The sequence below is a fragment of the Alnus glutinosa genome, chromosome 2, assembly GCF_958979055.1.
Source record: "Alnus glutinosa chromosome 2, dhAlnGlut1.1, whole genome shotgun sequence".
NCBI classification, from domain to species: domain Eukaryota; kingdom Viridiplantae; phylum Streptophyta; class Magnoliopsida; order Fagales; family Betulaceae; genus Alnus; species Alnus glutinosa.
In genome coordinates this window covers 27,304,602-27,425,560 of record NC_084887.1, presented here as the reverse complement: position 1 = coordinate 27,425,560, position 120,959 = coordinate 27,304,602, and the positions used below count along the sequence as shown (strand labels likewise).

The window sequence follows — 120,959 nt, the reverse complement described above, 5'->3', positions numbered from 1 at the left end:
TTGTTTTAGTAATTCTGAATCCTTTTTAGTCCAAACAAAATCTATTTCCTTTTAAAGTTTTTCAAAAAGAGGGTTTTCTCTCCGAGAAAGTTTTTTTAAATGATTCTTCCATAATTTAGAATTCATAAAAAACTTTGTAATTGTTTTTCTATCTTCGATTTTCTCGGGAATTTTTATTTTAGAAATAATATGTTCTTGTAGTTTCAAACCTAATTGATTTAAAACTAATCCTACAAATTCTATAGATTCCTTTTCTACCTCAATTTTCTTTGGGGTAAAGTATTATTGCATTCTTTTATATTTTTTAACAAACAATTTTAAGTTGTTCTTTTTATATTCTTATATTGTTTTAGAACACACAAGAATATCATCTATATAAACGACATAAAAATCTTGAAGATCTTTAAAGATTTTGTCAATTCATCTTTAGAAGACTTGAGGAGCAATGTTAAGTCGAAAGGGCATTACATTTCATTGGTAAAGTCCTCTTGGAGTACTTAAAGTAGTTAAAGCCTTTTTTTTTCTTTTTCTTTTTCTTTTGAAGTTTACTATCAGGCTTTCATTCATAGAAGCCAGATTATAAATATATAAAAGATTACAATATCTTGCATAAATATCGAGTATTCTTCTATCTAAATTTTTTCTTCAGAATTTTGAAGCATCGCTTTTGTCCAAATTTGGACCACTGTATTTGCTTTCCTTCTTGTAGAGATATGATACGTTTATAGCTTTCGTAGAACTATAACAACTTTTTTTTTTTTTTTTCTAATTTTTTTTAAATCAACCATTCGATGTGTAAGACCCCGCATGTAGAAAAACAAATCTAATGGTTAGTTTGAAAAAAAAAAAAAAAAAAGTAACTGGAGTTGTACAATAATTATTTCTCTTTTTTGTATGCACCACAAACTATGACTGAAACTGTACAAAATAATCTTTGGGTCCTCAATCAAATTACCAACTTGTTATCCTCTTGATGTGTGTGTGTGAGAGAACCATTTTTCTTGAAGAAACTTTTAGTAAAGATCTAATGAAATTAATTTAGTGCATTGATTGCGTGAATATGAGTCCATGAGAGTCTAAGACACACCACACTTTATTGGCAAAGAAGTCAGATGATAGGGTTAAGATTAGGGTGAGGAAGTTGAGTTGAAATGCTCACTAGAATTAGATTATTTAATATTAGTATTAGAGTTTATTTAAATTTGAATATTCGAACTTTACGTGTTATATATTACTTTAGGTATTATTTACTTGTATTTCTATTTAAAGACCATTTGGTTGTTAATGGGAATTAGAGGATGAATTAGTGAAATTGTGGTCTTCCCCTCCACCAGCGTAGTATTGTGGTGTTCTTCTACTTTAAGTGAAAAATTGTGGTCTTTCCTACCCGAAAGAAGCTCTCAAATCACATCTCACGGCACTATCAAATCTCGGGTATGCCTATCATTTATGCTTGTGATGTTCAAGGAATGCAATATTAACTAACTCTTTTTTGAGTGTTAATGCATTAAAGTTATGGTGAATTTGTATAGATACATAATTATGTAGAAAATTATTACCTAACAAAAAGCCACCATGCATATCTAGAAAACAAAGTATTTTGGTATGACAAATTGTTTTGGTTCATCCAAACAAAATATTTTTATCCTTATATTTTATATTTTATTTCTCTTCCATCAATTCCTTTTACTCTGCTTAGAAATGACAGATTTGATTTTTTTTTTTTTTAATCCATAATTAGGTCATGCCGGAATTGGAATCTAGATATTTTTCATGACTATAACTTTATTGAGAAAAGTTTACATTCCCTCAAACTACCACTCAATTGACAATGTCATCCCAAACTTTTAATTGGAACAATGTTTTCCAAACAATGTTTTCAAAAACTACCAAAACATTGCTAATATACCCTCCAAGGCCAACACAAAAAAAAAAAAAAAAAAAAACGCCCTTATAATTTTTTCAATAAAACAAAAATAGCCTAATAATTTTTTTTTTAAAAAAAAATTTAAAAAAACGAACGAAATTTTTTCAATTCTTCAATTTTTTATTTTATTTTTTAATTTGGCCACCCTTGATTTTTATTTATTTCTTTTTTAATATTTTTTAGTTTTAATATATATTTTTTAATTATTGTATTTTATTTTATTAAAGGTGTTTTCATCATTAAGGAAAACGTTGACAATTTTTAATAATTTGAAAGGACATTGTCAATTAGATAGTAATTTGAAGGGGTACGTGAACTATACCAACTTTCTTTGTTAAAATTATGTACCGTCACTAAGGAGCTTGGGGGCTATTGCCTTTGGCTTCTTGTTTTTTTTTTTTTTTACCCTTAATTTTTTTTTTCTTTCTAATTTTAATCCCTCTATTATTATTATTATTATTATTATTATTATATTTTTTTCAATTTGACCCCAAGTTGCAGATTTGACTCCGCCATGGCCTTTGGCTTCTTCTTGTTCAACATTTCTTGGAGTTCTAACTCATTCTTTCATCTTCTTGATAATTAAAGTTAAATGAATCATATTGGTAAGGAAGTGGAGATTTTTTCCATAAACTTGAAGAAGAGATTTTTTCCATATCCCTTATCTTGTTCTTCCACTAAATAATTTAAAAGCAATTGTTTTGGGATTTCTAAATCTTTCCAATAATTCAATGACAGACTTTTGTATCGAAAGGTGTAGCTTCAATTTGTTCAAAGGATGTGGCGGCATGGTAACCCCAACCGCTTCATCTAAAGCCAGGCGTCCAGCCATGCAAAAAGACTCCCCTCCAGCAGCCTTTCGCTACAGCAGGAGTGGGTCGCAATGCTCATATTATAATAATTGTAATATAATTGGGTGGGTGGATGCAGGGGGCGGAGCTTGCAAGGGGCTTGGGAGCCTGGCCCCCAACTCCAAAGTTTTCCCAAAAAAAAAATATATATATATACTTATACAAATTAATATGATACATTATACTTGCTTATTCATATACTTATATTAATATTAGTACACTTATAACATATATGATAATATGATATAACATATAACATAAATTATTTAATATACTTATAAATTATAACATATATATATAAAAGACCAATTAATTATTGTTACTTAATATATATTGACTATTGTTGCTTATTAACTAATATACTATATAAGCTAGTTTTATTAATATATATTAGTCGAGCTAATTACAAGCGAGCCGAGCTTTATACGAGTTTGTTCACAATCTTTAACCTAGCGAGTCGAGCTTGAGTCGAACTTAACCGAGCTAAGTCCTGACAAGCTCACGAGTAACTTTATTTATTTACAGCTTTAGTGATTTGGGATGGGATTTGAATAGTTCATTTCGAGTAAGAGAGACTAGGCCTGTACAAATAGAATGATTATAACCGCTCCGCAACTGCTAACCGCTTATAACCGTTAACCGCTAGCTAGCCGCAAAACTGCTAATCGATTGGGCGGAGGTGGTTAGCAACCGCGAATCGCCTACCCTTACAATATATATATATATATATTAAAAATTTGTTTGTATTTTGTTATTTGGATTTGTAATGTTTCGATTTGTATTTTGATTTGTAATATTTTGGTTTTGGATTTGTTTGTATTTGGTTATTTGGATTTGTATTTTTTTTTTAATAGATATTTTGGATTTGTATTTAGATTTGTTAATTTTATACCAAAAGGTTCAAAATTTATTTTTTATTTTTGAAAAAATTAAAACATGCCCAAAAACTAGCCCAAAGCCTAAATTAAAAAGCAGTTTTCAAATCGCTGGTTATAACATAATAACCGCTAACTGCTTAGGTGAAGGCGATTGCGGTTGTTAAAATTCAATAACCGCCTTAGGTGGTTGCGGTTAGCAGTTTTAGCCAATAATCATTAACCATAATCGCTTGTACATTTCTAAGAGAGACTACAAAACTTCACTCAGGGTGGGAGAATACAAAGATTTCACAAATATTTTCACTAATTATCTATTAACAACATGATCGTCTTTAAACATAATATATTTATCCTAAAAGCTTAATTAAGCTAATAGGTAGGGCTGAGTATCAGTTAAATCGATGACAAGGGGGGTATTTTACTATTTTCGCATACAAAACTGAAAAAGTCAGTTAAGTCGGTTCATTAACCGACTTTATATCAAAAAGAATAAATTTTGACTATTTTCGGTTAAGTTGATTAATTGTTGGCTTTTTATATTGGACCAAACCCTTTTTTTTTTTTTTTTGGTTGCAAAAATGGGTTGTTTTTGGCCTAAACAGTTTTTTTTTTTTTTTTTTTTACTAAACAAGTGTTTATTGAACATATTTTTGGGCTAAATAATATATGACAACTCGGTTCGGTTCGATTCGGATAACCAATGAAATAAAAATTCTACGGCCTACTGAACCGAACCAACATCGAAACACTTTTTATTAATAAGAACTCTTAAGTCTTAAATAACCTAGTTCTACTTTTAAATAACATAATCCTAATGAATACCAATCAATGAATAACCTAGGTTGTGTTGTGATTTGGGTGATTTGAGATGAGATTTGAATGAATAATGTTTCTTGCACAACTCTTACATAACTTTTGCACAACTCTCACAACCTTTTTTTAAGATCAACCATTGAATATTTAGTACTCATATGTAGGAAAATAAATTAAATGGTTGATCATAAATAAAAGTAGTTAGAGTTGTGCAAAAAACATTACTCGATTTGAATAGCTTTTTTCAGGTATGAGAGATCGCAATAACTCATTTTAGATAGGAGAGACCACAAAATTGCACTCAATAAGTTATGGTAAATGCCATAGATTTCATTTCACAAATATTTTCTCTAATTATCTATTAACAACAAGATCGTCTTATAAATAGAATAAAATCCTAAATTAATAAGAGCTCTTAAATAACCTAATCCTAATTTAAATTGATCTAATCCTAATGAATTGAAATTTCAATTATTAAACCTATTTAATACTAATCTTATCCCAGTCAATAATGTCGATTGATAAGGGTCCATGAATAATTATGAGACTAAAAAGGATAGATTTTCAGCAAATGAAAGAGTGGCAAGTAAGCGCGCAAAAGATAATATATATATATATCCTTATCACATGGCACACATTAATCAGGTTTTTCAGCAATTCCACCTGAATAATTATGATATAGTTAAAAGCAGGCACATGGCACCATGTTGAAAGCATGCAGAATGACAAGAAACAGAATATTATGCTTACCCCATGATAGCTTGCGGTTGGAGGAGCAGAAGTTTAGAGCGGCGCGTGTGGTTGAGTGGCATCTTTGATGGCGGTGCCGGAACATTCGTTGTGGATCTGTCGAATGGCAGCACGGCTACCATTCTGAATGGACATAATCTTCGAGCGGCGCATGTGGGCGCATGGCGAATCGAATAGGACTACATGGTGCCCAAGACGCCCAAGACGTCTACCGGTAAGGTTCAGAAGTTTGTGCTCAGAGAGATTGCCAAGGCCATGGGATTGTCAAGAGCGAGTCGAATGTAGTACTGTAGTCTAATCTGTTGTTTGAGTCGACTCATTTTATCATCGTCATGAAATGTTGCATGTCGACGTATTGCTCTTCTTAATTAAATTCTAGACCACGTTGCTGTTCGGTAAATGTAATGCACCCAAACCGTTAACGTTATGTTCGTCCATTTTCTTACACTAAATCGCAAAAATTCATAAGGTCTGCTAAATAACCTAACTAATATGCTAAATTAAATAAATTACTAGAAAAGTAATTTTAAAAACTCAGAGCTTCAATAAATACGAAAACGGGTATTTCGAAAAGAGTAATTATGTTTGATACAATAAGTGAAAATCCAAAGAAAACTAAATTTATCGTGTGAGTGCACTTATTAAGGCAACGGAAATGCAATATCCTAATGCTAGCTTAGATCTCATCCTGGCTGCCTAAGTCTCTCTACTCATAACTTGAAAACAAAACAAAATAAGGGGTGAGCGAGAAATGCTCAGTAAGGTAACCTTCAGCCATAAAACGGTTGAGTTAACTTCATTTTCTTCAAAATGATTATTAAAAACACATTTGAAATCTAAATTTCCAGAACACAAATATAAATTCGGCATTTTGCTTAACACGTAAAATTACTAGTTGATAAATAAAACTTCTCATATTTAGGGCCTATGTACACATTACACCATGTGTACTAGGGTTGCGCGGTTTATGCGACCCAGACAGGTAAACTGTGGCCACAGGCCTGCCCCGTCAGCTAATTAATCAAAGTACACTTAGCATGACCTAGGGATGAATTACCACTTTCTCAAAGTCCTTCAGCGGTTGCGCTTCCATCCAAGCAACGGTACCGAGCTTAAACTCTGTAAATCTCTGTGAATATCTCTGGGGCCAAAATAATAGTCTCCTCCACACACGTACCCCATTTATAAAAATCCTTCTCCTCATAATTTATTCTTATTCCTTTCTCTATGATTGGTAATTCTTGAGGCAACATGTGAGAGGGTTTTTACCATTTTTTATTTTATTATTAATTTCAAAAAGTCGTAACTTCCCGTCTCGGGAACCAACTAAGCAATTTACTATAATTAGAAAATCCTTTATAACGAAAGCTTCTCTTAAAACTACTAATTTCAAGAATATCATTTATATCAACAACTTTCATCTCAAAACTATTTTTAAAACAGTCTTTCATGCATCAATATAAATTTGAAACACATAATGAGAACAATTATTCGTAAATATGCTAGAATCAATGGACAAAATAATATGACATAAAATAATTGTAGAAATGGTAGAGAATCCCTTACCTCTCTGAATGCAGCTAAGGAAATTTCTTGACAGCTAGCTAGTCACTTGAGTACAAGTTCCAACAAATTAATACTACATACTCGTCACTAGACAAATATTAACACTACTGCTCGGTTCGCTAGCCTATTGAGAATGGATTCCTGAGGTATGTTTAATAACATTAATCGAATAATAATTAAACCATTAAATAAGCAATAGCATATTTTTATTATTTGAATAGGACTCAATAAGGAAAATGTCATAGGAAATATTTCCTATTAGAGTCATGATATAATTTGATGAAGTTTTATGTGGTTGATTTAATAGAAAATAGGCTATATGTGCTGCGAAGACAAACCATCGTTATATATATATACATATAAGTTATCTAAATATTATAGGTTGTTAAAGTAACTCCATAAAACATATAATAGGACTTATCAATACCAGTTCTTTTACTCTTTGTATACATGTGTCAACATAGAGAAATGATCCCTACACTCATTTCTCACAACAGCCCCACAACAAGCTGACGTGACTAGTAATATTTTATTATTTTTTTATAAAAGAAAACAAAAGAAAACAAAAAAAATAATAAAATATTACCAGCCACGTCAGCTTGTTGTGGGACTGTTGTGAGAAATGAGTGTAGAAATCATTTCTCGTCAACATATATTAAAATATAGGATTAACACATGCTAGTAATTATAATTTTAATAAACTTAAGTATAGCAAATTATACATATATTCAAAATAAATTCTTAAAAGCATGCTGTGGCCATCACGGCCAGAAAAGAAAAGCAGGAGAAATTTATTAAGGGCAGCCCCTCATCTACGGGTAGTACAGGGAAGAAAGAGAAAATACATACCTATAAAGAGAAGAAAAAAGAGAACAAGACAAATAAAAAGGACACTACACAAAAGTAAGTCAACAACAAGGCTAAGAAAATAAAAACTTCAGGAAAATGATAAGTGGGGACAAACAACAGTCCTCTATTATTCTTTTTTAATTTTTTAAATTAAAAAAATATAAATTTATTTTTTGATGTGATATTAAAAAATAAATTTTAATTTTTTTTTTAAAAAAAAATAAAAGAAAAGGATGTGATGGATGGAAAACGTCCCATGTATCACTGCTCAAAACTTTAAGTGAGGTCTGCTGCGGATGAGATGAAGGAGAAAGGAAAGGACAAACAATAAATAATCAAGGACTAGGACCTACTACGGGTAGACATAAAAAGGAGAAGGAAAAGAATGGGTCACGATGCTACTGTTAATAGAGAAACAACAAAAGAAAAGAAAAATAAAAGATAACAACCATGTCTCACGGCTGGTGCAAGGAAATAAAGAAGAGATATTTTTACTACAAGGAAATAAAGAAAAAATTCATGGGTGGACGTTAGTTTTGGATGAAAAATCAGACTGAGGTATCATTTTCGTTTTTTCATATACTACAGGTACCAAATTTGATAAAAAGTGAAACTGAGGGGGCAAAAAATAAAGGTCGTAAAGCACAGGAGACAAATATGTATTTAATCCTTCTTTTAATCACTGATTGGTTTCTAAGAATACTCTGGACCAGGAAATAGAAAGTTTTAATCTTGGTTGTTAAAATATATTATTATCTTTCCTATTAGGATTGTTATAATATATTATTGCATTTCCTATTAGAATTTATTTCCTACCTTAATTATTTTTTGGTGAGTGTTGCATAGAGGTGGCCATGGTGGTCTAGGCGAAGAAGAAGAACTAACGGCCATTGTTGGTTTGGACGAAGAAAAAACGGCCATGGTGGGTTTGGCCGAAGAAAAGAAGAAGAAAAGAGATGAGGCAAACGTGAGAAGAGAGAGAGAGAGAGAGTTTTTTTTTTTAACATTATAAAATAAGATGGGAAGTGAACAGTATTTTTCTGTGCATCGGAAAGTACTGTTCACTTATTTTAGAAAAGCTGCGGTGAGGTGATTTTTATGATTTTTTTAAATTTTTTTTTAAAATTTAGAGAACAAAACTCTTGTTGAGAAGTTGATAAGAATACTCTAAAAATAATATATTTCAGCAAATGAAAGAGCGATAAGTAAGGGCGCAAAAGATAATATAAGATCCTTATCACATGGCACACATTAATCAGGTGTTCAGCAATTCCACATGAATAATTAATGATATAGTTAAAAGCAGGCATCTGGCAAAAAATTAAAAAAACATGTTGAAACTTGAAAGCATGCAGAACGAAAAGACAAAATAGTATGCCAACATATATACTCTCTCTCCCTTTGAAACACACATAAACACATGATACACACGGGGAGAGAGAGAGAAGACAGAGATGGAAGAGTTGAAACCAAGGTCTGCAAATTCATCCCCTCTTACTCCACTGGGCTTCTTGGAAAGAGCAGCCACTGTCTACGGTGATCGCCATTCCATTGCCTACGGCGACACCACCTACACGTGGTCTCAGACACACCGTCGATGCCTCCAAGTAGCCTCAGCAATCTCGTCGCTCGGCATCAAGCAGGGCCACGTGGTGTCCGTTCTGGCCCCCAACGTACCCGCCGTGTACGAGCTCCACTTCGCCGTACCCATGGCCGGCGCTATTCTCAACACCATCAACGCCCGTCTTGACGCGCGCATGGTTTCTATCCTCCTCCGTCACAGCAAATCAAAGCTCGTCTTCGTTGACTGCCTCTCGCGCTCTCTCGTCAATGAAGCCTTAACTTTTTTCCCACCACACGTCCAACGCCCACTTCTCATCCTCATCACGGATGATGAGGTCCCATTGGCACCGTCATCATCAGCCGTGCATTTCTATGACACTTACGAAGGTGTGGTGGAGAAAGGAGATCCCGAGTTCAACTGGGTCCGGCCGGACAGCGAGTGGGACCCCATGATATTGAACTACACATCCGGTACAACGTCCTCTCCCAAAGGTGTTGTGCACTGCCACAGGGGATTATTCATCGTAGCCCTTAATTCCCTTGTAGACTGGTCGGTACCAAACCAGCCCGTTTACCTGTGGACCCTGCCCATGTTTCACGCCAATGGCTGGTGCTTCCCTTGGGGCATGGCAGCCGTTGGTGGAACCAACGTCTGCCTCCGTAGATTCGACGCGCCCACAATCTACCGTCTGATCGAAAAACACGGTGTGACTCACATGTGCGGCGCACCCGTCGTGCTCAACATGCTATCAAACTCTCCTAACAGCCAACCGCTCAGAAACCCGGTTCATATTCTCACCGCCGGGGCGCCACCACCGGCGAGCATACTGCTTAGAGCCGAGTCACTGGGTTTCGTAGTGAGTCACGGGTACGGGATGACTGAAACGGGTGGTACTGTGCTGTCATGCGCGTGGAAAGGAGAGTGGAACAGGTTTCCCGCTTCGGAGAGAGCCAGGCTGAAGGCAAGACAAGGAGTGAGAACAATTGGGATGACTGAAGTGGACGTGGTGGACACGGAGTCAGGAGCGCCTGTGAAACGGGACGGGTCGACACTGGGTGAACTTGTACTGAGAGGGGCGTGCTTGATGCTGGGTTATCTCAAAGACCCCGAGGGGACCTCCAAGAGCATGAGAGACGACGGTTGGTTTTACACAGGGGATGTGGCGGTGATGCACCCAGATGGGTATGTGGAGATCAGAGATCGATCGAAGGACGTGATCATAAGCGGCGGAGAGAACTTGAGCAGTGTGGAAGTGGAGTCGGTGCTGTATGCGCATCCGTCGGTGAACGAGGCGGCGGTGGTGGCTCGGCCTGATGAGTTCTGGGGCGAGACGCCTTGTGCGTTTGTGAGCTTAAAGGTGGTCGGTACGTCGACTGGGAATGGGACGCCAACTGAGAAGGAGATTATGGAATTTTGTAGAGCAAAGTTGCCGCACTACATGGTGCCCAAGACGGTGGTCTTCAAGGATGAACTGCCCAAGACGTCTACCGGTAAGGTTCAAAAGTTTGTGCTCAGAGAGATTGCCAAGGCCATGGGATCATCAAGAGCGAGTCGAATGTAATACTGTAGTCTAATCTGTTGTTTGAGTCGACTCATTTTATCATCGTCATGAAATGTTGCATGTCGACGTATTGCTCTTCTTAATTAAATTCTAGACCACGTTACCGTCCGGTGAAGATGATTGAAATAAATTTGCTTTTAGTATTAGTCGAAAGTGATTGATATAATATAAATTAAAAATAGTTTATATGGGAAAATGAAAAGAAAAAATTGTATTGTAATTTTTTATTTATTTAAATGCTAGTAAAAAAAGTAATTGATGTGATATAAAAAATAAAGTTAATTAAAAATCAAAATAGTAGAAATTGTTTAGGCCCAAAACATAGCTCATATGTATTATTCTCACAACCGGAGGCCTGGAGGGTTTGGAATTGCTCCTGTTGCATTGCAAGTCTGTATAGGGCTTTGTTGTCTCAATGTACAAGATACCATTCATAGTAAGGCTAATGATATTTGTACACGCATTGTGTAAGACTCATACACGTTAAATTGATCTATCTCACATGCATGAGTTCCATATACAATATGAATGTGTACACACAATGTGTGTATAAATGAATAACACATCTCTAATAGTAAAGTTCATGTCAGGAGTTGTAAAAGTTGATTCTCTTTCTCTTTCTTTCTTTTTTTTTAAAAAAAATTTTTAATTTTATTTTATGAAAAATGATTGTTTTACATTTTGTATTTAGATCGATTCAAGTATTCCTTTCAATAGTTGATTTTAAAAAGACACTAGCTAACATGTAACAGGTTTGTTTTTTATTCGGAAAAAAAATAAAATTGTATTCTTATCTGTCAAAAGCAAATACCCTATAATCAATTAATAGTGAATTGTATAACATTTCTGTCACGCCCCCGTTTTGGGATATAAGGGAAACGTGAGTTTAAGTGCTAAAAACAAACATTTTAAATAAAAGCGTGCATTTACAACTAAAAATTTAAAACTTCTACTCTCTTAAACCTTTCTATTTATAAATCTATACAAAATCATGAACTCCAAAAGGAACAAATCATACTATACAATATTAGGGTTTGGCTGGTTCATCACGAACAATCGCTCTCAGCGAGGTCTACGCCCTTACAAGAAAAAGACTTCATCTTACGATTGTCATCTGGAGAGGGGTGGAGGAAGAAGGGGTGAGTTCGACAACTCAGTAAGGAAAATACAACACCAGGGGAAATAAAACATGCTATAAACCTTTATGCCATAATCTTTAGTCATTTTCATAATGACAGATTTATTCTACTCACTGTTTAGAATTAATTTCACATATGATGAATTGCATAATGTAAATTGATTTATAACTTAAACCAATAGTATGTTGATCTTAATTTATTTTAGATGAATTAAGTGTTTTTGAGTATATTAAAGTTTACGATGATGTTTAAAAGTATGAATATGATATGTGATTTTAGATTGAGTATAAGTTCAAGATTCAAGTTATGAATAGTTGTCTGGGAAGTGATATGCTAGGCTGTTTATGTTTTATAAGAAAACACATATTTAAGCATGATTCATAAATGAAATGTATTGTTTTAGGACAGGTGGAATAACATTTGAACAATTAAAAAGAATTTGTAGAATATGAATAATGATATAAGAATGACAGTTTATAAATGAGAATGACAGTTTATTATGATCCAGTATATTCTTTTTATCAGTTTTCTCTTTAATCCTTTCTCCGTGGTTTAACCTCTTATAGACTCTACACCGCCAATTCCCGTGAGCGGCGCACGTTGGCTTTGTCCAAAGGACCTATAGACTCAGCCTGTCGTCACAGAGAAGAGTCGCCGGGTTGGGGGTCTTCCCTAGGTGAAGGCCAACCTCGGATGGTAGCACACACCGACTTGCGGTATGCTTGCCATGCTACCCTATGGGTACCAATCCTAACTGTAGTAGTGCCTCAAGGTTAAACAATTACTGCACATGAACGTTTTCTGTAATACTGTAGGCTCTGCTTTATCTGTAAACTTTATTTCAAAACTGTAAGAGCCACTTTTATAACTGTAGTCATGTGCAGAATTTAACTTTAGATTCTCTTTTCTTTCAAAACTGTATTCATAAATAGAGTCATTTATTTTGGAATGCTCTATAGTCATAACTTTCAAATGCTCTCTTTTTCATCCTTGCATATTTCACAACTTTGAAATGCTCTCAATTATGACTGTAATTATGCATAAATCATAACTTTAAAATATGCTCTTAATCATATCTGTGAGTATGCATAATTCATAATTTTAAAATGCTCTTAGTCTTAACTATAATTATGCATAAATCATAATTCTTAAAAATGCTCTTAACCAAAACTGTGATTTATGCTCAAAATTCTTAAACAATATCATATGAGTAATAAAGCTTGGCATTAAAAATCTCATGAGCAACGCTTTGTAAAAATTCCCCAACACTTTTTCAAAAGATTTATAATAAAATCTTGTTGGGGGTTTTTCGGTGTTGTATCCCCTTACCTGGACTTTCCATTAGCATCGAGATCGAGCTTTTACCTAAATAAATTGAAAGAATAAGCTTAGAAGAATATTCTAAAATTTGAAGTCTACAACTTAATAAAAATAAACATAACACGCAACCAGAGATTTTCCAAATTGCACAGTCTGCCAACAACCTTAAATCCGCATTATTACCTAGAGACTAAACTACCAACAATCGTGACCCACTCGTTCCCAATCACAGGATATCTTCCAAAAATGGCAATCCCCTCTTGAAAACCATATCCTTGGTCCAAGAGTTCATGACGCAAACATAATCCTTATTACACTTAGCTTCAACCGAATTAGGAAACACGTCCAATATTGAATTAACCAAACAGCTAAACATCATCTATAAACTAGAACACCCAAAGCATGTCTCATATCACTAACACCTATTCATAATCAAAGAACCATATAGTAAAGCATGGTTTAGCCAAACAATAATAATTCACTTAACCAAACACACCTACACTAAACCAAATAATGCCTCATATCATAACTAATCTACCACAAAAGTCCCCCAGGAACTTAATTTCAGTTAGCAATCCATTATGACCAAATTTAACCCATTCCAATACAACACAATATATATATAAATCTCACTTAATTATCTAGCCCAATACCTCCAAATAATATTCCAATATCTATTCATTTTAAACAACCCAAAACAAATCTCCGAAACACAATATGGCCAACATGAAAGATCTATTCTTTAAAATTCATCACTGATCCGGTTACTAACATACAATTACACTTAAATATTCATTCAGTTATTCTAACCTCAAAATCAGAATACCCATCACCAAATAATAGTATTTCAGCCAAGATCAACAAACAGGAACCACAATACTCAATACCACTAAAACAGAGACCCAACTCAAGATTATCAATGCATAACCTTCACTGAATCGGTCTAAATAGGAAACTAAACCAAACCTACAAATCAGTCCATCACAGTCAACAACAGAAACAATTTTAACTTCAAAACCACTTGGCCAAAATCACAATAAGCCCAAATACACACACAGAAAATCCTCCACAGTTTAACATACCCGCTGAGATTTCTCAGCACTCAAAACAGAGGATCTCCACTACTCAACTCCAGCAACCGGATAAGGACAGAAAACACAGCAAACCCAAAGTCAGGGCATGGCCGAACACCTCCCTTACAAAACCAAATTCATCAAACAAGATCACAGCTCCCAAATCAGTAAACAGCCCACACAAAACCCATATCTAAAATCCATAAAATCCAACTCAACCAAAACCACTCACACACGGCCAACATCACAGAACCCATATTCGGCCAGCACAAAAACAGGGATTCCAATTTTAGTTCTACCCAGTTCTTCCAAGAACTACCAAACAACACGAATCCAACAAAACTCAATCATCAAACGTAAATCATTTCCCAAAATAAATCAAAGTGGATTATAGGAATTTACCTTAGAAATTTCACATAAAATTCACTAGGAATTGCCGGAAATTCCTCACTGAACCGCCGGAAGAACAGGCTTGGGTCGCCGGAAAATCGCCAGCGTTGGCCACCATCGATCGGGTCTTCTTCGGTTTTGCTGGGTCGGTCGGGTTTTGCACTTACGGGTCACGAATTCTGGGTTACGGGTCACGGCCTTGATGGGTTCGGGGTTACGGGTTCGTCGGAAACTGGTACTAGGTCCGCCGGATTCCCGGCCAGAACCGCCGGAATTCACTCCCAGCTCAACCGGCCAACGATCCACCGGAAATCACGCCACTACTCGCCGGAAATCGGGTCTGGGTCCGTCGGGTCCTCTGGCTCCACCTGAAGCTCGGCCTCCGGTTGGGTCTTCTCCGGCTTCTCCCGGACTCAGCTTCGGTTTCTCTCCCTCTCTCGGTCAATGTCTCTTCTCTCTCTCTGATTCTCTCTCGGCATCTCACTCTCTCGCTTCGAGCTCTCTTCTCTTTCTCCCGTTCTCACTCTCTCGTCTTTCTGGTCTCTCTCTCTGTGAGTCTCTGTGCTCGAGAAGCACAAAGAAGAAAGAAGAAACGAAGAACAGAAGAAGAAAGAAAAAAAAATAATGAAGAAAGGAGAAGTTGACGAAAAGAAAGAAGAGAAGGATTATTAAAGGAAAAGATCAACTTGCCGTGCAAGTTCTTCTTTCTTTTTCTTTTTTTTTCTTCTTTTTTTTTTTTAACTAAGGTTAATTTATCCTAGTTAGATTAACCTAAGTTAATCTTTAAAAAAAATCTAGTCAACCCATAGTTAACTATTATCTAGTTAAATTAACTAGAGTTACTTTTTAACAAAAACTAATTAATAAACATAGGTATTTTTATTTGTTTTAAAAAAAATATGTTGTCTAATAAAAAATTTGGGGTATTACACTCCAGCTCTCTCTTCCTGGTACTGGAATCTTGCTGCTCTATCATCTTGAAAACTGTAACCCATATCTTGCAGCTTGCGTTTTCCTGGAAAGTGCTTTGATACCAATTTGTAACACACCCGAATGTTACTTAAGGATATTTCTTGTAATTTTCTATAAAGAACAATGGATTCAATGGATGAAGGTTGTATTGAAAATCAATGGAAATGGAGAATTACAAGTATGATCTGATTCGAGGTAGATCGGACCTCCCATTATCACTAATCTAATTGCTAAGCTATTCAAGAACTAATCACTAAAGCTAATACAAGATCGTAACAATTTTCATTAGTATTCTATTACAGGAAGCAACCTTTTATACCATTCTCCTCAGCCCAAACTAACTAACTAAATTGTAATAGTCAGCCCAATTGCTTAGCCCAATTGCAGTAACCAATCCAACTACTGGCAGCCCATGTCCAACTACACATAAACCTGTTACACAAACCATCTCTAAGTTGAAGAACAACCAGTTATCCACTATGTTAACATTATTGACTTATAAGATGATACATACATGTATATATATACACACATATAAAATAAAATATTCTGATAATAGATACATATATATTAGAAGTATTTGAACTAGGCTAATTCAGCTGACTTGAGCACATCCTAAACCTAAATTTAACCTACAATCTCTGAACAAGCTAAGCCAGCCAAAGCTCAAATGAAGCTTGGCCAAATATCTTATGGGCTTCAAACTATCTCAGCCAATTGAGTGTCCTGATCATGATATCGCTATAGATTTTATTGTTTTAGTTTTTAGTTGTTGGTAAAAAACAGAAGATGTATAAATGCTTGCTATTATTTTGTTCAATGATTAAGAGCTTCTACCTGAAATATCTAAAATTTGGAAGTATGAATGGGAAGATAGACACATAAATGTATTGATTATTTTAAAACAAATAGGAACAACATCTTTATACCTTTCATCATTAACATTGGACCTGTATTTAATATGCAGTGTCTAAGGCCTCAAACAATTTCACTTATAGAGAAATGGCTATGGCTACAAACAATTTTAACAGTTCCACTCGATCAGGTTGGCCAAGGAGGGTATGGAAAGGTTTATAAAGGCATTCTAGCTGATGGTACAGTTGTGGCCGTGAAATGTGCACAAGAGGGATCCTTATAGGGTGAAAAGGAGATCTTAACAGAGATAGAACTGTTATCAAGGTTACATCATCAAAACCTAATATCTTTGATTGGATATTGTGATGAAGAAGGTGAACATGTGCCTTTTCTTATCCTAATTCAATATATGGAAAAAGAAAATAAATAGAAGATTCGATTATCCATCAATCTTATTGCTTAATAGATGAAGAGATGATTCTTATCTACTTGGGAAGTTGCTTCCATAAGGACCAAAGATTATGAATGCTGTAAGAGCAAGAAAATTGAAGATGTAATATCACATATATATCTGCTTTGAATAATAGCGAACAATAGAAGAAATCAAACTCAATCTAAGGACATTGCATATGAAAAACATATAGTTATTCATAAATTAAGGATTATTTGATTCTGAAATTGCATAAAAAACTTAAATGTCTCCTTTCACTGTGAACTTGGGAGAATAGTGTTCTTCATTTCCTTTTTAATGAGCAGTGCTTTTCTCCTGCAAAATCATTTGACTTTCATGCCACAGATCGGTTTTTCTGCTCTCTATTGCTCAATTTTGCTTCAGAAAAGCTTCATGTGAGTATTGTTGTGTGCGCAGATGTTGGTTTACGAGTTTATGCCATGTCGTACTCTAAGGGATCAGCTTTTTGGTACACCTTTATTCATCCTTAAGTCTTACCTTTCATTGATCTCATTGTAGGGTTTTTATTTTATTTTATTTTTTTTCGAGTGTTCTTCATTGCATATGAATGCAAATAAAAAACTGTAATCTATACTTTGCAATGGTACACTTCCCCAATTTCTACATTCCATTTTAATGAGTGTATTGGTGGTAATAATACAGCCAAGTCTAAAGAGGCTCTGAGTTTCGATATGAGATTAGGAATTTCCTTGGGATCAGCTAAGGGCATCCTCTACTTACATACAGAAGCTAATCCTCCGATATTTCACCGAGATATCAAGGCGAGCAACATATTATTGGACTTCAACTATACAGCAAAAGTTGCTGATTTTGGACTTTCGCGACTTGCCCCAGTTTCTATTGAAGGGGTTGTGCCTGCTCATGTATTAACTGTTGTGAAGGGGACTCCGATAAGACTCTTATAATTGATATTTGCCTACAAGAATTATAAATTTTACATGATTTTAAATTATAAGTTCATATATAGATTTTTTTTTTCTTTCTATTTCAAAATAAAAGAAAAGAAGCTCAGACTTCAAGAAATGGACCTAACGGTATGTTGTAGGAGATGCAAGTAACTGATGTAATTCTCTATGTTAACCTTGCAGGGTTACCTAGATCCGGAATACTTCTTAATTCATCAATTGACCAACAAAATTAAGTGATGTTTATAGTCTTGGTGTTGTATTTCTAGAACTCCTCACTGGGATGCATCCAATCTCACATGGCAAAAACATTGTTAGAGAGGTAAAACCTTTGTCTTGAATTCAGCAGGAGCCTCCCATTGGGATGAGCCAAAATAGGAACTCTTTGCCTTCAGCCTATATCTTTTTTATAACATTTAAGACCGCTTTGTCATATTGTTCATCTATTTTTGATCCTTCAGATACATTGGCTGAAATTTTGTCTAATATGATACTCTCTTGTAGTTTTTAACGCTAGTCATCTATTTCAGGTTAATATGGCGTATCAATCTGGTATGATCTTTGGGGTTATTGATGGGCAAATGGGTTCTTATCCTTCTGACTGTGTGTTGCCAAGATAAGACAGATGCACGGCCTTCAATGGCGGAGGCGGTCCGAGAACTTGAAAATATATGGGTTATAATGCCTGAGTCTGACATCAGAAAGGCAGATCCAATGGTCACTGATGTTGCAAAGGATATGACTCCGCCGTCATCATCTTCCAATGTGAAGAATCCTTTTGTGTCGATGGATTTATCAGGCAGCAACCTTGATAGTGGAGTCGTCCCAACGATCATGCCTAGATAGAAAACATTCAGGGATAATTGGTTGATTTTGCCGCTTCTTGAAAACTTTGAACTGGGAAATTTTTCCTTATGATCTTGGTTTCTTATTTTGTGTATAATCTCTCTCACTCTCAGTTGTTACACTTTCTGATTTGTGGAAAATTTATAGTTATAACAGTAGATTGTATGACATTGTTGATATACAAATTAAGATTGTACTTTAAAGTAAGCGGAATTTTTGATAGAGAAGTACGATTAATAGGAAGCATAAAACTAATAATAAAAGTTTACGGAGACTATGAGACTACGAAGAAAAAGATTTGATTGAAGTGCTGTTCTTGACATATGGCTTTATATACACATTGAAATAGGATGAGAACTGGTTCTAATTACAGTGCCGTGTTGTTGTGAAGGGATATACACACACACACATTTGAACAGTACGTTTGTTTATAATTAAGTTGATAGTGTTGCTTGTTATAGGGTTTGCTTAGCTTAAATATCTCTGCCTCAGAGAGAGTTAGGCTTGCCGCTAGCCAAATTTGGTTAGTGATGTCTTTTGAGTTAGAGTAATGTTAAAAATCATATTTTTATCTTATAATGCTAACGTGACAGTTTCAATTAAAACATTCTAAACTGCCACATCCTATAAAGCTTATGGGACAAGGTCTAATAGCCATCCGCTTTTTTTTTTTTTTTTTTTTTTTCAAAGAAAAATAAAAAATTAATGAGTAATAGACCTTTACCATGCCAACTTTATAAAATATTTTGTGTAATATGTAACCCACTAAACAAAATGAAAATAAAATGAAAATGTAGTATTTTACAAGTCTTTAGGGATATATAAACTTAGCAAGTTATGATTAAGTTAAAATTTATTTCTATAATCTTATACTTATATTTCAAGACAACTTATATCAATTATAACTCCTTGTTTTTTTTCTTGAGATAAACCTTGTTTTTCTTTCACGTGCTTATGAACACACATTTTTTTCTATATAAACGGACAAGTTAAAAATAGAGAAAGAGGTACCCAGGTCCCACTTAAGTTTCCCGTGTTTTTTTTTTCTATATAAACGGACAAATTACATCTTTTCCATCGTGAGCCATTTTCGATAATTAGATATTTGTGATGGATGACCGAAAGGAGAATGAAAGGCACTTTAATGGCGTATCTTCGGTCTTCAATAAAGTCAACATGGCCAAGCCCACAATAGTTGGAGAATTTCTTCTTCATCTCAAAATGGCTCCAACAATAGTTGGAGAATTTCTTCTTCATCTCAAAATGGCTCCAAAGTTGCTGACGATTCTTTGTTTGATCATGTATTTCATTATTTTTAATTATCCACTGGGGGTGATAAAGATGGCTCTAATCTGCACCAGCCACAAATTCATGAGCGGTCGTCGCGGAGTCATGCTCAGAAAGATAACACCGTTCACAGGGTAGTCAATTTTAAACTCTTCTTTGTTGCCCAAGTTTATATTCAATCATTCTAAATTTCTAATACAATTTCAACTATTCAATGCTCCCCTACTAAGTTGTAAGTACTAAGGATTTCTCCGTTTTTCTTTTCCATGGTTTGCTCATAGTTGGAGCTTTTTGCTCTACTTGGTTTGAATTCTTGATCACTTATTTTATTTACAAATTGTTATAAGCTAGTATTGCTTTTTCTTCAGATTAATTGAACTGCTTTGGAATTCAGTTGCGTAAGTTCTGATAGTTGTTTCCTGTTATCAGGTGGAGTACTCTGATACTACGACAATTCCCAGTGTTGGGTACTCGGAAAAGTTTGAGACTTCTGCTGTTCTTTTGAGTTATTGGGATGCATCAGTCAAGAGCTTGGACTTATGGATTATTTATTGTTTCATGGTTGTGCTGGTTGTCTTCACTACTTATCGGAGCACAGCCTCTCATTACCCACCCTATAGAAGGTGGTTTTGATTCAGTTTGCTCCCTTTTTAATTATTTGTTGATGATTCACAAGCTTATTTCGGCAACCACTCTCAAGGGGATACTTGTTTAGAGGTCCCACGCAGCACATGGAGGCCTGTTTTATTTATTCATGAATCCTATAACAAGTGATTTTGTAGTTAATTCAAATATTCACTTCCCTCTATTGGGATGTGAATGGTGTTGCATAATTCGGGCAAGCGAATAGGCTTCCACCAAATTCTTTATCCATAATTCGGTCCTCCCAAAATTAGAATCTAGATATTTTTCATGACTATAACTTTATTGGAAAAAGTTTACATTTCCCTCAAATTATCACTTAATTGATAATATTCTTCCAAACTTTAATTGGAACAATATTCCTCAAAACAACCAAAACATTTTAATGTACCCCCCCCCCAAAGGCCAGCAAAAAGATAAAAATGTCCTTACAATTTTTCAATAAAACAAAAATGCCATTATAAATTAAAAAAAAAATACAAAATTAAAAAAAAATTATTTTTTTTTTAATTTTTAAATTTGGCCACCCTTGGTTTTTATGTATTTATTTTTTTAATATTTTTTAGTTTTAATATTATTTTTTTAATTTTATTTTAATAAAGGTGTTTTCGTCATTAAGAGGAACATTGACAATTTTTAATAATTTAAAAGGACATTATTAATTAGGTAGTAGTTTGAAAAGGTACGTGGACTTTACCCAACTTTCCTTGTTAAAATTACTGCTTTTGGCTTCTTCTTGTTCAACATTTTTTGGAGTACTTCTAACTCATTCTTTCATCTTCTTGATCAAGCTAAGTGAATCATATGTTCAAGAAGTGGAAATTTTTTCCATATATATATCCTTATCTTGTTCTTCCACTAAATCATATAAAAGCAATTGTTTTGGGATTTCTTAAACTTTCCAATAATTCAGTGACAGACTTTTGTATCGAAAGGTGTAGCTTCAATTTGTTCAAAGGATGTGGTGGCATGGTAACCCCAACCGCTTCATCTAGAGAACTAGAGCCAGGCGTCCGGCCATGCAAAAGGACTCCCTCCAGAAGCCTTTTGCTACAGCAGGAGAGGGTCGCAATGCTCGTATTACAATAATTGTAATATAATTGGGTGGGTGGGTGGATGTAGGGGCGGAGCTTGCAAGGGGCTTGGGAGCTTGGCCCCCAACCCCAAAGTTTTCCAAAAAAAAAAAAAAAGAAAAATCAAAATTTTATCCTTAATTTTTTTGGTTTTGCCCCCCAATTTTTTTTTTCCCAATTTGGCCCCTTCAAATCCCAAATTCTGGCTCCGCCCCTGGGTGAATGTAGGAGAGCATTAGCCTTTCCACAGAGTTTTTCTTCAAATTGGATTGAAAATCTTTTTTCAATTCAGTTTATGCAAATGCCACGTGTTCATTTTCAAATTAATGTAAACATAGTATTTTTATAAACTGAGTTGAAAGAAGTTCCACAAACCTAATTTGAAAAAAAAACTTTGTCTTTACCCTTTAATGATGCATAAATTGTTTTATATAATCATTATATATGGATAAAATGTTTTATATAACATGTAAGTATATAATATACTTATATATATATACGAGTCGAGCTAATTACAAGTGAACCAAGCCTTATAAGAGTTTGTTCACAATCTTTAATCGAGCAAGTCGAGTTTTATACAAGTATGAATAGTTTAATTATCGAGTATAATTTCGTGTTTACGAACAACTTGTTTTATAACCAAGTCGAGCTTGAGTCGAACTTAATCGAGCCGAGTCCTGTCGAGCTCATGAGTAACTTTGTTCATTTACAGCTTTAGTGGTTTGGGATGGGATTTGAATAGTTCATTTCGGGTAAGAGAGACTAGGCTTGTACAAATTGGGAGATTATAACCTCTCTGCAACTGATAACCGCTTATAACCATTAACCACTAGCTAAACGTATAATCGCTAATCAATTAGGCGGAGGTGGTTATAAGTTTTAGGGGTATGCGGAGGCTGTTAGTAACCGCTAATCGCCTACCCTTAGATATATATATATATATATATATATATATATATTAAAAATTTGTTTGTATTTGGTTATTTGGATTTGTAATGTTTTCGATTTGTATTTAGATTTGCAATGTTTTGGTTTTGGATTTGTTTGTATTTTGTTATTTTGATTTGTAATGTTTTGAATTTGAATTTGGATTTGTAATGTTTTGGTTTTGGATTTGTTTGTATTTGGTTATTTGCATTTGTAGTGTTTTGGATTTGTATTTTCTTTTAATAGATATTTTAGATTTGTTGACTTTATACCAAAAGGTCCAAAATTTATTTATTTATTTTTTTGAAAACATTAAAACATGCTCAAAACCCGGCCCAAAGCCCAAATTAAAAAATGGTTTTCAAACTGCCGGTTATAACATAACAACCACTAACTGCCTAGGCAGAGGCGGTTGCGGTTAGCAGTTTTAGCCAATAATCGTTAACCGTAACCACTTGTACACCCCTAAGAGAGACTACAAAACTTCACTCAAGGCGGGAGAATACAAAGATTTCACAAATATTTTCTCTAATTATCTATTAACAACAAGATCGTCTTGAAACATAATATATTTATCCTAAAAGCTTAATTAAGCTAATAGGTAAGGCTGATTGGCTAAGTATCGGTTAAATCGGTCACAAGAGGGGTATTTTACTATTTTCGCATACATAATCAAAAAAGTCAGTTAAGTCGGTTAATTAACCGACTTTATACTGATAAGAATAAATTTTGACTATTTCGATTAAGTTGATTAATCGTTGGCTTTTTATATTGGACCAAACTTTCTTTCTTTTCTTTTCTTTTTTTCTTTTTTTCTTTTTTTTTTTTTCGCTAAACAAGTGTTTATTGGACATATTTTTGGGCTAAACAAGAAATGACAATTCGGTTGGGTTTGGTTCAGATAACCAATGAAATAAAAATTCTACGGCCTACCGAACCGAACCAACGTCGAAACACTTTTTATTAATTCTTACTACTAACCGCCAGAAGTCGATCGGCGGTCGGTAGCAGTTCAGTGGAGATCGGTAGGTGGGAATCGAATATTCTACTCACCCCTAGAATACAATAGGATGAATCCTAAATTAATATGAACTCTTAAATAACCTAGTTCTACTTTTAAATAATATAATCCTAATGAATACCGATCGATGAATAACCTAGGTTTTGTTGTGATTTGGTTGATTTGTGATGAGATTTGAATAGCTTTTTTCGGGTATGAGAGATCACAATAGCTCATTTTAGATAGGTGAGACCACAAAACTCCACTCGATAAGGGCGGGTAAATGCCATAGATTTCACAAATATTTTCTCTAATTATCTATTAACAACAAGATCGTCTTATAAATAGAATAAAATCCTAAATTAATAAGAGCTCTTAAATTACCTAATCCTAATTTAAATTGATCTTATCCTAATTAATGAATTGAAATTTCATTTATTAAACCTATTTAATACTAATCTTATCCCGGTTTATAATGTCGATTGATAAGGGTGCATGAATAATTATGAGACTAAAAAGGATAAACTTTAATTACAAAAAAAAAAAAAAAAGGATAGATTTTCAGCCAATGAAAGAGTGGCAAGTAAGCGCAAAAGATAATACATATATCCTTATCACATGGCACACATTAAGCAGGTGTTTCAGCAATTCCACCTGAATAATTATGATATAGTTAAAAGCAGGCATCTGGCACCATGTTCAAAGCATGCAGAATGACAAGAAATATGCTTACCCCATGATAGCTTGCGGTTGGTGGAGCAGAACTTTAATTTAGAGCGGCGCGTGCGGTTGAGTGGCGTCTTTGATGGCGGTGCCGGAACATTCATTGTGGGATCTGTCGAATGGCAGTGCGGCTGCCATTCTGAATGGACATAATCTTCAAGCGGCGCATGTGAGCGCATGGCGAATCCGATAAAACCAATCTTGCAACTTTAGATAGATCATTTTTCACAGTTTCAATTGGTATATTGACCGGCTCGATCGAAACGGTGACCGGAAGTGGGAGATCTAAACATGGAAGAGCTTTGGAATTCGTCGGGAAGACTGGCGGCACTTGAGATGATGCCCAAAAAAAAAAAAAAATGTGGGAAAGGTAATCTAGAATTTAGGCTTTGATGCTACCTCAAATCACCATTTATCTTAAAAACTTAATTAAGTTAATAGGAAATGATTGATTTAATTATATAATTAATATTATAATACTTCTACTCACATTTGTGTTCAAATTAAGTAGGGTATAACCTCTAAAATATTTAATTAAAATGAGAAGTAAACGATAAAGATAAAATTGAAATTCGAGAGTCTTGCTTTGAAACTTACTGTATATTGAATCACACGTATAGTAGAGCCTGGCCTATTAGTTCCTTCTAGTGTTCTTTTGGTATTTATCTGAAATGACATAAATGTAATAAAAAATTACATTTATATCCTTTTGAATGACATGTATGCAATTTTTTATTTTTATTTTTATTATATTTATGACATTCTAAATAGACACTAAAAGAAAACTAAAATAAATTCTAGCAATCCTCATAATATATAATATATGGATGGCAATAATACACATAGACATGCCAATGACCAATGTTGGACATGAAGAACATGTTTATAATATTGGTTGCCGTCATAAACTCTCAACCCAAGTTACCCAACACACACACACACACATACTTTCTATGTCCCTTTGAAACACACATAAACACATGATACACACGGGGAGAGAGAGAGAAGACAGAGATGGAAGAGTTGAAACCAAGGCCGGCAAATTCATCCCCTCTTACTCCACTGGGCTTCTTGGAAAGAGCAGCCACTGTCTACGGTGATCGCCCTTCCATTGCCTACGACGACACCACCTACACGTGGTCTCAGACACACCGTCGATGCCTCCAAGTAGCCTCAGCAATCTCGTCGCTCGGCATCAAGCGGGGCCACGTAGTCTCCGTTCTGGCCCCCAACGTTCCCGCCGTGTACGAGCTCCACTTCGCCGTACCCATGGCCGGCGCTATTCTCAATACCATCAACGCCCGTCTTGACGCGCGCATGGTTTCAATCCTCCTCCGTCACAGCGAATCAAAGCTCGTCTTCGTTGACTGCCTCTCGCGCTCTCTCGTCAATGAAGCCTTAACTTTTTTCCCACCACACGCCCAACGCCCACTTCTCATCCTCATCACGGATGATGAAGTCCCATTAGCACCGTCATCATCAGCCGTGCATTTCTATGACACTTACGAAGGTGTGGTGGAGAAAGGAGATCCCGAGTTCAACTGGGTCCGGCCGGACAGCGAGTGGGACCCCATGATATTGAACTACACATCCGGTACAACGTCCTCTCCCAAAGGTGTTGTGCACTGCCACAGGGGATTATTCATCGTAGCCCTTAATTCCCTTGTAGACTGGTCGGTACCAAACCAGCCCGTTTACCTGTGGACCCTGCCCATGTTTCACGCCAATGGCTGGTGCTTCCCTTGGGGCATGGCAGCCGTTGGTGGAACCAACGTCTGCCTCCGTAGATTCGACGCGCCCACAATCTACCGTCTGATCGAAAAACACGGTGTGACTCACATGTGCGGCGCACCCGTCGTGCTCAACATGCTATCAAACTCTCCTAACAGCCAACCGCTCAGAAACCCGGTTCATATTCTCACCGCCGGGGCGCCACCACCGGCGAGCATACTGCTTAGAGCCGAGTCACTGGGTTTCGTAGTGAGTCACGGGTACGGGATGACTGAAACGGGTGGTACTGTGCTGTCATGCGCGTGGAAAGGAGAGTGGAACAGGTTTCCCGCTTCGGAGAGAGCCAGGCTGAAGGCAAGACAAGGAGTGAGAACAATTGGGATGACTGAAGTGGACGTGGTGGACACGGAGTCAGGAGCGCCTGTGAAACGGGACGGGTCGACACTGGGTGAACTTGTACTGAGAGGGGCGTGCTTGATGCTGGGTTATCTCAAAGACCCCGAGGGGACCTCCAAGAGCATGAGAGACGACGGTTGGTTTTACACAGGGGATGTGGCGGTGATGCACCCAGATGGGTATGTGGAGATCAGAGATCGATCGAAGGACGTGATCATAAGCGGCGGAGAGAACTTGAGCAGTGTGGAAGTGGAGTCGGTGCTGTATGCGCATCCGTCGGTGAACGAGGCGGCGGTGGTGGCTCGGCCTGATGAGTTCTGGGGCGAGACGCCTTGTGCGTTTGTGAGCTTAAAGGTCGGTACGTCGACTGGGAATGGGATGCCAACTGAGAAGGAGATTATTGAATTTTGTCGGGCGAAGTTGCCGCACTACATGGTGCCCAAGACGGTGGTCTTCAAGGATGAACTGCCCAAGACGTCTACCGGTAAGGTTCAAAAGTTTGTGCTCAGAGAGATTGCCAAGGCCATGGGATCGTCAAGAGCGAGTCGAATGTAGTGTAGTCTAATCTGTTATCGTTTGAGTCGAATCACTTTATCATCGTCATGAAATGTTGTCGTATTTGCTCTTCTTAATTAAGAGCAACGATAGGCAGGCCAACTTGCCGGCCCAGTCCGCCCCTTTTCATTAAAAGGAACTTTTTATTTTTTAAAGAAAAAGCAACTTCTGATATTATAAAAGGTTGCTTTTTTATTAAAAAAAGCCTACTGTAGCCCCAACTATCATTTCCCCTTAATTAAATTCTGGTCCACGTTGCTATTTGGTAAGAGCAAGGATAGGCGGGGCCCAACTTGCCGGCCCTGCCCACCCATTTTCATTAAAAAATTATTATTTTATTAATGAAAGTCTGTTGTGACCAGTAAGTTGACCTTCGACTATCATTTCCCATTTGGTAAAGATGGTTGAAATAAATTTGTTTTTAGTAATAGAAAAAAGTGATTAATATAATGTAATTTAAAAATAATTTATATGAAAAAGTAAAAAAAAAATTCTATTGTAATTAATTTTCTTATTTGATTACTAGTAATAAAAAGTAATTGATGTGATATAAAAAGTGAAATTATTTTTTTAAACAACTTAAAAACAATTAGTAGGAATTGTTTACAAAACATGGTCCATACATATTCTTCTCACAACCGAATGGTTTGGAATTGCTTCGATTGCATTGCAGGTCCGTATTGGGCTTTGTCGTCTCAATGTACAAGGTTTTATTAATAGTAAGACTAATGATATTTGTACACACTTTGTGTAAGACTCATGCATATGAGATTGATCTATCTCACATGCATGAGATATACACACAATACGAGTGTGTGTATAAATTAATAACACATCTCTAATAATAAAGTTCATGCACTACAAAAAAAAAAAGACATTTATGGACGGTTTTTTTCAAGACGGTTTCTAAAACCGTCTAGAAAATAAAATTTGCAGACGGTTTTTTTGAAACCATTTGAAAAAATTTTATTATGGACGATTTGATTAAACCATCTATAAAATTCCAGACGGTTTTATAAAAACCTTCTATAAATTTATGGGCGGTTTTTTTTAAAACCGTCGATAAATTTTATTTCCAAACGGTTTAGTTAAAACTGTCTGGAATTTTATAGATAGTTTTTACCAAACCGTCTGGAATTTTTTTTTCCCACGCCATGTCATCAATTCGCATGATACCTCTTATTTCACCACGTCTGTCAAATTTATTTCCCAACCAAAATCAGAACCATCGATCTCTCTCTCTCTCTAGCTCTCTCTGATCTCTCAGTCTTCTTCTTCCCCCAAAACTCTCTTCTCCCCAAAAAACTCTCTTCTCCCCAAATCTCTCTTCTCTCTCTCTCGTCTCTCTGATCCTTCTCACTAGGTGGCGATCTCGCCCAAATACGCGTCTACGGTCTTGGTGACTCTCTGCATCGCAGTGGAGCAGTGCTCTTCGAAATCACCGGCGACCTCGTTGTCCATGGTATCGATGTTCTCGTCATCCTCGTTGACGGGGATGGACGTGACGTAGGCGTCGCGGTCGTTGCCGCCGTATAGGTCGGTGTCGAAGGTGACGAAGGTCAAGGAAGCCAGTTGCTGCTCCACACGCCTCCGCTCTTCCTGGGTCTTCGCTATCTCCGGGACCATGGCGAAATGGTCAAAATTAGGATTTTCAGATTTTGGGTCGTAATGTTGAACTTGAAGGGATTTGTAGTTGGTCTCGACACTCCAGTACGAACTACGAAGGGCTGGATACGAACGATTGAGAAAAAATTTGTCAAGCCGAAGTGCTTTGGCATATGTCGTATAAAAACCACATGTGTGGCGATGAAAAAAAACCAGAGCATGCCGGAGAAGGCAGTAGAGGAAGTTGAAAAAAACCAGAGCATGCTGGCGATGAAAAAAAAAAAAACCAACGAGAGAAATAATGGATATTAATTAACGATATAAATATATAAAACAAAAGGAAATAAATCAAAACAGGAATTTTTTTTTTTTTTATAAAAAAAATGAAGTCTAAACGGTTTTGCCCAAACCGTCTGGAACTGCTTTTGGATGGTTTGGGTCAAACCGTCTGGAATTCCGGACGGTTTTGTCCAAACCGTCCAGAAATTCATTTAGCGACTTTATATCATAGACGGTTTAAAACCGTCTGGAATTGATTCTAGATGGTTTTTCTGCATTTCTAAACGGTTTAAAACCGTACAGAATTTACTTTTTTTTTTTTGTAGTGATGTCAGGAGTTTCAAAAGTTGATGCTCTTCTTCTTTTCTTTTTCTTTTTTTTTTTCTTTTTTTTTTTATTTAATTTTATTTTATGAAAAATGATTGTTTTACATTTTGTATTTAGATCGATTCGATTGTTCCTTTCAATAGTTGATTTTAAAAAGGCACTAGCTATCATGTAACAGGTTTGTTTTTTTTTAGGAAAAAAAAGAAAGAAAAAAAAAAAAAAGGTTGTATTCTTATCTGTCAAAAGCAAATACCCTATAATCAATTAATAATTTAATAGTGAATTGTGTAACATGCCTTTTACGAAGCGTCCCCTAGTTTTAAAACAAGAAGTGGCCAAAAAGTTCTGGATTAAATTAATTCAAATAATTTATGAGTTTCTCTTTTAAAACCCAAAATGATGTTTGTATACTCTTCATTCGATTCTCTCTTGTGATAAGGCCTGTGTAAGCTAGCCAAAGTAGGTCTACAAGTGGGTGGTTATGGTTAAAGTGTCTCACATTGTTAAGAGATGTTTGTCTTGTAAACTTTATAAGTTATGGACACCCCTCCTCTCTCAATGCGTCTTTTGAGAGTAAGTAAGGCCCATGAACTTTTACAGTTATTAATCATTTAATAATCACTAATTGTTAAAAACTGTATAATCGCTTTTATAGGTAGTTGAAAAAAATTTGTTGACGGTTTTTAGAGTAAACGGAGAAGGTTAATAAGTGCTAACACCTAACCGCCTACCCTTATATCAATAAAAAATAATAATAATATGAAAAACAACATTGTTTTGGTACGTACGCTTGATATATGATTTTCGTCTTGAGTTTAATGAAATTAATCTTTATTTCTAAAAAGAAATTAACAATAATATTATTTAGCTTTATTTCATTTTGAAGCATTTTAATTATTTAAAAATGCCCTAATCCATATAAAATAATGAAGTCCTAGAAAGGTCAAGGAAGGCCCAAAACATTAAAATACACCCAAAAGGCCAAATTTTTAAAAACGGTTATGAGTTTCAATAATCGCTAATCGGGATTAGCGCTTATTTTAAAACTACTAACTACTTAAGGCGGAGTGGTGGCGATTATGAAAATTTTATAACCGTTAAGTTGCTTACAGTTAGTGATTGATTGGAGACAATAACCGCTAATTGCCCCGTACACCCCTAAGCGAAAGCAAGAGAGTGCAAACAATATTTTAGAGGATTAAAAAAAACATTTTTTATAATCTATTTGAGATCAAAAGAATTGCAGCAGTATATTGCATTATATGTAACCAGTAACCTTAGGCAATATCCTGCTGTAAGTCTGTAACCCCCACTAAAGCTTTGGAGTCGACTTTTTCAAGAGTTGTCTAAAGCATCGATGAAAAGGTGGACTAACTAAAAAGGAAATAAAAAGAGAAAAAGTTGAGGGGTAGAACAAAAAAAAAAGTAGGATACCCACCACTTCAAATAAATTATAGATTATTACAAAAAAAAAAAAAATTAAAGATCGTAAAATTATAGAATTCATGGCTCATTTTTTAATTTTTATTTTTTGTGCATGGAATGGCTTAGAAAATGTTATCTTTTGAAAGGTGGTATGTTACCGAAACAGTCAAAAAGAATTTTCCTCTTAAAAAGTTTATTTTTCACTTTTGAAGAGACTTCTTTTTAGAGAACAATAAAATAGCTTTTGGCTCAATTTTTTTTTACAATATAAAGCCCAAAAACATGATGAAAGAATATTTAATTTTCATTGGTAACATGTTACATTTTTACTAGGTAATATTTTTGAAGCCGTTCAATGGAAATAATGACCTAAATTCACGTAATTTTAGAATCTATTTTTTCTTTTCTTTTTAAATTGTAGGATATCCTTATCCCCAAAAAAATGAGTTAAGACTAGTAATTTTTGTTTTATGATGGAAATAAACAGGTATATTTTTTCATATATATATATATATATATATATATATATATATATATATATATATATATATCACTCTTTAGGTTTTAATCACTTCTAGAATCCATTTTTGGTTTTAATCACTTCTAGAATCCATTTTTTTTTTTTTATAAAAAAAAATTACTTTAAAAATCAATGCCACCATTTGCATTTCGGTCCAAATTATCGGCGAAATTTTCATAAACCAATCGCAAAGTTACACAACAACATAATAAAGTGGATGCGTCTCTAGACATGCAAATTTTTGTGTACAGTGTTTAGCTCGATGAGCCGCTTCCAACCTTATGTTTAAAAGAATTCTCCCTTAGTCACCCATTTTTCTTATTCCATTTGGACTAAGAGAGTGAAGAACTGCCAAAATAACCTTTTCCCAATTTGGCTTAATAAAAAAAACAAAAAAAAAACTCACTAGCTGTGTGAAAATATTAATTTATATGTATTTGGCCATTAAAAAAAGAGGGGGGGGGGGGGGGAATCAGGGGTTGCAGAGGAGGCGGGTGGAGGCATGAGGCATCACATCACAAAATGGGGTCTCCAAGGTCCATCCCCTTTAGATCCTCCAACAAGTGCACCCACTTCATTTTTGTTTGTTTTTGTGGTTGGGGTTGTCGATGTGACGTGTTTAACTTTGTCATTGTGATTGGTTGGCGAGGAAGAAACTCTATTAGTAAATTTTTATTTTTATTTTTATTTTTTTTTATTTTTTTTTTTTTTGTGAGTAACTCCATTAGTAATTTTGATGGAGAGAATTTGTTCTTGTTCATGTCAGCATTATTGTTCAGTAACTTTTGAAGGGTTGTCAGATTCATTTGTGAGAATTTGTTCTTGTTATTATAGATGCAATAGAGTAATGCTACACATCATCTCATTGTTTTCATTTTGTCCCCCAAAATTGATGTGGTTCTTAAAATCACCATTGGATCAAAATCCAAAAGTGATATATCAAAAATTCAATGGTGATTTTAAGAGCCACATCAATTTTGAGGGACAAGAGAATGATGTATAACATTACTCATCTTGTGATATGATGATGCAAGATGCCCTTGCAAACTAGCATCCCAAGGACATCCCTTTAGGCTTTAGGGCATCTAATTAAAGCTGAATGATAATCCCCCCATCTAATTAATCGTGTTCCGTCGGATTTGTTATCTTGTAAAAGCTTCACCAACTCATCAATATTATTCCAGCCATGGCTCTGTCAATTACACTACCTGTGTTTTTCCTTTTATTTTAGTTTTTGATTTTTTTTTTAAATATATTTCATATTTTGTTTTTAATTTTTTTTTTGTTATTTTAAATGACACATGTTACACTATAATTAGTGTGATGTGTCGCATTACCAGATTCGGTTAATTTTTTTAACAGCATTGACTATTTTTATTTTATTTTTTTACCATAAGAGGTGATTCATCATTTTTTAATACTCAAAGAGGTATTTGTCAAAACACCAAATAACATGGACCGAAATGCATTTATCCCTTTAAGAAAAGGATTAACTACTTCTTCTTCTTCTTCTTCGAAGTTTCTTTTTTTTCTTTTTTCCTCCTAAACTACCACTTATTTACACATTATATGTAAAAAAAAAAAAAAAAAAAAAAAAAAAAAAAAAAAAAAAAAACCATTTGCTAGTCAAGATTGTTAAATCAGATGGAATATGCATTTTTATACGTAAAATGACGAAAATAACCTCAAATAAAAAATACAAAAAATACAAACATTTTAAAAAGAAAAAAAGTTTAAGCTTAAACTTAAACTAAAAAAACATAGGGGTGGTCAACGACTAGGGTATTTTTGTTATTTGATGTCATTTCAACTATTTTGACTAATGACACTTTTTTTTTTTTTTTTTTGGCAAGAATATGGTAGCCCAATAAGATTAAATGTGACATGTGATAGTTTATATGTGGGTCAATGTGTAAATGAGTTGCAGTGTAAGAGCATTCACAACAGACATCTTATAATGGGTTTTATTCCCTAAATTTAAGAAAAATATCAAGAAAGTCACATAAAATTACCCACATTAGATACACTATTTTTCCTATACCTTATGAATGCTACAATGCAACCTAATGCATTAGGTTGCATTGTAGCATTCTCAAGGCATTATTAAGTGTTATACTTGTTCACCTAGACGGGCCAAATCACAACTGTTCACCCATTGTACTTGTTCTTGAATACGGAAGTGAGAGCTCAAGAAGTGTTTGTTAAAGATTGTTCTGCTATTTTTTTTTTCTTTTTTGAGTAATAGTAAGAAATGATTGATGTGATATAAAGTAAAAATAATTTATATGGAAAAATGAAAAATTTTGTTTTATAGTGGCTTTTTTTATTGAAAAATGCTAGGTTGTACACCCTTATACTCTTGTTGTCCAACTCATCCTATGTGGACAACAAGAGTACCGAGGTGTACAACCAAACATTTCTTTTTTTAAAAAAAAAAATTATTTGAAAAATAATAAAATATGATTGATGTAATATAAAAAGTGAAAAAAAAAATTAGGATATTTTAAAGTTGACTTTTTTTGAAAGAACTGAAAGTAAGACAGGTGTTTGGTAAGCAACACACCATTTCTCTCATTTATTTTTACTTTTCCCAAAAACAATCAACTTCAAAATATTCTAATTTTTTCATTTTTTATATCATATCAATATTTTTTTTTTATTACTATTCAAATAAAAAAATTCACTACAGTACAATTTTTTCACTTTTCCATACAAATTCTTTCGTTGCTTTATATCACATCATTCACTTTTTATTATTACTAAAAATAAAAAAATCAACTCAACCAGTATGTTTGGCAAGTGACCGAACAGATCAGAATCGTGCGTCTGACATAAGGGAAAGAATTTTTGAGTATAATTTTTTTGGGCGTAGTAGTAAGAAGTGATTAAAAAAAAAAAAAAAATTGTATGGAAAAATGAAAAAAGTTTTGTATTGTAGCGAATTTTTTTTATTTGAATAGTAATAAAAAAAATTATTGATGTGATATAAAATTAGAATGTTTTGGAGTTGATTGCTTTTGAAAAAAATAAAAATAAAGTGGGAGAATTATCTGTCACTTGCCAAACAACCCAAACAATCTTTACCAAACAGGCATTAGATTGTTGCGGAGGTTATCAAACATTCTCATAGGCTGCTCTTGGCACTTGGCAGAAGCAGTCCGGTTGGAGGAGCCAATCCCTGTCTGGGTTGTCATCGTTACATGAATTGGAGTCCACCCGCATGGATTTACTACACAAATCCTGCGAGTTTGCAATTTGCACTATTTCAAAGCTGTAAATCAAACTAACAGCTGAAATTAAAAACAGCTAGAGAATTGGACGGCTGGATTCGAATGAATACCGGCTGCTAGCTTGTTGTTGATCGAGGATGGTAATTCAATCAATGTTGATCCTGAAATATCGCCCAAATTAATTAACCAGCAAGTCAATGATTCTGCAATGGTCAGGCCAACACGTCATTGTGATACTGCATCAGATAAGGCAACATATGATCCTGGCCGTATAATAATGCTCAATGCAGTAAGTATAGGTTTGACAGCAAGCCTTGAAGAAGGAAACTATTACAAAAGTTCTCTTTCAATACAATCATGATCAAAGGGGAGTATTACTTTTTTACCAAAGTTTTATATATTGAACGACATGAAAATTTTTACATGATAAAAATATGTCATGTTGATAGTGAAAATTGAGTATATTTTTATCAGGTTCTTATAATTTATGTCGTATAAAAAACTTTGAGCAAAAATTGTTTTTTAGTTTAGTAAAGAATAAATGCCAGTTCAAAAGTGAAGAAAAAGTATTTTGGACTAATTTTCTTTGTGTTGCCTCAATAACATGTCATCTAGGACATATTTAAGAGGGGGCCGGTATAGGTCATGGCCTCCCGCAATTCCAAAAAAAGAAAAAATAATTATAAGGTAAAAAAGAAAATAGCCTACTACATCTACCAACATTTTTTACCCTTGGCCCATGCCCATAAGAATTTCTGGCTCCGTCTTTGCTCTTACTCATCTATATATTAATAACATACATTTGAAAAATTAAAGAAAAAACTTCACTTATAATTTTTGATCATTCATTATTTTTGCAAAATTGTACCAACACTTTAAAAAATGTCAATTTAAGGTTTTTATCTTTCAAATTGTTTTCAATTTCAATACTTCATTAGAATTTTCCATTAAATATGTCAAAATTCTCAAAATACTTGTGTTTTTGTTTTAATATAAAAAATAATAAATATTTTCAAAGATTGAGGCGTAGGGTGTTTTTATAAATTCCATTAAATTCTAACAAATGCCTAAATTTTAACAATTTTTTTTTTTTTTTCTAAAAAAATTGAGAGTATTTTGAAAATTTTGATATGAGTTAACTTAAAATTCTAACGGATTATTAAAATTGAAAAAAAAATAAAAAAAATTGCAAGATAGATATCTTAATTAATTTGATACTATATAAAATTTTGGTATCTTTTTACAAAATAATAAAAGATGAGAGGCTATAAATAAAATTATGTCAAAGATCATAAACTACAAAACTGTTACTGCAGCTATATATAAAAGACATTAGAATATTAGAATTATAACAGAGAGCAACATCTTCAATGGACATCTCCGGTATGTCTCCCCCTTTATCTCGTAAAACAGCCGACAAATTTGAGCGATACTGAAAAATAAATAAAACCATTCCACTCCAACAGGCTGCATGCGCCGGAATCGGTTCGTTGCAACGTTGCACGGTAATAATTAACTACAATAGCAAAAAAGGAAAATTGAAAGACCGCCAGTTTCCGCGTAATGGTTCTCCCTTCGAGGACAGCTTGGCAGCATAATAAATGACAGAAATCAACAGTTCGAGAGAGAGAGGGCGAGGGAGAGGCCGTGAGAATAAGTATCGGACGTATGTACGTACGTAGTAGTATTCAAAGCCAATATCCGCTTATCGGGCGTTGGCGGAGGGGAGCAACGGGCAGGAGAAGAAGGATCTGATGCCTTCTTATGGAGGGCACGATGCGGTGGCCGTGTCTGCTGAAGAAGAAGACAAGTACTACACCAAAAGGACAGCTTTTGCCGAAGAGGCAGAGAGGGATGAATTTATGGAACTAGCGTCCATAGAGGAGATATTCTCGAGCGAGGAGGTGCCCTCATGGCAGAAGCAGCTGACTTTGAGGGCCTTTGTGGTGAGCTTTATTTTGACGGTTCTCTTCACCTTCATAGTTATGAAGCTGAACCTCACCACCGGGATTATACCGTCCCTCAACGTCTCCGCCGGGCTGTTGGGCTTCTTCTTCGTCAAGACATGGACCAATTTCCTCGAGAAGGCAGGTATGCTCAGGCAGCCGTTTACCCGGCAAGAGAACACTGTTATTCAGACCTGCGTCGTTGCCTCCTCTGGCATTGCTTTCAGCGGTACGCTCTTTATTTCGTTGAAACGTACACATTGGACAACACTTGGCCTCCATGCATGCATATGTGTGCTTATTTTTTTTTTTTTTAAAACTTCACTTTTGCAATTAAATACTCAAATTTTAGTAAGTGTTAATTTAAGGTATTCATATTTATTTTTTTTTTTTGTCAATTTCAACCATCCATACCTGAATTTTCAAAAAGTTTATAATCTTTTTTTTTTTTTAAAAAAAAAAAAAAGGAATAATTTGAGAATTTTAATCGGATTTTCAATATATAAAGGGTTCCATTTTCAATATGATTGCTAATCTTTGGAAATATTAACTAGCTAGCCAACTAGCCACCTTTGGCAAATATCAGAAGGCATTTTCATTGACTAGTCTATATGAAAGAGATCGAGTTCAATCTTTGAGAGAGAGAGAGAGAGAGAGAGAGAGGGAAATGTCGTTTAAAACCATTAGACTTGTAAAAGTAACATGCATGTTAATATGCAATATGCAAGGTTAAGCAATAGTATATATGGAAGAAATTATATGTCTCACAACAGAAATAATCCATTTATTTGTGTCACTCATACTCAATTTTTTTAATTTACACGTAATCCTTTTTAAGTCTTTTTCCCAAGTCATATTGTTAATATATATATATATATATTTTAATTTCTTGAGTTTGAATGAGCAGGTGGCTTTGGTGGTCACCTCTTTGGAATGAGTAGGACTGTTGCCAAACAATCTACAGTAGCTAACAATTCACAAAATATCAAAGACCCGTCACTAGGATGGATGATTGGGTTTCTTTTTGTTGTTAGCTTTCTTGGCCTCCTTTCGGTGGTGCCTCTTCGGAAGGTAACATACTAAATTAACAATCCAACTCTTACCGATCTATCATTGGGGTTGCAATATCATTATTTCGCGACAAAAGAAAAAAAAAAAAAAAAAAACCTCCCTAAGTTATGGTGGGTATTTTTGTCATTTTTTGTTGTGAGACAAGAATATTGCAACTCTTGATAATTGAGGGCACATTACAAAAAAGATGGTAATTATAGGAAGGTAAATATAGTTTTCTCAAAACTTAATCAATTTTCCTTTCCCTCCTATCCTATCAATTTTTGGGCAGAAAACAAATCTCCCAAAAGGGAGTGGAATTATCCTTACAATTCCCTTCCCCTTCTTAAAAAAATCTCAAATAAGAGTAAATACCAGTCATTATATTATACAAGTAATTTTTCATTAATTTATTTTTTTCACCCAAATCCCTTCTCCCATACACATTGTAACTGCTGGCATGCACAATATGATCAAGATTGAAGCAGTCTTGTTTTTCCAACTTCTAACTCTATGTCCAGATTTCTTTATTTTTAAATGATATCTAATGTACAGTATGTTACAGATTATGATCATAGACTTCAAATTGATATATCCAAGTGGTACCGCAACGGCCCACTTTATCAATAGCTTTCACACTCCTCAGGGTGCCAAGCTAGCAAGGTGAGGGCCTTGATCCTCTTCCACAATATAGTTTCCTTATTAAGTTAACTGATCATGATGTATTAATTAACTTGGTCTTCGATCATAATTTTCCTTAATTTCATTCCCCCATTATAGGAAACAAGTGAAAGCATTGGGGAAGTTCTTCTCCTTTAGCTTTCTATGGGGCTTCTTCCAATGGTTCTTCACTGCAGGTGAAAACTGTGGATTTGTAAACTTCCCTACATTTGGTCTCAAAGCCTTCGAGAACAGGTATGTAACTCCCCTTAAATCTAGAAAGTAACTACTATTGAATCACAGTTGCTTAAATTGAATGGTATATTGCTACTACTATTAAGTCAGCACATTAATGTCCATCTTTCTCGATCTCTCTCTCTCTCTGCTCGAAGAAACATGACTTTCATATTTTATCTGTTATCATTTATCCTTATCTCTATGTTTGTTTATTTTATGGTCAACCAGGTTTTACTTCGATTTCTCAGCTACTTATGTTGGTGTTGGAATGATCTGTCCATTTTTAATTAACATGTCTCTGCTTGTGGGAGCAATTCTTTCGTGGGGTGTCATGTGGCCTCTCATAGCAGCCAAAAAGGGCTCTTGGTACCCTGCAGAGCTCAGCCCTAGCAGCCTACATGGCCTGCAAGGTTACAAGGTGGCTCATCTTTTTATTTTACAATTGTCTAACAATATTGACTTGGCACTCCAAATCAATAAGGATTAATTCAAAGATTAGTTGGGAGTGTCATGTTAATCTAGCTTGTTGAATAGAATTATAGTATTTAGCATTTTTCGTTGAAAAGGTTTATGAACTTAATTTGCTTTTTTGTTTTGTTGTAGGTATTCATTGCTATAGCCATGATACTTGGTGACGGCCTCTACAACTTCTTTAAAGTCCTTGGTTGCACTCTATTTGGTTTATATAACCAATTATGCAACAAAAACTCCGGCACGGTTCTCCCTCTATCTGGTCGCTCCTCCTCTGAGAGCCCTTTATCACTGTCTTACGACGACCAACGTCGGAACCAATTATTTCTCAAGGACCAGATTCCGGCATGGGTTGCTGTTGGTGGTTATGTCATTCTCGCAATCATATCTACTGCCACACTTACCCACATATTTTCCCAGCTCAAGTGGTACTATATTGTGGTAATTTACGTAATAACACCAACGCTAGCCTTTTGCAATGCTTATGGTTCCGGGTTGACAGACTGGTCCTTGGCGTCGACATACGGAAAGCTAGCCATCTTCACTATTGGTGCATGGGCAGGGGCCTCTCACGGAGGAGTTCTGGCGGGTTTAGCGGCGTGTGGTATCATGATGAACATTGTTTCCACAGCATGTGACTTGATGCAGGACTTCAAAACAGGCTACATGACTTTGGCTTCACCCAGATCCATGCTTGTGAGTCAAATTATTGGAACAGCAATGGGCTGCGTTATTTCTCCTTGCGTCTTTTCGTTCTTCTACCAGGCCTTCCCCGATATGGGTTCTCCCGGTTCAGCATACCCCGCGCCTTATGCTCTCGTTTACCGTAATATTTCGATATTGGGGGTTGAGGGGTTGGCGGCTTTGCCGCACCACTGCCTCGAGCTTTGCTGTGTGTTTTTCATTGCAGCCATAGTTATCAACGGTACCAGAGATGTAGCGGGAAAGAAGTGGGCGAGGTTTATTCCACTTCCTATGGCAATGGCAATACCCTTTTATCTTGGAGCTTACTTCGTCATTGATATGTGTGTGGGGAGCTTGATACTGTTTGTGTGGCGGAAGGTAAACAAGGCTAAGGCTGACACGTTTGGACCGGCTGTAGCATCCGGGTTGATTTGTGGCGATGGGATTTGGTCTCTGCCGAGTTCAATACTCACTGTGCTAGGTCTTAAGCCACCCATTTGCATGAAATTTTTGTCGAGAGGAGCAAATGCAAAGGTGGATGCTTTCTTGAAGGGATCTTAAAGTCTCGTATCTTGATATTCTCTTCAGCCCCGCCGGTGGCAGGCAGTGTACGTGGATGCATGCGCTCATGTGTTCGTCTTTCTGTAGCTTTAATTTTCCCTATTTGTTTCCACTTCCCTATATATATTCGCAAATTTATAGATTTCCACGTCTTTTATCCAATCTATCAGCCATTAATGATTAATTATTATTATTATTATTATCGTTATTGTTGATTTTCCATTAGAGGATTATATATATTCAATTCAATGCATGTGCTAGTTTATAGCCAATTACCTACTAATGTAATTGAAATCTCACGAGAAATGCTAGGGGTATTTAAATTTTTACAAAGAGAACTTTATACACTGATGTGGCACATACCTAAAGACGAAAATGCCCTTGTAACAAAATCCATTATTTCAAGACCACTTGTGGCCAGACGACTTGCCGGACGAAAGACCCCCTTCATCTGTGGCCAGACGACTCGTTGGACCGAAGACCACCTTGTTCTATAGCCAGACGTCTCGCCGGATTGCCGGTTTGGAGTTTCCGGCTTGCTCCGTGATTTCTCCATCACGGCCAGTGGCACTGGGCATCATCCAGCCATGCTGGATCCCAGCCAGACGGGCGGGATCCAGCCCATCCCTGGCTGGATCTCGACCGGGATCTGGCTATTCGCCGACCAAAAGCGTGGTCTTTCATGAGGATTTGTATGCGTGTGAGATTTGAGAAATGCTAGGTGTACTTAAACTTTTACAAAGGAAAGCTTACAAACTGATGTGGAGCCTCGATCTTAGGGCCTGGATCTGATGTGGAGCCTCGATCTGATGTGGAGCCTCTCATGAGGATTTGTAATTGCTGACGTTGTGACAAAATGTCGGGTTCTATTTTGATAGGTTTTTGAATTAAAAATTGAAATATATTAAGAAACAATTATTTTGTTTCTTTTCTTTTGTTAATACTTAATGAATACTAATTTTATTTTAATATATTTTTTATTCATGCTTAATCACTCTAATCTTAACATATTTCTTATTCATGCTATAAAAATTTATGGCTATGTCCTTGTCAGTCACTCTCTCTTGGCTGTTGGTGTGGGTGCGCACCACCACCATCTATTTTTATTTTTTCAAATAACAATATAATTTTTACCTATAAAAAAAAAGAAGAGAAAAATACACATAACTCCCTCAAACTATCATCTCATTGTCAATGTCCCCCCAAACTACGAATTGTGTCAATCTCCTCTCTTAAACTACTGAAAAATGTCAATGTTCCCCATAATGACAAAAATACCCTTCATAAAATTATTAATTTTTTTTTAAAAAAAGTAAACAAATTATTTTTAAAAAATTTAAAATACAAAAAGCTGTACAAAAAAAAAAACTAAAAACTAAAAACTAAACATAAAAAAATAAATAAAAAAATAAAAAACATTTTTTTTCGTTTGTTTGTTTGTTTTTTTGTTATTTTAATTTTTTGTTATGCTTTTTTTTTTTTAAAAAAAAATTTCGTTTTTTTTTAAAAAAAAAAAATCTTTTCTTCTTTAATTTTTTTTTTAAAAAGTTATTTTTTAGTTTTATTTTATTTTTTTCAAATTTATAAAGATATTTTTGTCTTATTGAAAAAAATTTAGAGTCATTTTTATTTTTTTGTTAGTCTTAGGGGGACATTGACATGTTTTGATAGTTTGAGGAAAGATATTGACACAATTAATAGTTTGAGGGGACATTGACAATTGAGTAATAGTTTGAGAGGAATATGCGTATTTTTTATTTATTTATTTATTTTTTAAAATAAGTATGTCTAAAAAAGTTATTTTAAAATTATTTTGTGATTTATTTTTTAAAAAGTATTTTGTGTTTAATTGTTTGTCGTATTTAAGCATGTCTCCCCAAATTAAACCAGGGCTTTGGTGAGTTTGTCCAGGCAGTCTCTCTCTCTTGCTCGGGTGATTTCATTCCACCTAAAAACAGAAATCAGAAGAAGTTTTAGAAAGTATGGTGTGGGGCCTGTTTCCCGCCGACCCTCTCTTAGGTAAGCTTCTTCTTCTTCTTCTGATACTATAAATGTTCCTGTTAAGTGTTAACATAGCCGTATGTTTGGTCACCATGTTATGCTATCTAGCATTTTCTTCTATTCAAATGGAGTCGGAGTTCCAAAAGTTTGTCTCCTTTTATCGTACCTCCAATGTCAGATTAAACACGTGTATGGGTGGGGTTCAAGAAACGAGTTCTGAAGAATATGTTTGTGTGGTTGGAAAGTGGATGTTTTTTCTGTTTACAAGAGGGTAAGATCAAAGGTTGAAGAAGGAGATTAGTAGGAGTGTTTGTTGGGACCTTTTGTGGATTGACGGGCACTTATTGGGTGCTTCTCCTGTGGGATAAAAATGGTGCTGGAGAAGGTAGATGTTGCTGTGGCACCTTTTCTGTATCGTGCTTGTTTCAAAATGTTTAGAGGCACTGATTTATGGAGACCATCTCAATTCTGGTTTTCTATGTTAGCATACATTTGGCACTATTGAATTTTTAGATATTGTTAAATACAAAAATTTAACATTCTAACACCAGGTTTACTGTTTTATATACTTCTCTTTGACCCATATCTTTTATGTTCTTTTGTTACAGATTTGATTTATGTTGATGTCTAATTTTGTCTGATATTTACAACAGATGAAGATAAGTACTATATCTTTGCAAGGGGAACGTACAAAGTGGGTCGCAAAGGTACTCTAGAACATGCACCTGTAATCAGATTTTCTAATATTTACATTTATATAGATACTTGTTCATTTAAACTCTGTGGCCTGCTAATGCGCTTGCACAAAAGTTTTCCTGGATCTCTGATAATTATAATTTTTTCACTTGTATTTCTCAAACATGTTCCCTACAAATGATATTTTTCATTTTCCGTTAAAAAGCTGAATGCAGCAAAACTCGAATAAACTACCTTAATGTAATGTTTCTGGCTTGTTCAGAATGATTAGTTTCCCCAAGATAAAATGTGACCATATATCTTGAATTTCCCCCCTAATGGCTTCAAGAATGTTGTACAGGATGTGTAATTTTTTTATGACGATAGCACAACTTGGTCGCATTGTAATGATAAGGTCTGTTAACTAGAAAAATGTTTTTAAATTGTATGCCTGACTCACAGGGTAGAAAACTATAAGAGAACACTGTAGAAAAACTTAAATTGTTCTATCTCTGCCATGCAAAATTGCCAAGTATTTTGCAGGGTCAAGCTCTCTTACTCTTGGTTCTCATGGCCCATAGCTGTTGCTGATCTTTTTCGGGGCATGTCTGAAGCTATACCAAATCAGTGTAAATGAAATAATATGCTTTTAGGAAAAGATAAGTGTTGCAGGAGTTGTTCTGCAAATATTTTTTTTTTTAATTTTTTTTTAATTTTTTTTTCTTTTTCGTTTTTTTTAAAGGGATGCTTTTGTTTGTAAGAGATATGGGTGTAATCAGGAATATTATCCAAACATCAAGGTTTATTTGTGGGATTGTTAAGGTCTAGGGTATTATAGATTTTTGGTAGGTTGACTTACTCAAGATTTAGTTTCCTTTATGTCTGCCTTGTATTCTACATATACCAACACCCTTGATTTAAATGTGAATAAAAAAGGCTTTTTAGATTTCTAGCTTTTCTCTTGTTCTACATGGTACTGTATTCTGGGTGATTCTTAGACCTAGGTTATCAATTTTCCTTCTTTCCCTACTACCATCCATGGCAGGATGTTGCCTGGTCGCTTACGTTCTTTTGATCTCTTTTCATTTGGCTGCGTTTTTTGTTCCATCGTTAATCTCATGCCCTGGAATGTTTCAAAAATGTCACCAAACCTAAGGAGTTAAATGTTCTAAACTTTTACATGATCATTGAGTTGGAGCGTCTTGCACTTAAGGAGAGAAAAGTTTTGGACAAAACATGAATTCCACGTGTTTAACCTCACTTATTAAGGGGGAGTTTAAACCCACACATGAGGAGAGTGTTAGAATATTAATTAAATGATTAAATCTACATTTTTTATTAGCTTAAGCTTTTGGAATAGATGATGATTTAAAGCATTTGAAATTTATTTATGGTGTAACAAAAGGGATGTCGTCTGGTGTTGAAACAAGTAAAAGCAACTCTTTTTAGGATGCTGTTTTAACTTCTGATTCATATCATACAAACTTTTGGCTTCCTTGATGGAGGTTGTGATGTAATTATCACCAAAGACAAAGGAGTTTCTCATGTCTTATCCAAATCTTAAATTATATTTAACTTCTGATTCATATCATACAAACTTATGGCTTCCTTGATGCAGGTTGTGATGTAATTATTACCAAAAATAAAGGAGTTTCTCGGATCCATGCAGAAATAGTTGTTGATGCAATGACTTCTTTAAATCCCCTGCATAAAAAACCTTCCAACATTTTGTCTAAAGTTAGGATTAGAGATTGCTCCAAATATGGAACGTTTATTGACAAGAATCTTGGGCAAAAGGAAAAAGTTAATGAACTCCCAAATAAGGAAACAATGTTAGAAGACGGCGACTTGATTTCTTTTGGAACTGGTAATGCAATCTACAGGTAAGTTAAATATTTTCTTTCTCTTTTAGCTACTGCATGTGTGACATTTGTTGGCAGCGTTATGTAATGTTCTGTTTTTGAGATAATTGAATGAGGAGTCAGTGGATCATCTTCTACTCCATTGTGAGATTGTTAGTGCTCTTTTGAATACTATTTTTAGTAGTGTAGGGCTGGCTTAGGTTATGCCTAGTCAAGTGATAGATCCCTTTGCTTGCTGGAGAGCACTTGGTGATTGGTTTCAGCTTGATGCAGCCTGGAAGATGATTTCGTCCTGTTATATGTGGTGTCTTTGTAGGGAAAGAAATGATCGGAGATTTGAGAGCCATGAGAAAATTTTATTTTTTAATACTATTTTATTGGGCTGCAGCTTTTGATTTTAATATTTCGAACTTTCTTTTTTTTTTTTTAGATATTTTTTTATGCTTCTAGCTATGTATCTCTCTTGTATACTTCTTGTGTATTTGAGTTGCGACTTTGTGCTTTTCAATGAATTTGCGATTACTTACCAAAAAAAAAAAGAAAGAGATAATAGAATTTTTACATATTGAAATCTTTGAGAATCACATGATCACATCCATCCCTACATTACTTAGCTAATGTCTACCTCAAGCAAAATATATAGGTCAAAAATTGATGCTATTGCATAAAACTTTCCACTGGACTCCTCAGTACTGATTCCTTTGTAATTTTACTCTAAGCAGGTTTTCTTTTGTCCCGCTCATATTTTTTGTGTGCTCGGAGTCCTTCCACGAGAATCAACCCCTACAAGACAAAATTTCATCAATTGGTTAGTTAGAAGCACCTTTTTAGCTGACAAGGGATTTGTGCTTGCTTTTATGTCGTAGAGATTGCTTATCGTAATTTATTCTCTAATGTGTGTGTCCTGATTTTGTTTAAATATGCTCTTCATTATATGATATCATGACTTAATCAACATCGTAGAGAGAGAGAAAAAAATCAAATGCTTTCTTGTTTATAGATTTACTTCTGTCCCTTCAACAAAAATTGAGTCAAATAGGGTACGGCCTCGCCTTTCCCTTTGTTAGTGCAGCTGTCAACTTGTTGTATGTGGATTGATGGAAGTAATAGGCCCTACTGATGTCACTAATTGTGGTTGGATATATACTTATAAAAAAAAAAATTAATTGTGGTTAGATATGTAATAAACATGGAATTGAGATTGTAGTGAGTTGAAGATGTTGCCAGGCTCATGTCCTATTTAGTCAATTCTCTGCTCTGCACTGTTCTGCCGCTCCTTCACTTTGCAATTTGTTTGATTTTGGACAAACGTTTCAGATTATGATATGTTTATAACATGCAATAGGTGATAGAAAAAAAAAAAAAAAAAAAAAAAAAGAAGAAGAAGAAGAAGAAGAAGAAGAAGAAGAAGAAGAAGAAGAAGAGAGAAGATCATAAATCTTAAAGTTCCCCCCACCCCCCTTTTTTTTCTCAATAAATTCTGTTACTTACAAGGTAGAGATAAAACCAGGTAGTAACATATAGGTCTCACTGCATGATCAAATGTCTTTGTCATGTGGTCGGAATGCTGTTGGCAATGACGGAGAGAGGGGGGGCCGGTGGGGGCCATGGCCCTCCCAACTCTTGAGAAAAAAAAAATTAAGGTAAAATAAAAATAAAAATAAAAAATTAAGGTTTTTTTGACCTATTGGCCCATAGTAAGAAATTTTTGTGGCTCAATTCTTGGTCCTTCCTTTTTATCATCTCTTCAACTAGTTTCATCTCATTTGGAACGATAGCTTTATTGTCAAAAAATTTTCTTTTAATATTTCACGGGTAGCAACGGACATGCATGTTTGAGAATGGTAACAATGGAAGGAGTTTTACAAAGTTGTAGAGATTTTGTTCAAAGTAAATGAAAATGGTTTAGTAAATCAGTGTATTGGAAGAAGACAAATGTGGATTTGAAGAGTCGCACGCCTGACAAAGTTCAATTTCCTAAGGATGTGTGGCCAAAGATAACGTGAAATAGAGATTCATTTCAATATAACTAGATGGCATTAGAAAAGTCTAGAAGATATGTATTTCATTTGTTGTGTTGCGTTTAGCATAATGTGTTTTGTGTAGAATATAGTGTGTTTTGTATAACAGTTAGTGGGCTATTGTTTAGTTAGAGTGGATTGTTCTAACAAAATGAGTAAGAAAATATTAGTTTTAAGATCCATGTCATTCGAGTAAAATCTTGCGAAAACGTCGAGAAACACACAATTCATCTAACTCAAATTTCTCAATTTTAGTACAGAAATTGAGATCTTTTTTTTTTTTTTAATATATATATATATATTCATTTTCTGAATCTTTAGATAGCGGTTTTCTTTACTTTTTTTTTTTTTTTTTTTTTTTTCCAAAAAACTCTTTTCAATTTTGCTTATTAATTTTTAATTTGAAGGGAATAATAAAAATATCAAAATTGGGTTATGTTTAATTTACTTAAAATTTGCCTTAATATATATTCATACTTTAACCCTTACTTAAGAAAAAAATTTGTTTGGCCCCCTCCCATTAAAATGTTTGGCTCTGTCCCTGGCTGTTGGTGGAGAGATGCTAAATGTAATACCCCACTTATCCTACATTTTAAGTAATTTAATATCCTCCAATTATCATGCATTTCTAAACTTACAATTACTTGAATGATTGTGTGCTATTGCTAATATTGTGTGGAGAAATGTTCCTTGGTTATATTATAGATGAGAGGTACTTTGGTGCGTGATGGTGAGCTTCGGTGCTTGTGAATTTGCATCGGAGTTCTCATCACAGGAATTTGTGTACTGTTTTTTTTTTCTTTCCCGTAATTGAGTATGGATTACTTGGGATATTTCTTTATGGAAGCAAAATCTGTTGAGGTTTGGTCTGAGATTGGGAATGGTGGTGTTTGTGTAGCAGAGAGAAGTAGAGGTATTTTCCGAGTGGTGGTTTTGGCCAAGCCGAGTTTGGTTTGGCTAATGAATTCAATGGAGACGTTGATCAAAGGAGATGAATTGAGAATTTTGTAGGACTTTTCGACATGGAAATTCAGCGTATGTTATGCAGCGACGAGAGAACGATCACAGAAGGTTTATGGAGCTTTCAGAATATGGCGGTGGAGGGCGGCATAGTTTTATCATAATTCCGGAGGGTCAAGACGGAAGTGGATGGGGCAATTGCCTCTACCAGATGAGGCGGTTGATGAAGCACCTTGAGTAGAAAGGTGAATGTGAGTAGGAATGGAGAGATACCTGGTGGTAGCCCAGTGTTGCCGTAGACGGTGGATCATGGATGGGGGTTGTACGCGGTGGTGCTGGAAGGGAAAGGGCATATTCAAGAAAGAGAGTATTCGAGTAGGGCATTATGGGCATTCCCGGAAAACAGCCGGTGAAGGATATGGACTGTTTTGGAAGGAAGGAAGCATTGCTCGAAGATCATGCTGTCATAGCTGGAGATGACGAATTGAAGACGTTTGTTTTGAAAAGTGTTTTTAATGTTTAACCGTTGAAAGATATTCTGGTGTTGTTTAAAAAGGAAGTTGACAGATGGCTGGGTAAAGGGCTTGGAGTTAAATGGGGTCGGAAATGTTGAAGGCCTAGTAAAAGAATTTTCAAAAGATACGAAAGGTGAGGCTGTGGATGTATCTGAAGAAAATTTAGTGATGGGCTGCAAGGATTTTGGGTCTCTTAAGGTCAAGGAAAATGGTTCTATTTGCTTATTAGGGGTGAGGTCTTTTGAAGCCTAGTCACCTAAAATGAAAGTCTTTGAGCCTGTTTTGAGTAAGTTAGTTGTGTATTTATAATCAGAGTGTCCAATGGTTGTGAAGGCGGGAATGCTCAGTTCCACGATGGGGACATGCCGGAACATGGAGAAGGCAACGACAAAGACTATATATGTGACAAATGGCAGCGGTGTAGCTCTGGGCGTTCGGGTTGTCACGCTGATCATAAAGTATCGAGAGTTTCTCCTGTGGATTGTAGTTTGAAGATGGCTATGGTTGAAGGAACCCATGGGTCTTCATTAGATAACACTTTTTTTTTATAAGTAAAAAATTCATTAAAAAGCGCAGAGGGGCGCAACCCTAGTACACAGGAAGTATACATAAGAGCCCATAATCAGAGGAAAGAAACGAACAAGAAAGTAAAAAATAGCAAACGACATACTACCCGGGCTATGCGCCTACACCCAAAGATATAACATATGAAGCACATTTCTACAAAGAGCCCCAACCGATACCTCCACATCCTCAAAAAGCCTAGAATTTCTCACGCCACAAGCCCCACAAAACACATAAAGGAACCTACTTCTAAAAACGGTTAACAGTACCACGACCCAACAAAGAACCCCACCCACTCAATAATTCCAATACACTACTAGGCATAACCCACTCCACCCCAAACAAGCTATAAAAGGAACTCCAAACAACCCGAGCCACATCACAATGAAGAAGAAGGTGATCAACGGGTTCTCCATGCTTCTTACACATAACACACCACTCTACCACCACAATACCACGCCTACGTAAATTGTCATGAGTTAAAACCTTTCCTAAAGCCGCAGTCCAAACAAAGAACACCACCCGCTTCGGAGCTTTAACACGCCATATACCCTTCCAAGGAAAAGAAGCCGCCTCGTGACACACTAAAGCTCTATAGAAAGTCTTCACTTCAAAATTCCTCCTCTTAGAAAGATTCCACACCACCCTATCAACCTCTCCATGCCAAACACGAATAGAGTATAAATGTTCATAGAAGGACATCACCATCTCCACCTCCACCTCCCAATCCTGAGCACAGCGCGTAAAGAGAACATTCCAATGAGCCACACCTCCTACCACCGACAAGTTATCCACCACCCAAGCATCAGGAGAACGCGCAATAGCATACAAAGCTGGATAACAGAGCTTGAGAGGCCTATCCCCACACCATACATCATGCCAAAAACGAATATGAGACCCATCACCCACCTCAAAACGCAAATACTTGGCAAAATTATCCCACCCCCTTCGAATAAACTTCCAAACATTGACACCATAAGGCCCCGTCACTGGTAGTGAACACCAACCTCCCCTCACACTCCCATTCTTCACCTCAATCACCGATCTCCACAAAGCATCGCGTTCCTGAGAAAACCTCCAAACCCATTTCCCCAATAAGGCTTGATTGAAATTAAAAACATTACGAACGCTCAGTCCACCGGCCTTGATTGGGGTACAGACTCGATGCCAATTTACTAAATGAAATTTAGTCTCATCCCCCATACCACTCTACAGAAACTCCCTTTGGAGCCGCTCCAATTTCTTAGCTACACACAAGAATAGGGAACAGAGATAAATAATATGTAGAATGCTAGAGAGAGTACTGTGAATCAACGTCACCCTACCACCCTTCGATAAATAAAGTTTCTTCCAACTAGCCAACCTTCGTTCCACCTTCTCAATAACCCCATTCCAAATAGAAATAGATTTGAACGGCACCCCCAACGACATACCTAAATAAGTCATCGGCAGAGACCCAATTCTACAACCCAGAATATGTGCCAAAGACTCCACATCTTCCACCTCGCCAATAGGAACCAATTCGGATTTGCCTAAATTGATCCTCAACCCTGACACCGCTTCGAAACATAAGAAGGTACACCTCAAATTTCAAACATGCTCGGCCTGTGCTCCACAAAAGATTAAGGTATCATCCGCAAACAGCAAATGATTCACCACTAAAGCTGTAGTGTCCCTGATGCCCACCAAGAAACCTGACAGCAAGCCTTGGACCATAGACGCATTCAACATTCTGCTAAGCGCTTCCATAACCACCACAAACAGCACAGGAGAAAGAGGATCACCTTGCCTAATCCCCCGCGAGCTCTTAAAGAAACCTGTAGGGGTGCCATTAACCAAGATGGAAAATTTTACTGTAGACACGCAAAATTTAATCCATTTCCTCCACCTCTCCCCAAACACACACCTCTGAAGCATGTAAAGTAAGAAATCCCAATTCACGTGATCGTATGCTTTCTCCAAATCTAGTTTGCACAATAACCCGGCCTCTCCGGACCGCATTTGGCTATCCAAGCATTCATTAGCTATAAGAACAGAATCCAAGATTTGCCGTCCACCAATGAAAGCATTCTGAGAGCTCGAAATAATTTTTCCCAACACTGATTTGAGCCTGTTAGCAAGAACCTTAGAAATAATTTTGGAGACCCCTCCCACCAAACTAATAGGCCTAAAGTCCTTAACCTCAACCGCGTCCGCCTTCTTAGGAATAAGGGAAACAAAGGTTGCATTCAAACTCCTCTCAAACTGGCTACTATTATGAAATTCTGGAAAAACCGCGATAATATCTTTTTTGAGAATCCCCAACATTTCTGAAAGAAAGCCATAGAAAAACCATTTGGACCCGGTGCCTTATCCCCGTTCATCTCCCTCACCACCTCACACACCTCCTGCTCCTCAAAGACTTGTTCTAACCAGAGACACTCATCTGCTACAATGGGAGAGAAAGAAATCCCATCCACCCTAGGCCGCCACGAACTCTGCTCAGTGTATAATGCTTCATAATAATTCACAATATGATCCTTAATTGCCACCGGATCGGTAGACATAGCCCCATTGATCCTCAAAACTCCCACATGATTGTACCTCCGATGCGAATTAGCCACCCTGTGAAAGAATTTTGTGTTATTATCCTCTTCCTTCAGCCACAGAGCCCGAGATTTTTGCCTCCAATTAACCTCCTCAAACAGGAATGTTTTTTCCAACTCCCTAATCATGTCCGACTTCTGTACCCGCTCCTCCTCCACTAGCCCCTGAGCTTCTTCAACACACTCCAGCTCTTTAATACCTTCCAATAATTCCTTCTTCTTCTTCCCCACATCACCGAAAACCTCCGCATTCCATTTCTTCAAGTCCACCTTTAAAGCGTTCAACTTGTTTGCCAGCACATAACTCGGTAAACCTTGAAAATCATAAGACTCCCACCAACGTTGCACTTGTTCCACAAAGCCATCGGATTTGAGCCACATGTTTTCAAATTTGAAGTATCTTTTCCCTTCTCTTTGCGTTCCACAATCCAATAACAAAGGGAAATGGTCCAATAAAAGTCTAGGCAAACGACTTTATGACACATCAGGGTAATGTTCTTCCCACTCCGGATATAACAGAAACCTATCAATTTTAGACCATACCTGATTATTGGACCAAGTGTACTGCCCTCCTTGGAGAGGAATATCCACCAAACTCTGCCCATGTATGAATTTCAAGAAATCTTCCATAGCAGCAGAAAAACCACTAGCTCCCGATCGCTCACTCGGAAACCGCACCACATTAAAATCTCCCCCAAAGCACCACGGCCTATCCCACCAACTCATCAATCCAGCCATCTCATCCCACAAAACCCTCCTCCCCCCATCATCATTAGGCCTATACACACCCCCAAACGCCCATATAAAATTATCATCGACGTTACGCAACGAAACAACTAAAGTATACCGTCCCACGCATTCATCCACCTTCTCCACGGTCCTCCTATCCCACATAATTAGAACCCCACCTGACGCCCCACTAACCCCCATATAACACCAATCCACATGATGGCAGCCCCATAAACTTCGAACCACCTCTCTAGTAATGGCTTCCATTTTTGTCTCCATCAAACACACCAAGTCAACTTTCCACTCTCGAATGAGCCCTTTAATACGCAATCTTTTATCCAGCTCATTAATCCCCCTTACATTCCAAGAAAGTATTTTAGGCTTCATTAACACATGACACGCCCCTACCCTTTCCTCTCCTTCTATTGGATTGCTCCCCCTTCTTGTCATAGTTAATGGAACAATCCAGCCGCTTAATCTTCCTCTGGCCTTTCACCCCTGAAGCTGTGGTAACCATAGCCAAAGAATCAGCCAAGGATTGGACCCTCCTGGATTCAATTTCTTCAAATGATGCCAACAATTTATCTTCGTATTGGTCACAAGACACTCCTACTAATTTGTAGTAACCCTTCACTCTCTCCATCACCCATCTAGGAGACACATCTGAACCTGAATCCTTGTCCATCTCCACTGCCAAAGGCATAACCGAAAACGGGCCAAAACCCTCCACCTCATCTCCTAATCCACCCTCCACAATTTCAGACCTGAATTCAGATTGAACAACACAAGAGGACAGCTCCAAAGAGCCCTCCTGCTTTCTAGAAATGCCCACAGAAGAAAATCCCTCCCCCCCAATACATCCAACTTCCTTCTTTCTACCATACTGAAGCTCAACCCTCTGAGAAGGCTCTAGCTGGATCACCGGGTCGGAAACTTTCGAAAAAATTTCTTCCTTCTCCCCCTCGAGGACTTCTGTAACACCTCCAAGATTCCCCAGCTCTCCTATAGTCTTTTCCAAAACCACCCGGACCTGCTCTATCCCTGTTTTAGTAGTAGACAAGCCCACATTATCTGGCACCAAAGTCAGTACTCCTCCACCAAAGTCCTCATTCCTCTCATCAGCCCGCTCTATCCCTGTTTCAGTAGTAGGCAAGCCCACGTTATCTGGCACCAAAGTCAGTACTTCTCCACCAAAGTCCTCGGCTCTGTCTGTATCTCCCCCAAAGCTCCTCAGCGTCCCTACGGCAGGTTCTGAGATGAACCCATTCTATTCCGCCTCTGTATCAGTGCTGTGTAGTCCCGGCCCACAACCTGCGATCTTCGTCCCCACCATCGTACCCCCTTCACATGTTGACAAATCAAAATTTAACTCCTCGGCTCGTATATTTCCCTCAAACAGCTCTTTGGCAACCTCTGTCCCCTTCTCAGTAATATTTGCCGGCTTCTCGGTGGAACTCGAACCTGCTAGCATCAGCCCACCAGCAACCACTTCGGTCCTACTGCCAGTGGATAAGGCGACCCTCTCTGACTGCAACGCCTCCATAACCAACTGACGGTTTGGAGCCGAAGCCTTCTGTGGCACTTCTGGTTTAGCTTGCCACTGTGTCATCACCTTGCGAGGAGATCGTCGATGGTAAACTCGCCAATTATTCATGGGCTCTGCCACACGTGTGTCTTTGATCATTGGGTCTTTTAGTTTCAACCGAGCTTCACATTGGGCCTTGACCCCACCCACCGTCCCAACATGCAACCCATTTGATTTCTCCTCACCTTTATGCTCTGGGCCCATCTCCAACAAGCCCAACCAGCGTTCAGCTTCCACCTTAAAACGCCTAAGGAAACTCTTCAACTCTTCCAGATTTTCCGCACCTTCCAGCTTACACTGCATAACATCTCCTAGTTTGAACGAAGATTCACCCGCTCCTGTAGCATGATCGTCGGCCTGTAATTGTGGGATTACCATCTTCGGTGCATGTCTAGTCACCGTTTTGCCCAAACTACCCCTACCATCAACTGTACGCACGTTGCCTGAAGGTTTACCTTCCACCGCCGCTACGTACGAATGCCCTTCTCTTCGTAGTCCAGTCGCCATTGGTGCAACAACCAGTTTCACCCTATCAGATGGATTTCCTATCCGAATTTTCTCACAGTATGCTCTCAACCTCTGCAACTGAACCCAACAATCCATCCAGCCCTTCCCATCGCTGCCTTCTGGGATAACAACAAAGCTACGTCTTCCTCCCCCTCCATACTCCGACAACTCAATATACTGACCATACTTGTTTACCCGTTTCAGCACCACATAAGCGGTACTTCCTAGACGAAAAGTTCACCAATTCTCACTGGACTCATCACCCTTAGTGAATCCCTCCATTGCTTTCATCAACCATACTATGCTTGACCACCCAAGGATGACCGCCCGAAATATGCTTCTACTCCTCTCGGCCAATCGCACTCCACCGCTAACATTAGATTGAAATTCAAAGGACTTAGAGTCCACATAACAGAAACCTAAGTAACCCATCTCTCGTGATAATACCAGTACCAGAAAAAAACCAGACTCGTACTATTTCGGATTGAATATAACACACCAAAAACTGCAAGCACCAAATCTACCTCCTAATCTTGTACCTAAAAGACATAAGAAGTGGAGTTGAAAGTATTATGGCAATGAGGGGTCGAGCGAGACTAGTACGAAACAAAGTTCCCTAGTAGCTGCGAGTAAAGTTGTTGGGTAAATGGTGACAGCGCTGAAGGCAACAAAATAGTTGCCGGCGCTAGACATAAGACTGGCAAGCTAGTTGGTATCGGAAAGGATGGAATTTATGATGTAATTTTTGCAAGCTCGGAAACTGTTCAGAAGATGTTGAAAGAAATCGTTTCTATGTTTTGGTGTTGCACAAACAAAATTGAAAAACTTTTTGGTATTGACGGGGAAGGCTGCGATGCCGAAATCACAATTAGCTTGGGGGTTATTAAAAAGAGCTTGAAAGGTAAAGAGATAATGTTACGTACCTAGGGTAATTAGAATTAGGTTTTAAATTAGGTAAGTGTCGTATTATCGTTTAAAAGAATAATAGGTTTATTAGTATGGTATTAGTCGTATAATAAATTAATTAGAAAAATGAGGAGTCTTGCTCATAAAGCAAGAATCCCTAGATTAAGGGATTTATATCCCATTATATTAGGTTTTTTATTAGGAATGAAATAAGGGAATTAATCATCCCATTAGATTTAGTATTATTTATGTAATATTTATTTATTCATTGTTTCCGTATTTTCAGCTTGTAACCCTATAAATAGGGGTATTGAAGAATGAATGAAATCAAGAAGAAAAGTATTATAATTCAACTCTTGTGGTTGTTTAGGAGTTTTCTAGGGTTTCTCGAATAACCCTAACCTTAGGAGGCCTAGGGTACCTCGAATACCCTACTATCCCACACATTCCCCATCCAAATTATACACCCTTCATCCCCGTTACGGATGTCCGTAACATCTTGGTATCAGAGTCAAGTTTCGACATGATGGAACAACAGCTAGATCGCATGTTGAGCACTTTGGAGTCAACAGAAGAACGGCTCAAAAAACATATGGATGAGATGCTAACATCTGTCCTCACTCATCTCCAACAATTCCTTGCAGCCTGCCCAAAAGAAACCCCACCATCCCCCTCACCCTTGGCTAACCCACCCGGACAACAACTCACCAAAACCATGGCCACACCAAAAACCAACCCCCCAGCACACCCACTACCTAAACCCACAACCCCACCACAAATCGACCCAGCAGTACAATCACTACCCAAAACCACAGCCCCACCAACATACAACGACCCACAACCCACAATCACCATACCCACCGTCGCAGAACCTCAAGCCAGCCACCAACCACTTCTGTTAGCCGCTCCACCGCCCAATATCCGCAACACCGTCAACACCCATACAGCCTCACTACCACGGATCAAATCATCACCACCCAAATTCGCACCCAAAAATCCAACAAAACCCATTGCTCACGATGCAAACCCACATAACCGTTTTCTCAGGCTATGCCGCAACACTCCATCTCTGGATGTTGCTCAGTTTTCGGGTGCAAAAGGAGCAAACAGACGAGCTTGTGACTGGTTCCGAAGAAGGAAAAGGAAACGATACAAGCCAAGCTGTGTAGTCGACAGAAAGGACAACGTCCGAGGCTTCAAGGTTCCGCCAATTCGATGTTCCGCAAGGAGGCTTGGGCAGCTGACCCAAACTGGGCTGTGGCCCAGAGCGTTGTCCCCTGGCCAGTGGCACGAAACAGGAGTAGGAACAATGGGTGAAGGACTGACGGAGGGGGCTTCTCCTCCGGGCTATTTTTCCGATCGCCGGCGGCCACCCAGACGCCCCCCTGACGGTAATGACGTGAAGGACGGAGATTCCGGCATGAAGAACGGCAGCCCAGACCTTGCCGTCCAAAACATGGAATTCTTCCAGCGAGCTATGGACAGACGATTAGAATTAGGTTTTAAATTAGGTAAGTATCATATTATTATTTAAGAGAATAATTAGGTTAGGTTTTTAAATAAGGTAAGAGTTGTAGGTTATTATTATTATTAGGTAAATAAGGAGTATTGCTCATTAAGCAATATCTCCAATAGGAAAATAAGGGATTTGTCTCCCTTTAGAATTAATATTTATTATTTAGAATTTGTAATATTTATTTAATTATCATTCCGTAATTCTAGCTTTGTAACTCTATTAATAGGGGTATTGAAGAATGAATAAACAAGCAGAAAAATATTATTCAACTCTTGTGGTTGTTTAGGAGTTTTCTAGGGTTTCTCGAATAACCCTAACCTTAGGAGGCCTAGGGTACCTCGAATACCCTACTATCCCACGCTCACCACTATCCAAATCATCATCGTTCATCCCCGTTACGGAGGTCCGTTATGGACAGACGAGCAATTTTCGGCATCATGGACGGAGGAGGCCGTTCGAGCTTGCCTTGCGGAGAAAGAACAAAGATCGAGTCCGAGATTTTCGGATTTTTTGCTGGAAGAGAAGCAAGCCCAGGACATACGGCTGGAGGAAAATTGCAACAAATTTTAGCCGGCAAAGAAGGAATGAGATTTTGTGGAACAGAGGGCAGCGTGAAATCAGGGGGCCATATTTTTTGCCTAATCTGTCCCTATATTTAAGATTGCTGCTGAGAGAAATAAGGAATCTATGGGGAAAAGGGGTCACGTGGCACTTGAATATTATGCCATTTTTTTTTCCAGTGTTACTGCCACATCAGCAGCACCTATTGGAGCAATCATTCGGACCTTGAGGACAAGGTCCATTTGAAGAAGGTAGGAGTGTTACGTACCTAGGGTAATTAGAATTAGGTTTTAAATTAGGTAAGTGTCGTATTATCGTTTAAAAGAATAATAGGTTTATTAGTATGGTATTAGTCGTATAATAAATTAATTAGAAAAATGAGGAGTCTTGCTCATAAAGCAAGAATCCCTAGATTAAGGGATTTATATCCCATTATATTAGGTTTTTTATTAGGAATGAAATAAGGGAATTAATCATCCCATTAGATTTAGTATTATTTATGTAATATTTATTTATTTATTGTTTCCGTATTTTCAGCTTGTAACCCTATAAATAGGGGTATTGAAGAATGAATGAAATCAAGAAGAAAATTATTATAATTCAGCTCTTGTAGTTGATTAGGAGTTTTTTAGGGTTTCTCGAATAATCCTAACTTAGGAGGCCCAGGGTACCTCGAATACCCTACTATCCCACGCACCAACTATCCCAATTATCCACCGTCCACCCCTCGTTACGGAGGACCGTAACAGATAATGTCTGGGTATTGCACAAAAAGTAAAGAAGTTTTGTTTGAGGTGGGTGGGGAAGGAGTTAAACAGCAAGAGATGTATGGGTGTTGCACAACCAGGAACGGAATTTTATTTGAAGTGAGTGGGGATGGAGCTAAGTAGTAGGAGGATGGTTTGGTGATACATGGGAGTAGCTCAAGTGGGTGTCTGTGACATATCAGTGAGAGGAATGGTTTGGGGGTGAATAGGCGGTTGGAAGTGGGGATGTTCCTGGAGAGTGTATTAGAGCAGAGGGTGCAGTTTGTTTTGGGTAACCAAAATTTGTATCAGGTCACCTATATTGAACTTAGGTGCTGGGAACTCCATGGAACTTGTGGAGAATGAGGAGGGGGAAGGGGACTTCGAGGGTCTTAAAGGTAGATTCTGTTGTGGGGGTGTGTTTGATTCTTCTTTGGCTGTGGTGAACTGTATAGAAGAGGAAAATATGGGAGGTGAGATGCTGGATATTTATCCACTTGCCATAGTTGGAGAACAAGGAGGGTCTTATTCAATGTCTTTAGATTGGGTGGTTGAGAGGGTAATTTTTTTTTGTCATGTAGTTGGATTGTCATGTGAAGGTTTTGAGAATCAACTTATGGCTTTGTTCACAGCGATTGAAGCTAGTAGACCTCAAAGTGATGTGGGTAGTTTTCCAGATTTGAGCGGGAAATCAGGTAATAGAGGAAATCGTGAATTAAAGCGATTGGTGTGTTCAATGAATTATGATGGCAAGGGCGGTCAGTCTCATAGAGTGACATGGAAGGGGAGGGGTGGCAAATGTTCATTATGAAACCTAAGATTATATCATGTAATGTGAGAGGCCTGAATGATAAGGAGAAAATGATGGGGATTAGAGGGCTTCTAAGGGGGTGGAAAGCAGATATTGTTTGATTGTTAGAGACAAAAATTGAGGTTATTGCTAGGGAGGTGGTTCGTAGCTTATGGGGTTGTAATCATGTGGATTAGTTGTATATTGGGGTGGAGAGGTGCGCCAGGAGGTATTTTGTTAATGTGGGATAGGCAGATGGTGGAAAGATTGAGGAATTTGTGGGTAAGTTTGTGGTAGCGTGTTCCTTTAGATGCATTATTGAAAATTTTGACTGGGCTTAGGCGGGTGTATATGGGCCAAATGATGATGTGGAAAGATGTTTTTGGGACGTGTTAGTTGGATTGATGAGTTAGTGGGAGATGTCGTGGTGTATTGGGGGGACTTTAATGTAATCCGGGATCAAATTAGGTGATTCGAGACAGTTACAAGTGATATTAGAATTTTCGAAGTTCATTTTTGTTCTAGGCCTCGTGGATATTTTGTTGGTAAGTGGGAATTTTAGTTGGTCAAATAATCGAGATTCTGAGGCATGGTCTAGAATTGATAGATTTTTGCTATCTTCGGAGTGGGAAGAATATTTTTCGTATGTTTCTTAGAGACGTCTTCCTAGACTCTTGTCAGATCACTTTCTATTGATGTTGGACTGTGGTGTGGAGAGTAGGGGAAGTCGGTATTTTTAAGTTTGAGAATATGTGGCTTATGGAACAGGTAAAAACTTGGTGGGGGTCATAAAATTTTCAGGGTTTTTTGTAGTTGTGTTAGCACATAAATTGAAAGCATTGAAATTGGATTTGAAGAAATAGAATGAAGAGATCTTTGGTAATGTAGGGAAGCAAAAGAAGGAGATGGTGGAGGGTCTTTGTGAGTTGGATGTGATTGTAGAGGAAAGATCATTAACTAGAGATGAAAGGCTAGAGAAAGAAGCTATCTTTAGAGAGTTGGAAATGAGTATTATTCTTGAAGAAGTGAGTTGGAGACAAAAGTCAAGGGCCCTTTGGTTGAGAGAGGGAGATAATAACACCAGATTTTTCCATCATTTGGCAAATTTGCATAGAAGAAATAACTCGGTGGAGTCCTTGGTTGTTAATGGAACTGTGATGTCTGATTCCGTAGAAATAAAGGAACCTATTGTGAACTTTTATAAAAGTTGTATTCTGAAGAATATCTGTGGAGACCAAAGTTGGATGGCCGTTCATTCTGTTCAATTGATGTGGAGGAAAGAAATTGGATGGAAAGAGAATTTGAGGACAATGAAGTGTTGTAGGTGGTGAGAAGTTTAAATGGAGATAAAGCTCCAGGGCCTGATAGGTTTTCTATAGCTTTTTTCCAGAAGTGTTGGGAGGTGTTAAAAGAGGACACTATGGTAGTGCTCCAGGAGTTTCATGGCTGAGGGAAGTTCGAGAAGAGCTTCAATGCTACTTTTCTCTCTTATTCCAAAGAAAGCTGGGGCAGTGGAAATCAAGGATTTTTGCCCCATTAGCTTAGTGGGTGGTGTATACAAAATTATCTCTAAAGTTTTGGTGAATAGGTTGAAATCGGTATTGGAAAAGATTGTCTCAAGTTCTCAGAATGCGTTTATCAAGGGTAGACAAATTTGGATTCTATCTTGGTGGCGAATGAATGTTTTGATAGTGGGATTCAATTTGGAACCAAGAGTATTGTGTAAATTGGATTTGGAGAATGCCTATGATCATGTAACCTATAATGTCTATTCTTATGTTTTGAAGCAGTGTTGGGGTTGAAGATAAACTTATCTAAGTCAGAGATTGTGCCTATAGGCGATGTGGGTGATGTAGAAGTTTTGGCTAGCATTCTTGGGTGTAGAGTGGCTTCATTGCCTATGAAGTATTTGGGTCTTCCTCTGGGATCTGCTTACAAGGCTTCTACCATTTGGAATGCCATTATTAAGAAGATGGAACATCGATTGACGAGTTGGAAAAGGTTTCGTTTAAGGGATGCAGGTTGACTTTGATAAAAAGTACCATTTCGAACTTATCAACGTATTATTTGTCCCTTTTTCCTATTCTGGTAGGAGTGGCTAATAGATTGGAAAAACTTCAAAATATATATTGGGGGGGGGGGGGGGGGGGGGGGGGGGTTTGGTATTGGTGAAAGAGTGTAAGTTTCATCTAGTGAAGTGGTTGAAAATATGTACTCCAATCTGTTTAGGTTTAACCGAGTCATTTTGGGTAAATGGTTGTGTTGGTATGCAACGGAGAAGGAGGCTTTGTGGAGATCGGTGGTGGACACTAAATATGATAGTTTGGGGCGAGGTTGGTGTTCTAAGGAGGTTGTGGGACCCTATGGTGTGAGAGTGTGGAAAAGTATAAGGAGAGAGTGGGAAGGTTTTTCTAATGTGAAGTATGAGGTGAGAGATTGATTTACGATGCAGTTTTGGCATGATTTACGGTGTGGGAAGCAACCTTTGAAATTCTCTTTTCCGGAATTATTCATTATTGCTCGTTGTAAGGATGCGTGGGTAGGGGATCATATGCAGTTCCAGAATGGAAACATTTATTGAACTATATTGTTTACAATACCTGTGCATGATTGGGAGTTGAAAGTGGTTTTTTATGTCCTTGAGTTGTATTCACAAAGAGTAAGGCAAGGAGGTGAGGATAAAATGTGGTGGATTCCTTTTAAAAGGAAATCATTTGAAGTGAAGTTTTACTATCATGTGTTAACTAATTTGGTAAATTCCCCTTTTCTATGAAGAGTATTTGGAAAGTTAAGGCTCTCTCGAGAATGGCCTTCTTTGTGTGGGCGACGGTTTCAAGGAAAATCTTAACTTCGAACAATTTACGAAAGAGGCATTTATTGTGGTGGATTGGTGTTGTATGTGTTAGAAATGAGGGAAATCTATTGATCATCTCCTTCTTCATTGTGAGGTTGCAAGGGAATTATTGAGCTCGTTTTTTCAGTTGTTTGGGTTGCATGGGTTATGCCTCGAAGGGTGAGAGATTTGTTGGTGAGTTGCAAGGGACAATTGGGACAACGTGAGAGCCCGTCAAGCTAGGAGATTCTTTCTCTTCGCCTTCCTGCTGTTCGTTTTACTGTTGGGGGTTGTGTTTCGGGTTTCTGGTTCTTGGGTCTCGTTTGTATCGTGCGTAGGGGCTCAATCGGTGGCTTCTCTTTTTGGATTTCTCTCTTCCGGTGACAATGTGTACTTCTTCTGAGGTGGCTGATTGAGTGTTGGGTGTATATTGAGATGGAGAAAAGTTTTATCATGGAGTCGAAGATTTTTGTCTTCTCGGTGCTAGATTGGGCGTCGATGTTGAGGGTGGGGGAGAAAAGAAAAAGTTTCTCTAGGGAGATCACCATCAGTTCTTAGTGCTCTGAGTGGCTTGCATCGACGTTGGAGATTCTCTTGGGTTATCCAGAAGATCAAGACTTCATCAAATCCTTCAGGGAAGGGTCGAAAATCTTGATTGCTCAGAGAGGTGGCAACCAAGCGGGCCGTTTCTTAGAGGCAGCAGCATTCGGGATGGGTGGCCGGAAACGGTTTATTGTGATCCCTGAGGGGCGTAGAGGGTGGGGTTGGCTCAAATTCTCGGACGAGCTGAGAAAGGCCAGAGATTATCTCTCTACCAAAGTGGGTTGCGGGTCTGGGTCCTTGCTTGCATCGGTCAAGACAGTTGGGAAGGAAGAAGAGGTTAGGTCAAGTTTGGCTCCTCTTTGGAAGGGGCCCTCCTTTGTGGAGGTGCTGAGGTCTGGTTCGGTCTCGATCGTGAAGAAGGAGCCCATCGTGGGGGGTCGTCATTCTGGGTGGAGGGCGTCGCTGGAGGAGCAGTGTGCTCTTGACCTTCTTCCGATGGTGAGGCTTGCAGAGGTTGAGCTGAGATCGGTGGTGGATTACTTCTCGTTGGAGTCCTCTCCGCTTGAGCTATTGGGCAAAGACCGACATTTTCTTCCGAAGGGTAAGAAGGTTCTCTCTCGTTCGAATTTGAATTTTGAAAATTCGAAATCCGAATATTCGACAACGTGTACGTGTAAGAAGCTGGGTTCTGGGTTTTATGTGGCCTTGGGCCGGGCTGTAAGAAAACTTTTGCACCGGTTTTTCGGGTCGAGGATGGGTTGTAAACATTTAGGTTTTCATGTGGCTCATTTTTGGCCGAAACCTAAATCTGCCCGTCCGTCCAGATCCTTGCCGGAGACGACACCGGAGTGGTCTTCTGGGATGTTTTTGGTTCGGTCTCCTCCTGGGAGTTTGGTGGGTGATGCGCTGGTAGCCAGAGAGGGAGCGGGTTCGGTATCGCCAGCTTCTCCAGCCTCTAAAAAATTTGGGTTTCCCCCTTCGCCAGCACTGGAGCTTACTTTTCCGACGGCTCCTTCTCCAGCTTGTCCTCCGGATCCTGTGTTTAAGGTCTCTCCTCTGAGGCTGCTTCAGATTCCTCAACCCGGGTTTGCCCCTTCGTCTCTCACTGGAGCGGCTGTGTTGGCTGAGAAGCTGCATTCTCCCCTCCCCGTGGTGGTTTCTAAGCATTTTCAGTGTTACTACAGGATGGCGAAGGTACTAAAGGAAGGGCAATCTGTGAAGTGGAATGAGGAGCTATTTTCTAATTCTTTGGAAGTCGCAAAGATGACTGTTGGCTGCTCTGTTAAGAAGGTTACGACTGCTGAGCTACCAGTGAAGAAGGCTGCAGAGCCACCAGTGAAGCAGGGTCTTAGGAAGGGATTTCTCAACCCTCGCCCGAAGGTGCCAGTTAATCCCACATTGCCACAGAAGGTCACCGAGGTCGGGATGGTTGGACCTTCATCCCCCCCGAGAGGTTGTCTCACTCCTTATTCCTCTGAAGGAAATGGTTTATCCCTATCTCGCAATTGGCCTGTCGGTTTTGATCATAACAGGGAGTTTGTGGCTTGGGAGGAGGACGATGTGTTTTGGGATGGCTTGCCCTTGGATTGGGCTTTGGATGGTGCTTTTGAGGAGGAGGCTTTGGCTATTCGGGATGTCCTGGAGGAAGAGTTTCTGAGAGAGAAAATGTTAGCACGCCAAAAGTCAAAAGGCAAGAAGGAGCTTCTGAATCTGCAAAGCTCCATTAATTATGGCGAGGGGTTAGCTTTCTCCAGGCGTTGGAAATGATAGGCCCACGTTTTGTAGGGTTCGTTGTTGCTTTGGTGGGTTGTCTCTCGGGCGTTTAGTTTTTTTCTTGTAACTCGTTTTGGGCTCCTTTGTGGTTGTTCTTTCTTGGGTTTTGGGATTTTTCTGTTGGTTTTGTTCGTTGCTGCGGGTTAGCTTTGGGTGTTTCTGGCGTATACTTCCTGTGTACCTAAGGGCGCTTTTACGCTTTTCTAATAAATCTTTTCTTACTTATAAAAAAAAAAAGATCGTGAGACAGCGTTGTCAGAGTTGAAAAAAATGTTGTTTCAGTCCTTTTTTATACATGGATAGTTGCATTTACTAGATTGTTTGTTTCTAATATTTCTGAGTTTTTGAGTTTTGTTCTTATTTTCCTGTACTTAAGGGGTTCTCTTTTGTGCTTAATGTGTACTAGGGTTGCCCCTCACTGCACTTTTAATGAATTTGAATTACTTATAAAAACAAATATTTTGTGTTCATCATGAAAATAAAAAGTATTATCGGACAATGTTATTTATTTGAAATTATGTGTCCAGATATTAATCTAGAATAATTTTGGGAGGTAGCAATAAGCTTATTATTATTTGGGCGCTTGTGGACCTAAAAAGTATACGTAAGAGTATTTTGGTAAAGTTGGCCAGTAGTTGATGTAGTACCCTGGCCATCCTACATTTCTGATAACAATAGGGAGCAATTATTCGAGTAATTCTACTTATAAAAAAAAAAATATTCGAGTAATTGTATAATTTAGAAATGTGGAAATGTAGGATAGCTGGGGTTTTATACTCTACATTATTGTTTCAACATTAAACATCACAATGACATCTCTAATTGTAGCGTGGTGAAAAGTCCTTTTATTATTTTTCATTTCCACATCATATCTGAAAACACTAGGTTTTTGCTCGAAAGTATCTTACTCTTGTCTAAATGATTCTATCTGCTGCTTACAAAATGATGTTTGATTTTCATAATATTGTACAAACGATGTATGACGAATATCGTGCTTTCTTTATAGGAGCTCATATTACTGACAGTTTAACTCAAGAGTGCACACATGTGCTTGTTGATCAACTCAGGCTCGTGAAGGAAGATATTGTTGATGCCATTGTATCAAAGAAACCTATTGTTCTTGATAGTTGGATTGAGGTAAACTATCATGAAATATCTTGAAGTATTTCTTTGGAGTATGATTTGTTAAACCACTTACCAAAAATGCTTCAACTATTAGGAAATGATGAATTAAATCAGTTAATTAATATTCTAACATAATTGTGCTATTAACTTATATTATGAAGTTATTTCTTTTTGTGAATTCACTTTTGGATGTTATTCTGATAATGTGGTCATGTAATTGCATTTACATTTTAACTTATCCAAAAAAAAGGTAATTGCATTCACATTTTAAGAGTCAAATGATTGGTTTTTACCTTGCAGGTGTGGAATAAGATACTTAATATATGCTTAAAAAACAAAACATTGAAGTGCTGATTATAATAATTTGTGCAAACATGAAGGTTGATTTCAACATGGATAAAGTAGAAATTATAGGTTGTAAATAGAGACATGGATGACTTTTTATGTTTCTGTTTTGTGTGTCTTTTTTGGTTGCTATGTTGGATTAGTAATTGTTTTGTTCTTGAATCTTGATCACATTTTCCCAAGATCTTCAAATGCTTTTCATATGGGTTGAGTCTTTTATTGTGACAAATTGAGATTTTTGGATCAGAAACAAGTAGTGAAAAGACGAAAAAATAAACCAGAAAACACAAAACACCAATATTTACGTGGTTTGGCACAAAGGCCTATGTCCATGGATGAAGACGATTGAGGAGAAATCCACTAACAAAGATAAAAGTACAAAAGATTGGTGAAAACAAATCTATATTCCAATAAAAATAAAATCTCATTATTTCATATTAGGGAAAGTAAATTTCTTGTATTTTAATTCTCTACAAAAAAGAGCAGCTTTTTCACTCTTTCTTATTGTAGCGGCACTACTAACAATCTTTGAGAGATTCACTGGGCAAAGCAAACAAAGAGCCGAATATAAATAAGAGCCAAAGTTGCTTACCAAGCCAAGGTCTTGCTACAAAGTGCCAAGGTTGGCATTTTTTTATGTGATATTATTAAATTACCGCGTATCTCAAAAGCTTAATCTGATTGGAAGAGATAAATTTAATCATTTAATCATACTTTAATACTTCCCTTCATGTGTGTGCTCAAATTTCATTTTAATAGGTGAGGTCCAACACGTGGAATATTTAATTGAAATAGGAGGTAAATGAAAGAAACAGTGTTCGAATTCAGGATTTCTACTCTGATACCATGTTAAATCACCAGTTATCCTAAAAGCTTAAGCTGATAGGAAGAGATAAATTTAATCATTTAATCATATTTTAACAAATACATGGCGCTTGGGGCAATAACGTAGGCACGTAGCTAGTGAGGTGCCAAGGGTGGCTAGGTTATATTAAATGCAAAACCAGCCGACAAAAAGAAAAGCTTCAATGAAGTTGGTAAAGAAGTGAACAACTAATCAAGGGTATGACTTGGGATTGGTATCATACATGGAACTTCATGAACCTTCACCTATTCAAGCCACTCAGCACAACAAATTTCCACATTGACTTGAATTTTGTTAAATTTAACAACCTAAAATAATCTATAGACGTCTTTTCTAAAATTACTAAGAGCAACAAAAAATGGTTAACACTAATCAAGTGACACTCAGTGTCATAACCTTTCAAATAAAATGAAATCCAACATTTAGTCCTCTTATGATACATTTGAGTTTTAGTCAAATGTATTTCGCTCTTACTATTGCAAAATGCAGAATTTTCTCGACCATACTTTGTTTCTGCGGTAGGAAAAGCAATTGTGGTTGTTTTCCTACTAATAGCACAACTAGAGAGTGAAAATATAATCTGTCAGATATCTCATTTTTTAATTATTCAGATCACCACCATAATCTGAATTAGCATAACCAATGGCAATAAACTTATGTCACTTCCTTTGTCATAGACTGAATATTTGTAGTGCTCTCTAATAAACTTATGATTTCCTTTGTCAAAATCATAGAATATATGATGCTCTTAACTGCACTAGAGTAAAGAACACATGATATAAACTACTCCTTATCACTTTGTGGTGTTAAAGCTGCCAAAAGTCTAAAATGAATGGCAAGTCGAATGCTTATTGATAAAATTTCTCTTATCAAAAAAAAAAGAAGTCGAATACTTATTGATATAGAATTCTATTACCAAAATGTTGCAACACTTTCTCAATGTATCTTTTCTTTGATAAGTACATTTTTCCTGCTTTCTTATCCCTTTGAATCTCTATACTCAAAATTTGTTTTGTCTCAAATCTTTCGTCTCAAAGTCATTACTAAACTGAGTCTTTAATTTGTTACTTACATGCTTTTGGTAGCGATAACCTGTCATCCGTATAGAGCTACAAGTACATAAAAGAACTCTTTGACAACTACCTGTAATATGCACAACTGTTATAGTTACTTCTAGAGTAACTATGTTCGATCATAAAGGAGTCATTGTGTGTGTCCTATTGCCTCTGAGATTGATACAAACTATATAATGACTTCTTCAAACTGCAAACATGATTTTCTTTTCCTTCAACGATGAGCCCCGATGATTGATGCATGTAGATAGTCTCTTCAAGCTCACCATATACAAACCTCTTTTAATATCAAGCTGTTCAAGAAAGTCTCTTCAAGCTCAAGAAACTTTGGTTCTTATGAAAATATTCAAATTTTTTCAGTCATGGGAACAATCTAACGTGTAGATTTATTACATTTAACGGTTTCTGAATATGTGGAAGGCTTTTGAACTCCAATCTCCTCTGCCAAAGCAAGTGCATATGCTTTTAAGTCTACATGATCATATGTTTGGGTTGACCTTATATGACTTATCTCTTTGCCAATCGTAGTATTGTACTATTGCTGCTTTTGTGTATTGGGCTTAAATGAATTCCGTAATGAGTTGCATCATGCATGGCTTATTAGCAGAACTGTTGAGTTCCTTATCATTATTAACCATAAAATTCATCAGTATAATTTTTTCCTCTGAAATACAAATTCAGTTCAGAGAATAAAATATGCACCATAATAGTAATGAGGAATTTGAACAAAAGACAGAAACTCATTGTATAGAATAGTAAAATGTCTGCAAGACTACAAAAAATAGTTATAAAATTCTAGCACACTGGACCGCAAAGATTTTGCTAGTATGATTAGTACAACAGGGTTTTCAGAAACAATTGATGTTTGTCATGTATGTGGCACTTGGCATTTTTCCTATTCATCTGTTCTCTATCTCATTTAGCTGATGCATATGGCAACTGATTCAAGCTTTTAATAGTAAGATAGTACAAGAGATCATTAAGCATGCTTTATAATCATTACATACGAATAGTCATGCGTACAACCATTGGTATGCTATCTTTTTTTCTTTTTAATATTCTTCTGGCACTATTGTGATATTCCACAGCTATAATCAACTTCTGAAACATTACTGATTGTGCATTTTATTTAGTTTGTTGCAGAAAAAAGCATTCACACTGAAATTCCTAGCTGCAGTTCGTAAGTATTGCTTTTGATCTTGCTTCTAGTTAAATTAGCTTTCCATTCCACAATGTTCCTGGGAAACTAGCTTGGTTTTAGCTGATAAAAATATGCTTTCTGCTTCTAATATCAGTTTTGCTCCAATGCTAACCATGGAAGGAGTATCAGTCAAAGTTGCAGACCCTAAGTCTCGTGAAAAGTGTTTGGAAGGATACACTTTTTTATTGGAGCCAATACAAATGGTGATATTTGAGTCCTTTAATATGTCTTTTAAACACACACACACACACACTTAAGTACTTAATATTATTAATGATTCTGTTGCAAAAGGAAACTATTGATAAATATTTATTTTATATCTCCCATAAATTTCATGGGATATTTGCACTTATGTGTGCATCTGAACATTTAGTACAAGTGTATCTAATGAGTGTCTGTTATGGAACTAGCCTTAAGTTTCTTAATGAGATGTAATGGATAATTTAGTTGTTTCTTATAAGAGTAATGCTACATACTACACAAACATCTCACAAATATTCCACAAAGTTGGTGTGGCAAGGTTTAGTAGCTCTTGGATCGGCTCTTGTTAAAAACAAGATATCCAATGGCTACTAAACCTTGTGACATCAGCTTTGTGGGATATTTGTATAGTATGTAGCATTTCTCTTCTTATAATGTATTCTATTCATGTTTGAGAGCATGCTCATTGCTGAGAGCATTTGGAAATTTCTTTAAGTGTTTATTACCTATATTTGTTCACGCGCAGAAGTTCAAGGATCGGTTGCAGTCCTTATTGGAAGTGGGTGGTGCAAAGATTGTTTCTATTAAAGCATTTTATTCAAGTAGCCAAGTATGCAATTCATGCTCTCTTTGTATATAGATTTTTTTTTCTTTCAGAAATTCGGATGCTTATTGTCGTATGTATTTAATGCTTCATTTTTCCTGATATTGATGTACAATTTTAGCTAATCCCAAAGGGTAGCTCAATGGGCTAGGAATTACGCCTCATGAAGTGGAGGTTATTAATTCAAATCTTCCCTTCCCCCTCCCCTTGGGGCCAATTACTTATTAAAAGAATTTTAGCTGTTTGATTTTTCTTTTGGATGTTTTTACACTTTATGCTCTGTTTATTGATGTCAGGTTTCGGGGATAACTTGTTTATTTTTGTTATATGTTTTCATAGGGTCAATAATGCGTAAACTGGGTTTGTGGAAAGAGTTTTAGGAGTGACTTGGAGTTCTGTAGAAACACTACCATTTGTCAGAATTTATCTGCTACCCAACCTTGCTTCCGTTGCTTTACTAACTTCTTTCAGCCCCAAACTTTTCCTCTACACTTGACACATTTTACATCAAGATATCAGGGTTAGCATATATTCTGATCAGTGAGATATATCGATTATCAGTGCTCTGTGGCTACTTTAAAAGTCTTAAGTTGCCTCAATCATATACGGATAAATGTTGTTCCTTCTTAGATTTATATTTCCTCACCTGCTGTGCAAGAAGAATATACAATACTAACTAGGCATCACATCTTCGCACCAATGGAAAAGACATATGCCTCCATACCAGAACCCAAGCCATGGTGGATTTGAAATAAAATGGCTATCATGTGTTAAGCCATGCAGTTTGGCTTCCTGGCTGTTAAACACTCAACTTAAAAGTTTTGAAGGAAAAGGGGACATTGCAGTTGATGTCAAAGTTTATAGTGAGAAAATGCAATCTACCCTTATTTATGCAATCTACACGATGTTTCTATGTTTAATGGTTTTGTCCAACTTGTTACATTAACATAAGAAAAGAAAAAGAAAAGCACAACTTTTCCCTATTGTTGAAGGAAAAGCTGTTGTAAATTTTGTCAGTTTTGGTGATCTAAAGCTATTCATACGTGGGGTTCACGTGCAAAGTTAGATTGAGAAGAGTCTTTCATTATTTTGAAAGTCAAGTCATAAGAAGTCTAGAGTTAAAACAATTTTCAATTTAGATCATTATTTTAAGAGTTGTAGGTGTGTTTGTTTGGTTGCTTATTCTAGAAGTTTTGACAGTATTAAGAGTCTTGTAGGCTTTTGTTAGATCTTTTCTTTGCTAGTCAAATCAGGATCTCAATTCTAGTAGATTAAGCAGCCAAGAGAGTCTTCTAAAATATACATCAAAATACCCATAGAACTCAGACTTTGACAATGGAATATTTTATTTGGTACTGTTCATGGGTTACTGTTGCAGCCTCTGAATAGCCAAAGAATTCTCTGTTCTCTTCTGTCTTGGCAACCTCAAAACATATCCCTTCTCTTATTCCTTTGAAACCATAAAAATCCTACACTCTCAACCTTAGCACTGAAGAAATTCAACCAGCGGCTGTGAGTAAATTCCTACAACCTGCTTTCTTCATGAAAATGCCTCATGTTGCCCTTAATATCTTTCCTTATCCATAATCAACCTATAAATCCTAAACTCTAGAGCTACATATTTTCCAAATCCTATGCCCAGCTCAATCACATGTAGATAGGTTCCTAAATCTGTCCTATCCAAGAGGACAGTGGAGTCTGCAGTACATTGGACTATACTATATAGGACAGGAAAAGGAAGCACCTTTGCATCAATGCAGGCTTCAAGTACTATGATTCTGGGAAGACACGCTAGGAGTAACATCTTTACTGTGACCAAATGTACCCTATTAACACCATGGCAGGTGATTCTTAAGAAACCCTCTCATTGACATTGGAGAGACAAAAATGAATTGATCTAACTTTAGTCTTTTCTGTCTTGTCTATTGAGAGCCTGACTGATATAGCCAACCCACAGCAATTGATGTGAAGTTTTAGACTGCAATTGTACCAAGTCATTGGTTAAGGAAACCAAGTAGCCAATGTCTTACATGGTCCCTTCGTGCAAAAGATATGATTGTTAGATTATCTGAATAACAACAGTGTGTGGGAAAAAAACAAGTGTCATTATACTTAAAAGTGCAGCAAGACTATTTTTTTATTTTTTATTTGGGTATAAAATGTAACAGGAGAAGTGGTGCTGAGTAAAAAACTTAATGTTTCCATAAACAACTCAACCAAGCAAGGTTTTAATCCCAAATGGATGGAATGGATACATGTAGTATTTTGTGCAATTGTACCCTATCTAACTATTTTATCTGTTAAGTGGCAATGATATTTCTTCTTGCTGTCTCTATTTTGGGTCACCCTCTTATCCTTTAATTGCCCATTTAAATTGATTTCAGGAGGAAAAGATCAAAAGAAAAAGGATAACTAATCTAAATAATTTGAAGTAATTGAAATAAGAGTAATAACTATCCACTCTATCTGGCCCAAGGAACAAGACTAATGTGGCTTGGTATCAGAACTAATAAATTGCGGTCATGCAGTGAAAGGAGGCTTGATAATAGGAAGCCTTGGTTCCCTAAAATTAGGGTTCTTATAATGCTTCCGCATAATTAAATCAAGCAGCATAATAACTATGCCTGTTATTGTCTTACAGTTAGGTGAATCAAGGTATGGACTTGCAACATCATTTGATTGACTTGTTGAATTTCGAATTTTTGTGCTGTGTGTGTTGTAAGAGAATTTAAGGTTATTTAGATGTTCTCGTGTTTTTCTTTCATTCCTGTGGTAAGACACTTCGCATTCTGAGGACTTTAAAGAGTTGAGGCTTTACTTACTCCCTCGTGCTATTTTTCATACACCAAGGCAGACATTCATGCATAGTATCAACCTACCCTTTGTGATTTTTCTTTTTGTTGAAGAATTTACTCGGGGGTTGGGTGTAGGATGGATTATTTCAAAGTGGACTCTATTCATCAGATAGAGAACACCAAATTTTAATGATCTCATGGTCAACTTCTTCGACTTTCAAAGGAGATCTCTAATCGAAATGATATCAATGTACCAATATGACTAGGTTTGTCCCATTTGTTACTCATTTAAATGAATGGTGTCTATTTTATGCTTTGAAGATGAGTAGAACCTCCATTCCCTTTAGCATGTGATAATGAGTTTCACGTATTTACCAACAATTTCTGCGTATTCATGTTAATACGTGTGTGTGTGTGTGTGTGTATACGCAGATGTATTGATATATTACTAAATAAGTTATACATAATAATTAATTTTATGATTTAAATGTATGTTTATGAACCCCTTCTTCCTCCTAACATTTCTTAAATCAGGATGTTGGATGTCCTTTATGGCCTAGAGAACATTAATAATATTGTAGTTGGTAAGTCTGTTTATGATATGCATTGTAAAGTGAAATGCTGTGCTATTTTGTGCCTTCCTTGCCTCCTCGGCTTGCTTCTTGACAGCATTTAGTAGGTGTAAACCACCTCTTTGTCTTGAGTTGGCTCTGACCGAGTCATGGTTTGCTATGCGTTCAATGCCTGCTTTTGTGGGCAATTGACCACCCTATGTGGTCCTCCACAAAGAAAGCATTGGGTGCTCTCTCAACTTTTAGGAGGCAAAGAAGCTTCAGAACTGTTGGTGTCAGGATTTCTTTGTCTCTAGTTGAAGTATTCGTTTTTGAGATTTCTATTCTGAATGGATAACATCATAACATATTCCAACTGGTTTTCTTTTTCTTGTTTGATTTTCTGCACTTTTAGGCCTTGAGACACTGCTCTTGTATACTACATGTCTACTTGGGCAATGCCCGGTTTTTTTATTTTACTAATCATGGAAAAAAATAAAAAAATTGCATGATATGACTGAACACTAGGCAGAGAATTTGATACTCAAAATAATCTTTATATTGAACCTTTTTATGTTGGGCACTTAGTGGTGTGTTGATTATTATGTAGTGAATGTTCTGGATGGCCTCTGTTCTGAAACATTTTTAAGTGAATAATTTTTTCTAGGACTCGGGCTATGGAGATAATAGTCGCATGGTTTATGTTGTCCCTGGAGGATCAGCACAGGAGTCTGATCAATTTCAAAAACTCAGTTCATTGTGGAGAGTAAATGAGATGGATTTAGTACGTGCTGTTTTATCTGGATGGCTGGATCCATCCATATTAATATCACCATGCGGTAAGTATTTGTAAGATATACAGAATAAGCGTGCCTTGCTTCTTCATCACCCCAAATAATGACATCATTGACATGCACTTGATTATTTGTACTCTTACATAAATGATTTTTCTGTACACTTACACCCATCCTGTGGCTGGTTAATGTGCATTTTATAATTAAAATACATATTAAATTTTTCTATTTTGCAATAATAAAAGGTAAATCCAATAATAGGTCATTCTCCAATATCTTCTTCTCCCATCCTTACAATTTATGTTAGGTTAAAAAATAATTTAATGTTGATTTATACTATGGAATTTCTAATATATGGTTTCCTATTATGACAAATACTATGGGGAATTGTTCAGTGAGGCAGTAATAAAGAAAGTTGTCCAAACCCTATGCCTGAGGGTGAGCTGAAAGGAAATTTTGGATCTATAAAGTAAAAGCATGTGAACTTAGCTCAAAAATTGTCCAACCCCTTGCTGGAAATTTGCATTTTCCCTACTTTTGCATTTTTTATTTCTTTTATTATGGCCTTTTTATTTCTTTAATATGCCATAGTGATGTAGCTGAATATTTGTTGTTTTGCAGTACTTGTTTCATCTTCATGCTCCACAGACGAAACAGTGGTAGCAGATTCTGATGTAGAAGTGGAAACAGCCACATCAATTCATGCAAATGCTACGGTATGCACTGATGTGGCCGTTAAATTTTTGAGCAAAGCTGAAACATCCATGACTACTGTCCACACTGAAGAAGACATTAAATTTGTGAACAAAACCGAAACATCCATGGATCATGTTGCCATCAGATCAGAGGACAGTGGTGTTATGAACTACAGAGACATTAGTTATGGTATGACAGTGAGAAGAGACGAGGTTGATGAGTCTGAATGCGGAAATGCAGATGTAATTTACAGCCAAAATTTAGTTGTGCGAGATGTGGACACAACTTCTGGTGTCAGTACTGCTACCAACAATAGAGTTCCCAATTTTAAACTCTTCAGAAAGGTAGTGAACTTTGTATTTCTTTTCGTACCAGTACATGCAATGGGGTATCAAATTAGAATAATGACTTTTGGCTTGTTAGTGGAAACAACCCTTTTGTCCCGTCCTCTTCATTTTTGCATGTCGCAATTGAAAAATGGTTTGTCAATTCTGAGATTTGGTAGTTATCTATCTGATTAATAACGTGATTAAACTCAAATTTTTACGCTGGATGTTCATGTTGAAATATGTGAATGCCCTGAATTGCAATGGAATTTATTGCCTTAATTCTACAAGCATATATATTTGCTTACAACATTTTGTTGCAACATGTACATCTTGAAACAAATTGGATTATGAAATGCCTAATTTTGTTTTTTTAAATTTTGTTGAATGGAATTGTAGGCAAATACTCCATCTGGGAATAGCTTCAACAATTTAATTCCGTTTTCCAAGTACCCATATAAGTAAGATCAACGTCACTATGCATATTTTCTGATTTCTCTATGGTGTTTGGACCATGTCATGAACATAATAATGCATTCATTTTACTTTTTGTTTCTTGACAATAGAGATTCCGACTTTGGGAGTGAGGAAATGGTTGAATCTGTTAAAGCAGAGAAAAAGCGGAAGCAAATGGAAGCTGTTGCAGAAGACTTATTTAACAATGAGAAGGTGAGAAATGCATGGTATTCTAGCTAAATTGAAATGAAAACATACCTTAGAACTTTCTCTCTTTCATAACGTAGGGAAGGCGGCGTGGTGTGGCCGGTTCTCTTCGTGGGCTTCTTACAAATGTTTAGCATCTTTCGCTTTTATACAAAGGTAAACTTCTCTTTAATGTCTATCCTTTACGTTAGGGTTAAATTGTAAATATCATAGTTACAAACTGTGTGAAACTTCTCATGCCTCCAAGTGGCCTCATAATTTATTTGTTTTGATGGTGAGAAAATTACTGATATGATGAATGCCACCAACTGGCAAATATTCATAGTTTTGCTGTGAAAAAGTTGAAAAAAGAAAAGAAAAAGAAAAAGAACAGTCTGTTGCATAGTTTTACACTGAATAAAAAATGCAACAGAAGAAAGTTGATCAGACAGAGCATTTACTTACTTGGGTTTGACTGCATTGTATCAAGTCAAATATTAATATCTCAGCTAATATAAATGCGGATAGCGGATATTTTCATTCTGATGGAGTATTCACTGGGGTTATAGCAGACCATGTAGAATCCCCTTCTAATGGGAAAATAAAATTCAATGAGGTCTTGGTTTATCTCATGTGTACATACGTATCGTGGGTGTACCACTTCTCTATATATACTTGAAGCAAGCTCATGGCTCGTCCTGCTACTGACACTTGAAAAAGCAGCTTTCAAGGTCCCGTTATTCCCCAGCCTAGTAAAGGGAACGGGAACATAATTAAAGGGGGACAAAGTCCTAGCTAAATCATAACACAAGAACCTCGTTGGATCTATTTATGTATGTAAATATGATATGCATAGTTCATATTTTTAGGGGAAACTACATTTACTCCCCTCAAACTTACACTTAATGCTCCGTTTGTTTCGGCGTAAAATGATTTCTAGAAAATGATTTCGGCATTTTACGGTGTTTGGTGAGGGCAAAAATAATGGTCAATGGAAATCATTTTCAGTTTGACCGTAAAAGCTTATTTAATTTTTGAAATTAAACTCTTCGTCCTTGCATGCACGTTTAATATCGGATTGTCGGAATTTAGCAATTGTCAGTCGTCGGAATCCAGCTGGAATCCGCCGACATCTAGCCACCGTCGCCGGATGCTGACGGACCAGATTCCGGCCGAAACTGGCCGGAATATTGCCGGATTCCGGCCATGATCAGAAGCCGGCCGGATCTGGCCAAAATGACCAGAATCCGGCCTACTCTGGCCAAAACGGCCAGGATCTGGCCGGATTCGGAAGAGTCCAGCTGGAATCCAGCCATTTCGGCTGGATTTAGCCAAACTTGCTCGCTGAAATTCGGCAATGACGATCGGATGTTGCCAGATTCCGGCGACATTTGCCAAACTCTGATTTTCACATTTCGTAATTTTTTTCGTGCTAGCCAGACGCTAGAAAATATTTTCGAGAAAATCATTTTTTTTGAAAATGATTTCGCCAAAAATATTTTACAATGGAAATCATTTTACGTCGAAATAAACGGAGCATAAATTGCAATGTCTCCCCAAACTTTGCAAAGTTGCAATTGACCCTCCAAACTATCTAATCCTTTCACTTAGCCCCCTCTGTTAGGATTTTCAGTTAAAAATTCGAATAAAATTTAAGAAAATGACAATAATACCCTTGCATCAAATAAATAGTTTTTTTAAAAAAAAAAAATAATAATAATAATCCACTATGGGAGGACATGGCCAGGAAGTTTTTTTAATCTAAGGGCATAAATTATTTTTATAGAAATAATAAGGGAATAGTGGACATTTTATCCATTTTCTGTCAGATTTAACAAAAAATTCTAATGGAGGGGCCCTAAGTGAAAGGGTGAGGTAAGTAGCTCAATCGGTTAGAGACCACGCCTTATTGAACGAAGGTCACTAGTCCGAATTTCTCACTCTCCCTCCCCTTTGGATCCATTACTTATAAAGTGGAAAAAAGAAAGAAAAAAGTATAAGGGCTAGGTAGTTTAGGGAATCAATTGCAACTTTTTAAAGTTTGGGAGGACATTGCAATTTGGGTGTTAGTTTGAAGGGGTTAAGTATATTTTCTCCTTAAATTTATGGGGGATTCTTTGATATCTGATTATTACCACAATGCATTTTACCTGATAGTCATGAAAAGGGAGGTGCTTATTATTTTGTGTCAACTAGAGGGAGGCCAATGTAGTTTATTCCTCCACTTATCTTTGCTATGTTACCTATAGAGCCCTTTTTTGCTCTGGGTATAGAAGAAAAAATGGACATCTTGATGGTACAATTGTGCACCATAGTTGGCGTGGTATCATTTTCTTGTTATTATTCTCTGGCTCTTTCCTTTCTTCTTCTTCTTCTTCTTTTTTTGTTTTTTTTTTGTTTTCCTGTTTTCTGTTTTTCGTTTTCGTTTTCGTTTTTGGTTTTGTTTTCTTGTTCTTTTTCTTTCAGTTTTTAGGGGGTTTGGTATCTATATTTCAAGGCTTTCCATTCTCCGCCTTAATTTTGTCATGCTTCTGGTGCTTGTTTGTTTACTTTTGTGTGCACTGCCTAGTTAACCTATATTTTCTTTTTAATGGAGTAATCTTCTCTGAAGAACCTTGAGAACTCGGGATGCCATCTGCTTTCTCCTCATTGTTATTGCTTGCCCTTTCACCATCTTTAGCCAGCAATTTATGTACTTTTGAAAAGTAGATGTTATGAAACTACAGGACCTGCTAACCACAAACATGCATGCAGGCTTATGCACGTGCACACACACATTCGTGCAATAAGAATAAGGTTTTTTGTTGAGTTTTTCCTGCTTGTACCTGTTGTGACACTAGAAAGTTAGTCCTACATTCGAAAGATGTATTGTCCACATTGAGTAGGTGGATTATAAATGTGCTTATAGGTGCTAAATCCCACATTGGTTCCTTATTAGGTGAAACTGAGCTTTGTAAGTAATTTTAGAAAGCTCTAATTGGAACTCAACTAGTCTTTTTAGAGTGATGGTGCAAATATGGCTAACGCTTTTTCCGGATTGTTACACCTTTGCAATTTGTCTTCTTTTTTTTCAACTTTCTTTCACCTCTGTAAACTATATGTATAGGCACACATAGCTAAACATACATGTCTGGTAGGCTGGCTCCACTGGAAAATCCTCCCCTTCCATGGAACCCTGCACCTCTCTCTTAAAAAGAGGATGGTTTGATTGAATAAATCACGTAATATATAAATTATTAAGCTATGTTGTTAGTTATAGTGTTCTAACAGATGATCAGGAAACACATGTTTGTTAATTGGGTCAACCGACAAGGTAGATTCACTATTTTTTGTTGGGGTACTCAAATGTTTCATCTTTGTTCTGATCAACTGTAGATTTCACTCTTGACACATGCAACTTCTCCAGGTACAACAAACTTTTGAAAGTAATGTTGCTATAAGAGTCAGCCATCTTCAGCCTACATTGTGCTATTGACCCTAGGAAATCCAGGGCGGATAAAGACAGTTGGTACATCGGTGGTTCACGGCGTGATGATCGGTTTATCCATGGCTCACAATGTGCTTATTTATCTGTTAAGTGTTGCTCTAAGTACCAAGTAAATATGGTCTGTACATAATATAGTTATTGTCCGGACAAAGCCCACCACTTGAAACTACCAAATTTTAAGTTATCACATTACTCTTCCCAAGGATTGTAATGCTGTGCATAATGCACTCCATTTCCTCCTTCCTGTTGAATTGACAACCCCTTCGAATTTGGAAAATTTGAACTGGGTTGGAGGAAAGTTGGCATTAGCAGATTTAAGCTAAAATTGTGACAAGTGTTCCTTGAGTTAAAAACAATCAAGAAAATCTTCGCATTAGCCAGGTAGTGAACACGCCTTCCCCTCCCAAAATGTCAATTCTTGGAGCTTGCGTTTAAGGCATCATGTTTCACTCTTTTACTCAAACACCACTTCCCCTTGCAAAACGTCAGTTGTGGACTTTTCTATCCTGAAAACGAGGGTTAGTATAAAAAATAAGCTCAATATTGTTTAGCCCTTTTCTCAAATAGCTAGCTTTCTCTCAGTGCATGTGATTCTCACCGCACGTGTGCTAAGGGGTATATTGGAGAAATTTAAAAAAAAATGATTGGGGTCCCTATTTAATGCATTTTTTTTATCTTTTGGCAAACTTGATTTGTTTAATTACATATGGGTGCTTAATTAATATGAGTTGAATTTAAGTGATGGATGGATTTTCACATAAAGTGTTTCAATGTGCTTGAAAGGTTAATTATGCTTACAATTTTATTTTTTTTAAATGCACTTGTGATTGACCTAACTTCGAGTTTGATCGCATGTATGAGTGATTGGTGGGCAATCATAGGTGGGGGTAGCATATTTTGAGGGCCAAATTGACCACAAACTAGTTGAAGTTAGGGTTTATGTTTCATTCCTTATCTTTCCCGAGTCACTAAAGCACATTTGCACTATAGAAAAAGCCGATATTCATAGCAATGGAAAGAGGTGAGCACTGCACATTTTAATGATTGAATCTAATGTCCTTAAAGAAAAAAAAAAAAAGCCATTGTTCACTCATTGCAAAAATTGGCGAACAATCAAAGCGAACGTGGAAACAATTTAGTGCTTAGTATTATGTCTATATATATAAATTATAAATGTACCATGTCCTAGTGAAATTGGTTTGACTAATTTTGGTCTTAAGAATGTGCCTATCTTTCACCAGTGGGTTCAATGCACTATGACACATAATGTGAAGATTCAGTTTTTGGGAATATTGCCATTAAATTTAGTGTCGTTTGGGACTAAAACAACATTAATTAAATAGTGTCGTTCCCCCCCCCCCCCCCCCCCCCCCCCCTTTTGTAGTGTTTGTCATATTGTGGTACTTTTATGTTATTTTGATATACCACATGCATTTGATGAATTTGTGAATGTCTCAGGAAACATGATCTTCAATATCAATGAGTTCAAAAGAATCTTGGTTTAGTGGTTTGATATATAGAATTTTTCTTGTAATTCATTGTGATTTTTATTGAGTTCTAATGTTGTAAGTTTTGTCACAATTGACAATTTGACAAATGGGGATTTGTTAGGTTTTCATTATTTGCAAATTCAATGTCAAAACATATTTTGATTCAAGTTTTAGGTATAGGGTTAAGTTGGGTTAAAATGATAATATATTTTGATTACGACATTAGATGAAGGTAAGCTTGGTGGCGTTGGAAAGCTGATTCAAAGGGCTGCAACTTTGCATTTCAGGAATATTTTCTAATTCCAATAGTTACTAGGTCACAACGGCTTGTCAATAGAAGTATGAAAACCTATAAAGAATGGCTCGGTGGATGGCTCAACCTATGCTCGATCAACCGAGCAATGTGCATCATCCTCAATACAAAAACCTGAGACGCTCGCGTAGTGGATGACTCATAGGAACCTTGATCGACCAAGTGTCTAAGATTGCAAAATTCACAATGAAATCCAAGTGCTTGATTGACCTAGTATTTTCCACCGACTTTGACCTAAAACCGTAATTTTTTTCATCTCTATTTAGGCATCTCATATCACGATTTCTAGACGAGAAGAGAGACAATTTCTCAATTGTTTTGGAAAGTTTCTTTAAAGTTCTTGAGCCTAAACAGTTTCTTATCCTCTTCTTAATAATTCTCTACATTTAAACTATAGAAAAGCTTTCAGTCATAAGAGTTTTGATTTTATCAGAGGACGATGTTTATTCATGAAAGTGATCCTTATGAGTCATTTACCGAGTTGTAAATTGGATCGTCGAAGGTACAATGGTTTTGTATGCAAGAACAATTTGTAACATAAGTTTTCTATAGCGAAAGCATTTAGGGTTGGCTAGCCCCCGAAATGGTTTTACCTTTTTAAGAGTTCTTCGATCAACAAGGTTTCTACTTTATTACCAAATCTGTGTGTTGATTTATTTTCTGCTTATTTTGATTGCAGTAACAATATATATTTGTGGTATTAATTCAATAATTGTTTGTTTGGTAAACCTAATTCTTAATTAGGTTATAAATCTGAAATTTCACAATTTAAATTGTTGCAAATTTAACAGCAAACATTTTTAAAATAAATAAATAAAAAAAGGAGAAAGAATAGACCATAGGTTTAGGATAAGCGAATTCACTGACATCAACTCAAAAGGAGTCTTAAAGCCAGTCTTATGAGGAATCTTATTTAAAACGTACACAACGGGTTTTGCCAAATAAATTCTCATACTATTTGCAAATAATTTGCGATTTTGTGATCTCCGCCTTCTCGTTGGGAAGAGGTATTGAGATTTGGGTGTAGTAATTGGAAGGGTAATTCCATGCATGCTTCTCCGTGTAGGCTAGTGTACGTTGAGTTCCTCAATTTATAATATTTGGAGTTTTAGGAATGAAATCAAGCATAATGGACATCCCAAAATAGAAGAACAGCTCTTGCTCGAAGGTGATTTTTTGGAAAGTGATCGAGGTCCATAATTCTAATTAAGAAGAGGGAAGTTTCAAAAGTCTCGAGCCAATGTCGTCCTCAGTTAGGCTTGGAACATTAATTCCTGCAGAATTGCTGGTTTAAAATCTTTGTTTTGCTGCGGGTTCTTATAGTTTGGCCCTGGTTTTCATGTTATTTAGTTGGGTTTGGTTTGTTACGGTCTTTGTGTTTGAGGCTTGTGAGTACTGTGAGTATTTTGTATGCTCCTTGTTATGTTATTAGCTAGTGTTGGGACTAACTCCCCTTAGACAGGCCCATTTAAAGAATTATGGACCTCCATGTCAGCATCGGTCCTAAAGCTGAGACAAGAAGACTTTCAGATAGTCCTATATATTCCTATCCGAAAGATAGACATCCAAACCAGGACATGCATGTAAGAACGTCAACTAGTTGTGTTGACATTTGCAATGTCGTCTATATATAATCATAGGAGAGAGAGAGAGAGAGAAAAGTTGCACCTTAATTGGTCCGAATTCTACAAATAATATTAAGTAAAATGTCCGAATATATGAATAGAATCCGAATTCTACAAATAATATAAAGTGATTAAAATGCCCGAAAGAATAGAACACAAAGGGCGGCATAGAGCTATTATTGCAGTATATATATCAAAACAACGTGGAGGAATTAAGAACCGGCCTACATATAATCGTCCACTTTATTTATTACGGGAATATATAGGGAAATCTCTATGGTAAAAAGAATGAAAAAAAAATTAATAATAATAATACAACATACTAAAAGGATTTATAGCCTAAGGCTGAACTTACAGCTACTACTCTGAATTTTAATCTCAGTATTGTTAGCAGTAAGGGCATCCACCACCAGTGTACACCTAACCCTGAACTTGATCTTAAACAGCTTCAATTTCCCAAGCTTAATTCTCACCGGCTGGTTCACTTTTAGAGACAGCGGAATATTTCCCGTCTCTTGCTGCTGCTGTTGGAGAGCGTTCACCAGTGATGTGGCGTTTTGGGTTTGCCCTGTCAAAGGCAGGATAAGCACCGTCGTGTTCCGGTGGCCCTGGTAGAATTTCGGCAAAGCCCCTTCGCATAGTTTTGTGTCTACGTACCACCCACTGATATCGCTTCCACTCTCATAATATATTCCGATCTTCTTGTTTGGATTTCTCGCCGTGACTGTCACGTCGAAAGTAGAGGACAAGCTGTCGTCGGTACCGAGGTTGAATTGGGTTATTTGCAATTTGTCGACTGAGAACTTGGGAAGCTTTGGTTGGAACACGAGGAATAGGATTCCGACGACTACCGCGATGATAAGCACTAGAAGCAACAGCAGGGATATCGTCCAACAGAAGAACTTGCAGCAGCAGCTTCTCCTCTTTGGCGGTCTCGAGTGCTTCACGGGGATGGTACGCTGGTGTGTAGGGTACTGCTCCTCTTTGTCGGATTTGGGCGCGCCCTGCTGCACCAATGGAGCCGTTGGTGTATGCGGTGCCTCCACATCGTGGACGACGGGATGGATTCTCTGATGATCTGACATTGCTTGAGGATTGAGATCGAAATATTATTGTTGATGATGAGAAAGATTGATCAGAAGAATGAAGATATACAAGCAATATATATATGCTTTAATTCCGTCTGGCCGGTATCCTATTACTAATATATATAGGATTTGTTTTTGTTTTTAAAGTCGTATGAAGCGATGGCTGAAGCTTCCTCTTTTTGACTTTTATGGTTAATAGACCGCCTTCTTGGAACTTTTCTCTGTGGGGGAGTTCTCACCTGCATGCCATTGCCCTACGTACGTTCATATTCTTTTTTCTTTTCTTTTTTACTTTATATTAAATATGATACTACTTTTAATCAATTTGATACAGTAGTACTATATATGTTGTTTTGAATAATGTGAGAATAATATAGAAAAAAATTAAAAAAAAGTATCTAGAGAGAGAGAGAATATTTCCAATAGCACGCGTGTAGAAATGTGGACAAATTAAGAAAGAGTAATTATATAAGTGTTTTCTTTTTATTACGTAATTTTTAAAATTATTATTAAATTAAAATTTAATAGTAATTATCTCAAAATTAATAATAATTTTAAAAGTTACGTAATATTTAAGAAGACGCAGTGCTTCTCGTAGCATTTCTCTTCAAAACCGTGTCAATGTGAGGACTAGTATTTCTTTCCTTTTCTTCTTCGGTGGGAGGTGCGAGACACGTGTTGATTTTCAAATAATGTAAAAAAATGATGTCAGAGGGTGCACCAACTGCTCTTTCGGCTCTTATCTCACAAACGAAGCCGTGTTCACAAGAAGCCACGTGCTCGGTGTTCAGATCGATGCATGTACTATATTTTAATGAGTACATTTGGTTTTTTTTTTTTTTTTTAATCTTTTTATTTTAAAAATTAATTATTAAATTTGTAGAATTTACGTAATACTACAGATCTAATTATTAATTTAAAAAAAAAAAATCGATATTTTTTAATTGTGCATACACGCCATATGTATGATTCAAATTCAAACATTATCTTTTGATCAAACGTAAAGTAGTAGAGGATAGGCGCGTGGCCCGCGTGGGTGGGATGCAACATATAAAAATGGCAATGAATAATATGAACCAGATGACTTGTAAGCAATCATCTTGCTTACATCATTTGATTAGCATCTACTACACGAAATTTTAGGATGAGAAGATCGATGTGATCATCTACATGCTCAGGGTGATGGATGATGTATTATGTATTTATGTATATAGATGTGATACTTTCCCATTCTAAGCGATAATTTCTCATTACTTTTGTCACGTGACAATTCTTACTTTGTTTTTTTTTTTTTTTAGAAAAAAAAAAAAAAAAAAAAAAAAAAAAAAAAAAACACTAAGGCTAGCTAGGGAGACCAACTTGCCACATGAATAAGGTGATCAAGAATTGTATCTTGAGATAGTAAAAAGATCATTTATCTTTCTCTATATATATATTGGATGAGTAATACTACTAAAAACTATATTTTTAGTAATGCTAAGTATCACACGAATATCTGACGAAAAAAGCTTACATGGCAAGATATAATAGTCATTATATATATATATGATGTAGGAGTCATGGCGGATGCACTCTTGTCAAATACTGAATTAATGGCTAGCAAAAATAGCAAGAATCGGCATAGTTAGGTATAATTTGAGCAATATTGCACAATGTGCAATGAAATTGACATAATTTTTGCTACAAGTATCATGCGCATAAAGACGTGAATCTAGAAAAGCTTTCTTTGGCGCACAAGTCGTAGCCACCTCGCTACGCGTGGTGAGCATTATTTTCAAGCTTAAACTCCGGTGTACGTTTTCCCCTTCAAATTCGTGTTGGAAGTTCTTTTTTTTTTTTTTTCAGTTTAGAAAAATAATTCAATTTACATTAATTTAGTAGGCATTTTATTATTGAATTTCACCAGATTTTTGGCAAAATCCTTATTTTTGATTTGTAGTTTGATTTTATGTAATAATTAGAGTTTTGCCGTTTTTTGTAAAATTTGATTTTCCTCAACTATTAACCCTTTTTTTGGGGCTCTGTTAAGCACTTCAAATTTGAGTAAGATTTTAATGTTTTCAAAATTATTCTCTGTTTCTTTGGACGGCTAGGGTTTGATATTCGTTATTTTTCTCTCTTCCTAAATTACCTTACAACCTTCAATCTCCAATTTTATTTGATATATATCATACACTGTCAAAATAATCCTAATTATGTTAAGAGTCCATTATGGTTGCTCATAAGTCTTTTTTAAGTTTTGAAAATTGTTCCATGTTATAGAAACTAAGAAAAATATCTCATCAACCAAAATAATCATTTCAATATAGATAGTGCAAGAGAAATGATTAGTCAAAATGAAGGTTTCTTTCCTTTTCTTTTCTTTTCTTTTGGAAAGTACAAGAACCAATTTGATCTATAATTTTTTGTAGGGACTTCACTTAAAAATTTGGGTTATTTTTGAAGGATAAATTATACTCCAACATAATATTTCTTTTATTTATAATCCGAAGTGATGGAATATGGCTTGGGTGGTTAATTAATTATAATGCCACATTTGCCCTTTAATTCAATGGAATCATTTAGAAGGGAGTTAATTTGAACATGTCAAGATCAGCCTGCACTTGTCTTCTTCATGGTCTCTTCTTCCCATGACTTCTAGGTGCTTTGAAGTTGGAAAGATACCTCTATTTACTTAATTAATAATAATATATAGAGATTTGGACAAAGCCTCTTTATATATTTTAATGTATATTTTTGTCACATGAGATAACAAGTTGCCCAACTCTCTTTTTCAAGCACCAATTTGAAAAACTCAAGGGAACAAGTCAACAAACAAAAACAGAACCCTTCAAAATTACAAAGAGTTTAATTAATTTCCTAGTTGTATATTTGCAATTAAGCTAATTAACAATATATATATATATATATATATATATATATATATATATATATATAAAAGTGGACTATTTTAATTATATATGTTTGAAATGGGAGGTAGCTAGAGTTTGGGTCAAGTTGTTCATCTACATTCCACGTACTCTGAGCATTATTCTTTTTGTCCTTTTGTAGAATGATCGTTTAGCATTAAGCTGTGAAAGCACAATTTGCAAGGAATTATTTACAAATGCTGATTGAGATTATCAAATGAACTATATTAGGGTATGTGTTCGAATTTTTAAATGAAAATTTTTGTGCTTGATTTTTATTGACGGTCCGATTAGACTCGATAAGATTACGACTTAATCAAACTTGAAACGCATGTGATTCCTATCGTCTAAGCCCTCCCGAATAGGTCTAATGGATGGATGTTATTGTAATCAGGCCTAAATAAATAGCCATTATCTTTTTAAAAGCAAACGGATACATATAAATAATAGCATGGCAAAGTCATGCGGATGCCAGGCCACGTGTCACATATGTTCTAGAATTTGGAATATGACCGTAGGAAGGAATACCTACTATTGTTGACTTTAATTACTTTTTTTGGGAGGGCATGCGATGTGGACGGGTTCATTGACCTCATGCCTTCCATCATCCCAACGTTCTTTTTCGTCTTTTTTTTAATCTACTTTTTATAATCTTTTAAAGAGTACTTGTATTTCGTCCTTGTCCTTTACTCTTTTCTTTTTTGGATTTAATGATTTCTTGAAAAATTTAAAATTAAATTTAGACTGTTAAAAAACGACAAGAGATCACCGACAGTTTTTTTTTTTTTTTTTTTTTTTTTTTTTTTTTTTTTTTAAAGAACACTTAGCCAAATTTGCTTACGAAAAGCAACGGGACGTTTTACCATTGACTAAAAAGATTGTTATAATCCGTCAATTTTTTCAAAAATAGCCAAATACCAAAAAATTAAATCAAAACAAAAAAAAGTTAATAAAAATAATATTTTACGTCAAAACAAATAAAGCTCTGATAAAGAATCAAAGTCTCAAAAGCCTCACAAGATCAAGCATTGAACGGCTGCTGGCCCGAAAAGGAAAAATGATTGTTATGTTAACATGCATTAAACACTTGGGATTAATTCAAAAAATTATATATATAATGAATGAAGACTAAAATTATATCCCTTACATATAAATATGAGGAGTCCACTAGTTTGAATCCCCCCTCTCCCTCTCCCTCTTGTGTGGACATATCAAAAAAAAAAATGATAATACGCAGATGTGGGTTTCATTTCACGAGTCACATGTGAGACATTTTATGTGATAGAGGTAGGACTAGCAATTTTTTATACAAGCTGTGAATTTATCCGATTTATACGAAATTAGTGGATTATAGTTTGAAAAAATAGAATTCGAGTCAAACGGAATTGATCTGATTAGACATTATTAATAAACGAGTCAATTTCGGGTCAACCCGCTTAACCCACAATTAACCTGCATAACCCGTATAAATTAAAACACTTACTTTTTTACCATAAATTTTTTTTTAAAAAAAAAAAAAATCAAAACCTTAAAATCTAAAACAAAAAATCCCTCAATCTCATCCCTAGTTATAAAGATATAACTTCGATAATGTAATTCATTAATTTTCACATTCAATAATTGGAAATTATTGTGCCAATATTTTTGTATAAAATGACATTTTCATGCTCAATAACTGAGATTTTTGTTAATTAAACAGGTTATGCAAGTCGTGTAAGGTCATCCCATCACAACCTGTTTATTAAATGAGTTATGTAAGTCGAGTCGAGTCGTTCGCTTATTTAAATAGGTCATCTCAAAGTTAAGAAGTATGACTTGTTTAATTAAATGACTAGTGTTTGAGTTAATTTATATAATCTTATATATACACATGTCTAGATATTATCCAAACCCTATATGCGAACACAAATTGCCGTCTCTAATAAGAAGGACACGCTATATCACGTGATATAGCGAGGATTCTAATATCAATTGTCTATATTTTTATACTGTGAACAAAAAAAAAATCCATCAAAGTTGTGGAGAGATGTAATCCCCTTAATTTGTATTTAAAAAATGGGCCAACAAGACAACTAGGCTCATACAGAGGTTAAGCTATGGTTTGCTAGGAATATCAGAAAAGATAGGTTATCACTGAAGGCCCAACAAAAACAAATAATTTACGCTTTTTTATTTCCTTTTTCTCTATTATCAAGGAAAGTGAGAGTAGAAAAGGCAACGTCTATAGATTCTCCTTCAACTCACGCAATTGAGCACTTCAAATGAACTTCCCCAAAGCCTTTAAAAGAAAAGGAAAAAACATATTAATTCAGTAGGCCTTAATCTATATTTTATGCAATTTTTTATTTTTTATTTTTTATAAAAGAAAATTAGGGAAAACTTCGTAAAATCTCTTTGAACTTCTACTCGTTTCGAAATTATTCCATAAAGTTCAAAAACTCTCAATTTCAACCACTGAACTTCTAATTTGTTGTAATATCTCCATCCGTTAGGATTTTTTTGTTAAATCCCCCCACCCGTTGGGATTATCTGTAAAATCCTAATTGATAACGCTGGCATTTTTGGTACTGACTGTGTCGCACTAGGTAGAACATCATTGATTTTGATCTTCCGCACCTCAACTTTCTCCCATGCAATCAGTTAGCACTGATCACGGTCAGTCATTTTTACTCTCACCGCTACAAATGCTTTGAAAATCTAACCCATAACCAAGCTGGCCGTGGGTTTCTTTGACCAACTAATAAGATCTGTGGGTCACAAAAATCAGATTTGAATATGTTTTTTTAATAATAAAAGTTAATTTTTTATTTGTAATTAAGGGTAAAATTGGAATTTTATAAAAAAATTAAGGGTATAAAAGTTATTTTACCAATTTTACCATCTGATTTAACTCTAAACTCTAACGCAGGGGTACTTTACAACAAATTAGAGGAAGGGTACTTTACAACAAATTAGAAATTAAAGGGGAGGTTAAGGACGAAACCAGAGTATAGATATGTGGCAAAGCAGAACCTCCAGAGATATGGTGGCTTGTGTTGTGCTGTCATTTTGGATTCCTGACTGATTGCGGCACTAGTTAAATGGGGTGAATTACCTAGATCTTGAATCAACTAGTAGATTATCAACATAGGGGCCCAATTAATTCTCAAGATGAGTTGGGAGCTAGGTAGCTCGCGCGCGACCCATACCAATCCTACACTCCCTTCTCATATTGTTTATTTGTCACTTCTTGAACGCCACAAGGATGTGGCGATACCAGTATAAAAAAAGTGCACTTTCCTTATGCATCCATTAGATCGACCTCCACACAAACTCTTGCGAATGATTGAAATTGATAGTTTTTTTTTTAACTTTAAGGGGTGATTTCAAAACTAGTGGAATTTCAGGGGGTGCTTAGTGAAGTTTCCCAAAAAAAAAAAATAATGAGTCCATTTCGCCATGCTATTTTGCAAACTAAACATACATTTTTAAACAAAATTGTGGAAAATGTCTCGTTTAGCCTTTAGGAGTGCATTTTTAAAAAAAATTGTAATTTGAAAATGTAAACAAATTTATATTTTCAAATCGTAAGCAAAGTGATATATTTTTAAAAATGCACAATTTTAAAAGGTAAATCGAGATTTTACTAAACATACTTAATTTCATTTTAAAAAATGATTTTGAAACCACTATTTCTTAAATCATAAAACAAAACCTAAATTGAATATATATCCATTGAATTAAGCCAAAATATCCAAATCTAATTTTTCATAGGAAGACTTATGCCGCCAACTTTTGTTTGTGCTTAATTCCCCAAGAGACATGTTCCCCCAGCTCTTGCCCAACTATTTTTTTTTTTAATTCTATCATTAGATTTATAGGACTCACACATGTTGATAGTATAGATTTAATGGTATATTTTTTTAAAAAAAAATATGAATAATAGATGAAAGATGGACCGGATAAGAAAAAAATAGCATCTATCATTCGCCAAAGGCCCACATTAGGCAAGTTGGACTTTGTACAGATTAATACAGCCGAGCCCAACCCAAATTTAAAGTTCGGGTAAACTCGATCCTCGGTAGCAAGATTTCTAATATGGATTATTGTCAAAAGTGCCCGGCCCACTTCAACTCAAATGGCCGGGATGCGCAATACACAGAGTAAATCCACCTCATTGAAATAAGGGATAAATACTTTTTTGCCCTCGAGATTTTACGGACTTCATTTTTCTCATTTCGGGTTCACTTTCGGTCACAAGTGGTACCTCCTTTATGGATTAGGATCTCCAACAATTTTAACAAAATTTTAGATTCTTAAATTACGAAATTTATACTCTTTTTAGATATTGAAATGCTTAGAAAATGTCACATATTAAAAAGCTGGCATGTTATCGAGACAACCTGAAAGAATTTTCCTCCAACCAAAAGACTTTTATACTTCACTTTTGGAGAGACGAGACTAATTTAGAAAATCAAAAGAACAGGTTTTGGTTCATAGCGTTTTTACAATATATAAAGCAATAACTTGATGAAAGTATACTAAATTCTTAATTGTAACATGCTTCATTTTTAATATGTAACATTTTCTAAGCGTTTCGATGCTTAAAAATGGCATAAATTTTGTGATTTAAGAATTTATAATTTTTTATAAGTGGTATCTCATAATTAACTGCTCAAATTTTTTTAAATTTTAACAAATAATTTTGAGAGGATACTAGTTCACTGTGAGCCTAAATTCTTAAATTTAGAATTTAAGAAAACTATCTAAAAAATAAATAAATAAATAAGAAAATCACTCAAAATTGTAGCGGATCTCTTTAAGTAATAATAATCCGAATTACTCATAAAAAATAAAAAATAATTCGAATTGTTTCTGTTGGAGAAGTTAGGATTGCAGTTGCGTGGCAAGCTCCGTGGTCACTCGTTGTCGGTTATCAGTAATCGGTATCCCCTCACTGCTCCGGGAACTATATATCCCCTCACCGCTCAATTCTCTGCGCATTTAGTAGGAAAATGAGGTCGTGGCGATGGTCCTTGTCTGCCTCTGCCGCTGCCTCTCCCATCTCCCCCTGCTTCTCATGCCGTTTTCGTGTACCTCTCTCTCTTACTAACTTTTCATTTTCAACAACTTCAACATCATCATCTTCTTGTAAGATTTCTGCTGGGCTTCAATTCCAACACTTGAACAGCAACAGCAACGTCAGGAAGAGGAAAGAGTTAACTGGGTTCGAAGCGGCAGCGTGGAATATCGTCAAATGCACCAGCGGCACCAACACCGAATCGGGAGAACAAGAAGGAGCCGTTGATTTTGATTGCGTCGGGACAGGGCAGGACGTGGAGTGCGTTGTCTCCTCACCCTCATCCGATTCGGAAGAAAGCGTCGCTCTATCGGATGATGATTCAGCAGCACTAGTGAGACTAGTGTGGGAATGGGCGGTGTTGGTTTCGCCCTTTTTCTTCTGGGGCACGGCTATGGTGGCCATGAAAGAAGTGATTCCAAAGTGTGGCCCGTTCTTCGTCTCCGCTTTCCGCCTCATTCCCGCCGGCTTTCTCTTGGTTGCGTTCGCCGCTTCGCGTAACCGCCCTTTTCCCTCTGGACTCACCGCTTGGCTTTCCATCTCTCTCTTCGCTCTCGTCGATGCCACTTGTTTCCAGGTCACCTTGTTTATCTGCATAGCATTTGGTTTTAGAAATAATAAACTGAGTCATTTGCTTGTTATTAATGATTCAATGAATAAATGTTGTGATGGTGGAACAGGGTTTTCTCGCCGAAGGGTTACAGAGGACATCGGCAGGTTTGGGCAGTGTACGTTTTACTATAATTCCATTCATCTTAAGTTTGTCACTTCTATTACTTTGATACACACACACAGACGGGAAAAGAAAGAAAAAGAAAAGGATGTCAATTTTATTATATCCAAGTTTGAGTTCTTTAAATCTTGTGTTAATAAGCCAATTTTGGATTTTTTTTTTTTTTTTTTTTTAATGCTACTTTGCTCTATATTATCCAAAATTGTCTTGCCTTCTACGCGAGTCTTGGCAAGTAAATAGGTCATCGAAAATAAAGTTTTTGCAAGAAAGCACTGCCAAAGTGCTATAAGTGAAGAAAAATAAGGGAAAACATTTTCCTAGCCATCTACTAGTTTTAGTTGCATCTGACTCACTACATTTTCCAAAATGCAGGTGATAATTGACTCTCAACCTTTAACAGTGGCTATACTTGCAGCCTTGTTATTTGGCGAGTCCATTGGGTTTGTTGGAGCTGCAGGGCTTGTACTTGGTGTTGTTGGGCTTTTACTTCTCGAGGTAAATTTTTGTGTTCCATTGTGGTACATGCTACATGCTTTGGAGTTTTCGTTTGCTTTTCAATTTGGTTTGTGTAGCTTCAAAATGTCTCTTTTGATTTCAAAGACACCATTTGACACTTATCCGGTTCAAGGCCATGTGCATGTGAGACGCTTGTAATGAATTTCCAATTGGTAGTTTATGGTTCTTTTATATGTTAATGTTCTTTTTAAGAAAAAGAAAATGTGTGGCCTCAATCTAATTAACTCCAAATATTTGTCTTAAATATTTATTTATCGACCATAACAGTTATAATGTCAATATGGGTTTTGGTTATTGCTTCTTATTTGATTGCAAAACTATTATCTTCACATTTTTATTATTTTTTTTTTCCTTACTGCACTAATTTCACTGATATTTTTCAAAACAAGGAACTTCAGTTGAGGAATTGTATACTATATGGTTGAGCCTTGAATTTCATATATGTCATTTACAGATGAAACAAATCCTGAGATGTGTGATTTAACAGGTAGAGGGCATGTACACACCTACTCAGCTTTTGACTGGACCTTTCTGAAAGTTAGAGTTTAAAGGCTGACGCACACAAATGCATAAAAATAATGTATGTACACGTGTGTCTTTGTGTTTGAGTGTGTGTGTATTTCACTGAAATAAAATGAAAATATGAGCAACTCTCAGTGTGTTGTTGTTTAGTTGTCAGTCAAGGGGTTTGATACCCCTGGTAAGCTAGCATCATGTTAGTTGTTGGAAAGGACATATAGGAGGGAAGGAGAGAATGATCTTAATGAAGTTTTTGTTTAGGCATTCTATGCTATTTAGTGACCACCCATAATTTTGTTCTCTTACTTGGAATCCAGAACATATTCATAGGTCAGCATCTTGTACCTGTGACTTGCACATTCAGTAAATTTGTTGAATGCCTAGTTTATGCCATTAGAGCATGTTGTTTGGTTATATGTGTTAGAATATTAATTAAATGACTAAATTCGCATTTTCCTTTCAGCTTAAGCTTTTGGGATAATCAGTGATTTAACAATATGTTATATCATGTCTCAGTATTTGAAATAGCTTAAGAAAATAAATTGTATTATGTGATTTTCTTTAACATGACAATATTATTGATTGTATTACGGTTGCTTCCGTTTGTGGGGTTGTAGAAATTGCACGCATCAAATCTCAAAATAATTATGAAAAGTTGATCAGTATTAAAATCACTTGAACAATATGTTGATCAACCCCCTTCCTCTACCATAGGATCAAAGAACTAAGAAGAGATCCTAATTTTAGGATATGACCCTTTTCATTCTAAATGAAAAACATAGGAAGAGCCTACGATGTATGATTTAAATAATGTACAAGTATTAAAATTGGTTGCATGATCAAACTATCCACAAAATAATTATGAAAAGTTTATCAGTAAAAAAGTGAAAATATGTTTTATTTATGCATGTGTTGTGTTGTGATTATTTACTAGTGTATCCCAGCCATATTGTGTCTTTACTTTTTAGAATTATTGTACCGTAATATCTGTAGCGCTATACCTCAATCATGTATCCATATACTTCCTTTTGGACTAATATTCAAAAATTTACTAGCCTCACACCTAAGCTCTGTACCACTGTCTACATATCTGATTTGATTGTCTTAGTTTGGGCGCTCAACCTTTAATTGATGTACTCATAACTTCATGGTGGCTTAAATTTTTGAATTTAGAAATCAAATGTGGAGACAAACTAAATTATCTGGACGAAAAAGGAAAAAAGAATTATGGGTTAAAAAAAGAAACTGCCGCTTATGGAAACAAACTTTTGATATTTCTTTTGATATCACGTCAATGTTGTTGCAAATGAGCTTTAGCTTAAATGCATCTCCTTCCCTTTTAAGAACAGGGTCGAGATCATGCAACCAGGTGTTTCTGAAACTTACCAGTAAAAAAAAGGAAGAAATGTTTGTTTGTAGAAAAGGCCTTTCCTAGTTGGTGTAGATAAATATCTGAAGCTCTTCTCATGCCTGCTGAATGCCTATGGCAGAGGTGCGGTGAGCTTTAGATTCCTATGGCAGAGTTTGGGTGAGGGTGTTCTGTTTACTAGCGTATTGGCTGAGATAGGGGAACTAGATTATGGGAGTTAATCAAGAAATTTAGGATGATGTGAAACCTCACTTATTAACATATATCATGAAAGAAAGTGCCAATGAATCAGCTAGTGTAGGAGCCACGTGGGAAGCATTATCTAGAAGTTGAGGCTTGACCTCAGTCTGGAAAGAGTGTTAGGATGTGACATAAACTATTGGGAAATGATTGTATGTTCACAATTTTTCGTCCTGGTGGTGAGCAACACTGTTTGTGTGGTTGGGTATGAATAATTATGTGCTAACCAGTTAGTGGCCCACCCAATAAAAGTAAATGAAATTCGTCAATTCATTTCTTCATAATGGACTGGCATCTCATGGTTTTGCTTTTGATTTGATGAGTTAAGCCTATCAAATCTCAATCCCCCCACCCTTTCTGACCTTTTCTGCTTTGTCTCAGCAGAAAGCCCAATCAAAGCACCCATAGATTCCCTTTGCTCTTCACTTGTTGTATTGTGATGTATTATACAAATATTATCATTACTCTTTCCCTTGGTATTCTTTAGAAGAGTTTCATGACTTACAGCTGCTATTTTAGCAACTATGATTTTCTAGAAATCAACTTGCCCCTTATCGCTTGTGTTGCTGATCTTTATTCTGCAGGTGCCTGCGCTTGCTTTTGATAAGAGTAACTTTTCACTGTGGGGAAGTGGGGAGTGGTGGATGCTTCTCGCAGCTCAGAGCATGGCAATTGGTACAGTCATGTTCCGCTGGGTTTCCAAGTACTCTGATCCTGTTATGGCAACTGGATGGGTAGGTTGTACCATCTTACATAGCAATTTACTTTAATTATTATGATCTGATAATTCATCCCAGTATTGCTGATAGCACCTTTGAAAGTTTGATGGATCCTGTTTAGGATTTTTATCTTTAGTAGTAAATAAATATTAGATTTTAATTCTAAACTTCCTTTTTTCCTTTTAGCAAGTACTGATGATGTTTTGGAAAAAGTTCTCTCATTTTTATTTTTTATTTATTTTTGTATAAGTTTCTATACGATTGAGAGTTTTGATTAATTAGTAGATAGCATGTGTTCTTTATAAAGTACAGATTTGGTGGGATTTGTTTCTTAGCTCTTTAGTTTCTAAATTGCTTGTGAGTCCTGATTCTCATAAATCTCGTAATATATTTGTGTTGGGAATGTTCTAGGATGTTTCACATTAAATACTCTGAAGAAAAGAATAGCGCTTGGGAGGACTAATCCACATTATTTTGTTGCAGCACATGGTTATTGGTGGTCTCCCTCTTGTCATATTCTGCATTCTTAATGATGATCCTGCTGTCAATGGGAGTCTTAAGGAGTTCACTGCTAATGATGTTCTGGCGCTCCTCTATACCTCCATTTTTGGAAGTGCTGTTAGCTATGGTGTATACTTCTACAGTGCAACAAAAGGTCGTCTCTAAATTTTGTTCTGTTTCAATCTTGTCCTCTTATTTTCATCCTGAAATTTAGAATTCTAATTTCCTCTTTTTTGGGCAATGTTATAGTCCAAGTTGAATATAATTTTTCAGAACAAAAATAGTTGTTTGCATTAATTTTGCTGTGTTCATTGGCAGAGCTAGAATATTTGTCTAGTGGGGAACACTATATAATGGACAATGAATATTTGATTGCAACATTACTCTTTTATAGACAAAGAAATTATTTTACAACCTTAATGCTTAGAAAATGAACTCCAACCATTTACATAAGGTACATGAGAGAATTAACACTTTTGTGATTTGTACAAACGTTTCACACTTAATGGTTAGACAATGAAGAATTAAAATTTACACAAATACATAAAATCTAATGGAAGTTAAAACTGACATCCTTTCTGATAGAGTATGCTGGGTGACATGCATTGAATCATCTCTCAATGGATAATTATCCTTAACGTAATCCTTTTGAAGAATTCTTTCAACGTCTTTCTTGTCTTGAATCCTACATCAACCTTACATGGGTTTAATGCTAATCAGTCAAAAACTGAATCGATAAAGTCTCTTATTGTGGAAATCTTTCATGGTAGCAAAGCAGGTCTATCAAAGCTTATTATGCTTCGTACATCCTCTGCACTTCAGATGAGTTGCCTGTGTTGCCCCCATTCGTCTCTTCCTCTTTTTTTCTTTTTTCATTTTATGCATCATAATGTTGAAAGCTAGTTGCACAAAATTTATGAAAACAGCAAGCAATTTACTATTTGCTTCTTTTTTTCTTTTTTTTTGGGGGGGGGCTTTTTCTATAGTAATTTATCACTCTTTGAACCCCTAGGAGTAGCTTAATTGAATGAGGACCATGCCTCATAAAGCAGAAATCACTAGTTCTCCTCTTTTCCCTCCCCTTGGGGTCAATTACTTATAAAAAATAATAAAAAAAAATATTACTTTGTGGATGGTTATCTAAATATCATACACACAACCTCAAGAAGTAGCTCAATCGACTGGGGACCACACTTCATGAAGTGGAGGTCACTAGTTCGAATCTCCTCTTCCCCCTGCCCTCTCCCTTTGGAGCCAATTACTTATCAAAAAACATATATATCATACACATCCTCTCATAATTAGATCCAATTTAGATCTATATCTCAAATAAATCATGAAACAATCAACTAATAATTTTTATCTTTCTTTTTACTATACATAAAGTGAAAACACCTATACTAAATTGTGGATCTCACTTATGTAGCACATGGATAGTGGAACAAGTAATAAGATTAATATTGAGAATAAGAATAAGAACAACAACAGCAACAACAATAGTAATAATAATAACAACAAACGCAATTAGTTGTAGCATTCAGCTGTTAAACCTTTCACTATACCTCCAGATACCCTTCTCTTAGAATAAAAAGGGATATAAAATAGCCTAATCTGTAGACAATTGTTACTGTAATAATGGGATGCTACCAAAGGGCAATGGAACCCAAATGTTTCTTTAGTGCAGTTAAGCAATCCAAATCATTACAAAAGTAAAGAAGAAACAAAAATAAATTACTAAAAATATTGAACAAGGAGACAAAATTTTGGTTCTCATCAACTCTAAGCTTGGCTGTTGAGAAGAATACTGATAAAAAAAGATTATTTCTGTCACCATTTTCAGCATGAGGTAACCTATTTATAGGCCATCTAAACACAAGAAAATAATAAATTTTGTTATCTTGCTAAAATGTGACTACAATTTTTTAATCTGTGCTTATTCTAAGCTTGCAAATTTGTTTCATAATAGTAAGAGTTTAGCAGGTGAATTTTAGTGGGGGCAATTGCCCCTGGCTGTGATCCATTTGATTGATGCATTGCTGAGTTACTAGTGTTCACATAACATCTTCTACATTTGATTTTGAGCCCCTAGTTTGGAATTAATATGGCCTTGCTATTGTATTTCAGGTAGCTTGACAAAGCTGAGTTCCCTTACCTTTCTAACCCCAATGTTTGCATCAATTTTTGGGTAAGGTCATCCAACCATTATAGGAAGAGGAAATCGTAAGGCTATTAAATGTTTATCTAAATCAAGCTTTTTCATAGAAACAAACTTTAGGAACCAAAAATAAAGTGAAATACACCCACAACTAACTACTGTTTATTTTTCTTTTCATTTCTTTTTGGTATTTTATGAATTAGATTTGTTAGAATTGCCTGTGCTCCATTAATTTGTTTTGCAGGTTTATATATCTCGGTGAGACCTTCTCACCCGTGCAACTAGTTGGGGCGGTTGTGACCTTGGCTGCAATATATATGGTTAACTACGGGAATGTTGTGGAATGAAGCATATGATCAATACAGCTTGATTTAACATGTGAACAAAAGGAAGGCAAGGCTCACTTGCAAGCTAGCTCTTGATCTTCATGACGGGGGTTTGGAGATGCTTGTAGTATGTATACACATACGCTTGGATACAGACTTGAATAAACCATGTCCATGCATGTTGTAGATGCATTCCTATCATCTCAGAGCTATGGTGTCATGGCACTGAAGCCTAACTCAGCTCCAAGCCCTAATTATGCCTTCGATGTTATTTTGTACAAGAAAGCAATTGTTCAAGGTATTCTAGGGCCCTCTAGCACGATCTGTTGAAAGTAACTCGAGTTTGTAAATAAATTGGTGTAATTCCACATTGAGGATTTTGGAAGGAAACACATTTGAGATAGATCAATGGAGTAGAAAATGTCAAACGTAAATTTAAATGATACATCTATTTTGGAATGAAAAATGTCCACAAATTCATGTCGGAGCTTTATTACATTCCCTGTGTAAGTGGGAAGAAATCACATTAAAAACAAGTAGTGGCTGGTGAAGAAACATGGTCACCCTGTAATATCTTGGCAAGCTGTAAGACAATGAAAAGGCCTAGAATGACCCCCATAATCTGTGATTTGAGCATGAAGTTTGCACTAAACAATATGAACGGAGAAATCTGTTGTGAAGCGAAGAATGACTTGAAGAAGAAAAGAAAAAGAAAGGTTAAAAAGTTGAAATTACAAACAAAAAAGAGAAAGAATGGTTGCAAGTTTGCAACCCCAAAATACAAACGGAAGAATCCTCTTCTCCAATCAACGGTACAATAATCAAACGGAAAAGCCATTCATTACATTTTATGTAGATGCAGCAGCTGCAACAACAGGGACTGAATGCAGACCTCTGGTGACGCCAAGCCTGCCACGCCCAATCCCACTACTCTGCTGGCGATCACAGTCTCTCTTTTTCCCACTCGATCTTTTTCTAGCTTCATCAAAATTCCCCTCAGAGCCCAGTGGACTCTTTTGATCTTCGTCTCTACTGTTTAATCTTGAAGTCCAGCAATCTGTTGAATCTGCTGAATTGGGTTCCCATGAAGAAGAAGATAAGCCCCAATGCTGTTGACCACCACCAACATAACTGTTGCTGCCTGAGGATTCTTGGTCCTCCATGTCTCCTCCACCCCTCTTCACTGTTACATACTTGTGAAAGCTCGGCTCCATTACATCGTCAGTGACAGCTACCTCAGACTCTATAAAAGGGTCTTTGGTCTCCGCCACTGTCTTCCCAACAAAAGAAAAATTGTAGGCATTACTGTTAGATTGATATGTTGGGGAGCTTTTTCTGTCCTCAGAGAAAGAACATGACAAATTAGAACTTGTAGTGGAATTAAGGTCAGCAACTGCTTCCAGGATAGAGCAGGCCTTGGAGACACAAGGTGGAAGAGAAACCGAAATTGGGTTCATGTTCTTTTGGTGGAAATTCTGGATATCTTCAAGCAACATCGTAGTATATGACGGATTAGGATTCAGCAAAGTTTCAGGATTGAGGTCAAGGTCTCGGGATCTCCTAGAAGACCTGCTTCTTGTCAATGTCTGGGGTTTCAGGCTTTCAGCGCCTGAGGCCACCACCGTTTTAATGGTGACATGGCCGGTCATTGATGGTTGCTGTTCTTTAGCCTCTTCCGCACTCAGATGCTGCTGCTCCTTCTGTATGCAATTTACAGTCACAACCTGGTTGTCCAGAGTACCTCTGCTGCTGGTTTTGTAATTACTCCCTTGAACAACAGCTCGGTTGTTGCTACTGTTTATCATCTCAGCATTTGGTTTCTGCATTGGAGAATGCAAGATGATGCCGTCATGAAATATTAATTAAATGATTAAATTACATTTTTCTATAAGCTAAAACTTTTGTGATCACACAGTATAGTAGGTTTCACTCATTAAGCAAGATTTTGAGCCCCTCTATAAAGAAGAGTATTAGAATATTAATTAAATAATTAAATTAACAGTTTTTCATATGCTAAAGCTTTTGGAATAAGCGGTGATTTGGCTGACAAATACAAAAGCAAGCAAAAATTATTCTTTCTTGAGAAGTAGTCCTATAGATCAGTTTCTGATGGGTATGCAAATACTTTCAGGGCAAGAAATGCAGTAACAATTGTGCATATATTGGACAGATTAGGAAAGTTTAGGTGATGACCTGATTCATAGCTTTTGTGGAGTCCTTGAGAACAGTCCCGTCTCCCTCAATTTCTTTTTTGTTTCTATTTTGAACCTTGCAGCAGCTGCTGCTGTTGTTCAGTGGTTGTGGATGTGCGAGGGAGTTGGGATCGATCTCACTCAGAGGGTTTCTTCTGTAAGGAGAATGCTCTGCTTTCCTTGAAGAGCTGCGGCTAAGAGACGGTTGTTGCTGATTGTCGTTGGACGTTTTAGCATTTGCATTTGCTCTTGCCGGAGACTGAGACCGGGGCGATGCAGCACTCCGTGAACCCACCGTCACTGCTTCGTTGCCGGCATTTCTCTTGACCAAAATCCTCTTGACAGCAGTGGCTGTTGCAGATTCTCCTCCACCACTGTTGCTCTTATCCATCACCAAGGATGAAACAGTTGCAGGAACAGAGACCATCTTTCCGGGCTTATTACCATTCCTAGCAGCATTTGCTGTAGCAGGAGCGGCGCCGACGGTCTCAGATGATCGTCTACCCGGAGATCGACTCACTCGTCTCTCCCTGCTGCTGGAGCGCTGTTGCTGGTCTCTTTCCCTGCTGGGTGTTCTTCTCCTCCCTAGAGAAGAAGAAGAAGGCCTCGGTGATTGGCGGTGGCGTTGTCGGTGCTGCCGTCTTTCGTCCTCCTCGCACACGTCATTGTTCTCGATGACATCAGCAGCAGCAACAACCTCGTTCTCCCAGCGGTCGAAGTCGTAGCTCCTCTTGGAGCCGGAGTACTTTCTGCCGCGGTCACAAGAAGCAGAGGCGGAAGAGGAAGCCGCCTTGCCGGAGGAGCTTCGACTAAGCCTTCCGCACTGAATGAGAATCGCATCCACCTCTTCTTTCGTGCAGCTGGATGTCCTCACCCCCACACCTGCCGTAACCTTGTTACCCAGTGATTCAGCAGCTTCTTCATTAGAAGATGTTAACGGTTCATCTTGTTGAGGAGGTGGGCTTCTAGAGTCTCTACTGTCATGGCTCCTCCGGTGCTTGATGAGAAATATCTCCTTCTTCACTAGGCCCCCTTCATCTTCTTTCACTTGCTGATCGTCTTGTGTTGCCTGCACCGTCTTCTTCTTCATTTTCAGCTCCCCACTTTCCGCTTCAACTTTGTGGGTATTATTATTATCTTTACCACTTCCATCATTACTGACATGGGAAATGTTTGGGACTGCCTTCGGTGCTGAAGAAACGGCAGCAACAGAATAAGAAGAACAAGCAGAGTAAGAAGAGCCTTTCTTCTTGCTGAAACAACCACCCATGATGTTTAGTGTGACCCAGTCCCAAAGAGAGAAAGAAAGCAAGCGTGTGTGTGTTTGTCGAAGAATGCAAATAAAGAAAACAACTGGGAAGGTGGAATGCTTGCTTTAATGGAGCAGTTGTAAGGAAAAAGATCGTCAGATAGAGAAGAAAAGTGTAAAAGGGAAGAAGCGGAGAGAAAGTGAGAGGAGATAGAAGGATTTGAATTGTTGTATTAAGCAATGGTCCCCCCAATAGATAAGAAAAGAGAGGCTGGAACAGTCTCCGAGAAACGCTTTCAAAAATGTCTGGGAGAGAGAGAGAGAGAGAGAGATAGAGAATTTTTAAATTTTGATAAACGGGCGGGCTGGTAATCTGTGAAAAAGAGCCGTTAGAGAGAGAGAGAGAGAGAGAGGAGTCGTTGGATAATTGTTCAGAATTATGTCGTCTGTCCCTACTGTCCTCATCTGATGGCCCTCCACTAGCTTTAATTATTTTATTCCCCCATTGTTAATTAAATTAAATTATTTTATTCAATTATATATGTATTATTACTTTTAGTGGTGTAGGATTCTCGAATCTTGTTGCCTTTCTCACTGCCATCACTATTTTTTTGACAATTCAAATTTCTACAACGGCTATCTGAGGTCGGATCCTTCTTGGATTCCGATCAAGCACGGGAATTCTGATTGAATTTGAAAGCCACCCTGCCCATATTGATATTACTTTATTTCTTGGACCAAGATAGCAGAGAAATGCTAATATCCGATAAGATGCACTGATGAAGCCCACTAAATACCACCGTCCCAGATGGGCCAAATGAACATGGATAGCAGTCGATTGCCAATTTTTAGGGTTGATAATTTTTGGTACAATTTACAAATTTGATATTAATTTAACACGAATTTCACAGGTTAAAATTTTGTATTACCAACTTCGAGTCAATTCGGCATATATGAATTAACCTGTTTAATAAATGGATCAATTTTAGGTCAACTCACTTACCCTATGATAACCCATATAAATTAAATTTATTTTTTTAACAATTAAAAAACAAAACCCTAAAAGGCTGAAATTCATATGAAATCATTTTTCTACAAAATTCACTTTTTAAATTCATGAAAATTAGAATTCTTTTTTGCATTTAAATTCATTTACAGGCCGAAACGGATTGTCTTTGGGTCAAACCAACACTACCTATTTATTAAATGGGTTATACAGATAGGATCGGGTTAACTCAACATTACATGTTTATTAAATGGGTTATGTAGGTTATGTTGTGTCACCTCCTTATTTAAATAAGTCGTGTCATGATTGAAGAGTTTGACCCGTTTAATTAAATGGGTCAGATTCGAATTGACCCATGAGTCGACCTAATCCCAACATACCAACACGAATTACCAGTCCAACCACAATTCTATAAAATCCTTTTCTTTTTCATTTTTTTTTTTATATCAATCTAGACTCAATAAGGTTAATTGACCTACAACAACAACAACAAAAAAAAATAATAATAATAATAATTAAGGTTAATTGACACCCACAAAATTAGAAATATAAAAGATAATCGTGGCATAATTATTTATTGGGTTAATTGTAGCTATCTCTCTTAAACCATGGGTGTCATTGTAATATTTCTCTTAAACTATATGTTTTACCATCAACATCTTAATTCAAGATTAATTTACAATATCTATGGTACCATACAAATTAATTTCAAACTTAATGAATTAGTAGAGTGGGGAGGAGTTGAACATTGTAAAACGAAAAATGGTTGTTTGTATGCTGCGGTCCTCCTCATGTCCTTCCATTTTGAAAAACCATCATTGAATTTATGGGACCCAACGAGGAGGACCTCAGCATACATAGCACATCTCTTGTAAAATTAAAGTAAATTAATTTATTAATTTTGATTAGAGATGCAACAGGGTGGCTTTCCTTTGAAGCATCTAGAGCCTCCTCATGTTTGGCAAGCTTATCCATAACCAAAATCAATAACTAAACCTAGATGTTCCTATTGTAATTAGAAACACAAGTTCGTACATATGGCTGATGATTTTAATGTTATGTACTTAATCAAAACGCCCTTCTTTTCAAAGACCTACCACATCATTTGTCTTGGAAGAAAACTATCAAAGAGAAAAGACGTCACCAAAATCAGTAGCACGGAATTATTTTGATGACCTCATGATATGAAATGCCAACACCCACGACAAAAAAAAGTGTTTCAATGGCAATGAAGAAGAGATCATATGTGGCCTTTTGCAACTTTCTCTACCTCTTTAAGCATGAATCTTATATAAATTTTCACATGCCACCGACAGGAAACTACAAAATGATCAATGCCTAGAATAATAATATCATCTTGAATTCCACTGACCTACTTGGCTACTTCACATCCTTTCTAGAGCTCATTCAATATAATGCCAGCAATGTAACCGTTCAGATTAGTATAAGATTATACCTTCTTGAATTCCCAAATGTGGAGCTTCACTTGTGCATGGGTATCCTTTCATGCATGATGTAAGAAACCACTGAAGCAGACAAAGCTCCATGTTATAGTGCTCATGTCATTAGTCGATCCAATCTTTGAATAATAACATGACGTAGAGAGGAAGATTTACTGCAGCAATGATTGTAAGCATTCGGAAAGTCCGCACAAATCTTTGGATCACAATCTTTGTCTTTGATTTGCTTGTTCTAGCTGGTACTGTCCACGTAGAATCAACATCCATAATTGAGTCCGTATTCATTGGGACTTCTGTGTCCTGAGAAGGATGTTTCTTAGCTGTTGGCCGTATCACTGCATTACCCCTGCTACAAAAGATCAAATAGGGCACATTAATATGAAAAGGAAAATATAAGAAAACAGTAGTTTTAAGTACCTAAGTATAACTTAAGGAGACTACACACCCCTTTAAAATATAATCACACATGTAACAAGAGAACATAATTTAAGTGCCTACTATGCTCAATATAGAGTTGTGCCAACAAAAATGAGAATTTCAGAGCTGAAGACACCTTTCTATCAAACCCCTTTCACTTAAATTAGTACTTGGGGCATTCGAGATTTTCTTAACAAGATGCATTGATCCTTCTGCATCCCACATCTCCTCATATTCGCAGATCTCATCTTCATTTTTCTCCTTTCTTCCATCTCCAAAAATGTTGCAACTTACTATTAAATCCCTAAAATGGTGCCAAAAATTCAAGCCGCTTGTAGGCCAGAGGAGGAGGGCAAGAAGGGTCACAACAAATAGAGAAAGATACCTGACATTTTCAGCAACTGAAATTTAGGAACAAAAGCCAACTGACAAGTTCAAATATACAAATTACTACTGTCATAAGTCGACATGGAGTTACCATATGTAGATATGTGTTTGCATTGGAAGAAAGCACAACTGAGTGAAGACTGCTTCTGGACTGGATGCATTTGGAAGTGCAAAGTTACTAGCAGATAATAGCATGAAAGATGGATACAAGTTTCCCTGCTGCCAACTAATGGTCCCTACGGTGTGCTGCACAGTATCATCAAATAAATGCCATACCATGGGTAACAATTACATATGCCTAAACATCAGTACTTTATATATATATATATAAGTGCCAAAACATCAGTACTTGCCTCCTTTACAGGCCCAAATGTTGACTCATGGGTGACCGTGCACTGATCATGATCGTGACCAGATAAAATGAGTACCTGCAAAAGCCTTGGATTATTATTGCAAGTGACATTAGCTACCCTAAAATTTCCTACTTCTAAAACTGTTGTTTTTTTTTCGCCATATATCTTCTTTCAATCTTTTCTTTTTCTTCTGTCTTTTATAATTTTTTTTTCCAGTAACCTCAATAGTTAGGACACTTCTATGATGGAGTAATGACTCTAAACACCAATCCTATTTTAAATTCCCCAGGAACCAGCCTAACTCACTTCAGGCCACACAGGGCTGGCACCCATTGACATGAAGAGGAAGCATCAAGGAGAGGTATTGGCATGTGTATCCATCCAACATCCATGTCAATATGTACAATATGCATCAAGATGGGGGAAGAGAACTTACAGGTTTGATTAATTCCAGTAGGTGGTTTGATGATTCCTCGGTGATGTAATTCTGGTACCTACAGTATTGGGCCAACTGTCAAGCAAACTCCTCAATTATCAACACCCAAACTTTACAACATCATGTAATTCTTATTGTGTCCATTGCAAAGAAGTGAGACAAGAATCTTACGCTATTTCCTGACTATGATCAGCACGAGAGACCCGCTGAACATGAAAAATCAGACTCATATTGTAAGGTAAAGAACCAACAGGAGTATTTAAGCATTTAGATCCAAAACCTATGACATTATGGTGCTTTTTATTTTTTTGAGTAAATAGTGAAATTCACTATAATACTCATAAAAATGTACAAACAGTAACTATTAGTAAGAAGAATAAATTTCACTAGAAATTTTTACTCCAAATATGACAAAAAAAAAAAAAAAAAAATACCTGATTGATGACTGGGGAACTACGGTAAGGACCACAATGAGTCCAATCTCGTCGGTACAATGGAATATGGGTCATTAAAACCCTTGGGTGCAATTGAACATCTAGAAAATTTTGTAATATAAGCAGACATGAGTCAATTTTATATTCAAAAGCCCAACTTAACATTTTACGAAAGTATAAGTCAACATCATATACCCATGGAGACATTCTTGACATAATTCCAGGTTACAGAAGCCAGATCTTCTTGTGGATGCCCTGCGGATTATATATCCAATTCTCTTAATACTTGAAATGCCTTAAGGAGTACAGTAAATGAATATTAACACATCTAAATGTTATCACAATCACAGAATCATTCTGCATGCAACATAAAGCAGGATGTGCCAGTTACAAAAGAGATCCAGTGTCACTCTGAGAGCTTATTAATCAATGCATAATTTGACATACTATGCTAAGAGCATAATCAACAACAGGCATGGACTTTAAATTTCATACAGTAAACAAATATCCTTCTTTAGTATGCAATGGGAATACCATAGGCCTTTTGGCATGTATAGTCCTAAGATTACAAATCTCATTCAACAGTTCAAAGTATATATTTCTATGCACATATAATTTCTCTGACCAATCCTCAAACCAGCCAACTAAACCAGTCAAAAAGACGCAATGAAACAAGAGTCCTATACGTCCAAATTCTACTGAAGTACATTATGAAAGTTTATGCATGGCCAGAAGATCATCTTCAAAAATTCCTTAATATGAATGAAAATTCAAATGTCTTTATTTAGAGGAGGAATTTTTCAAAAAGAAAAGCCAAAAAAAATAGTACAGGAAGAGAATATGAATAAAGAAAGAAGACGACTGATAAACAAATGCATACTTAAGGTTCTAGTCGGTGTAATTTGCACTTGACTAATATCTCAAGGAAAATTAAAAAAAGAAAACCCAGAAAACATTCGAGCAGTAAAGAACTATGCAACATAAGATTACTAATCTTCTCTTTCTGCAGCAGAACTATTAGATGTTCACATTTACACATCAAGGTTAATAGTGATATCCTCCAGCTGCAAGAGGGAACAATAATATTTTAAGGATAAATGGGACATTATGAACGTTGGAGAATCAACATCACAGACACATCAATCTGAGGGGTAACTTTTGAGTGCTTTGGTGAAGAAATAAATAAACACAACCAGGCTTATATTTTGGCAAGGGGGTGTTGGTAGGGGAATTCTAAAAGGAATTTCTATTCCAAAGTAGTTTACTCTTATAAGATTTGGACAGGTTAGGCCAAAGTCTCCAATTTCCTTCCATCCTTTCCCATCTTTCTCACAATTTTCTTTTACCCTTCAAATCATTGGCAAATCTATGGATACCAACTTTTGGAGAGAGACAAAGGTAGTTGTTCTAAGCCAGCTACATAAACACACATAACTGAGTACATGTTCCACAAAAAGAGTTGTAACATGGTTTATCATAAAAACCCCAACGGGTTGACTCAAGTGGTAAAGGCCTTGGTCTTTGTGGTAATCCTATGAGGTCTAAGGTTCGAATCCCCTTAAGTGCAAACAATTCTTTGGGGCCAACCCGCCAGCAAAGCCGAAGTATTACCCAATCTGTGTTGAGGGAGCGCTTTATATGGGTCCAAGGTTTACCTGACAGGGTGGATACACGAAGTGGCCCTGCCTTGGAAGGGTTCCTCATCATAAAAAAAAAAAAATTAATAATAATAAATAAAAAACATGGTTTATCATAAATGTTACTTCTCAAGCATACTCAACTTATGCAATGATGTTTAGAAATATGACCACATGCAACACTAGATCTAAAAAGTAAATTACAAGGGAATTGCAAGAGCATAGTAATAACACAAATATGAAGATTAGCTAAGAAATATCTTGAATTTTAAAAGATTCATGCTGGCATCAACATTCATTACCACAATGACAATATTTAGTCGCATATAATTTCCTTATGCAAATACCCTTGGTGTGAATTTTCTTTATAAATAACTCTCATTTTTTTGATATTCATGTAGTAAGGCATCACAATCCTAAGCATAATGTTCGAATTCGTAAACTTCAAGCTATTTACAAAATCATTAAGCAAACCATCATGCTTCTTAGCAAACAACTTATATTTGCAACTATTAAAAACGATTGGGAAGATAAGAGGACCATTTCAAAACTATCTACACTTCCATGTATTAGAAATATAATTGTATGTGTGTGTATATATATATATATATATATAGGTAATTAAAATCTCATTAAAAGCGTAAGGCGCCCTCAATTACACAGGAAGTATACAAGAAAAGCCACCTAGTTAGAAGAAGCAAAAAGAACAAGAAAATCATGACAGCTAATCACCAAAGGAAAAACAAAAGAAGCTTTTCAAAGATACAAAGTGTTGAAAATAAAAACTTAATCTCCTCCAAAGTCCTCTCATGGCCTCAAAGCTTCTATCATTCCTTTCTCTTCATAGACACCACAAAAGGCATGAAGACACCATTTTCCACACAGTAGCACTCTGAGTGCTACCGGTAGTCCATCAACAAGCATACAAATCAATTACTCATCTATTAATTGTATATTATTGTTATGTTATTAGATCCACAATTATGGGTAAAAACAGAAAACATGAGTTATGCAGAGGCACCAACCGCTTCCTTGTTTACCATCCAGAGTTTGGGCATCAATAGCAATGAAATCCACTTTTCCTACTGTAAATTGGTAATTTCTGATCCCAAATTCTTTTTCATAGCGTCTGATTACCTGTATAAATATAATTGTAAACACAAACAAACAAGCAGGAAACCATGTTTGAATAAAGTGAAAACTGATAGTTGTAAATTTGAGAAAGATTCCATCACAAATATTAAGACAACCAAAAAAACACAACTTAGTTAACAAAGCCTCAAACCAAACTACAAAGGGAAAATTTTGGACAAACTTGGATGGGGGATCTGTAGATAGCCACATAGAGCTTGAGTTCCAAAAATCCCTATCAGAAATTATCTGCATTTGAAATACAATTTACATTCTGCATAATATATATGGCTATGAGACACAAAGACCAACTCCCATTTATGATATTTTTAGAGCTAAATCTCGTGTTTGTTAAATGAAACCAAGAATAATATTCCAAGTGGTCAAATTACATACTACCACTTTAATGACAATCTACTTTCAGAAATGTATGGTGAATTTTCAGTCATTCAGGTAGCTTCAACCTATATGCCCATATGTTGCCACATCTCTTCACAGAAGATGATATTTCATTGCAGGCACATAATCTAGATCCTTTGCATTGCGGGTATCTACTTTAACTCCTTCACTTTTCTTATGGCACCATCCACCGATTTTACAATTCACACAAGCACAATGGATAATATTCATTCTGTAGTTCTAGAAAACAGTGCAGTCTAGCCTCAGTAATAACATGCTAAAATACCTCTGGCCTTTGATTGTGAAGACTTGCATAGCCAATATCATGGTTTCCAGGAATGTAATAAACTTTGTTATTTGTATATCTTCCTTGTGCATTCAGACCAAATATATGCTTAAAGCGGCTATAAGATTCCTGCCATCTAATCAACCAAAGAATGTCAAGGGCATTTCACTCCAGAAAACTAACAGATGATAAAGAAATAGCATAAAAAATATACCACTTTAAGATAAAGAGATAACTTAAAATCAAACATTTGTCTAGAAGACATTAAGGCCAGCAAATGCCAAGTAGATATTTGCACAGAAAGAAAAGGACGAAGAAGCCAACTAAGCAATTTGAAGCATATTTTTCGATAACATGTTCCATGGAAAGCTTAATATTATTCCATGGAAAGCCAACTCAAAGATTAATATATTCCATGGAAACACAGTATAATTCAACAATAGTAAGCTAAGATTTTAATTATAAGTATTCACCACAAATTTGATATCACAAAAGTACAAAATGCATATCCAATCCATCAAAAAATTTCACCTAGTTCAACATATTTTGTTCACAACTTTCCACGAGAATTTGTAGGTTGAATGTTAACATTATTAGATGAGCCAATTTAAATGATATAGCTATCACAAATATTGTAATAAGAAAAAACAATTTCCAATCGGATCCATTTGGAAAAGAGTAGAATCTGTGAGAAACATAACGAATTTTAAACCACTAACGAAACCATAAAGTCGAGAATTAACTTTTCAAGTAGAAATACAAATTTCCAAGCCTTACTCTTCATCTGACAAATAGGGGCCCCCATCAAAATAATCACCCAAAAACAAAATCACATCAGGTTTGAAAGGCAGGATTGATGCGAAAAATGCTCTGCGCATGAACAAATCAGTATAAAATTGTGCAATCTCCAGGGTGAGGGATTTTGGAGCAAGACCCAGAGAGGTTTTATCCATGATCTGTTCATGATAGCAAATACATATTAGAATATAATGTGGAAGAAAAGCATACATAATCATAAAGTGGTTCAATGCTTTAAAAACCAAACTGGTAAATGAACTGAAAAGATAACAAGTTCACCATTTCAACCACCGACTGAACAAGTTACATAATAACATATTTATTATAAATTATTACAAATATTATAATTATATTAAAATAATAAATGATTTGGTACCAAATATAATTTATATAGTTCTTAAGTTGGTGATACTAAAAAAATACAAGATTCATGGAGCACATGGGGAAAAAAAATATAAATGATTTTTTATTTTTATTTTTAACTGATTAACTGTTTTGATGAATTTGGAGCCAGTTCATTAGTTCTCTGGTTTAACCAGTGAAGCAACCAGTTCAATTGATAAAGTGGTTTAAGGGCATCAACCGGATGGTTCACAACCCTTTTAACTCACGGGTCCAATCTGGTTTTTACAACGTCGGTTCACATGCGAATCATGTGATGATTAGTATCAGTTACGTAGTTTAATAATTTGAATTTTTTATAATTAATCCCTCTCGATTTGATGAGTGAAACAAAATTTTAAACATTAAATGTCCTTGTAGAACTAGGAGCCTAAGACCACTAAATCATACTCCTCTGTCCTAGCCTATGGTTCCCTTGACAAGGCATACGTATTTAAAAAGAAACATCAAGTGTTTTGCTATTTACATATTATCTATTTCTTTCCATCAATGAAATGACAAATGGTATCATGGGAAATGTACAAAAAATGAAACTTCCACTTTTGACAATTGACAATAATAATGGGACAGCAAAAAAAATGGAAATGTGGACTATCAATATGGGATAGATGGAGCAAGAAATTGGTGATATGTGTGTGTGCATGTGGAAATTTGCGGAGGTAGAAGAGATTCACCTGTGGATCTGTCAGAACAGCCACTTTTACATAGCCAGTTGAATATCCATTGTCCTTCAGAATTTGCAAGTAGAAAAAATGTTTGTACATTAGCATGCCCAGCCAAGAACATACTTGTATGCCAGTTTACTCATATGTATAAAGCTTATATATATATGTTAACGTGTGTATATGTTTATATACATATGTGAAGCCTTGGCTCTCAACCTCACTTGACAAAGAATATTAAGGTATTAGAGACAAGATACTTACCGTGGTACTAATTGCTTGTTATTTAAATAACTGCCCTCCTACTTCTCTTCTCAACGGAAAATCACAACATCAGTTATTGTTTCCAGATAGAAGTCCTTTTCCATTATCCCCATGAGTATTTGGATGTGTTGGTAATGTTCATAATATGAGTCCTAATATTGAGGACTAGCCAACACCCATGATGCTATTTTATGATAATCATGCGCCATCCATATTGTCACACATCCAGTATTCCATTAGCATAAAAGCATATAGAAGTAAATTGCCACGTAATTCGTGATAAATGACTAATAAAGAAATAGTAACTCGCATAAGATCGATTGGCAGATTTCTTCACCAAAGCTCTAGGTATTGGACAATTTGCATTTATTTCTTCCAAGTTGGGATTACATGGCAAATATTCTCCAACTTGAGGGGGAGTGCTACATTATGATAATGTATATTTTATCTATTTGTTATTTGATTTAGAAGATATAATTAGGTTTATTTTGTTAGTAGATGTATTTGAATTGAAGTGTGTAATTTTTCCTTTATAAATAATAACAGTATGTGTGTGTGGAGTAATTTAAGAAAATACCCTACCGCGTATTTTTACTTACACCATCCCTTATAAATGAAAGCACAACCACTATCCGGTCTTCTGATATTAAAGACTCTTATTTGCTGAAGAGAAAACAAGGCACACGCCAGTCAATATGAGAAGTATCTTCTTTCCTTTTTCTTTTCTTTCCTTTTTCATTCTTAATAAAAACACAATATCTCCCTTCAGTTGCTTACTCGTTACGTAATAGTCAATGCCATCTCTAATTCACATTCCCACAGAATTTCGTTTATCGACCTGGCTGCCTAAACGTGGCTCTCGTGCTCATGTTCCAATATAGGATATCAAATGTGCCAAGATTGGAAATTAAACTCTACAATGAAAAAATTAATAGTTACATTATGGGTGCTCTCAAATGGTAGAACATTGAGATCAGCAACAACCATGTAAATGTTGTCTTAAATTCTAAATTAGACATCCATAGCTGGTGGGTTTAACAAGAACAACCGCTGACACCACTAGATTAGATAACATGTTCGATGCGAAACAAATAGAATAATAGAGGCAGTAGCAGAAGTAATACCGTGGAATTGGAAAGGGTGGTGGAACGGAGATGGTGATGAGGCCATGAACAAGTCCAGCTAGAGGGCACCCAGAACGCCAACATCTCGCCGTAAAGAAGGCTCACCGCCCATATCACGCACAGCACCACCGTCAACTCCTTCTGCTTCATTGCTCCCATTTTTTTTCTTCGATGTTCTGAGACTGGGACTTGTAATGGGGCTACAGGCTACCCGTTACCGCATCAGATTAAAATCCTTCAAAATGCAAATTTCTTTCTTCCTTTTAATTAAATTATTTAGATTTTCTTTTCTTAATATTTGTAGTAATTTTTTTGTTTTTTTTTTTTTTTCCTTTGATTTATTATATTTAGTTTATACGTTAAGTTAGTTAAATCTAAACTACTTAATTAAATATAATCCATATAATGATATAATGTTTTTAAAAAAAAAATTGTTTTAATTTCTTTACCGAACGTGGGTTTTTATGGTCTTATAAAAAATCAAACATGCATATATACGTACGAAGGGTTTGTTTGAAATTGTGATTTCGTAAATAAAAATGTGTGATTTTAAACTATGTCGTATAAAATAAATTGTTTGAAAATTGCATTTTTAAAAAAATACGATTTAAAAATGTAAAAAAATTATTTTTTCAAATCACAAGCAATGATTTTTTTTTTTTTTTTAAACGCATAATTTTAAATGCAAACTTATAATTTTATCAAATACTTAACTGCATTTTTAAAAATCACTTATTCAAATCGCACTTTCTTAAAATCACAAACCAAAACGAATAGACACACTCATATGCGTGTTTACAAATACAATAGTCAATAGTATAGAAAAATTACCTATTAAAATATATTTATAACCTCTTTATTACTATATTAAAGAGAAATTATCATATATAACATTAATGCCCAGTATTATTATTTTTTTTTTTTGACATGTCCACATAAGAGGGGGAGGGAGGATTCGACCTAGTGACATCTGCTTCATGAGGCGTGGTTCTCAGCCGATTGAGCTAAACGTTAATGCCCATTATTGGTTTGTGTAAGATGCTGATAAAATCTGCAATGTCGAGTCCAAAACTAGAGCACCTCTGATACATACAAGAAAAGAAGAATCAGCACGAAAATTTGCCGGATGTGACGATGTGTCGAGTCTGTCGACATGGAATACTTTACTTTGGATGTCTAGTGAGTCGAGTAAAACCAAAGAAAATAAACTAACAGCTTCTTCTTCTTTTTTCTTTTTTTCTTTTTTTCTATTCAATCATGGGAAAAGGGTTACTTTAAAAAACACAAACAAAAAGGGGTAAGTTTCCCAACAACAAGATCCGAACAGAAAAGGCAATACAAATAAAAGAATAAACAATAGATAATAGATCCAAAAAAGATTCAAACCTCTCTAAGAGCCGCATTAGGCTATTTACAAAAGCAAAATGACTCAGTTAGGAGTCCCAAGCGATAAAGGCAACAACTATCATTAAGCGATTGTTGCCAGAAAAATATTGCCAAAAACCGAACAAGATCCAACAAGGAACCCAAAAAAAAAATGCTGTGGAAAAAAATAGAAAAAACTAGGAAGAGAACACGGGCAAAAAGGCAAGGTAGAAGAAAGTGGTGATGGCTTTAGACTTGAAAGAACATAACAGAACTAGTCGCTTTAAACTTGAAAGAATGTGTGTAGGAATTAGCGTCTTCTCTTGCATAACATATTGTATGACAAAGCTCTTCATTTTTTTTTTTAATACTAGATTTGTACTATATTTATTTAATACTGATTTTATAAAGAAAAATGCGTGAGGAATGGGAACGAAATATATATTTTTCTTGTTTATAACATAATATATAATTTGCACATAATACTCCTTTGGAGAGCATATAAGATTCAGATTGAAATGAGAAAACAAAAACTTGAAGAAGAAAACGAACGAAGCTAGGAACCCATAAAATGCCAACAAGAAACAAAATGACAAATTAACCTCACCAAAATATGACCTGCAAGCAAAACCCATCCATTTCCCAGCAGCTATTTAAAGTTGGAATCAAACAAACCAGAAATTTTTAATAAGCATTCTCACTCAATTTTTTCTCCTTTTTCTTTGCCATCCAGAATGCCAGGATTGACATGGCAGGTGAGGAAGGACCGAGACCGCAACCCATCCATACTCCAAGAGGAACTTCACCCTAACAATTTCTATAACAGTACTTTATTATAATTCAAAAGCTAGGATGCAACATCACCATACATTATGCCGACAAGGCTGTGTCATAGTAAATATAATCTCCACATAAAGAAGCAACTAGGAAAAATAGAAATTGTCCCGTGACCAAAATAGATAGCATGCAGTTTCCAGCAACAACCCATAACTGGGGTTCAGAAAAGTTGAAGCAAGTAACTGCAGGGTCTCGATCATCTTGATTATTCAATAACTGAAGTTGATCGAGAAATAGAAAGCAACTTAATACGATCCCCTCGAAGCAACAAAACAACTAATAATATAGCATAATATTAATCATCCCGATGATCCACCCAACGGCTCCATTCCGAAATCCATGTGAAATCACCATGCCAAGCTTGTCAGGCTCACACCAATCTGATATTCTTCAGGAAAAAAAAATATGACAGACAAAATAAACATTAGGGAAACAAAAGAAAAAAAAATGTCGCACAAAAAATTATTGGATGCAGAGAGAATAGCCCAAGGAAAGAAAATTAAAACCTTGATTTAGACTTTGCAAAGCTTCTTGGGCAACAATTCAGGAGCAGTCGAAGCAGCGCGATAGCGCGCACACTGGTGCAGGTTTTTTTGCCCCCATTCTCCTGCACCAGGATTGAGAAACAGTTGATTAACTGCTATTCAGAATCATCATAAACTTCTCCATCATCAGAAAACTCATCCATTGATCTCATATCGAGCTGATAACGCAGGATTCCCCCAATTCCACCAAATCCCCTGCAGAACTGAGACCCCTCTTGTGATTTGTTGGTCACAAACTCAAGTGTGCAACCATACCGCCTGTATTCATTAGCAAACCACTCAAGCAGAGACAGCTTTTCCTGAACCTCCAATTCAGTAGAGCTGGCAACATCCCGAAACTTGCCCTGATCAGCCTCCTGTTCCTTGTTCAAGTGCTTTATGATAATCTCACCAGTAGTGCTGTTCTTTAACACATACCTATTAATATCCAGATTTTCCCATACAATAAGTGTCTCAACAGCACCCATCTCCAAAGCTTTCAGTGTATCATCTATACCAAAAACATACTTCCCAGTGTCCTGGCTAATCTCCTCAAAGTATTTTCCTATCAAACGCTTCTCCTGAATAAACTTCACATTAGACAGGATCTCAGATGACAGCTCAATAGCCTGATTGAAACCACTCTCCCCTCCATAAGAGACATCTACGACATTCAATATTTTGGCCTGAAGACGAGGATCAAACATGTCTGACTGACTAAGCTCAGTTTTGAAGTCAGCTGACCCAGCCAGTATCAACCCTGCAACATTAGGCTGGCTGGTGGCAGGATTGATAAAGAACTGAGTAGCAAGCTCCGCTGTCTTCCTCACATAGTTGTGGCGTTTCTCCATTCGAAGACGGGCAAAACGTAGAGCTGATTGCCCTCCTCTCCCATGCTTCTTTGGGAGGTCAACACTAAATTTATGAAGTACCTCTCTGGTATTACCACTTAAAGTACCAAAAAGGGTCCCATTACCATCCATGACAATAAAACCAAACTTGTCATCAGATTCTAAGAGTTCGTTTAGCGCTTCTGTGTGAAACTTGTTGTCACAAAGGTAAAGAGATGCATTAATGGGCCTGAAAGGCTCAAAATCAATAGTGACCTTCTTCTCCTTCCCATCGTCAGTTACAATTGTTCCAGTATACAGCACAAGCCCATTGGGAGGAAGCTTACTGTAAAGCTTAAGCCTTTGCTGAGCAGATGTAATTGCACCAAGCACAGACTGACGATTCACCCTGCTTTTAATGTTTGAAGCAGTTCCATATTCATCACCCAACATCTTGGTAACACGAGATATTTGATCACGTGGAGGCATGATAAGAGAAATCATGCTGGTGCCATTGCCTCTAGCAGCTTCCAGTGCTTTGATCAATTTCTTGATCTTCCATATCTCAATGTTCCTATCAGTCTCCTGAGCATCTGCCATAGTGAAGAAATGGTCACAGACGCTCACACAGTAGATGATATCCTGCACAAACAGCCAAAAAATGAGCCAACAGATATTCAGAAGATAGAGCAGCTGACCAGAAAGAGTGATTAATAAAACAAAAATTGAGATCTTCATGGGGATTTTCTGCAAAAGGTATAAGGTTGAGTAAAAACAGAAGTATAAAAATTAATCATAAATTAAATTTGGAAACTCAAAGTACATTCTAAGCAACGTAAATTGACTATGAACCAGGTGACACTGTTTGGAGTTCCCATATCATGTGAAGCTTCATCTTCCAACAATAACCTACTAACATGTTTAAGATAAATGGTTTTCTATTTTCAGCTAGGCTATGGGCTGAAAATCAGATGGTATCCTCATACAAGTTGCTACTGCACATGAAGTGATACACTAAAGAACACTTTCAATGATATCTAATCTACATAACAAAATTATTCCAAGCTAGTCTCAGTCAGAACCAATGCAACATAATATTCAACATCAACTGCTATCAACACCAATCAATAATGCCACTATAGCAAAAAATACAATTAAATTTCTTTCAAAAAAATACTTCTCATCACTAAATTGACTACAAGAACCAACTAAAAATAAAATTCTTGATGATAGTTGTATTTTCTGATTTTGAAATAGCAGCTTGTCAAATAGGGGGATTAACCACAAATGTTTTTCATCCATCTCTTATTCACTTACATATTAAGGACATCTAAAACTCATCTTCAAAATTACAGCATAAAAAATAGCTTGAATTATTCAATATTTTCACCAAGTAAACAAAGGCCAAACAATGATTTTAAGCCAAAAAAAAAAAAATAATAAAATCAGATCTTTTATGCTATAGGGACATCTAAAACTCATCTTCAAAATTACAGCATAAAAAATAGCTTGAATTATTCAATACTTTCAACAAGTAAACAAAGGCCAAACAATGATTTTAAGCCAAACAATGATTTTAAGCCAAAAAAATTAAAAATTAAAAATCAGATCCTTTATGCTACATATTGTCCCTCTGAATACAAAGTACTGTGCTCTTGTATGAAAGGAACAAACACACATGAAAAGAGGTTGGGGGGGGGGGGGGGGGGAGAGAAACTTATTTCAGAAGGAAAAACAAATATAGAAGACCTTCCTGACTATTTAAGGTTAAGAATACCTGTGGAGATCTCCAAGTTAATTACTGATATAACATGGTGGACACCATATAATCTAAAAGCTTAAGCATATGGGTATATATTTAGTTATGTTACATCACTTGTTCATTCATATGACATTAAAGATGTATACTTCAACAATCTTCTCATCACATGTAAGTTGTCCACCACCACATCAACTGTATACTCCTCTCAAATAGAAACATTTTAAACTCTATCAAGTGTTACAAATTACCACCAAGAGGTCAATGCTGTCCAATGCTATGGTTCCACTAGCAGATATGCCATGGTTCCACTAGTAGATATGCTCTTAACTGCTCTACCATGGAAGGTTGTTATAGGACTCTGCTAAGATCATTTGTGTAGGCTTTATGAGCTTATCCATGCAATGCATCATATCCTTACTCCAACTGCAAAAGGGTTCTCATCATGGAATAACTTATCGTCTATGCACATGGACCGCCCTTGCTCAAACTGTAAAGAAAACCATCATCATCCACCTTACCATACACCACCATCAACTTCGAAACCACTTGCTGGGAAAACAAAAACTTTGAGAGGTCTCCAAGTGAGATCTTGATATAAAATGTTAGGGCACCATCTAAATCCAAAAGCTTAAATTATGGGTTTTAATCCTTTTATGTTAGATCAGTCACTCAATCTTGTAACTACTATCCGGTATAGGACTTAACCACTTACACTAAGGATATTTAAGATACTACATCAACTTAAAAGCTTGTCTCTATTTGTTTTGGACAGTTATGTTGTATCAAGCACCAAAAAGAGCAACCACATAAGAACGCACCAAAATTTTATAGAAAACAATTCTGAAAACCACAGGACAAATCCAACCAACCCACATTTATTAAATAGAGATTACAACACTCAAGTTTATGCCCTAGACTTGATTGGACAACAGACCGGACAAATACAAGAATATCACCTCTCTAGGTAAACAATACAATCTCATTACAAAAGCACTGCAGGCTCGAGAAAATCTATACTATTGAAAGATCTTCTCTCTAAATACTACAATTCTCCATGGTCACAACATCGAGATCATCACCAACAGAAACACCTCACATAAAACACTTGCTCTCTCCCTTGCATGCATCAACCAAAGGAAGAAAAGAAAGCCTCACTTGCTCATGCAAATCTTTATGGTAAAGGATGTCTAAAAATTATCTGCTTCAAATTCAATAATTTAATGTCGTAATTTTGATCATATTACCTAGAGTATTTTTCACTTAACCCGCACAAGGCAAGTTAGGCAACTACCCCAAACAGCCAAAGTTTAATACCACTTATTTGGAAGATAAACACCTGATAAAGTCTCAAAATCAGGTCTTAATTATAACACTACCATAATCACAAATGCTTAAGCCTATAGACTTAGACTAATTACGCTATATCACTCAGTCATTCTTGTGAATAATTTCAAGGATTTGCACAAATAATACAATACTATTATACTGGGGAATAAAGTTATTTATCTATTTTCTAAGAATAATTTTAGCTCTTCTTTTGCTTAGTAATATAAAAGCATTCCAATGAGCCACTCCCTATCTATAATTAATATCTCTGTATTCAAACCATTACCAATGACCTCCTCAAACACCCAATCCTTACGAGAGTCTTGTCGTTAGTTTTCAAGAGATGCAGACTATAAGAGAAAAGAGTATTATATCTTATACCCTTTGGGTCCTTTCGCAGAAGTTCATAAATTCAAAAGGGTAATATTTCTTAAACAACGAAACAGAAATCAAAGAATTATATTCGATAAAATCTCCTTAATTTAATTAGAAATTTGTCTCCACAAAGTATACCCAAAATAGTCCACAAGCCTCAACTGTCACAATCAATATTAGAACTATTATTTCAGCTATACATCCAAGAGATTATTAAACGGAACCACAAAGATTATGGGCTAAGCCATAGGTCGAAACCCTAGCTTAGAATCGTTATAGAGAGAGAAAAAAATATATATATCCAAGGCAATCAAAACAGGTAACCACGCAATTCTGATCAGATCAATCAAACAGCAAAGCAGCGACGGGTAATAGTGATATGATCGAATCAGTTAAAAACATAGAAGCCAGAGACAGTATCAACAAGCGCAAAATCACAGAAATCTACAAAGAAATACCAAAAAAAATACTGAAATCGAAGGCCTCAACGAAGATTTCAGCCGTCAAACAACCAAAGGATTTATAGAAAAACAATAGATAAGGATTAAAAAGGGTACACAGAATTGAGGAGCAAAACCTAGAGGTGGGGACTGGTTCGCGTCTCTCGCCGTACGCTCGCCTCCTGGGTGGACTAGGAATAAAAACAAGAGGTTGTGGCCCTTGTGGATCTTCCGTGTCAAATAGCAATTCCAAATTTCCCAACCGACTTGGTTAAAATATCCGCGTCTATGGTATATATTATTCGTACAAATATCCCGTGCTTCTGTAATTCTAATGTTAGCTATTCTTATCAAGTAGTTTTTTTTTTTTTTTTTTTTTTTTTTTTTTTTTTGGTTTGTTTGTTTATTATTTTTTAGAATAAATATTCTGAAAAAAATTACTATTTTTTATTTGGATGGACAGGAATGTTGATTCCCTAGGAATAAGAATGGATATTCTTAAAAATACAAAAAGTTGAAATAAAATTACCATTTTTATTTTTTTCGTTTTTGACAATACTGAATGACCAAATTTTTTAATTGAGACTTAATTATATTTTACCTAAGTTTTTTTAAATACTTTAACTCTACAAATTATTTCTCAAAAACTTTTGGCCACCCCAAAAGTTAAGAAGCTCCCCGAGGTGGATGGTCATTCTTATGGAATGATTATTCTCAAGAATAATAAGCATATCAAACTACCTATTAGGAATAGTTTTTTCATTTCTAAACTCATTCTTATAATCCTATTTACCAAACGTGACCTATTTTCAAGAGGAGAGGAATTACTATTCCCCCAATAATGGAAAACCCTTGGTTTTATTT

The 120,959-nt window shown here is 36.3% G+C and overlaps 9 protein-coding genes and 1 pseudogene across 16 annotated transcripts; 6 read left to right on the top strand and 4 right to left on the bottom strand.

Moving 5' to 3' along the window:
- Positions 1-9,047: 9,047 nt before the first annotated feature.
- On the top strand, positions 9,048-10,905 carry LOC133859133 (2-methylpropanoate--CoA ligase CCL4-like). Its single transcript, XM_062294450.1, has one exon. The coding sequence runs from the start codon at positions 9,089-9,091 to the stop codon at positions 10,757-10,759; it is 1,671 nt and encodes a 556-aa protein (XP_062150434.1). The 5' UTR covers positions 9,048-9,088; the 3' UTR covers positions 10,760-10,905.
- A 3,978-nt stretch (positions 10,906-14,883) lies between these two features.
- LOC133860435 (probable LRR receptor-like serine/threonine-protein kinase At1g06840) lies at positions 14,884-18,901 on the top strand (annotated as a pseudogene).
- Positions 18,902-25,274: 6,373 nt separating this feature from the next.
- Positions 25,275-27,345, top strand: LOC133859131 (2-methylpropanoate--CoA ligase CCL4-like). Its single transcript, XM_062294449.1, has one exon. It carries the CDS (start codon positions 25,398-25,400, stop codon positions 27,063-27,065), a length of 1,668 nt encoding a protein of 555 aa, XP_062150433.1. The 5' UTR covers positions 25,275-25,397; the 3' UTR covers positions 27,066-27,345.
- Positions 27,346-36,166: 8,821 nt separating this feature from the next.
- Positions 36,167-40,060, top strand: LOC133861568 (probable metal-nicotianamine transporter YSL7). 3 transcript variants are annotated; one of them, XM_062297357.1, is made up of 7 exons: positions 36,167-36,626; positions 37,305-37,468; positions 38,013-38,110; positions 38,228-38,362; positions 38,573-38,762; positions 38,948-39,061; positions 39,095-40,060. In XM_062297357.1, exons 1-7 carry the CDS (start codon positions 36,206-36,208, stop codon positions 40,058-40,060), a joined length of 2,088 nt encoding a protein of 695 aa, XP_062153341.1. In that variant the 5' UTR covers positions 36,167-36,205. The 3 variants fall into 3 exon arrangements, with proteins under 3 accessions (XP_062153341.1, XP_062153340.1, XP_062153342.1); XM_062297356.1 differs by having other exon boundaries at positions 38,948-40,060; XM_062297358.1 differs by having other exon boundaries at positions 38,573-38,763; positions 39,036-40,060.
- A 1,887-nt stretch (positions 40,061-41,947) lies between these two features.
- On the top strand, positions 41,948-78,813 carry LOC133859130 (nibrin homolog). 3 transcript variants are annotated; one of them, XM_062294447.1, is made up of 14 exons: positions 41,948-42,079; positions 42,715-42,768; positions 44,355-44,619; positions 45,321-45,406; positions 64,739-64,869; positions 68,274-68,320; positions 68,436-68,544; positions 69,072-69,152; positions 73,160-73,331; positions 73,908-74,326; positions 74,708-74,769; positions 74,875-74,977; positions 75,057-75,127; positions 78,357-78,813. In XM_062294447.1, the coding sequence occupies exons 1-14, from the start codon at positions 42,043-42,045 to the stop codon at positions 78,388-78,390; spliced, it is 1,671 nt and encodes a 556-aa protein (XP_062150431.1). In that variant the 5' UTR covers positions 41,948-42,042; the 3' UTR covers positions 78,391-78,813. The 3 variants fall into 3 exon arrangements, with proteins under 3 accessions (XP_062150431.1, XP_062150430.1, XP_062150432.1); XM_062294446.1 differs by having other exon boundaries at positions 69,069-69,152; XM_062294448.1 differs by having other exon boundaries at positions 69,069-69,152; positions 75,052-75,127.
- A 3,201-nt stretch (positions 78,814-82,014) lies between these two features.
- Positions 82,015-83,049, bottom strand: LOC133859127 (NDR1/HIN1-like protein 6). Its single transcript, XM_062294445.1, has one exon. It carries the CDS (start codon positions 82,948-82,950, stop codon positions 82,198-82,200), a length of 753 nt encoding a protein of 250 aa, XP_062150429.1. The 5' UTR covers positions 82,951-83,049; the 3' UTR covers positions 82,015-82,197.
- Positions 83,050-90,710: 7,661 nt separating this feature from the next.
- On the top strand, positions 90,711-98,439 carry LOC133859126 (WAT1-related protein At3g02690, chloroplastic). 2 transcript variants are annotated; one of them, XM_062294443.1, is made up of 7 exons: positions 90,711-91,498; positions 91,602-91,649; positions 92,027-92,149; positions 94,883-95,032; positions 95,501-95,672; positions 97,643-97,703; positions 97,918-98,439. In XM_062294443.1, exons 1-7 carry the CDS (start codon positions 90,857-90,859, stop codon positions 98,018-98,020), a joined length of 1,299 nt encoding a protein of 432 aa, XP_062150427.1. In that variant the 5' UTR covers positions 90,711-90,856; the 3' UTR covers positions 98,021-98,439. The 2 variants fall into 2 exon arrangements, with proteins under 2 accessions (XP_062150427.1, XP_062150428.1); XM_062294444.1 differs by lacking the exon at positions 97,643-97,703.
- Positions 98,440-98,705: 266 nt separating this feature from the next.
- Positions 98,706-101,654, bottom strand: LOC133859125 (uncharacterized). The gene is made up of 2 exons (XM_062294442.1): positions 100,193-101,654; positions 98,706-99,819 (listed from the first exon to the last, which is right to left on the bottom strand). Exons 1-2 carry the CDS (start codon positions 101,459-101,461, stop codon positions 98,848-98,850), a joined length of 2,241 nt encoding a protein of 746 aa, XP_062150426.1. The 5' UTR covers positions 101,462-101,654; the 3' UTR covers positions 98,706-98,847.
- Positions 101,655-103,661: 2,007 nt separating this feature from the next.
- LOC133859123 (uncharacterized protein C630.12) lies at positions 103,662-112,863 on the bottom strand. 2 transcript variants are annotated; one of them, XM_062294440.1, is made up of 13 exons: positions 112,637-112,863; positions 111,261-111,314; positions 110,164-110,342; positions 109,387-109,522; positions 108,596-108,707; positions 106,129-106,188; positions 105,934-106,034; positions 105,671-105,705; positions 105,500-105,557; positions 105,064-105,138; positions 104,802-104,956; positions 104,460-104,708; positions 103,662-104,255 (listed from the first exon to the last, which is right to left on the bottom strand). In XM_062294440.1, exons 1-13 carry the CDS (start codon positions 112,793-112,795, stop codon positions 104,012-104,014), a joined length of 1,617 nt encoding a protein of 538 aa, XP_062150424.1. In that variant the 5' UTR covers positions 112,796-112,863; the 3' UTR covers positions 103,662-104,011. The 2 variants fall into 2 exon arrangements, with proteins under 2 accessions (XP_062150424.1, XP_062150425.1); XM_062294441.1 differs by having other exon boundaries at positions 103,662-104,252.
- A 1,952-nt stretch (positions 112,864-114,815) lies between these two features.
- LOC133859117 (eukaryotic peptide chain release factor subunit 1-3-like) lies at positions 114,816-120,389 on the bottom strand. Of its 2 annotated transcripts, none has more exons than XM_062294432.1 (3): positions 120,233-120,389; positions 115,345-116,834; positions 114,816-115,226 (listed from the first exon to the last, which is right to left on the bottom strand). In XM_062294432.1, exon 2 carries the CDS (start codon positions 116,790-116,792, stop codon positions 115,479-115,481), a length of 1,314 nt encoding a protein of 437 aa, XP_062150416.1. In that variant the 5' UTR covers positions 116,793-116,834; positions 120,233-120,389; the 3' UTR covers positions 114,816-115,226; positions 115,345-115,478. The 2 variants fall into 2 exon arrangements, with proteins under 2 accessions (XP_062150416.1, XP_062150417.1); XM_062294433.1 differs by having other exon boundaries at positions 120,213-120,348.
- Between the last annotated feature and the right edge of the window lie 570 nt (positions 120,390-120,959).

Coding starts and splice junctions, on each gene's coding strand:
- LOC133859133 (XM_062294450.1), top strand. CDS start 9,089: ATGGAAGAGTTGAAACCAAGGTCTGCAAATTCATCCCCTCTTACTCCA.
- LOC133859131 (XM_062294449.1), top strand. CDS start 25,398: ATGGAAGAGTTGAAACCAAGGCCGGCAAATTCATCCCCTCTTACTCCA.
- LOC133861568 (XM_062297356.1), top strand. CDS start 36,206: ATGCCTTCTTATGGAGGGCACGATGCGGTGGCCGTGTCTGCTGAAGAA. Junction 38,363..38,572: donor CTCAAAGCCTTCGAGAACAG/GTATGTAACTCC, acceptor ATGGTCAACCAG/GTTTTACTTCGATTTCTCAG. Junction 38,763..38,947: donor ATGGCCTGCAAGGTTACAAG/GTGGCTCATCTT, acceptor GTTTTGTTGTAG/GTATTCATTGCTATAGCCAT.
- LOC133859130 (XM_062294446.1), top strand. CDS start 42,043: ATGGTGTGGGGCCTGTTTCCCGCCGACCCTCTCTTAG. Junction 64,870..68,273: donor TTCTTGATAGTTGGATTGAG/GTAAACTATCAT, acceptor CATTTTATTTAG/TTTGTTGCAGAAAAAAGCAT. Junction 69,153..73,159: donor CATTTTATTCAAGTAGCCAA/GTATGCAATTCA, acceptor AATTTTTTCTAG/GACTCGGGCTATGGAGATAA.
- LOC133859127 (XM_062294445.1), bottom strand. CDS start 82,950: ATGTCAGATCATCAGAGAATCCATCCCGTCGTCCACGATGTGGAGGCA.
- LOC133859126 (XM_062294443.1), top strand. CDS start 90,857: ATGAGGTCGTGGCGATGGTCCTTGTCTGCCTCTGCCGCTGCCTCTCCC. Junction 91,650..92,026: donor CATCGGCAGGTTTGGGCAGT/GTACGTTTTACT, acceptor TCCAAAATGCAG/GTGATAATTGACTCTCAACC. Junction 95,033..95,500: donor CTGTTATGGCAACTGGATGG/GTAGGTTGTACC, acceptor ATTTTGTTGCAG/CACATGGTTATTGGTGGTCT.
- LOC133859125 (XM_062294442.1), bottom strand. CDS start 101,461: ATGGGTGGTTGTTTCAGCAAGAAGAAAGGCTCTTCTTACTCTGCTTGT. Junction 99,820..100,192: donor CCACAAAAGCTATGAATCAG/GTCATCACCTAA, acceptor TCTCCAATGCAG/AAACCAAATGCTGAGATGAT.
- LOC133859123 (XM_062294440.1), bottom strand. CDS start 112,795: ATGGGAGCAATGAAGCAGAAGGAGTTGACGGTGGTGCTGTGCGTGATA. Junction 106,189..108,595: donor GGATGGTAAACAAGGAAGCG/GTTGGTGCCTCT, acceptor TATAATCCGCAG/GGCATCCACAAGAAGATCTG. Junction 104,256..104,459: donor GAAAGGGGTTTGATAGAAAG/GTGTCTTCAGCT, acceptor GATCTTTTGTAG/CAGGGGTAATGCAGTGATAC.
- LOC133859117 (XM_062294432.1), bottom strand. CDS start 116,792: ATGGCAGATGCTCAGGAGACTGATAGGAACATTGAGATATGGAAGATC.